The 138,938-nt window shown below is 46.2% G+C and overlaps 6 protein-coding genes across 13 annotated transcripts in view; 4 read left to right on the top strand and 2 right to left on the bottom strand.

The window, feature by feature from the left end:
* The window catches only part of LOC138815383 (nuclear factor of activated T-cells, cytoplasmic 3), a 65,892-nt gene extending 52,956 nt beyond the window's left edge, over positions 1-12,936 (top strand). Inside the window, exons 10-11 of one of the 2 annotated variants that reach the window (XM_070004737.1) lie at positions 2,734-2,837; positions 12,312-12,400. In XM_070004737.1, the coding sequence (XP_069860838.1) occupies positions 2,734-2,834 (101 nt within the window). In that variant the 3' untranslated portion in view covers positions 2,835-2,837; positions 12,312-12,400. Of the gene's footprint in view, positions 1-2,733; positions 2,838-12,311 lie in introns of both variants that reach the window. The other variant, XM_070004736.1, reaches the window with a different exon arrangement.
* Positions 12,937-15,786: 2,850 nt separating this feature from the next.
* Positions 15,787-21,896, bottom strand: LOC138815384 (epithelial splicing regulatory protein 2). 3 transcript variants are annotated; one of them, XM_070004738.1, is made up of 15 exons: positions 21,252-21,896; positions 21,043-21,171; positions 19,492-19,605; positions 19,271-19,385; positions 18,847-18,945; positions 18,371-18,425; positions 18,188-18,298; positions 17,985-18,117; positions 17,859-17,901; positions 17,448-17,749; positions 17,125-17,337; positions 16,853-17,051; positions 16,539-16,725; positions 16,120-16,285; positions 15,787-16,040 (listed from the first exon to the last, which is right to left on the bottom strand). In XM_070004738.1, exons 1-15 carry the CDS (start codon positions 21,450-21,452, stop codon positions 15,951-15,953), a joined length of 2,157 nt encoding a protein of 718 aa, XP_069860839.1. In that variant the 5' UTR covers positions 21,453-21,896; the 3' UTR covers positions 15,787-15,950. The 3 variants fall into 3 exon arrangements, with proteins under 3 accessions (XP_069860839.1, XP_069860840.1, XP_069860841.1); XM_070004739.1 differs by having other exon boundaries at positions 18,188-18,295; positions 21,252-21,561; XM_070004740.1 differs by lacking the exon at positions 16,120-16,285 and having other exon boundaries at positions 21,252-21,561.
* Positions 21,897-33,805: 11,909 nt separating this feature from the next.
* On the top strand, positions 33,806-51,290 carry LOC138815382 (lysosomal phospholipase A and acyltransferase). The gene is made up of 6 exons (XM_070004735.1): positions 33,806-33,981; positions 38,284-38,440; positions 45,300-45,418; positions 45,613-45,711; positions 46,093-46,317; positions 49,423-51,290. Exons 1-6 carry the CDS (start codon positions 33,855-33,857, stop codon positions 49,932-49,934), a joined length of 1,239 nt encoding a protein of 412 aa, XP_069860836.1. The 5' UTR covers positions 33,806-33,854; the 3' UTR covers positions 49,935-51,290.
* Positions 51,291-55,071: 3,781 nt separating this feature from the next.
* Slc7a6 (solute carrier family 7 member 6) lies at positions 55,072-93,485 on the top strand. 3 transcript variants are annotated; one of them, XM_070004734.1, is made up of 13 exons: positions 55,072-55,110; positions 59,476-59,623; positions 60,835-60,905; positions 69,033-69,737; positions 84,333-84,458; positions 86,639-86,783; positions 87,494-87,617; positions 87,852-87,955; positions 89,299-89,395; positions 90,409-90,558; positions 90,652-90,835; positions 91,407-91,534; positions 93,077-93,485. In XM_070004734.1, the coding sequence occupies exons 4-12, from the start codon at positions 69,215-69,217 to the stop codon at positions 91,499-91,501; spliced, it is 1,548 nt and encodes a 515-aa protein (XP_069860835.1). In that variant the 5' UTR covers positions 55,072-55,110; positions 59,476-59,623; positions 60,835-60,905; positions 69,033-69,214; the 3' UTR covers positions 91,502-91,534; positions 93,077-93,485. The 3 variants fall into 3 exon arrangements, with proteins under 3 accessions (XP_069860835.1, XP_069860834.1, XP_069860833.1); XM_070004733.1 differs by adding an exon at positions 65,797-65,824 and having other exon boundaries at positions 91,407-93,485; XM_070004732.1 differs by having other exon boundaries at positions 91,407-93,485.
* A 2,655-nt stretch (positions 93,486-96,140) lies between these two features.
* On the bottom strand, positions 96,141-102,300 carry Slc7a6os (solute carrier family 7 member 6 opposite strand). Its single transcript, XM_070004730.1, has 5 exons — positions 102,101-102,300; positions 101,706-101,972; positions 100,764-100,967; positions 98,962-99,082; positions 96,141-96,514 (listed from the first exon to the last, which is right to left on the bottom strand). Exons 1-5 carry the CDS (start codon positions 102,290-102,292, stop codon positions 96,378-96,380), a joined length of 921 nt encoding a protein of 306 aa, XP_069860831.1. The 5' UTR covers positions 102,293-102,300; the 3' UTR covers positions 96,141-96,377.
* Positions 102,301-102,356: 56 nt separating this feature from the next.
* Prmt7 (protein arginine methyltransferase 7) lies at positions 102,357-137,908 on the top strand. 3 transcript variants are annotated; one of them, XM_070004727.1, is made up of 19 exons: positions 102,405-102,439; positions 102,549-102,839; positions 107,217-107,394; positions 108,389-108,425; positions 109,760-109,909; positions 115,142-115,250; positions 120,261-120,373; positions 122,413-122,654; positions 122,832-123,012; positions 124,970-125,097; positions 125,420-125,555; positions 126,331-126,414; positions 127,167-127,214; positions 127,989-128,078; positions 131,861-132,022; positions 133,386-133,460; positions 136,489-136,649; positions 137,405-137,501; positions 137,693-137,908. In XM_070004727.1, the coding sequence occupies exons 3-19, from the start codon at positions 107,300-107,302 to the stop codon at positions 137,861-137,863; spliced, it is 2,079 nt and encodes a 692-aa protein (XP_069860828.1). In that variant the 5' UTR covers positions 102,405-102,439; positions 102,549-102,839; positions 107,217-107,299; the 3' UTR covers positions 137,864-137,908. The 3 variants fall into 3 exon arrangements, with proteins under 3 accessions (XP_069860826.1, XP_069860828.1, XP_069860827.1); XM_070004725.1 differs by lacking the exon at positions 102,549-102,839 and having other exon boundaries at positions 102,357-102,439; XM_070004726.1 differs by lacking the exon at positions 102,549-102,839 and having other exon boundaries at positions 102,414-102,466.
* Positions 137,909-138,938: the final 1,030 nt, after the last annotated feature.

Below are 138,938 nucleotides of genomic sequence, written 5' to 3'. Positions count from 1 at the left end.
AAGATTAGTTTACCTAGATTTTGTTGAGGCTTTTTTTCCATCTCTTGCAAGAGCTATCATTCAAACCACATCTGCTAGACATGGAGCTTGATCTCAGAGTCTCATATTTTTTAGGCAAGTTCCATGTATATATTTAAAGTCCATTCTGTAGGTCTTGTTTTTCCCCCCTCCCTTTTAAATCTTTCTATTTGTTAGCTATTGTGCTTTTTGTATGCTAGTCAAGCACCCTACCACCAAGCTCTATCTCCACCATGTTGTCTGGGTTTGGTATCAAGGATAATGCTGGCCTTCCAATTTAGTTAGAATTTCAGAAAGATTGATTTTGATTCTTTTTTTTTTTGGGTCCGGTCGTGGGGCCTGAACTCTGCCTGGGTGCTGTCCCTCTGCTCTTCAGCTCAAGGCTAGCACTTTACCACTTGAGCCACAGCGCCACTTCCAGCTTTTTTCTTTTTGCTTATGTGGTGCCGAGGAATCGAACCCAGGGCCTCAGGCATGCAAGGCAAGCACTCTACTGAGCCATCTTCCCAGCCCTGATTTTGATACTTTTTGTCAGTTATGGAGTTTGAACTCTGGGCCTGGGCGCTGTCCATCAGCCTTTCACCTCAAGGCTAGCACTCTACCACTTGAGCCACAGTAACACTGATTTTCTGAGTGGTTTATTGGAGATATGAGTCTCACGGACTTTCCTGCTGGGACTAGCTTTGAACCTCAATCCTCAGATCTCAATCCTCAGAAGTGGCTGTGTAGCTCAAGTGGTAGAGTGCTAGCCTTGAGGTAAAGAGCTGAGGGACAGTGGTCAGGCCCAGAGTTCAAGCCCCATGACTGACAGTAATAATAATAATAATAATAAAAGCACTTGGTAGGCCCTTGAATTTAAACCCCATTACCACACACACACATACACACACACAGAGTCCTCAGTTTGTATTAGTCTCTTAGCTATGCTTCTGCACTTTTTTATTCTTTTTTTTTTTTTAATTGTGAAAATACCTTACAGAGGGGTTACAATTACATGGGCATGTACTTTTTTATTCTTTTGTTGTTGTTGTTGTTGGTCATGGGGCTTGAACTCTGGGCCTGGGCGCTGTCCCTCAGCTCTTCAGCTCAAGGCGAGTGCTCTACCACTTGAGCTCAGCGCCACTTCCGGTTTTCTGGTGGTTTATTGGAGATAGGAGTCTCACCGTCCCTCCTGAACCGCGATCCTCAGATCTCAGCTTCCTGAGTAGCTAGGATTACAGGTGTGAGCCACCAGCGCCTGGCCACTTTTTTATTCTTATGTACATACTGACTTACCTGGGATTATATGTCATACACTTAAAGTCTGTTTGGAGGATTCATTTGTAGAGATTTGTCATTGTCAGTTGATAACACCTGTAGTAAGTACTATTTACTCAGAAGGCTGAAATCTAGAGGATCTAAATTCAGAGTCATACTGGGAAGTCCTTAAGACTCCATCTCTAATTAACCAGCAAAGTGCTAGACTGCAGGTGGGGCCCAAGTGATAGAGTGCCAGCTATGAGCTAGAGGGCCAGGCCCTGAGTTCAAACTCTAACACTGGCAAAGAAAAGGATACTTCACACAATGAATGTATTCAGTTCTTAAAATGCTTGACATGACATATTGGAATCTTTAAATCATTCCTGAAAGTTAGGTGAGTGGTCTCAAATTTAATACCAAAGTTGAAGCAGAAAAAAATCTGTATACAGTAAAGGATTTCTGGGTTTGTTTTTGTTTTTACCCCTTTAGTGAGAATACATATTATACAGATTGGATCTTTTTGGTTTTCCTTCTTTTTTTAAGAGGAAGGTGTTGGGGCTGGGAGGGTAGCTCAGTGGTAGAGTGCTTGCCTTGCATGCATGAGGCCTTGGGTTCATTCTTCAGCACCATATAAGCAGAAAAAAAAGCCAGAAGTGGCATTGTGGCTCAAGTGGTAGAGCGCTAGCCTTGAGCTGAAGAGTTGAGGGACAGTGCCCAGGCCCAGAGTTCAGGCCCCATAACCGACCCCCAAAAAAGAGGAACATGTTAATTAGTGTTTACAGAGAGACTGTATTCTTCAAAAGTTAAGTTTTGTTTGAATTGTACAACAGGCTAAAAATATTATTTTATAAACCATAGGAAGAGATTTTGTAAATGACTGATCTAGTATAATAAAAACTAATTTAAAATAGAATTTACCCCTTAAAACCACTAAAAAAAAAACATTTAACTCAATGTATTACCTGCATTATGTGTGTATGTATGTATTATGCATTTTTAATTTATTACTCTCTCCCTACCTCTTTTCCCCCTCCCTCTCTGTGTCTTTGGTACTGGGGCTTGAACTCAGGGCCTCATGCTCTCATTCAGCTTTTTCATTCATCACTAGCTGTGTTATCATTTGAGCCACATCACTTCTGGCTCTTTGCTGGTTAATTGGCAATAAGAGTCTCTTAGATTCATTTGCCTGGAATAGCTTCAAATCCTAATCCTAATCCTTAGATCTCAGCCTTCTGAGTAGCAAGGATTATAAGTATGAGCCACCAGCACCTGGGTAATTTTGCCTATTTAATTGAAAATTTAAACTATCTGAACACCAGTAAAATGTGGGGACTCATTTTATGATAAATAATTGACAATTAAAGGAGAATTATTCTTGATTACAGAAAGAAAAATAAACAGGCCAGGCACTGTAATAGATTAAGTTCACCCTCTGGTTTGTTCCATTCAGTAGTGATGTTGTCTTCTTTGACACAGACCAATTTATGTCTGACTTGGAACACCAGCCATCAGGTTCAGCAGAGAAATGGCCTAACCACAGTGAGCTCTCATGTCCAGCTCCTTTCTGGAGAATCTAGAGGGTGAGTGTTGATTGAACTATGTCATTGTTTTGTGCCCTAGTCTGGTACTTGCATGCAGTGGCTGGATTTGCATGTGCTACAAAGGAGGGGGTGTGCATAGGCACTTTCTTGGTAGATCCACTTGTTATCCAAAGATAACATTATAAGATTCTGCTTTTTCAGTCTAACCACACTTTGGTTCTCATATTCATACTTAACATTTCAGTGTGAGTTTGAGTGAAAACCAAATGTTTATTAAACCAGAGCAGAGAGAGGTCCCATATATATTAATTGTATTACCTGGATGTTACCTACATTTAGCTGCTGATCAGATGTGCAGGCCTGCCATTTCTGGTCAAATATTCCTTAAGTTTAGGTGTGAAGCACTATGGAATAGAAGCTCATTTTGATAGGCAATCAGACTGTTCATTCCTGGCCTGAGCGTATACCCAGATTTGCAATCCTGGTAATTCTTCTAGGGCTTCATTTGAAATTAAGCCATAGTAGTAGAGCCCAGTATCAGTGAGGGAGGAACATAGGCCTAAGGCCTGTAGACCTCAACAGCCTACCAGGAACACAATCTTCCCTCATGGTCATGTTAGTGCCTTTCTTCAAGATTTGTAGCCCTTAAAGTATGTACCTGTATTGTGGTGCATACCTGTAGTCCCAACTACTCAAGAAACTGAGACAGTAGGATCACAAGTTTGAGGTCAGCCTAGACAACTTAGTGAAAACTTTTATCAAAACAGTATTTTTTTTCCCCAGTCTTGGGGCTTGAACTCAGAGCCTGGGCACTGTCCTGAGCTTCTTTTGTTCAAAGTTAGCACTCAACCTCTTGAACCACAGTGGCACCTCCAGCTTTTTCTGCCTATGTAGCACTGAGGAAATGAACCTAGGGTTTCATGCATGCTAGGCATGCTCTCTACCACTAAGCCACATTCCTAGCCCAAAATAATAAAAAGTTTAAGTCAGCAATATACCTTAGTGGTCAGAATATTTTTCTAGCAGATATAAGGCCCTACATTCAATTCCCAGTATCACCAGAAAAAAGGTTATAATAGAAATTATAAAGATTGTAATTTCTCAGATTTTCTTTTAATTTTATTTTATTTTTGTCAGTCGTTGGGCCTGAACTCTGGGTGCTGTCTCTCAGCTCTTCAGCTCAAGGCTAGTACTCTACCACTTGAGCCACAGTGCCACTTCTGGCTTTTTCTGCTTATGTGGTGCTGAGGGATTGAATCAGGACCCATACATGCAAGGCAAGCACTCTCCCACTGAGCTACCTTCCCAGCCCTAATTTTATTTTAAAATGAGTATGAATTTGGAAGAGACCTTAGAAAGCATGTCTACTACACAAATCTTTTAAGATTTTTGAGCCTCCTAATTAGCTATTGCACATCAAAACCCTGGATTTTCTCAGAATCTAGGCCTATGCTGGTGTCATTCTTGTCTAATCATGATAGGAATAAAAATGGCTATCTAGAGGTGTGGCTTGGCATTAGGGTGCCTACTTAGCAAATGCAAGGTTATGAATTTAAACCCTAATACTGCCAGTAAAAGTGGTGCCTAAACTGGGTGCTGGTGGCACTTAAACCTGTAATGCTAGTTACTAAGGAGGCCGAGACCTAGAAGATCACAATTTGAAGCTAGTCTGGTGAGAAAAGTCTGAGAAAGTCCATTTCCAGAATAACCACTAGAAAGCTAGGCTGAAAGCATGGTTCAAGTGGTAGTGTCAGCTGTGAGTGGGCAGTGAGGATCCTGAATTTAAAACCTTAGTTGGGGGAGGAAGGAGACTCCTTTATGTACTTAGGAGGCAAAAAGAAGGAAGGATTTTGAGTTTGTAGCCATCCTGATAGAATCTAAGGATCATGGTTCAAGACCAAGTCTAGGGAGTAAAGTCTGTGAGCATCTTATCTACAGTTAACTACCCAAAAAGCTGGAAGTGGAGATGTAGCTCATTTGGTATTGTTAGCCATGAACAAAAGAGTTCAGGGCCGGGCACCAGTGGCTCACACTTGTAATCCTATTTATGCAGCTGAGATCTGAGGATTACAGTTCAAAATTGGCCCAGGCAGGAAAGTCAGTGAGACTTCCTATCTGCAGTTAAACACCAGAAACCCAGAAGTGAAGCTGTGGCTCAAATTGGTAGAGTGGTAGCCTTGAGTGAGAAAGCTCAGGGACGGTGCTCAGGCCCTGAGTTCAAGCCCCACTAGCAATAACAAAATTTTTTTTATTTCTTCAAAGAAATGTCTGATGGATAATGCTATACAAATCCTAAGTTTGTCACAAAGTTATTTTTTTTTCCTTTTTTCTTTTTTGCCAGTCCTGGTGCTTGAACCGTGGGGCTTGGGTACTGTCCCTGAGCTTCTTTTGCTCAAGGCTTGCTACCACTTGAGCCATAGCACCACTTCTGACTTTTGCTGTTTGTGTGGTACTGAGGAATCGAACCCAGGGCTTCATGCATGCTAGGCAAGCACTTTCCCACCAAAGCCACATTCCCAGCCTGTAACAAAATATTCTATAAACATTAAACCTCCAGCTGAGTAAACAGTGTGAAGATACTTGAAAGAATATTCAAGTATTGACATGTACCCTTTTGAATCAGTAATAGTTGAAATATGAAAAAATAAGTACTTTTTCAGTTTGTGTTAAAATGTGAACTCACTCACACCTAGCTGCTCAGGAGGCTGAGATCTGTGGATCACAGTTTGAAGCCAGACCAAGCAGGAAAGTCCATGAGACTTGTATCTACAATTAACCACCAGAAAACCAGAAGTGGCACGGTGGCTCAAGTAATAGAGCACTAGCCTTGAGCTGAAGAGCTGAGGGACAGCACCCAGGCTGAGAGTTCAAGCCCCATGATCGACAAAAAAAAAAAAAAATGTGGAACGCAGAAACTTTCCCTACCACTGCCGTCTCATCCTGGGGATAGAACTGAGAGAGCCTCATGCATGCTAGGCAAGTGTTCTAGCACTGAGCTACATTCCTAGCCCCTCAGAAGCATTTCAGAAATGCCAGAAGAATCTCTATCTAAATAACCTTGTTCACTGATAATGCCTAAATCTAGAAACTCCAGGGGCTAAACCTGGGCTCCAGAGGCATAAATACATCTAACTCATTCCTCCACCTATGTTCTGAATACTTTTCAAGACTTTTACTCCATATCTTTTATTGGTCTCAGTCTATCCAACCTCAATTCCTGGATTCTTCTCATCAGTCCTTATGTCAAAAAAGCCATCCAGGGGCTGGGAAGGTAGCTCAGTGGTAGAGTGCTTGCCTTGCATGCATGAGGCCCTGGGTTCGATTCCTTAGCACCACATAAGCAAAAAAAGAAAAAAGCTGAAGTGGCGCTGTGGCTCAAGTGGTAGAGTGCTAGCCTTGAGCTGAAGAGCTGAGGGACAGCGCCCAGGACCAGGGTTCAGGCCCCATGACTGGACCCAAAAAAATAAGCCACCCAGGCTGGGCACCTGTGACTGATGCCTGTAATCCTAGCTATTCAGGAGGCTGTGATCTCAGGATCGAAGTTCAAAGCCAGCCTGAGCAGGAAAGTCTCCAGTAAACTACTCAGAAAAAGCTAGAAATGGTGCTGTGGCTCAAGTGGTAGAACACTAGCCTTGAACACAGAGAGGCATATGGACAGTGTCCAGGCCCTGAGTTCAAACCCCAGGACTGACTAAAAGAAAAAAAAGACAACCCTGAAAACCAAAAAGACCCTAGATCTCACATGTTCCTCTTTATGTAATTTTTTTATAACTTTAATATATGTGTGTGTGTGTGTGTGTGTGTGAATGTATGCGTGCATGTGCCAATATTGGGGTTTGAACATTGTCCCAGTGGTCAGAATTCAAGGTCAGTGTTCAAGGCTGGTGCTATACCATATGAACCACAGCTCATGTGCTTGTTAATTTGAGATAAGAGTCAGATTTGTTTGCCTGGGCTGGAGCTTTGAACTACGACCTTTAGACCTTATATTTCTGAATAGCTAGGATTACAGGGATGAGCCACCAGCACTTGGGTATGACTTTAATATCTTAAAGGAGTTATTTATAATGCTGTTTCTATGCTCTCACCTTCCATTTACAACACAGAAATGATTCTTTTTTTGTAACAAGATCACTAGTGACCAACTGTTGCTTCACATATGAGAAGAGAGTACTCTGATGAACTTTGGAAGGGATAAGCTTTTGTTTTGTTTGGCTATGATACAACTAAGGCAGTTTACCCATGTGTCTTTCTGCATCTAATTTTCTTGCCTGTAATATGAAGACATTATTTTAAATCCTTTAGTTCTAAATCACCTGAGAGTTTTATAGATGTTTGGCTGTCACCACTTGTAAGATTGAGTCTTAAGGGCTGGGAAGGTGGCTCAGTGTAGAGTGCTTGCCTTGTAAGCCTGAGGCCCTGGGTTCGATTCCTCAGCACCACATAAGCAAAAAGAAAAAAGCTGGAAGTGGCGCTGTGGTTCAAGTGGTAGAGTGCTAGCCTTGAGCTGAAGAGCTGAGGGATAACGCCCAAGCCCAGAGTTCAGTGGCCATACCATACCTAGCTTACAAATGGGAAGCTAAGAAATGGCAGTATCTTGGTAGCCCGTGACTAGAAAAACCTTACTAGAGAAGAATGAGTTGAGACACATTACCACAGATAACCTCTAAATTTTTTTAGAACTTATTTCTATCTTTAGCTTGAAAAGACAAACTATTCAGATTTTGATAAATACAAATTACCTATTCTTGCTGTAATTGGGTGATTTCAATATTTCATGTATTTAGTTTTGGTGTCAAGCACTCTACCACTGAACCACTTTCCCAGCCCTTAGAACTTATTAAATAGCCTAAAAACTTCAGCAAAACTGTTATAGGATAATGAATCATAAGCTAGACAACTCAAAATATTCTTTAACTGCATAGTGAATTTTAGGCCATCTAGTATAACTAGACTTATTATCCCCCAGAGAGAAATCCACTCGATTTCTCGACCACTGAAATATATACTATTCCTTTGCTTTCAGTTATCTTGTTTCTTCAAGTGAAATTGCTGAGTGTAGGTTCAGAAGAAAATAATATATAAATGGAGTCTAGTAGAATCCAAAATCTTCTATAAAGATTCTGGTTAGAAATACCCTTTTGGATTCCCTCTCCACCACCACTACAAAAAAAGGCCTTTGGGTTTTTATGTATGTGGCAAAGTACCGCAGGGAAATGCCCTGAGTTACCCTGCTCCTTTCCATCTAGTTGTGAGATTTCATACTATGCCATAGTTGGCAGCACTAACTTTTTGTTTGGGGGGAGTAGGGTTACCAATACTAGGGCTTGAACTCAGGCCTTGAGCATTATCACTCAGCTTTTTCTCTCAAGGCTGTCTACCATTTAAACTACAGCTCCATTTATGGCTTTTTGGTGGTTAATTGGAGATAGTCTCATGGATTTTCCTTCCCTAGGCTGGCTCAAATCTCAGCTAGTCTCATGGATTTTCCTTCCCTAGGCTGGCTCAAATCTCAGCTAGTCTCATGGATTTTCCTTCCCTAGGCTGGCTCAAATCTCAGCCTCCCAAGGAACTAGGATTACAGATGTAAGCCATTGGCACCTAGCTTAAACTATGAATCTTTTAAGCATGGGAAATAGCTATAAAGGAGATGCCTGTAGCTACTCAAACACTCAATTCTTGTTTGTAGAAAGGCATTCCATTACACTGCTAATGTGAACATTTCTCAGATAAAATAGCTGTTTTGTTTTGTTTTGATAACAGCAGATACAACTGATAGCCCTCGTTCTACTGTTGTTGTGGTAGCACAGGCAAATCCAGGTGTTGGGGTAAAGTTTAGGGTAGTGGTTGCTAAAAGTGGGCCAGATGCTGTGACCTACATAACCTGTAACGTTGGCATTTAGGGCTGTTGACTATCATTTTAGTTTTTAGTTGACTTTATTTTTGTGACAGGAAGAAACGATAGTTAGCCAGGTGAAGAAATGATAGAGTTAGCCAGGCGCCAGTGGCTCACGCCTGTAATCCTAGCTACTCAGGAGGCTGAGATCTGAGGATCACGGTTCAAAGCCAGCTTGAGAAGAAAAGTCCGTGAGACTCTTATGTCCAATAAACCACTAGAAAACCAGAAGTGGCACTGTGGCTCAAGCGGTAGAGCACTCGCCTTGAGCTGAAGAGCGCAGGGACAGTGCCCAAGTCCAGAGTTCAAGCCCCACGACCGACCAAAAAAAAAAAAAAAAAAAAGACATGATAGAATTATACATTAGAGACATAAACAACTTTTTAGCTTTTATCTTAAGTGGGTAGAAAAATAAAGCCACCTCATACATAGTGAACTGTAATTTAATAACTCAGTAAATTCATCATATGTAGTCAAAATAAAATAAAAATTACAGTAAATTCATCATATGTAGTCAAAATAAAAAAATATATATAAGTAGGCAAGAGGCACTGAGTTCAATCCCCAGTACTGCCAGAAAGAACAATTCAGGTAAGCTGAGCTCTGGTAGCTCATGCCTGTAATCCTAGCTACTCAGGAGACTGAGGTGGTTTGAAGCTATCCCAGGACCCACCCAGTTCAGGCAATCCTTTTATCAAGATTGCTAATAATCTGCATATGCATTGCCTCACAGATAGGTTTGCCAGAGATATTTTTCAGAGAAGGGCAATAATAAAGATTGAACTCAAGGCCTCTTGCTTACTAGGTACACTGTAGTACAGAATTGGAAAAGGTGTGTTGCATGGCAACCTAGAGCATTTCTGAAGTTAATTCCCTTAGAAGCATAAGTGAAAGCAAAGAATGACTTGAGTGTGAGCTGAATGCTTGCTTAGTTCTCTCTCTAGGTTTCTATCACTGTTCTAAGTCTTGCTTAAAATATACACTACCAAAATTAGATGCTTTCTGGGCACCAGTGGCTCATTGGTCTAAAGATCCTGGTTTGAAATTAGCAGAAAAGCTAAAGGATAATGCCCAGGCCTTGAGTTCAAGCCCTAGTAAAACACATGTGCACAAGTGCGCGCACACTCACACACAAAGATGTCAGGCATTAATCGTTTTTTTTTTGGGTCCGGTCATGGGGCCTGAACTCTGGGCCTGGGCGCTGTCCCTCAGCTCTTCAGCTCAAGGCTAGCGCTCTACCACTTGAGCCGCAGCGCCACTTCCGGCTTTTTTCTTTTTGCTTATGTGGTGCTGAGGAATCGAACCCAGGGCCTCAGGCATGCAAGGCAAGCGCTCTACCACTGAGCCACCTTCCCAGCCCCTCAGGCATTATTCTTTAATGATATTCTATAGTTCCCTTCTTAACCCCACCTAATGAGCTTTTACTGTACTATAACTTCCAAGTGATTATCTTAAGTTAGGACCCATTTATTCACTTATAAATTGATGTTAGCCAGGTTCTGGTGGCTCACAACTGTAATCTTAGCCTCTCAGGAGGCTAAGATCTGTAAGATCTGAGGATCCCAGGGCTGGGAAGGTGGCTCAGTGGTAGAGTGCTTGCCTTGCATGCATGAGGCCCTGGGTTCGATTCCTCAGCACCACATAAGCAAAAAAAAGCCTGAAGTAGTATTGTGGCTCCAGTGGTAGAGCGCTAGCCTTGAGCTGAAGAGCTGAGGGACAGCGCCCAGGCCCCAGAGTTCAGGCTCCACGACCGACAAGAAAGAAAGAAAGATTAAAGATCTGAGGATCCCTATTTGAAGCCAGGCAGGGTAGACAAAACCAAAAAAGCGTGGATATTAATCCAACTATAAGCTAATACCAGGGTCTACGCTCTTGCTTGGCTTTTTTGTTCAAGGCTGGCACTATACCACTTGAGCCACAGCTTAACTTCTGCCTTTTTTGGTAGTTAATAGGGGATAAGAATCTCACTGTGAAGCTGGGCACCAGTGGCTCACACCTGTAATCAACCCTAGCTACTCAGGAGGTTGAGATCTGAGGACCATGATCCTATATACACTTCCTTTTATAGCTGAGATACCACCATATACAGCTCTTTTTGTTAAGATGAGGGCTCATGAACCTTTATTTTGATGGGGCTAGACTGGAATTCCACTTCTCCTGATCACAGCCTCCCAGATATAGCTAGGATTATAAACATGAGGGCATGGCTAGTGTAGAATCTTTACTTGAAGAACCTATAGTCAGAAAGCACTGCAAACTATACCAGTGTCACAGCATGATAAAGGGACAGGATAATAGTATTAAATATGATTTTTTAAAAAAAAGCCAGGCGTTCATGGTTCACACTTGTAATCTTAGCTACTCAGGAGAAGATCTGAGGATTGCTGTTCAAAGCCAGCTGTGGCTGAAAAGTCCCTGAGACTCTTACCTTACAAGAAACTACTCAGAAAAATCCAGTAGTGGTGCTGTGGCTCAAGTGGTAGAGTGCTAGCTTTGAGCTAAAAGCAGCTCAGGGACAGCACCCAGGCCCTGATTTCAAGTCCTAAGACAGGCCAAAAAAATAAATACACACACGCGCGCGCGCACACACACACAAACACACATGTGTATGTATATCTCCTCTGTGGTTTGCTAGAGTATTTTTATTCGCTTTATATGCTGCTAAGTGGAACTACATTTGCTCTAGAGCATGAGCCTTTGGAGTGAAGATAAAATTTCCTGATGCCAGTCATTGTAGCTCATGCCTGTAAGTCTACACAGGAGGCAAGACCTAGAAGATTGAGGTTTTAAGACAGCCCAGGGAGAAAAGCCCTTTCTAGCAAATGCTGGACTTGGAGGTATGACTCAAATGAAGATTTCCAAACTTGAGCAAGAAAGCCAAATGAAAGCATAAAGTCCTAAACTCAAACCCTTTTACCAACTCTCTCTCTCTCTCCCTCCCTCCCTCCCTCCCTCCCTCCCCTGACCTGCCAGCCATTTCCTTCCCAATTCGAACTAAACAGAGACAGACGGAGGAGTCTGGAGCCACTTGGGGAATGATATTTATTACTTTATGGATGTGTACTGGGGCTTAAACTCAAGGCTTAGGTGCTGTCCTTGAGTTTTTTTGCTCAAGGATAGCTTTACCACTTGAGCCATGGCTGCACTTTTAGCTTTTGTGGTGCTTAATTGGAGATAAGAGCCTCAGTCATTGGGCTGGGAAGGTGGCTCAGTGGTAGAGTGCTTGCCTTGCATTCATGAGGCCCTGGGTTCAATTCCTCAGCACCACATAAGCAAAAGAAAAAAGCCAGGAGTGGTGCTGTGGCTCAAGTGGTAGAGCACTGGCCTTGAGCTGAAGAGCTGAGGGACAGTGCCCAGGCCCAGAGTTCAGGCCCCACGACTGGACCCAAAAAAAATTAAAAAAAAAAAAAAAAAAGAGCCTCAGTCATCACATCTCAGCCTCCTATAGGCATGAGCCACTGGCACCTGGCTGGGAATGATGTTTCACTTTAATGCCACTCAGCTCTGGAACAGATTTCAAATACTGAAAGCCATGGGAAAGGCAATGGCTGGCGAGAGTTCTAGGTGAAGCATCATATGGTATATCATTAATCACTCTTCCTTTTCTTCTTTTTCAGTGAACGAGATAATTGGGAGAGACATGTCCCAGATTTCTGTTTCCCATGGCTCAAGGGTGAACACAGAAGCTCCTCTCCAAGGTTCTGAGTCCCTGGATTTAGGAAGATCTGATGGGCTCTAACACTGCAAACCTGCATCCTTGTGCCAGATCAGCTTCTCAGTACTTCTCTCTCAGACCTTGGGTTTCTAACTCTTTGGCCTTCAGGACCTGTACCAGGAATTAAACTCAGCCATTTATGGAGAAAGCATCTGTTCACAGAAGAACAGGAGCAGCATAGGCTGAGTGATGGAAAAATGAGTTTTGCATTTTTTTATATTTAAATAGAATACTTTTATATGACAGGTGCTTTGAGTGTGGATGCAGCAAGCTCTTCATTTTAGAGATGCTGCTTTTGCAGGTGACCTGGTTGTGTAGCTAGAATTAGTGATTTATACTGCTTTCTGGTCATTTGGAGGCCCTTTAGTTTTGATATTTTTAAAAATAGGAAGTTTTGATAATCTTCTAGAGGCAAGCAAAAGGAGAAAAAGAAAAGTATCTTAAACCCACACTTAATGCCTCAGAAACTCAGCATGTGTCCTGAAGCCTTTCATAGATTCATAGGAAATAAAGCCAAATGTAGCTCATACTCTTTATAAAAAAAGTAAACTGTTATTAGATAAAATGAGAAGAGACCATTCCATCATTGAAGTGTTGGGATATAAAGACATTCCAGAGCATAGCCTTTACATAACTTTCTGGGTAACTTTCCTGCAGTCTCTCCATGTTACTAAAATTTTTATGTTTTTAGGACCTTGTATAGATAAGATGGCTAATTGTAAAGTAAATTTGAAAGGTGGAGTTTTAGCTTGGTAGCTTTAATTTTCTGCCACCCTAAACAGACTTTGGCATGCTCTTCCTATTTATGTCTTCTGACCCCAGAACCTTCTCTTAAGTGGGAGCTTCTGCCTTTGGTTGCGCTGTAATGTTTGATGGTTCAAGCAGCTTTGTAGTTCTAATTATTCTATAGAAGACAGGCCAGCTGTGTCAGGAGCTAAGTGTAAATGAGCTGTGCATTAAGATGAGCCGAGAAAATGCAAGACTCCAGATGGAAAGGCTTATCCTCCATTCTGTTTACAGCCTGAAATTATTCTGGCCCACCCTTCCCTGTCTGTGACCTAGAAACCAGCCTTTTCTTTACAAGGCTTGAGGCACATCCAAAAATGAGGTGGTGTCATGGACCTCACCTTCTACACCAAAGATGCCCTGGTCCTGCTGCTGGTGAGACTGTAGCCCAGGCAGCATCCTGCAGAAACTCCAACCTGCTATCAACCAAAGGAGGTACACAAGTTGGGCACCTACCCTGCCCTTATCTTCTCCCTCTTAAAGGGATTTATTGCCTGTTTCTGGGCCTATTTTGAAGTCCCTGAACTTTACAGTATGTACTTTCATTTATTCAGGAAGAAAAATTTTTGAGTGCCTACACATAAGACAGAGTACTTGGGCCGGCTTCAGACATGACACTGTTACTCCAAGCAATTACAGACCCTTAGTGCCAGGGCTCTTATGGTCACATAGGGCCTGAGCCAAGGGCTGGTCTTTGCCCTCCACCTGCAGTCAACAGGGTAAAAGCTGTTGACCCAGGCTAAGGAAGTTTTGGTTTTTTTTGTTGTTTTGTCATGATTTGGATTTCTTCCCTAAAACAATCTAGAGAACAATCTATCCTTCAATACGTTACTCTGGACTCTCTTGGAGCTAGGTGTTTTAATTTTTCTTTGAAAGTAAGTTTGTGTTGGTATGGATATAAGATAATGCTTCAGGGCCTGTGGTTGGAATCCCACAGCTTTCTTTGAAGGATAGAGGGTTAGCCTCCGAGTTAAAGTTCCAGAAACATGACCAGACTTGTTTCTACCCTCTTTTCCTGGGGCTCTAGGGTACTTGTCTCATCCTTTGGGGGCTGCTTTGCTCCCCTCAAGAATAAAAGCCTCTGTGATCCAGCGTTGCTATGCACCAAATTTTGATGCCTTTTAAATACCTTGATGCCTGTAGCACTAGAAATGCTTTCCTATTTAAAACAAAAGTTAAAGTAGAGCTTTGTCTACTATGTAAGCAGTTTTATATCCGCTTTGTAAAAGCTTTTGTGTAAGAATATTTTTTGGCTTTGTAGATAAAGACTTTGAATTTTTTGTGCAACATAATGGTTATAAAGCACACATCCATTGGACTATGCAAATTGATTTCTAGTAGCAGCATTGAGTGAGTGGGCACACAGCCCTCTCAAACCTGTGCTAAATCTTGGGTTAAGGAATAGAACAAGCAGCCATTCTGCTTACTCGATACATAAAGAGAAACATGGATGAAAACAGCTTTGTAAGGAAGAGATGCTTTGGGTTCACTTGTGGTGCTGCTTCCCAGGGTACAGCCCACACCCTCCAACCCCCAGGCTAGTCACTATCAACAGCTCTCTGCTGGGCCTGGCTTTGTGAGGCTATTGGTTATATTCAAAAAAGATGGTTGGGTTACCTTTATGACTCAAGATGGGTGTAAACTGAAACTGCGTTTTATAAAATGGATGTTTAGTAAAGAAACTGGTTCTCAGTTACGTTTACAGCACTTGGGATTGTGTTTTCTTGTACATTTTGTATTTTAAAACCTTTCATAGGAGTGCAGTGCTCCTTACCACAAATATAAAGGGAAGAGGAGCCACTAGTTCAGGCTCCTCCTCAGTTTTAGTGCTGAAATAATAAATGGTGACAGATTGACAGTCCTCTTGCAGTCCTGAGTTTTTCTCTGCTCGAGGTTGGTGTGGAGCCTTTCACTCTCAGGCCAAAGCTTAGGGCGCTGCAGCTTTTAAAGTCCATTGGGTCAGGAACTTTTGTTCATTTTACAGAGAGGACACGGTTCCAAGTTCCTTGAGGCTTCAGTACTGCACTCGTTAGTGGGTGCAAAGGACAGACCATCATGTTTGCTTGGCACTGGACAACTGGCCTTCCAAAGGTGTTGCAAAAAAGTTGTCAGACAGTCCCTTTTAAAATCCATGCCTGATTTTTTTTGGTCTGGAAAGGGGCTCCTGCCCTCTAGTGTTCTCTGAAGACAGTGCAGCACAGTCCAGAATAGGTTGGTATTTTGCCCTCTACATTCCTCGTGTGTAGCTGGAGTGGGGCTAGCATTCTTAGATGGGGGCCACCACCCCTGGCACATGGTGGTTCCTAGCATCCAAGTATCCTGAGGGCAAGGACTGCCCCTCTCTTCTTCCCTGCCCTCACAGGAGGGGAGGTGGAGTAGAGAGCATTGAGATCTCTACTCAGAAGGCTCAAACGGACCTTTGGCCCTCCCATTAGTCTTACATGAAGGTTACGAGGGCTTAGATTTTTAAAAGCACAAGCCTGTAGCGTACCAATTAGTCCCACAGTATGTGCGGGCACAGGCCTGTCAGGAGGCCTTCGCATGCCACTGGAAACAGGACAGTCCCATTTTACCCTCAGCCATCATCTTGGATTTTTGAATAGGTAGAGAAATACATGGAAGATGGATCTGGGCTTGAGCTTCTCAGGATGCCACCTGAGAGCTTTGACAAGCTAGATGAAAGCCATCTGGCTGAGGATGCCCAGGAGAGCATATTAGCTGAGGAGATCAGCTAACTCTATTTACTAGCTTCCTCCTACAAACACACCCACTCCTTGGGGGTTTGTAAAACAGTGCGAGGTGGATCACCAACAGGCATCAGAGTGGCGTAGTCATCAGGGGCCAGCTGTGGAAGGGACACAGATTTAGGGCATGCTATTCCAGGCTCATCCAGGCCTTCAAGCCCTCTAGCCACATAACCTCACCTGGTAGGCCTGGAAGACACTGAGCAGATCCTTCATACCAGCTGTGTATGGGACACCCTGCATACGGACCAGGGCTCCTGGCTGAGACAACACTGAAGTGGGAGTAGAGGCCAGAGCAGCAGGGGGCGTGGCAAGGTAGCCCACAGTTGTAGGGGACACTGGAGGGCTAGGGTGGGAGGGACAGTTTAGTAGTGGTCTAGATCAAGACCTGTCTCTCTCCTCCCTTGCTTCTGTCTCGTGCTTAGTTCTTCCACCCTGAAATCCCTGCCTCCAGTTTGTTTTATAGGTAACATCATCAGCCACCTATATACTTCCTTGCCATCTCAGAATAAAGTCTAAGACTTTACGTTATCTGGCCCAGAAATGAATCAGTACCTTCCACATATGGGAATATCTGCGGGGTTCTGGCAGCAGGGTACCTGGGGTAGTAGGCTGTATAGTTCATGTAGAGTTGAGTGGCTGGTCCTGGGTAGTAGGCAACAGGAGTGGGGGCAGCAGGCACCCTGGCACCTGGGAGCAGTGCCGAAGAGGAATACAGAGCTGCCGTCTCAGTGGGAATGAGGGCTGGGGTGGCCTGGAAGGCGGCGTAGGTGGGTGGCGAGAGGCCTAGAGTTAAGTAGAAGGTACATCTGCAGGGAGCTGAGGACTGCCCTAGAGGGATCCCCCACTGTGGGAAGAGGCAGCTTAGAACACCTGGCCTCTGTGTGCCTTTGCCAGCCCCTAGAGCACTCACAGGGCAGTTTGCAGGGTGGAGGGGACATGCCACTGCGGCCCAAGGTGCCCCCCATCAGCACGCGGCTCATTTCCTCAGTGGAGCAGGGGACAACCTCCACATAGCGTTCCTTCATCACCTTCTTGTGGCAACGCTGAGCAGCAGCAAGGGCACGCTCTGCTGACATCATCTGGATGAAGGCGTCGCCACTTGGCCGGCCCTGTGCACACTATCTTGTAAGTAATCTGTTGTGTGCAAGAGCATGTGTGTTCCCCTCCCAGTAGCAGCCTCACCTGTTGGTTGAGTACCATGTGCACACCATGAGGCCGTATATCAGCTGCTGCATCCCCCAGAAAGCTCAATATATCTTCGATGGTGGCTGCGTAGGGTAGGCCTCGAAGGCGTACACAGTCCCTTCCAGCGCCAACTGCCAGTGGAAAGGGGATGGGCAGCAGCGGAGCAGTAAGTGTGGGAAGGAGTGGGCTGGACGCATAGCGGTTTAGGACCTAGTGAGAAAGGCAATGGGCTTTTCACGCGACATAACAGAACTGAAGCTTCACCCCAAGGAGGCGGGGTGTGTTGTGGGGGAGGATGAGGAGCCATGGGCGCTACATACCTGCTGCACCTCAGCTGCAGTGCTCCGGAAGAGTTCGATGTATCGCTTACCCAGCATGCCCTTATGCTTACGCAGTGCAGCCTGTGCCAGCTCCTCACAAGCAAAAAGAGCAAAGGCGTCACCAGTTGGCCTACCATCAGGGTGGCGCACGAAGAGCAGCCCCTCAGTGCCTCCAGTTACTGGGCACTCGGGCCCCAGGAAGTCTAGCACATCGGTTGGCCCAGCTGAGAAGGGCAGTCCCCGCAGCCGCAGGATCACTTGGTCTTCCCGTGACAGGAAACGAGCCACCTCTAGTGATGTGCCTGCGCAGGGAATGGGAGTCAAAATGCGAGTTGAACACAGGCCCACGTGAGAGCAGAGGCAAAAGGTGGTAGGAATAGGGTAGAGGTCAAGAAGCAAAGGCACACTCACCTCCTGCAATCTTTACAAACTCCTCTCCGGTGGCTTTATATACCTGTGAGAGTAGAGGGAATAGCCCATGGGTCTCAGGCCTGACTCCGCTTTGCCCTGCTCCGCTCCGGGGGAAAAACTCCCCACCTCAATATAGCGGATGCCCATGTGATGTTTGTGTCTTTGCAGTGCCAGGTCGCGCTGTTCACTGTCCACAAAGCGAATGAGGGCCTCACCGTTTCTGCGGCCCTGGGCATTGAGGCAGAGTGCTACACCACCCCTGTGGAGCCAAGTGCTGTTAGTGCTTGCTGGGTTAGGTCCTGGTGGCCCTCCTCTCCTGTCACACCCACCTGGCAATGTTGAGCCCTTGGAAGAAGCGAGCCACATCCTGGTCTGATGACTGCCAGGGCAACCCACGGGCCCGTACCACAGTCTCACTGTCCACCACGTCCGCTTTGCTGCTATGGGGGAGGGAGGGCACAGGGTCAGAGCTGGCCGACTGCTGTCACCTGCACCCCTGCTCCCATACTCACCAGGGCCCCGTCTCATATTTCTGCTTTACCACCTCGGGTTTCGAGAATAAATGACCTGAGAGGAGATGGCATGGGGGTCAGCAGGGTCTGGTGGAGGGGAGAGGGGTTCTCCCCACCAAGCTGCAAAAAGAGGACAGGTGAGGGGAATGAGGTGATAATGGGATGTCTACCTTGTGCTGGCTTAGAGAAGGCCACGAGAGCGGGCAAAGGGCCTGGGAGTTTTTCTGCTCAAGGCTAGCACTCTACTACTTGGAGCCATAGCTCCACTTCCAGTTTTCTGGTGGTTAAATGGAGATAGTCTCATGGACTTTCCTGCCTGGGCTGGCTTTGAACCTCGATCCTCAGATCTCAGCCTCCTGAGGACAGGCTAGGAGCTAGGATGATAGCTGTGAGCCACCGGCGCCCAGCATGGCAAGGGGAATTTGAAGACAGAATAGGCCTGACAGCAGGTGAGAGCCCAAGTGAGGGAATCATACCATTGGGCCCTTCAAGCAGGTGGAGGATGACAGCTACCATTGTCTTCACTTCCCAGACCCCAAAGTCGTCCTCTGTGGCATCTGTCTCTAGTCCCAAGTCTATGGGCAGAAAAGTGGCAATAAAGCAATCCTAGCTTCAGAGGCCCCGCCTGAGGGTACTTGGCATAACTACTAACCATGTTCAACCCAGGCCCAGGTCTCCTCTTTACACACATGAAGAATCCCAACATGCGCTTTACAGGCCCCCAGCCCAAGAACAGAAATACACCCACATTCCAAATGCAATCCAGCATAGACATAGCCCTGGATACAGTCAAGGACTCAGCAGATAATGCACATTTGCTTTGTGTCCATATAACCCATCTAGCAGCATGCACATGCTCAAGATACAGCCCAAAGCCACCCATCCACCTGAGCTAGATACCCTGTGCCATGGTGGCCACTGTGAGGTCCCTGGCAGAGCAGGTGCTTGGGTGCTGCATATGGAACTCTCTGCGGAGGTCGTAGAAGGAGAAGAAGATATCGGGGAGCACCAGGTTCTGGGGGCACATGGAGTGGGGATGAATGAGGGAACTGGGGTGTACTGAGCACCCCTACAGTGGGAATCTTGGGAACCCAACTACCATTGTGCCTTCGGTGGCATACCTTCCTGGAAGCCTCAGGGTGCAGGACTTGTCGCAACAGCTGCTGCCCATCAGTGCAGAGCACGCAGGGGCCCCCGCCCAGCTGGGCCACATCCCCGCTCACCAGCTGTGAGAACTGGGGACAGGGAGTAAGGAGACTCAGAGTCACAGCTAGACAGGCAGTAATTGGGGGTGGGGGGAGAGGAGGGAGGATTGAGGCTGCAAAGCTGGTTCCTCCAGATGTTCAGCCCTACCCTGCTTGGGGCGGAGGCCACATCTAGTGGGCCTGGCTCTGTGGCATAATTTCCTTAGACCACCACCCCCACTCCAATCCCTGTCCCAGTTCACTGTCACCTTCTCTAGGCCGAATGAGGGCACTCACACATAACCAAGCCCCCATCACACACACTCCAGGAGTTTGGAGTGGGGCCAGAGCAAACACCTGGTGGAGTGGGAGAAGCAGGTGGGAAGAGGCGGGGTAAAGCAGGTTAAACCAGTCCCAGATCAGGCACCGCCCTCAGACAGGTGGGGGGAGGCCCAGGCCTGCCTGAGGGACAGGAGGCTCATGGTCAACAGCAGCCCCGCCTCCAGGTCCGACCAACCCAGGGGCAGCGAAACTCCAAGGACACAACTCCACACTTGGACACCAGAAGCAGCATGAGCTTTGACCCACACCCTATCGACCGGCTTGGCACTGAACTGTTTGCTTTTAGAGGGGGTAGCACCCCCTCCCCACGCTCCAACCCAGCTGGAAAACCGGTATAAGCACTAAGCACAGACTAACAAATCTCCACCCCCTCTCCTACCTCTGCCAATTCTATGACACCTCACAACTTGAGGTTGACAGAACAATGCACCCACCCAGCTTTTCTCCAGGATCCTCCCCAGGTATAGGCTAGACTCAGCCAGCATTTTTGTATTTCTTCATGAAGAACCACCAGATTTGAAAGAGGAAAGAATTTGTGCGTGTCAAGCAAGGTACACTCACTAAGCCAGAATCAGTCACCGGGTAAAGGCAGCAGTGAAGACTAGAATAAACAGCAATGGGAACTGCCTTCCACTTTGGCCAGGGTTGGAAGCACCCCAATCTTGAACAGTCAGGAGGAAGTTAGCCCCCAGGCAGGGTACGGACAGCACCCACACCGGCCAGCCGGCAGAGACAGGCCTAGACGAGCAGCTTACACCTGGCGGCGTCTGCCCCGGAGGCAAACACCGCCCGACGCCCCCGCCCCAGAGATTCCCAGGCGGGCGGGCAGGACCGAGGCGCAGGGCGGCCCAGCCCGAACCCCTCGATCCTCGATCCTTCACCCTCCACCCCTCACCCATGGCACATTTCCAGACGGCCGTTGGGCCTCGCTTTCTCAGGCCGCCATCCCCACCCCTTCAGCGTGCCTGGGAAGGGGCGGGCAAGACCTAGGCAAGAATCAAAAGTTTCCGATCAGACCCTGTCCCACCGCCCCGGCCGGTGGGAGGTGGCGCGCCAGGCCTCGCCTCGCCTCCTGCCGCCTCCCGCGGCGAAACGACCCCCGCAGCCCGGCCTTTGTGGTCAACCCACGCCGGGCCCGGCGCTCACCTGCTGCAGCACCTTGTCCAGGGACTCGGCCTGCGCCAGGCTGTCCGCACTCAGCCCGCTCGCCTCGCGGCACTGCGGGCTCAGGGCAGTCGCCTCGGCGCGAACCAGCGACTTGTGCAGCGTCCCCACCTGCGAGTTGCGGGGGACACCCATCAGCCGCCGGGCCCCGCGGCTTCCCCACCTCTTCCCCCGCCTCCGGTCCACCCTACCTGGCGGCTCCTCAGCTCCACCACTTGCCAAACTAGGAGAATTAAGTCGGTTTCGTCGGAGCCCAGGTCTGGCCCCAGCGCACCGGCCGTGGCCCCGAACAGCACGACGAGAGATCCGGGCCCGGAATAGGGGTCTGCGGCCGGATCAACCGCGGGGTCTGGGCCCGGGGGCGGGGGCGGAGGCGGCGGCGGGGGAGTCATGGCCGCGGAGGAAGGGGGCGCTCGGCCACACACGCACACACACACTCGCGCGCGCGCGCGGACCGACGAGGCGCACGCACGCACCGACCCGCGGCGGACGCGGAGGAGCCAGGGCGGGACACCGTGTGTTGGGGGCGGCACCTGTGGCTGGGCTGGCGCTGTGGGCGCTGCGGAGACCCGCCCTGGGCGTCCGGCGGGGCGGGGCGGCTGCCCGCCCCCGCCCTCCTGGGAGAGTTACCTGCGGCTCCGCCGTCCACGTGACCCGGAGCGGCCCGGACAACTTAGGGGCCTGGCCGGAACCCGCCCTGGAATGGAGAAGTTGGACTTTCAGCTGGGTCGCCCTGGATCCGGTCTCCCGCTTCTAGGCCTGCTCCTGTCCGACTCCTGGAGTGATCCCCTTCTTCCTCCTCCTCTCTTCCCCAGCGAGGACCACGAGGCCTCCGCCAGAACCACGTGCAAGAGCAGAGGCCTTCTCCCGTCCTGGAGGGTCGCCCGAGACCAGTTGAAGTCATCGAGAGGCAACCTGAGGGTTGGGGAGGAGGGGGGACTGGAGAGGGGAGTCGAGCCCCCCGGGGGTGGTAGTCACTGGGAGAGGAGGGGCGTCGTGAGAGCTACCAGGTGTCACTTTAGAGGCCTGGAGAAAGGGCGGGGGGGGGGGGAGCATAGAGATCTTCTGGGAAAGGAAAATCGAGCAAAGATCCTGCGTCTTTAGAGCTATGGGCGGTCACTAGAGGTCATCGTTAAGGACTTGTCCACACAGCCGGGGTCCGCGAAGTGCCGGCCCTCCGCTGGAGTGTGCCCAGGCCGGGGAGAGAGGAGGCCCCGCCCGAGACGGTCCGGGTCGGAAGCCTCGGCCCTGCGCCACGTGGGGGCGCCTGCGGCTTTGCCTCGCTCTCCCGGACGGCGGGGTTGTAGCCTGGAGCTTACGGGCCGTGGAGCCTTCATCTTGAGCCAACAGCCTAACTAACTCCTAATTAGCTTCATTCGCCCGCTCGGATTTGTGCAAACTGCTTTCCTGAGCGTCTCCGGGCAGTCCTGTACTGCCTCAAACTTTCCCTCTTACGTAACTCACTAGGAAACCGCGGGAAGAAATGGCTTCATCGGGATGGAAGCAGAGATCTGAAGCTAAAGCCGCGCCGTGTGCGTTTGGAAAAGCGGGGCTTGTGCACCGGAGAAAGCCCAGGGCGCATCCCTGCCTTATACCCAGGGAAAGAGCATGGCCCCGGGGAGAAGAGAGGAGAGGGAGAGAGAGGTTAGGGTGTGACTCCCGGTAACAAATGGAGACACTGAGGCGAAAGTGACTCAAGACACGAGGAGCGGGAGGGGAGCCGAAGTCCAGCGCCTCTACGTGACTAACTCACGTCCTTGGATCAAAAGCAAGTGCGCTCACCTACCTGGGCCAGCCCTCCCGCCCCACCCGACGCCTGCCGGCGAGACCCCGCCCCGTCGGCTCGCAGCCAATCAGACACCGGGGAGGGAGGGCTACTTTCCCCTGGCCCCGCCCCTCGGACACCCCGCCCCATCGGCTCGCAGCCAATCAGACACCGGGGAGGGAGGGCTACTTTCCCCTGGCCCCGCCCCTCGGACAGGCTAGGAATGTTAAATATTTGTTCTTGGGGCGGGGCGCAACTCCAAGGACAGGCCTTCCACCTCCCGCCCCCGAGGGCTTGGGCGGCAGGTAGGGGGCCCGCCTTCCTCTAGGTCGCGTCCTCCTAAACAACTCCTCTTCCCCTCTACCTGAAGGAGCCCCGGGGTCCCCACGGAGCTACTGGAGCAACTGGTCTGGTGTTCACGGGTTCCTAGTCGCCTTCGCCCTTGGAGATCCTCCCTCTCCAGTTGATGCCGCGCTGTTGGCAGCCCTAGCGGATTCCGACTGGAGAGTTGCTCCTGCGTGTGCAGGTCTTCTTCTCTGAAAGGTGAACCTGAGCCATCCAGTTGGCATCATGGGAAGTTTCATTGTTTCATTTTCACACATGTACATCAAGTATTTTGACCATAGTTACTTCATCCTTTGTTCTCTCCCCCTCTACTGACATTCCTGGCATTGTGTGTGTGTGTGTGTGTGTGTGTGCGCGCGCGCGCGCGCGCGCGCTAATTGTTCAAAGAGGTTTCACTTTAGTGGTTCATACAGTATTTTAACTTTGGACTCTTATTTGAAAAAAAAACAAACTAATAGCTAGGAGTGATATTGCACACCTGTAATTCCAGCTACTCCAGAAGGCTGAGGAAGGAGAATTTAGAGTTTGAGGCCAGCCTGGGCTACATAGCTAGACCCTGTTTCCAGAATAGAGCTATGCACTGGATCATGCCTGTAATCCTAGCCTCTCAGAAGGCTGGGATCTGAGGAGAGGTTTGAAGCCAGTCTGGGTAGAAAAGTCCATGAGATTCTTTTCTTTCTTTCTTTCTTTTTTTTTTTGGGGGGGGTCCGGTCGTGGGGCCTGAACTCTGGGCCTGGGCGCTGTCCTCAGCTCTTCAGCTCAAGGCTAGCGCTCTACCACTTGAGCCACACCGCCACTTCCAGCTTTTTTTCTTTTTCTTTTTCTTTTTTTTAGGTCGGTCGTGGGACTTGAACTCTGGGCCTGGGCGTTGTCCCTTAGCTCTTCAGCTCAAGGCGAGTGCTCTACCACTTGAGCTACAGCGCCACTTCCGGTTTTCTGGTGGTTTTATTGGAGATAGGAGTCTCACGGTCTCTCCTGCCCGGGCTGGCTTTGAACCGCGATCCTCAGATCTCAGCCTCCTGAGTAGCTAGGATTACAGGCGTGAGCCACCAGCGCCCGGCTCCAGCTTTTTTTCTTTTTGCTTATGTGGTACTGAGGAATCGAACCCAGAGCCTCAGGCATGCAAGGCTAGCGCTCTACCACTGAGCAACTTCCCAGCCCTCCATGAGATTCTTATCTCCAATTAACCACCAGAAACGGAAATAGCTCCACAAGATAAAGCACTAGACTTGAAGTGGTGCTGTAGCTCAAGTGGTAGAGCACTAGCCTTGAGCTGAAGAGCTGAGGGACAGTGCCCAGGCCCAGAGTTCAAGCCCACGGCCAACAACAACAACAAAAAAAAAAAAAGCACTAGACTTGAGCAAAAGAACTGAGACAATGCTCAACCCTGGAGTTGAAGCCTCACAGCCTGCACAAACAAACAAAAAAGCTTAGGGACAGTGCCCAGGGCAGTGAGTTAAACCCCAGGATCGGCATAAAAGAATAAAAAAGAAAAAACATACATCCCCTAACAGGCAAAAACTCTGCAAGGTGGGTTGAGAGTGGTAGAGGAGGTGAGGTTGATTGGAAAATTCTGTAAACAAATGAAAGTGTGGGGCTGGGAAGGTGGCTCAGTGGTAGAGTGCTTGCCTTGCATGTATGAGGCCCTGGGTTCGATTCCTCAGCACTACATAAGCAGAAAAAAGCGGAAGTGGTGCTATGGCTAGTGGTAGAACACTAGCCTTGAGCTAAAGAGCTGAGAGACAGTGTCCAGGCCTAGAGTTCAGGCCCCACGACTGACCAAAAAAAAAGAAAGTGTAACAATGAAATTCACCTCTGTATAACTAGTGTGAGCTAATTGAAAAAAACAAAACAACAACAAAACCCCACAGAGCTGTAAGCAGATGAGGCCATAGGGGAGGAGGGAGGGCTAATTTAACTGAAGAAGGTGTTTGAGGATGAATATAGTTTCTTTGCATGTATGAAAATGGGATAATAAAACCTATTGAAGGGGGCTGGGAAGGTGGCTCAGTGGCGGAGTGCTTGCCTTGCATGCATGAGGCCCTGGGTTTGATTCCTCAGCACCACATAAGCAGAAAAAGCTGGAAAGTGATGCTGTGGCTCAAGTGGTAGGTAGAGTGCTAGCCTTGAGCTGAAGAGCTGAGGGACAGCGCCCAGGCCCAGAGTGCAGGCCCCGCGACTGACAAAAAAACAACTATTGAAATTGTTTTAAGGAAAGGCAAAGAAGAGAACCATGATATACTTGTGGGGAACTGTCACAATGAAAATGCCTTCTACAACAAATATAAATTAATAAAAAGAGAATTGAAGGCATGGCTCAAGTGGTTGAACACCAGCCTAACAAGCTAGAGGTTTCTGAGTTCAGATCCCATATCACCAAAAAATTTGGAGAGCTAGTAGTATGGAGGGGTAACAAGAAGGGAAGTTCCATAAACTAAAGCTTGTTAAACTAAAACAAAAATGCCTTGGGTGCTAGGAATCTGGCTTAGTGGTAGAGTGTTGCCTGGCATGCATGATGCCCTGGGTTTGATTCCTTGGTACCACATAAACAGAAAAAGCCAGAAGTGGCGCTGTGGTTCAAGTGGTAGAGTGCTAGCCTTGAGCAAAAGAAGCTCAGGGACAGTGCCCAGGCCCTGAGTTCAAGCCATAAGTACAGAAAAAAAAAAAAATCCTGCTCCTCCCCAGAGGAAAAGAATGTGTCACTCTTACACCTGTTGAAGGATGTTATGTCACTAGCATATGCAACTTAAACTTTGTTTAGTACTAGCTGCCAAAGTAAACTTCCCTGTAACTTAAGATATATATATATACAATAACATTTTTTAAAAGAATGATACCCTTGCTGGGTGCTGGTGGCTCACACCTGTAATCCTAACTACTCAGGAGGCTGAGATTTGAAGATCACACTTCAAAGCCAGCCCAAGCAGGAAAGTCCATGAGACTCCAATTAATCACCAGAAAACCAGAAGTGGCCCTGTGGCTCAAGTGGTAGAGTGCTCGCCTTGAGCTGAAAAGCTCAAGCGCAAGCCCAGAGTTCAAGCCTCATTACTACCAAAAAAAAAATGCCACCCTTGGGCTGGGAATATGGCTCAGTGGTAGAGTGCTTGCTTAGCATGCATGAAGCCCTGGGTTCAATTCCTCAGTACCACATACACAGAAAAAAGCTGGAAGTGGCACCATGGCTCAAGTGGTAGAGTATTAGCCTTAAGCAAAAGAGGCTCAGGGACAGTTCCCAGACCTTGAGTTCAAGTCCCAGGGCTGGCACCAAAAAAAGAAAAAAAAAAAGCCCCCCTTTAGCTTTAGGTTGTCAAGAGGATCCCAGACATGTCCCTGCCTTCCGTGGCCTACTGGCTGGTAGCTGACCCCACTGGTCCCCACCTGATCTGTGGAGTCACCCACCAGAGCAGCTGGGCATTTCTCCCAAGTTCCCATCTCTGTGCCTTTGCATAATATCACCTAGTGCCCAGCAGATGGCGCGCTGACTCTAGGCACAACTGCATGGTGAGGAGCAAGCAGGAGCTGTGTACCCAATGATGCTGCCCCCTCCCCACACCATTCTCTCTGGTCTTTGTGTGGCTTCTGAGTTTCAAAACTTGTTTTTAATCTTATTTGGAATCTGGGTCTCTTTACCTTTGCCCAGGCTGGCCTCAAACTCCTCATCCTTCCCTTCAAGTACCTGGGATTGCTGGTATCTGCAGCACCACACCCAGTTCAAAGCTTGGTTTTTAGGGTCCCATCACCTAGCCCCGCTCACTCATCTAGCTCCACCCTGTGCCCTGGACACATTGTTGTAATTCCTTACAAGTGCCAGGCTGCTGGAGTACCTACCTTCTCATTTGTGTTAGGAAAAAGGAGAAAAGAAGGAAACAGGCTGGACTCCATCTTCCACAGGCCAGGACTGTTTATTGAGATATAACAGCAAGAGACACAGCCTTCCCACGGGCTTGGAGACTGTAAAAAGATGGGACAGGAGTTGGGTTTTTATGGGGTCTGAGCAAGGAGGCGAAGATTAATGAAAAAGCCATTAGGTTTAGGGAGGTGGGGGGCTTTTAGGTTGGATCCACAATGGAATATTTACAGCCAGGCTTAGATTGTCCTGCCTGAATCAGGCAGTCTCCACTTATCTTTGGTGACTTGCCTGGTCTGTAAGCACCTGGGAAAACGTGGGGGTGGAGGGGTTAAATCCGTCCATTTGTAGCTATAGCACTCTACCACTTGAGCCACAGCACCACTTCTGGTTTTCTGGTGGTTAATTGGAGATCAGAGTCTCACAGCCTTTCCTGCCTGGGCTGGCTTTGAACTGTGATCCTCAGATCTCAATCTTCTGAGTAGCTAGGATTCCAGGCGTGAGCCACCAGTGCTTGGTCAGAATTTGTATTCTTACCACTTGACAACAGATGAATAGGGCCTGCTAAGTCTTGAGCTTTACTGAGAATCGACTGGCCTTCCCATGGGCTCACCTACAGCTATAAGAAGCAACTTAAAAGATGCTTTTAGGGGAGGAAAGAAGGGAAGGGAGAGGACAAGAAAAAAAAAAAGATGCTTTTAAGCTGGGCCATAGTGGCTTAGCCCTGTAGTCCTAGCTACATAGCTACTCATGAAAAACCAGGAGATTCTTTTTTTTTTTGGACAGATCCTGGGGCTTGTACTCAGGGTCTGGGCACTGTCCCTGAACCTTTGTGCTCAAGGCTAGCACTCTACCATTTGAGCCACAGCTCTACTTCTGGCTTTCTCTGCTTATGTGGTGCTGAGGAATCGAACCCAGGGCCTCGTACATGCCAGGCAAGCACTCTGCCACTGAGCTATCTTCCCAGCCCTCACTGGACATTTTTTTTTTTTGGGGGGGGGGGGGCGGTTATGGGCCTGAACTCTGGGCCTGGGCGCTGTCCCTCAGCTCTTTAGCTCAAGGGTAGTGCTGTACCACTTGAGCCACAATGCCACTTCCGGCTTTTTTTTCTGCTTATGTGGTGCTGAGGAACCGAACCCAGGGCCTCATGCATGCAAGGCAAGCACTCTACCACTGAGCCACCTTCCCAGCCCCTCACTGGACATTTTTGCTCAAGGATGGTACTCTACTACTTAGGTCATGCCTCCAGTTCCAGTTTTTACTAGTTAATTGGAGATCAGACTCTCATGAATTTGTTTGCCCAGGCTGGCTTCGAACAGCAATCCTCAGGTTTCAGTCTTCTGAGTAGCTAGGATTGTAGGCAACAGCCTATAAAGATAGATGGCCAATCCTAGTCAAATAGGAATTCCAATTCCAAAGCCCTGGTCCTAATTTGATTGTCCAAAACCCAGATTCCAACCTGGTCCAAGTATGGGTACTGGTGGCTCAAGCCTACAATCTAAGCTACCCAAGAGATTGAGATCTGAGAATTGTAGTTAGAAGCCAGCCTAGGCAGACAGAACTTCTTGGCCACTCTTATCTTTAATTAGTCAGCAAAAGCCTAATCTTGGAGGCAGAGCACAGATGGTAGAGCACTAGCTGTAAATAAAAATGCCAAATGAGAAGGGGAGGATCTGAGGCGCTGGGCATGTGGCTGAGTGGCAGAGCGCTTGCCTAGTATGCTTGAAACCCTGGGTTTGATTCCTCAGTACCACATAAACAAAAAAGCCAGAAGTGGTAGCCCTGTGGCTCAAATGGTAGAGTGCTAGCCTTGACCAAAAGAAGCTTAAGGACAGTGAATTCAAGCCCCAAGACTGGAGGAATAGGAGGAGGAGGAAGGAGAAGAAGATGACCCTAAAATCAAGACCCAATACCAACACGAAGGAGGAGGAAGAGCAGGAAAGAAGAATCTGAGTTCAAGACTCAATACCAGCATGTGTGGGTGTGTACACGTGAGAGAGAGAGAGAGAGAGAAAGGAAACTTTTTACCCAGCTTCCCAGTTTCTAGGAAAATAAGGTAGCCAAAACGTACTTATTGGAAGATGAACAAAGGTTTTCTTAAATCAGAGAGAATAGAAAGGGAGAATGGAGCCTCTGACATGCAGTAGGTAAGAGCATAATGGCTAGACAAGGTATTTATGCTTTCTAATCTGGGGGACACAGTCTGAACTTATCCTAGGTTGGTAGTCCCATCCTATGTTATTGTAGCAAGCAGAGAGATAATGGGATTAGGGTGGTTTTGTAATATAAGGATTTTGTAACAAATGGACCAGCTTCTTCTTACCTTGAACATTCCTTTCTAGCTAAATAATTACCTTCTAGTCTCATCTGAAGTTACTCATGTAGGCAGATAGGATTGCAGTTCACTTAGCCTCCAAAGGAAAAGTTGTGATGGACACTTGCAATGTAACTTTTGTTGCAATAAAGAATTGTTTAGGCCAGGTGCTGGTGGCTCATGCTTCTAATCCTAGCTATTCAGGAGGCTGAGATCTGAGGATTGTGATTGGAAGCCAGTCTAGGCAGGAAAGGCCATGAGACTCTTATCTCCCCAATGAACTCAGGAAAAAAAAAAAAAAGCTGAAAGTAGCGTTGTGGCTCTTCAGTAGCCTTGAGCAAAAGCAGCTCAGGGACAGCACCCAGGCCCTGTGTTCAAGTTCCAGAACCATCACACCAAAAAATATTATTTAATAATCAAAATCTTTTAATTTATTTTTTGTATGAGCTCTGGGACTTGAACTCAGGGCTTGAGCACTGTCCCTAACTTCTCATACTCAAGGCTAATATTCTACTACTTGAGCCACAGCTCTACTTCTGACTTTTTAGTCGTTAACTGGAGATGAATCTCACAGACTTTCCTGCCTGAGCTGGCTTTGGACTACAATCCTCAGATCTCAGCCTCCTGAGTAGCTAGAGTTACAGGTATGAGCCAACCCCCACCCCCAGGTAGTATGACTTTTTGAGACTAGAGCAGGAAAAATTTGTTGAGCACCTTGGTTGTGAGTCTGAGAAACAAGATGTTCAGAGCCCAGAACAACTCATCTCTATATGACAGGGTCATTTTGAAAAGGGCAACCTTCACCTTCTAACTGTAAGGTCTGCCTCCCTACCTCTTGGCTATGTTTCCACCCAGTATCTGTTACCTAGGTAACTGGCACACTTGGAAGCAGTCATCTCTCTCCCCAGCTAGTTTACATCTCCATCCAGCTAGGTCACCTCTGGTCACAAGCCTTCCCTCTGACCTTAGGTGGGTCCCAGACCCAAGGTCACATTCAGACCCAGTGTGACCACACCTTTTCCCCACCTGGCCACACCTCTTCCTGTCCCTGGCTTAGATTAGTCCTGGCTCAGGGATGGGTCACCCCTTTTTTTCCCCAGGCCATGCCCCTCTACCACATATGGTGGGGGGGGGGCAGCAGTTTGGTAAATAAAATTCTTTTCCTGCATGAACACGGGGTGTTCTCTTTATCGGCTACCTAATGAAACCTACCTACTTAATGTACCCTACACTGGAGCTGGGAAGGTGGCTCAGTGGTAGAGCGCTTGCCTTGCATGCATGAGGCCCTGGGTTCGATTCCTCAGTACCACATAAGCAAAAAGAAAAGAGCTGGAAGTGGCGCTATGGCTCAAGTGGTAGAGTGCTTGCCTTGAGCTGAAGAGCTGAGGGACAGCGCCCAGGCCCAGAGTTCAGGCCCCACAACCGGACCCAAAAATATATATATACCTTACACTAACCATTGTCTACAGGGCCAATCAGGCCTTGCTACCCATCCTCCAGTACTCTCAGTTCTGATACCAGAAAGTCATTGCAGCTATCTACTTTTTTTTTTTTTTTTTTTAACTGGTTCTAGGGCTTGAAGTCAGGGCCCCGGTACTGTCCCTGAGCCTCTGTGCTCAAGATTAGTTAGTGCCCAACCACTTAAGCCACAGCACCACTTCTGGCTTTTTCTGAGTAGTTTATTGGAAGATAAACTAGTGACTTCTCTGCCTGAGCTGGCTTTGAACCTCATCCTCAGATTTCAGCCTCCTGAGTAGCTAGGATTACAGGTGTGAACCATCAGTGCCTGGAAAGCTATCTACTTTCTATCTAACCTGGACCTAGCATGGAATGAGAAAAGAGTTCAAGCAAGTGAATTGCAATAGACTGGAAGGAATCATTTCTAGGGTGAAAACAGTGATTTTTACTTCAGCAGAAGTTTTTACTGGAGTGTGAGATCCCTTCTCAGGACCAGCCCATGGGACAGAGCCACTGTCCCAAGGTGGAGATTTACCAAATTACATTTGACCTCTAGGGCTGGTTTATTAGCCGGTACAGATAAGTAAGTTAAGAATCTACTGTGCCAAGAACTATTTGTTGACTTGCTTTAGTATGAAATGAAGCCTTTTTTCCTGGTCTCTGGTGGCTCACATCTGTAATCCTAGCTACTCAGGATGCTGAGATCTGAAGATGGAGGTTCAGAGTTAGCCTGAGCAGGAAAGCTTGTGAGACTCTTCTTTACAATTAACCACCAGAAAACTGCAAATGGGGCTGTGGTAGAGCATTTTCCTTGAGCAAAGAAGCTCAGAGGCAGCACCCAGGCCCTGAGTTCAAGACAAAGAGTGAAAGGGGGGGGGGAGGAGAAAAGAAATTAATGGAGCCATTTATTAATCCTTAGGTAGGTGCAAAAAAAAACCAACAAGAATTGTATGACATTCCTACTATGGTGGTTTCCCCTTTTGATTTCTCATCACACAAGGCTAACTGCTACCTGTCAGTTCCTAACACCTGAACACCATATGGAGGTGGAGCACCAGCAAGCTTCCTGACAGGGCTGCCTGTCCAGGGTCCCATGGTCACCTGAGACTGCGCTGACAGGCTGACAAGATGCTTAGACTGATCAGAGCCCAAGGCTGTCCAGCCTCTCCTGATCTTCCCCCCCCCCCAACCCCGGGGCTCTGGACTTCTGCCTGTCTTCACTCTGGCAGAAGGATCTCTCTATTCACCCACATTTCTTCCATCACAGCATCAGTCTTCAGCTACCTTTTGTTGGTTCCAGGGTTGAGGGTGAGAAGTCATGGTTTAAGGTAATGGATAGTTAGACCTCAAGAGAGTAGAGGGATGGATGGCTGGGAATGTGGCTTAGTAGTACAGTGCATGAAGTAGTACATGCATGAAGCCCTGGGTTCAATTTCTCAGTACCACATACACAGAAAAAGTCAGACATGGTGCTATGGCTCAAATGGTAGTGTTAGCCTTGAGCAAAAGAAGCTCTCCAGGCCCTGAGTTCAAGCCCCAGGACTGGCAAAAAAAAAAAAAAAAAAGATAAGAGGAACTGAGTACTCTGTGCCTACTATCCTACTCAAGAGGCTGAGATCTGATGATCTGATGATCCCAGTTCAAAGGCAGCCTCGCAGGAAAATTCAATTTACCACCAAAAAACCAGAAGTGGAGATGTGGTTCAAACACCAGAGTGATAGCCTTGAGCAAAAAAGATCAGTAATCATGCCCTGACTTCAAGCCCCAGGACCAGCATGCATGTGCGTGCGTATGTGTTCTCTCTCTCTCTCTCTCTCTCTCTCTCTCTCTCTCTCTCTCTCTCTCTCTCTCTCTCTCTCTCTCTCACACACACACACACACACACACACACACACACAAACACAGAGGAGGGGGCACCTTATTCACTTGTTTTCATTACAGGAACTCACAATGGGCAGTTGAACATATCGATTAACTTTATGATGGGTCAGTTGCTAGCAGGACAGAGATCCTTAGACCAGGCAAGGATGACCAGGGTATGGCTGGCCTCGAGGATCAAGGCCTTCATTCCCTGCAGAGTAGTGGCATATGTCTAGAATCCCAGAATCGGAGAGGCCAGGAGGAAAATTGCACTGTCAGGACAACCTGGGTTACAGAGTGAGACTCTTGTCTCAGGAAAAATAAACCTAAAACCCTCCATTCTCCAAACACACTGGTTTCGCTGTCCTAGAGTGTCATATAATGCTGGTATATACTGCTGTCCTGTGACCATTTGGCCTCCTTCCTGGCACCTGGTGTGTTGTGTCACCCCAGGTTTGCCTGGGGTGGGGGAGAAGAGGGCAAATACTGGTTCTGATGTCTGTCCTACTCCGCATGGAGAATTTATGAAAGGGCCGGAGTGCGGGGCTGCAGATGAAGCCACTTCCAACTCCATTCCCAAATGGTTTCATCTGGTTGGGTCACAGCCATGCTCCCGCCCCTAAATCGAATGGACAGACCCCTCACTTGGAAACGGAGCGGGCTGACTGGGCCTCAGGCCTTGGTGTCCTTGGGAGAGAGTTGGGAAGAACCTGGGAATGGCACACAATTCCTGGTCAGGTCTGGCCATCGAAGATCCAAGAATTTCCCTGGGTTTATGTCCTCTCTTGCTTTGGAGGGGGTGGCTCAGCGCAAGTGCTGACTCTGGAGTGTATGTTGTGCAGCTTGGACTGCGGGTACTTAAGGTACTGGGCTTGGTTGGGCTGAGTACACAGTCGCCAGTCGGGGAGCGTGGGCTGAGGCTGAGCTGCAAGCGGGGGCCAACTCTCCCCTGACCCATCGATGTGCTCGGCGCGCAACACTTCCTAGAGAGCTGGCCCAGAGGTGGGCAAGGGCGGGGCGACGAGCTTGGGTGGGAGGGACGCGCCTGGCGGCAAGTCCTTATTGGCAGGTTGTTTGCGAGAGCTGGGTTCTAATTGGCTGAGAGGCTGTGGGCGGCGGGGTTAAGCACGTAGCTGCTGGCCTGGCCTAGGTACAAGCCCTGAGCTTTAAACGCGCGCGTCCGTGTTACAGCTGTGCACAGCGCCATGGACCACCTTGTCCGCCCCTGCCGCGCCACCCTGCTCCCGAAAGGCCTCTTGTTCCTCCTCCTGCTGCTAATGCTGCTCTCGGACCCGGCGCTCCCGGCCCAGAGACATCCCCCTGTGGTGCTTGGTGAGGCGTGCATTTCATGGTGGGTGGGTCCTGCAGGAAGAGGTGCCCGCGGAGGTGGTGGTGGTGGGGAGGTCTTCCCGGTCTGCATCTGTGTTAAGCACCGACAGGGAGATGTCCTCATCACCTTGGTTACCTTGATTTTGTCACCTGCATCCACTGGCTCACCTCCCGCCTTGCTGGGCTCGGGTGTGGTCAGTCTCCTGCCACCACCTGTGTCTCCGACCTCTTAAGAAAAGGAAGTAAATGAGAGGGTTGCTGTCTGAACGTCTACTCTTACCTTTCCGCCTTGGTTCCAAACCTTGTCTTTACATACCTTTTTTTTTTTTTTTTTTTTTTTAAGCTGGGAAGCCTGAGATGGTTCAGTTCCACTTTTGAGGGCTGGTGACCTCAGAATTGGTTCCGAGCTGTCACCCTCAACGCCTCTATGTTTCCAGAAAGCATTACTGGAAGCTAGTTTTTTTGGGAAGAGATTGCCACTTTGGCTGGACACCAAGCTTATTTTCCCTTACCCTCACCTTATCAGAGAAGTGGTATTGGGCCTGTGCACAAGAGGCCCAAAGCAAACAAGAATTGCTGAAGGCAGGGGAAATGATGGCACCTTTGGCTATACAAGTGTCTGGGAACATAGCTATACTTTTCACTCCTGCCAGACCTAGTTTAAGCTAGTTCTGTTGGGACTAGGTGATCTCTCCTACCCACTCCCTCCTTGCTTCCAAACTGGGCAATTGAATAGGAGCCACATGTTTTCTTGTGGTGCTGGGACAGAATGTGGCTTCTGACTAGGAAGCTTTCAGGTACTTCCTTTAGCCCATTGCTCCCATTTAGTTCTGGTGTGGCCAGCAAGAGGCTTAATTGAGTCACAGGTTCTACAGGTGATCTGCGGGAACATGACCTCTTCTTTCTGTTGGGACTGCAAAGTGGTCCCAGGAGGCATAATAAGAGTTCCAGGACAGGAAGTGACTCAGGGGAATTCTGGGCTCAGATTTACCTTAAGATTCACAAAAATTTGACCCTCCTTTCCATACTTCCAGGTAAGGGATAACAGTGATCCCAGAAGTGAGGTCTGAGTCAGACTGGAATATATGTGTGCCAGGCAAGACTTCCTGAAGTATTCTGGAACTAAAATCAGGAAAGAGTTCTAGGGAACCAGTCAAAGAAGGCTGGAATGGGGTGGGGAGTGGACTGTGCAGGGCTTGTGACCTGAGTCATGTGCACACTTTATCTTGGGGGTCAAAGGAAGCTATGTGTGGGCTTAAAGAGTTCTTAGAATGCAGTATATGGAATTGGGAAGTTTCTGGTCTGTGGTCATAAAGGTTTTGCCACATTTTTGCTTGGAGTGGTGCTGACTGCTCTTCTTAGTTCATCTAGTTCTTAGTTATCCAAGGTTATAGCAGAGTGATCTGAAAAGCTGGAATTTTAACCTGCGCATCTTCTCAGGGAGTGAGGCTGATCATATTAACTCAGAGATCTCCTTGTGAGCAGTGGGTGAGCTCTGTCTAAATACAGAGTAGGAAAGTGATTTTCTTTTCCTTTCTTTCTTTCTTTCTTTCTTTCTTTCTTTCTTTCTTTCTTTCTTTCTTTCTTTCTTTCTTTCTTTCTTTCTTTCTTTCTTTCTTTCTTTCTTTCTTTGTTGTAGGACTTGAACTCAGGGCCTGGGTACTGTCCCTGAGCTTCTTTCATTTAAGGCTAGCACTCTACCTCTTGAGCCACAGCACCACTTCTGGCTTTTTCTGTTTATATGGTACTGAGGAATCGAACCTAGGGCTTCATGAGCATGCTATAGGCAAGCACTCGACCACTAAGCCACATTCGCAACCCTGACTTTGAGGTTTGAAATCCTCTAGTTATGAGTCCTGAATTGGTAGAAGAGGCATCAGAGCCAGATAGATGACCCTATATAGGAGAAAAGGGACTTAGACAAGATACTCCTACCTCTCCCAGCCACAGTTTCTTCATCTGTGAAGATGAGGAAAAGATGTTCTCCTCCCAGTGTTATTTGAGGTAAAAAGTACCCTGTGTATGGCTCTTGTGCCTAGTTCCAGATACAAAGGGCTTCAGGAAGTGGCCACTGCTATTTTTAGACACCACACAGCCTGACCAGGGCAAGGGGTATCTGCGCAAAGCAGCTATGGTAGCTTCCTCTTTCAGCCATTTCCCCTTTGATGGAGACTGACCATCCATATGTCCATCCATATACATATCATCAAGAGGTTGTGGAGCTCCCTGCATCAGCACATAAATCATCATGACAGGAGGTGAGAGCGGGTGCCATTCCTACTTCCCCTGGCACTGACAGGAGGGCAAGTTCTGGCTTGGCTTGGGTTCATAGGATTCATAGTCAACATCCAATAGAATGCCAAGGACATCTGAACCCTGTCTGTTCACTATTTAGGATCATGGATCCTAATAGGGCTATGTTTTAGAAGTATCCAGAGGATGGCATGAAAGGGTAGGTGTGTCCTAAAGATCCAGGAGGGAAAGTAGTAATCTGTGGAAAGTTTTGAATGCTGGGCAATAGAGCACTGGAATGGCTTGGTGTCACAAGGGCTCCATAGTTCTATGTCTCTATATGGGCTGAACAGGTTGGCTGAAATAGAATCAAGTCTTCTTTGTGGCCAGGTCACATGCAACCTTTCTGGGCTGTATCTGGAATGGTATGCTATTTCAAAGTAGCCATCTGTAATGTGGCTCAGTGGTAGAGTGCTTGCCTTGCATGCATGAGGCCCTGGGTTCCATTCCTCAGCACCACATAAGCAGAGAAAGCCAGAAGTTGCACTATGGCAAGTGGTAGAGCACTAGCCTTGAGCTGAAGAGGTGAGGGACAGCAGAGCCCAGGCCCAGAGTTCAGGCCCCATTACAGGCCAAAAAAAAAGAAAAAAGAAAAAAAGAATCCCAGCTGTGAGACCCTGAAGGGATTGGGAGTTTAGAATGCCTTCTCCCTACATACTCTCAGAATGCCGAGTTCTTTTTTGGAAAGGTCAATCAGTGCAGCCTTAAGGAGAACTCAGATTCCACCTAAACTGTGTGGGAGCCTAAGGGTAGACTTAGGTTTATGTAAATTGTAGGCTGTTTACTGTTTGGCTCTCCTTACTTCCTTGCACAAGACCAATAAAAACCTTTGTTGATGGAACCTTAGGGTCTGTTGCTGGCAGAAGGCTACAGGTCTCCTGGTACCTCAAACCTCAGTTCCACGGTCCAGTCTCCCTTACTGTGTTGTTCCCAGTTACAAGGGATTAAGGAGCATGCAGCACATTTTAACATACACTCTTGAACTTTACTGTCCTGTAAAAAGGCCTGGGGTCCTTTACAGGCCTTATCTAAGATGAAGCACCCAGATGATACCGTCCTTTCTCTCTCTGAATGTTTTCTCCCCAAACATATTGTATTTTGTCTGTGTGTATGCCAAACCTGGGGCTTGAACTTAGGGCCTAGGCACTATGCCTGAGTTCTTTTGCACAAGGCTGTCACTCTACCACTTTGAGACAGAACACCACTTCCAGTTTTTGAGTGGTTAACTGGACAGAGGAGTCTCAAGGACTTTCTTGCCCATGCTGCCTTCAAACTGTGATCCTCAGATCTCAGCCTCCTAAGTAGCTAGGATTATAGGTGTGAGCTACCCATGCCTAGCATAAGAGCTCTTTTGACAAATAAGAAAACTGAAGGCTTGTGTGGGGCAGTGACTTTACCTGATCTCCCTTCCCTTGTGTGAATAGCCCAGAAGGAAGTTCCAATGAAGCTCTAGAGGATTTATGTATTAGGATATATTCATTTTGTGCTGGTCCTGGAGCTTGAACTCCGGGCCTAAGCACTATCTCTGAGCTTCTTTAAGTTCAATGCTAATGTTCTACTGGAAGTGAAATCACAGCTCTACTTCTAGCTTTTTTGGTGCTTTTTTTTTTTTAATGCCCAAGCTGGCTTTGAACCAGGATTCTCAGCTTTCCGCCTCCTTAGTAGTTAGGATTACAGATGTGAGTCAGTGGCACCCCCTAGAGGACTTATTTTTTTTTTTATGGGGTTGGTTTCCCCGACCAAAAACGTTAGGTCTTTGCCAAGCTCCCCAGACTCTAAGCCCCCAAGCTTTTTTCCCACCAATGTGCACCCTGTGGCAGTTCTGCTTGAAGGTAGCAGAGTGTTGGCCTCTGATATTTTTGCCCCTGGCACTGTATTTTAACTAATATGGAGTGCAAGTGCAGAGGTCTGCCATCTTATCCATAGCTATAGGGGAGTCTTCAGACTTCAGGGCTTGGGGGGTCTCCAGCCTGCAAAGCACAGGGCTTACATATGTTCTTTGACCCCCTGCAGTGCCTGGTGATTTGGGCAATCAGCTGGAAGCAAAGCTGGACAAGCCAAAGGTCGTGCACTACCTTTGCTCCAAGAAGACGGACAGTTATTTCACACTCTGGCTGAACCTTGAGCTGCTGTTGCCCGTCATCATTGACTGCTGGATTGACAATATCAGGTGAGGCCTAGAGCACACAGACAAGGTACCAGTGGGACCCTGAGAGGCCTCCAGATTCCATTTCCTTCTTATCCAGCCTCTAGAAAACTGGCTCTGTCCCCAGGCTCTAGTCTGTTCTGGTCTAGACTGATCTAATCTGATCAGCTATTTCTGCACTGTTTCTGGCAGAACTTTCTTTTTTTTTTTGGGTCCAGTGGTGGGCCTGAACTCTGACCTGGGCGCTGTCCCTCAGCTCTTCAGCTCAAGGATAGCGCTCAACTTCTTGAGCCACAGCGCCATTTCCGGCTTCTTTTTTCTTCTGCTTATGTGGTGCTGAGGAATCGAACCCAGGGCCTCATGCATGCAAGGCAAGCGCTCTACCACTGAGCCACCTTCCCAGTCCCTGGCAGAACTTTCTTTCTCTTCCTTCTGCTTGTGTCTCTAGCTTCTCTGGTTCAATCAGCCCTCAGGCCTTATATATGGTGGTTTTTATGGTTGTTATTTTTGTTTCTGTTTTGTTTTATGCCAGTCCTGGGGTTTGAATTTAGGGCCTGGGCACTGTCTTTGAGCTTTTGTGTTCAAAGCTAGTGCTTACCATTTGAGCTACAGCTCTATTTCTGGCTTTTTGGTAGTTGGAGTTGAGAGTCTTATGGATTTCACTAACCTGGCTGGCTTTGAATTGTGATTTTCAGATCTCAGTCTCATGAGTAGCTAGGATTACAGGTGTGAGCCATCAGTACCTGGTCTGTTTTTGTTGTTGTATTATTTTGAGAAAGGATCTTGATTTTGTGTGTGTGTGTTTATTTTTTTTGCCAGTCCTGGGGCTTGAACTTGGCCTGGGCACTGTCCCTGAACTTCTTTTGCTCAAGGTTAACACTCTACCACTTGAGCCATAGTACCACTTCTGGCTTTTTCTGTTTATGTGGTACTGAGGAATCAAACCCAAGGCTTCATGAATGCTAGGCAAGCACTCTATCACTAAGCCACATTCCCAGCCCAGAAACTATGCTGAGTCTTTTTTTTTTTTTTCAGTCATGGAGCTTGAACTCTAGGCCGGGGTGCTGTCCCTGAGGTCTTCAGCTTGAGGCCAGTGTTCTACCACTTGAGTTACACCGCCACTTCTAAAATAGGATCTTTTTTTTGGGGGGGGGGGGAGTTCGGTCATGGAGCCTGAACTCTGGGCCTGGGCACTGTCCCTCAGCTCTTCAGCTCAAGGCTAGCGCTCTACCACTTGAGCCACAGTGCCACTTCCGGCTTTTTTCTTTTTGCTTATGTGCTGAGGGATCGAACCCAGGGCCTCAGGCATGCAAGGCAAGTGCTCTACCACTGAGCCACCTTCCCAGCCCCTGTACATCACTTTTATAATAACAATAAAATTTTAAAAACGTGTACAAAGGGGCTGTGTTGCAATCTGCCCACGGGCACCATAACCCACTGTGACCTGGAGCAAGGCAGTAACTGTGGAACTGGTTTTGGGGCAGCAGAGGGTCTGTTGCCTCTCACCAGCAACAGACACCCTAAAGTCCTGTTAACAGGGTCCTTATTGATTTTGGCACAGGGAAGTACTTGCAGAAAGTAAGGTAGTAATCTCCTTTGGAGTTACAGACAGTAGCAAGTGAAACAATGATAGGATAAATAACTTCCTTACTTTAGTAAGGCAAGTAGCGTACAAGTACAGTATGCATAGCCTTTATGTAACTCCAAGGTCCAAGAAAGTTTGAGTCTGGATTAATCACATTTAGGGTAGAATCTTGGGGTTCTGTAATGCTAGGAGTGATTGATCTTTCTCAGGCCACTCCCAGCTTTCTAAGAGTCAGGGAATGGCACTCCTCCAATTCTCTTTATTAGACCTCATCGCCTTGGCATTCATATACTCCCACAGGGTTGCTCCAAGTCAGGTTATTAGTACAATGTATCTTTTTTTTTTTTTGTCAGTCCTGGGGCCTGAACTGAGCCTGGGCGCTGTCCCTCAGCTCTTCAGCTCAAGGCAAGTGCTCTACCACTTGAGCCACAGCTCCACTTCCGGCCTTTTCTGCTTATGTTGTGCTAAGGAACAGAACCCAGGGCCTCATGCATGCAGAGCAAGCACTCTACCACTGAGCCACCTTCCCTGCCTCATGGCATTCTTATTTCCAATTAATCACAGAAAAAGCTGAAGTGGCCTTGCTCAATGGTAGAATACTAGCCTTGAGCAAAAGAGCTCAGGGACAGTGCCTAGGTGCAGAATTCAAGCCCCAGGACTAGCAAAAAAAAAAAAAGAAAAGAAAAGAAAAAAGACTATCATAGAGTTTAAAATGTCCTGTCAGGGCTGGGAATATGGCTTAGTGGTAGATTGCTTGCCTAGCATGCATGAAGCCCTGGGTTTGATTCCACAGTACCACATAAATAGAAAAAGCCAGAAGTGGTGCTGTGGTAGAGTCCTAGCCCTGAGCTAAAGAAGCTCAGGGACAGTGCCCAAGCCCTGAGTTCAAGCCCCAGGACTGGCAAAAAAAAAAAAGTCCTGTTATCTAATGACTTTGTAGCCATCAAACCCTAATATGAAATACATTATTCACTTGCTTGTGATGCTAGTATAAGCAACCTAGTACACAATACTTGATGTTGCTGTTTTATGTGTTTACTACATACATAACTATTATATACATAACTTTTTAGTTATTTTGGAATATACTCTTACTTATAAAAAAACAAATGAAAGTCTAGTTGGATTTGGTAACAGATGTCTATAATCCCAGGATTAAGTTCAAGGCCAGTTTGTTCTACATAGCCAGACCCTTATCTCAAAACAAACCGGTCAACCGGGCACTGGTAGCTCATGCCTGTAATCCTAGATACTCAGGAGGCTGAGTTCTGAGGACTGCGGTTCAAAGCTAGCCTGGGCAAGAAAGTCCATGAGACTCGTATCTCCAATAAACCACCAGAAAACCGGAAGTGCCCTGTAGCTCAAGTGGTAGAGCACTAGCCTTGAGCTGAAGAGCTGAGGGACAGCGCCCAGGCCCAGAGTTTAGGCCCATGACTGACAAAAAATAAATAAAATAATAAAAAAAAAGAGATTGCTGTAAAATTACATTACATACATTACATTACATACCAGTAGCAGCCTCATATATATATCTCATGATTTTTTAAAATTAATTTTTCTTTTCAGTCAGACTCTTACTTTGTAATCTAGATTGACCTCAAACTCACAGTACTCCTGCCTTACACTCCTAAGTAATAGGAATACAGGTGTGTGTTACTTTATTAACTTTGAAATGAATGACCTCCAGCCTCTACCTCCCAAGTGGCTAGGATAACAGGTTTATGCCACCACATCTGGCAAACATCTCATTTTTACTTAAGTCTCTTGACTGTATAAAGAAGCCATAATTTGTGTCAGGATACAGTGATGATGTTTACATCATTCACTGAATTGTGCATTTCTCAGAATGTTTTTCGTCCTCAACTAACACATGACTTCTTTCATTTGGTCTTACAAACTTCCTCTTAGAACAGATGCTGTTTTTAAACCTGCTTCACAAAAGCCTGGGGATATAGCTCATGGGTAGGACACTTGCCTAGCATGGGTAAGGCCCCAGGTCTGATCCTGAGCTCTGCAATGGAACAAACTTGCTTTATGGATAAAGAAATCTGGAAGCTCGAAGAAGTTACAAAATTGCCTATGCTCACTCAGCTAGTAACTGAATCAGAATTCATAGCCAGAATTGTGTGACTCTGAGCTAAAGTATCCTTCCCACACTGAGTTCTCTGAGAGGCAAGCCTATATCTAGGTTTTATCTTTAGTAACAGCAGAACCAAGAACAGCCAGAACCCTGTGTATGGTTAAGCTAACTGGAGCTTCACAAATTAAGTTCTTGCCAATGAACTGTTTTCTGGTTCTCCAGGCACCCTGACTTTTTTTTTTTTTTGTCAGTCACAGAGCTTGAACTCTGGGACTGGGTGCTGTCCCTGAGCTCTTCAGCTCAAGGCTATAGTGCTCTACCATTTGAGCCACAGTGCTATGTCTGGTTTTTAGCTGGTTATTTGGAGATAAGAGTCTCACTGACTTTCCTTCCTAGACTGTCTTTGAACCTTGATTCTCAGATCTCAGCCTCCTAATTAGCTAGAATTACAGGCATGAGCCACAGTGTGGCCAGCTAACCTGACCATTCTTGTTGTTTCTATTGTCTGCTTTGTTGACTCTTTCTTCCTTGGTGGATCACTGGGGTTATTTCTGTGCTGCTGATCTGCATTTCTATTTTTATAATAAGAGACATGACCCCAGATACTGGCAATTGGCAGTATAGTCTGATTCTGAGAGGAATCTTTCTGATTTGTTGTTCCTCTGATCTCTTTGGATTTCTTCTAGCACAGACTACTTTTGCTTTCCAAAACAACTTTCTATGCTACCCAGGGTGACCATGTACATACTGAAGAAAGTGGGTTCCCAGGACTTAATATTTGGGAGTTGCTAACTTTCTGTGATTGATTTTTTTTTTCTGGTTCTAAGGCTTGAACTCAGGGCCTGGGTACTCTCCTGATTCTCTTTGTGTTCAAGGTTAGTACTCTACCACTTGAGCCACAGCACTACTTCTGGCTTTTTTGAGTAGTTTATTGGACATGAGCCTCATAGGGATTTTTCTGCCTGGACTGGCTTTAAACTGCAATCCTCAGATCTCAACCTCCTGAGTAGCTAGGATTATAGGAGTGAGCCACCAGCTTCTGACTCTGTGATTGATCTTTTTTTTTTTTTTTTTTTTTTGGATCCGGTCATGGGGCTTGAACTCTGGGCCTGGCGCTGTCCCTCAGCTCTTCAGCTCAAGGCTGAGCGCACTACCACTTGAGCTACAGCGCCAGTTCCGGTTTTCTGGTGGTTTATTGGAGATAGGAGTCTCACGGTCTTTCCTGCCCGGGCTGGCTTTGAACCACGATCCTCAGATCTCAGCCTCCTGAGTAGCTAGGATTACAGGCATGAGCCACCAGCGCCCGGCTGATCTTTTTATTTATTTATTTTTTTTTTGGGTCCGGTCGTGGGGCCTGAACTCCGGGCCTGGGCGCTGTCCCTCAGCTCTTCAGCTTAAGGCTAGCGCTCTACCACTTGAGCCACAGTACCACTTCCGGCTTTTTCTGCTTATGTGGTGCTGAGGAATTGAACCCAGGGCCTCATGCATGTGAGGCAAGCACTCTACCACTGAGCCACCTTCCCAGACCTCTGTGATCGATCTTTAAGGGAACATAAGACCCAGGATCACCAGGAACTTAAGGGTTTTGGGGGGTCTATTTCTCCCGCTCCCTCTCTCTTTGGTCAGGTGAGGCCAGAGCAAATTTCCTAGACTAGCACCAGGCTTTTCTACACTCCCTCATCTCCATTTTTCCAAGCTCTGCAGTCCCCCTGACTAAGAGGAGGGGTGAAACAGCTGTGTATATACTCAGTCCTGAGATCCAAGTCCTTGTCTGCTTCTGTTTTATACCATTGCTACAGAAAGGAGGAGATAGTATATGTAGTGTTAAAAGCTGCTTAATCTATGGTAATTTGTTCCACAGCAACAGAAAAATCTTACCTGAGGGCTCTTAGGGATCCTAAGAAGCTAGCAGTTCATGTCATATGTCACTGCTTTTAGGAATTTGCTGGGCAAATGATTGTTACAGTTGGCTGGCAGTTGATAGGATACCAAGCAGGCCATGTGTCATGGTTCATTTCCTTCACGGATTATTGGGCTGCAGGAAGGATACCTCCGCTGGGTCCAATGCCCAGAGCAGATGGGTCCTAGCTACATCCATCTGAGTTTGCACAGGGTCATTCTCCTCTTTCCCTACCTGCCCTCTGCCCACTTATCCACAAAGTAGCCACTATCTCCTTTGTTCTGTGAGGCATTGGAGTGGATGGCCGCAGTCCATGGAGATGGAGCAATGGGAAACTACAAGGGTAGACTGCTTCTTGGAGTCAAGTATGAAGTTTACAACAGAGCCAGGACTGAGACTATTTTTTTCCTTCCCAGCCCTGGGGCTTGAACTCAGGGCTTGAGCACTGTCCCTGACCTTCATTTCCTCAAGACTAGCACTCTACCCACTTCTGGCTTTTTCTCTATATGTTCTACTGAGGAATTGAACCCAGGGCTTCATGCATGCTAGGCAAGCACTCTACCACTAAGCCACATTCCCAGCCCTGAAACGTCTTTTTTTGTTGTTGTTGTTGTTGTTTTTGGGGCCTGAACTCTGTGCCTGGGCACTGTCCCTCAGCTCTTCAGCTCCAGGCTAGCCTCTACCACTTGAGCCACAGCGCCACTTCTGGCTTTATCTGCTTATGTGGTGTTGAGGAATCAAACCCAGGGCCTCATGCATGTAAAGCAAGCACTCTACCACTGAGCCAACTTTCCAGCACCTGAGACTTCTTTTTAACCAGCCTAAGACCTTCCTACTGGGGCAGATGACACCAAAGAGAAGGGAATTTTGCTTTGGCAGGATTCCTGTGGACAGTCTTATAAAGAGTAAGTAAGCTGGAAGTGGCGCTGTAGCTCAAGTGGTAGAGCGCTCGCCTTGAGCTGAAGAGCTGAGGGACAGCGCTCAGGCCCAGAGTTCAAGCCCCACGACCGACAAAAAAAAAAAAAAAAAAAAAAAAGAGTAAGTAAGCTTTGGTGAGGTCCTCATTTAGATAGAGTTCCTCTCATTTGTGTTTTTACATGTTTTTCTTTTGGGATACTGGGGATTTGAACTCAGGGCCTTATGCTTACTAGGCAAGTTCTCTACCACTTGAGCTATATCTTCAGTGCTTATTGTTACCTTTTCCGCTCCTTATACTGTGGATGAGAGGATGAGATTATGGCCCAGGTCACAGGACAGTGTTGGGATGTACCAACCTCAGTGTCATGTCTGGGTCACTGCCTCGATCTCCTCCTGACAGACTGGCCTATAACCGAACATCTCGGGCCACTCAGTTCCCTGATGGTGTGGATGTGCGTGTCCCTGGCTTTGGGAAGACCTTCTCATTGGAGTTCCTGGACCCCAGCAAAAGCAGTGTGGGTATGTATGTGGCTTTTGTTTAGGGCCTCCAGGGGACAGAGGGGGCTTTTGCTGAATTCCTAGAGGAGTGCTGTCTCTGATCAGCATGGTCACAGATCCCTGTCACCTTCCAGAGTGGCAGGTATGGTGTAAGGGTAGGGGTGGTGGCTGGCATTGGCTATACCTTGGCTAATCCTATACCTTTCTGTCTTTAGGTTCCTATTTCCACACCATGGTGGAGAGCCTTGTAGGCTGGGGTTACACACAGGGCGAAGATGTCCGAGGAGCCCCCTATGACTGGCGCCGAGCCCCAAGTAAGAAGTCACCCTCATTCCTTCCTTGAGGTTGAGGAAGGGGGGACAAAGCAGTCTTAGCCACCATAGGTCTTGGTCTCTCTCCTAGCCGTGGGTGGCCTCTGGGATCTAGCTCTGTGATCACAGACACCAACTCTGGTTAGTCTGGTCCTGTCCTACCTGATTCTTCTCAGAACCCTTGGGCCTCTAAGTCCTTGGGGAAGAGGGGGATAAGACGGGGACGGGGGAAAGAAACCTCTTGGGCATTCCTTTGTGGAGGCTGAGAAGGGACCAGATATCTCCCACTTAGGTTTTAGTACTCTCCCTAACTCCTAGTCTTGGGTCTTGCCTGAAGATTGGTTAGTGGTTGACTCCTGACCCCTGCTTGGCTCTGGCCTGCAGATGAAAACGGGCCCTACTTCCTGGCCCTCCGAGAGATGATCGAGGAGATGTACCAGCTGTATGGGGGCCCCGTGGTGCTGGTTGCCCACAGCATGGGCAACATGTACACGCTCTACTTTCTGCAGCGGCAACCCCAGGCCTGGAAGGACAAGTACATCCGTGCCTTTGTGTCACTGGGCGCACCCTGGGGGGGTGTGGCCAAGACCCTGCGAGTCCTGGCCTCAGGTAAGACCTACATGGACGAGTGGACTTTTGTTCCCAAAGCCAATCAATCTCCCTCCCTCTCTCTCTTCATCTGTCTCTCGCTCTCTCTTTCTTCCACTGTGCTAATACTTCATGTTTCTTTCCCCGGACACCCTCTTTTTCCAGAGTGACATTCTTTTTCAAATACTTATTTTTTTTTTCTTCAAAAAAAATTAACACTGGGTGGGGAAGGTGGCTCAATGGTAGAGCGCTTGCCTTCCATGCATGAGGCCCTGGGTTCGATTCCTCAGTACCACATAAGCAGAAAAAGCCAGAAGTGGCGCTGTGGCTCAAGTGGTAGAGCACTAGCCTTGAGCTGAAGAGCTGAGGGACAGCGCCCAGGCCCAGAGTTCAGGCCCCATGACTGACAAAAAAAAAAAAAGAAAAGAAAAGATTAACACTACTCCTAACACTCCTAATTTCACCTCTCTAGTTGATAACACTTGGCAATCTGTATAAGCTTCTGAGACCTCATCATGGAATGGCAGGCACCATGTACTTTGCTTGTGTAAACATACACACATCAAAGACAGGACAACAATTTCCTGCTCATGAGTTACACTTCCCTGTGTGAGCAGAAGGAAGTCTCTCTGGGCAATGCAAGGGGGAAACAGGTGCAGATCTGTCTGAGCTTGCTCTCTTGGCAGTTGGGAAAGTTACCTTCTTGGTCCCTCTCCAATTCACTTGCCCTTTCATGACTGTCAGAACCTGCCATGTGCAGCCGGGAGGTGGGGCTTCCTGCTGCAGAAGCTTTCTCTCTTATGCCCCTTTGGGGGCCTTGAGACAGGGTCATGCTGAGAAACTCATGAACTTTCTGCAATCACTGGCACTGCCTGATCTGCTCAGTTAACTGATCATTATTGATTGGGTCAGATCCACACTCTCTCCTAGAAGTGACCCTGATTTGACTGGACAGTGAGTTCCTGGCTCAGACATTCACTTATCCTGAGGCCTCAACCTAGACAATTTACTCTTGGAACTCAAAAAGATGGGTACCAGGCTGGGAATGTGACTTAGTGTTAGAGTGCTTGCCTAGCATGCATGAAGCCCTAGGTTCAGTTCCCCAGCACCATATGAAAAGGCCAAAAGTGGTGCTATGGCTCAAGTGGTAGAGTGCAAGCCTTGAGCAAAAGAAGCTTAGGGACAGTGCCCAGGCCATGAGTTCAAGCCCCAGGACTGGCAAAATAAAAAAAGATAGGTACCCCCTGAATTTGTACAAGGAGTCGTGATAAGAATGAAGCCCTGGTTGAGTGCCAGTGGCTCACGTTTGTAATCCTAGCTACTCAGAAGGCTGAGATCTACAATTTGAAACCAGCCCAGGCAGGAAAGTTTGTGAGACTCTTCTTACCAATTAACCACCAAAAAAGCTGAAGGTAGAGCCGTGGCTCAAGTGGTAGAGTGTTAGTTTTGTGCAGCAAAGTTCTGGGACAGTGTCCAGGCCCCAGACCCCTCAGAAAGAAAGAAAAAAGAAAAAGTGAAGACTGGTCTTCTACAACTCTTCCTTATGAGACCTCATAGAGCTCATATTCTGGGAAACTTGTCAGCCCTAGCCATCCAGGAGTGGGGGTGAGATATGAGGAGATAGAAATGTACAGACTCGGGGCTGAGAAGGTGGCTCAGTGGTAGAGCGCTTGCCTTGCATGCATAAGGCCCTGGGTTCGATTTCCCAGCACCACATAAGAAAAAAAGAAAAAAGGCAGAAGTGGCACTGTGGCTCAAGTGGTAGAGTGGTAGCCTTGAGCTGAAGAGCTGAGGGACAGTGCCCAGGCCCAGAGTTCAGGCCCCACGACCAAACCCCCCCCCCCCAAAAAAAAAGGAAATGTACAGACTCCTAGAGGCTACACCCAGAAGAAGCCCCTTTTAGCTTACTCCCTCCAGAAGTCTCACTGGGGATTTTTTTTTTGGGGGGGTCCAGTCGTGGGGCCTGAACTCTGGGCCTGGGCGCTGTCCCTCAGCTCTTCAGCTCAAGGCTAGCACTCTACCACTTGAGCCACAGCGCCACTTCCGGCTTTTTTCTTATGTGGTGCTAAGGAATTGAAACCAGGGCCTCGAGCATGCAAGGCAAGTGCTCTACCACTGAGCCACCTTCCCAGCCCTCTGTGAGACTCTCATCTCCAACAAACCACCAGTAAACCAGAAGTGGCATTGTGGCTCACGTGGTAGAGCGCTAGCCTTGAGCTGAAGTGCTGAGGGACAGTGCCTAGGCCCAGAGTTCAAGCCCCATGACCAATCCCCCCAAAAAGAAGTTCAGAGAGAAAGACGAAAGAGGAATGTATCATCTGGATGCTTCACCATAGATCAGGCTGGTGCCCGCTGGCATGATGGTATACCAGAATAGGGACCATTTGTGGATGAGGAGACATAAATCACCCGGCAATGGATCCTGCTTAAAACCCTGATGAGGGGCTGGGAAGGTGGCTCAGTGGTAGAGTGCTTGTTTTGCATGCATGACGCCCTGGGTTCGATTCCTGAGCACTACATAAGCAGAAAAAAAAAAGTCAGAAGTGGCACTGTGGCTCTAGTGGTAGAGCACTAGCCTTGAAGAGCTGAGGGACAGCGCCCTGGCCTAGAATTCAGGCCCCATGACCAACAAAACAAACAAACAACAGCAAAAAAACCCTGATGAGGTACTAAAAGAAACAGCAGGGGCCGGGCGCTGGTGGCTCATGCCTGTAATCCTAGCTACTCAGGAGGCTGAGATCTGAGGATCTCGGTTCAAAGCCAGCCCTGGGAAGGAAAGTTCATGAAACTCTTATTTCCAATAAACCACTAGAAAACTGGAAGTGGTGCTGTGACTCAAGCGGTAGAGCACTCGCCTTGAGCTGAAGAGTGCAGGGACAGTGCCCAAGCCCAGAGTTCAAGCCCCATGACTGCCAAAAAAAGAAAGAAAGAAACAGCAGGGCTTGGAAGTGTTCTTCCTAAATGGAGCCGAAATAAAGAGAAACAATATAAGGCAATGCAGATAGGAGTTAGGATGATTGACAGTGTTGAGATTCTGGATTGTTAGCTAGGCTGCTGACTGGTAAACTTGCTGCTTAGTCAGTTTGCCCTGCTGGGCATAGCCTGACCGGAGCCCTCTCCCTGCAGGAGATAACAACCGAATCCCTGTCATTGGGCCATTGAAGATCCGGGAGCAGCAGCGGTCTGCTGTCTCTACCAGCTGGCTGTTACCTTACAACTATACCTGGTCACCTGACAAGGTATTTGTGCATACACCCACAACCAACTATACACTGCGGGACTACCACCGGTTCTTCCAGGACATTGGCTTTGAAGATGGCTGGCTCATGCGGCAGGACACAGAAGGGCTGGTTGAAGCCATGGTGCCGCCAGGTGTGCAGCTGCATTGCCTCTATGGGACTGGTGTGCCCACGCCAGAGTCTTTCTATTATGAGAACTTCCCCGACCGGGATCCGAAAATCTGCTTTGGTGATGGTGATGGGACTGTGAACTTGGAGAGCTCCCTACAGTGTCGATCTTGGCAGAATCGCCAGGAGCAGCAGGTGTCACTGCAGGAGCTGCCTGGCAGCGAGCACATTGAAATGTTGGCCAACGCCACCACCCTGGCCTACCTAAAACGTGTGCTCCTTGGGCCTTGATTCCTGGGCCAGGCTCAAGTTGCTGGATGGCTCAGCCACGGGGCTTCTCTTGGCCCACAAACTTAGCAGAGTTTGTGACTGACCATTCAAAGTCCTGGGTCTTGGACTGTGACGTGTCTGGGGGAAGTGTTCTTTCTTATCTTTCTGTGGCAGTGGGGAAGGAAGAAAAGAGCGTGGACTCAAGGGATCCTTGATAGAATGAAATGCTGTGACCTCACACTGGCTCAGCAGGGTGAGTTGCTTGGCACCTGACCCCATTCCTCAATTTGGGGACTATGCAGTCCTGCTAACCCATGGACTTTCCTACATTTGTCCACTGGACTCTGGCCTTCTTGTGAGGGTTATTTTTGAGCTGTGGTCCTTGCTTGCAAAGGTTTCAGGTGATTCTTCCCATACACTGGCTTCTGGCCTACCACTGGTTGTGGGTGGCAGGAGCTGCTGGCTTCCTCGTGGCCTCTCTGCTGGACAGCCCAGTATTCCCCTGCAGGCAGGGTCAGTTTGGAGGTCTTCTCCGTGGTTCCCAGGTCTTGGGACATTCACTCCACTCCTACCTCTCATCTCCAGAAACAGCCTACTTATGGAATGGGCAGCAGTTGTGGTGGCTGTCTCTCAGGAGTCCTGATCTGTTTGGTTGTGTTATGGATTCCAGTATTAAAGCTGCCTCCTATGGCTCTGGCTCTGTGGTCCAAGGACAGCAGGACCCAGTGCTTTATTCTTCTAGGTGCCTGTAAGAAAGGGAACTCAAAGCAACTGCAGTTGCTTAGAGCTATCCTGAGCTGTGTACAAACCCCACCATCCTGCTGACTTCTGCCCTAGAGTCTTTCTAGTGCCCAGCTGGGCTGGCACAGTATTAAGAGATGATGGGACTCCTGCCAAGCACCTGTTTCCACTGAGTGATATTTAACCTGCAGGGATTGGCCCTTTCAAGGGCCAGGATCCTGGAGCCCAGGGATGCTGCAGTTTCCCAGGGAGAACAGGGAACTGCCTTAATGGAACTGACCATTCAAGGTTCTGGGTCTTAGGTTGTAAAGCCTCTGGGGCAGTTTCTTATCTTTCCTCTATGGCAGTGAAAAGAAGAAGAAAAAAGTGGATCAAAGGACCCTTGATGGGAAGAATGGTGCTGATGGTGAAATTTCTGTGACCTCAAACTTGGGTCCAACCTTTAGGTTGGGGTTCCAGAGACACCCTCAGGCTGGACTCTGCCACTCTCCCACAGCATTTTTGTGGCACTGGATCTCCCCTGTTGTGCACATGTCCAACATCTGTCTCCCTTTGTTCCCAAGTGGTGGGTCCCACAGGGGACTCTGAACAGGCTGTACCTCGATTCTGGCAATAAAAGTATTCTGAATGCTGTAAGCTGCCCTGGCCTTCTCTGAGCATGAGGGGCAGGAGGTGGTGGAGGTTGTAAGAGTGCTGGACAGGTCGGTAATCAGGGCTGGACTGGGGTCTCAGCACTGGAACTCCGTCCTTGTCTACCTCCTTGGGCTTCATCCTCCTGGTCCAGTTTTTTTTTTTTTTTCTGGTCCAGTTTTTATTTGGGGGAAGAACTGAAATCTGGACCATCTCCCTTCTTGGTCAGCAGGTTCTACATACTTCAGAGGGGAGGTAAAGACAGTTCTGAAGGTCACCCTGGTTAGGCTTCCTAGCGCCTTCCCTCTCCGAGCTTACAGGTCTCTGAACCTAGAGTTTCTTTTCTTTTTTCTTTCATTCTGTGTGTGTGTGTGTGTGTGTGTGTGTGTGTGTGTGTGTGTGTGTGTGTGTGTGTGTGTGCGCGCGCGCACGCATGCGCGTGTGTGTGCGCGCACGCGCTTGTGCATGCATGCATTCTGGTACTAGGAACTGGAACTCGGGGCTGGATGTTCTGAGTTTTTCCCTTTCAAAACTTGCATTCTATCATTTGAACCACAGTTCCACTTCCAGCTTTTATTCATTTAGTCAGTTGTGGGGCTTGAACTCAGGACCTAGGTGCTGTCCCTGACCTCTCGTTAAAGGCTAGCTAGCACTCTTTGGGCCATGACTCCACTTCTGGTTTTCTGGTGGTTTATTGGAGATAAGAGTCTCATGGACTTTCCTGCCTAGGCTGGCTTTGAACCAAGATCCTCAGATCTCAGCCTCCTAAGTAGCTAGGATTATAAGTGAGAGCTACCAGTGCCTGGCCAGCCCCCACTCCCTTCTTTGTTATTATAAAGGTGAAGTACAGAGGAGTTACAGTTACTTAAGTCAGGTAAAGAGAACATTTCTTTCTTTTTGTTGGTTGTAGGGCTTGAACTTAGGGCCTGTACTCTATCCCTGAGCTTTTTTTTCTCAAGGCTAGTGCTCTACCACTTTGAGCCACAGCACCACTTCCAGTTTTCTGGTGGTTCATTGGAGATAAAGTCTCATGGACTTTCCTGTCCAGGCTGGCTTCAAACTGTGATCCTTAGATCTCAGCCTCCTTACTGGCATGAGTCACTGACACCCAGCTGAAACCTAGAGTTTCTTTTCTTTTGTGCTAGTCATGGGGCTTCAACTCAGAGCCTAGGTGCTATCCCTGAGCTTTTGTGCTCAAAGATACTCTACCACTTGAGCTACAGTTCCACTTCTGGCTTATTTGGTGTTTAATGGAGATAAGAGTCTCACAGACTTTCTTGCCTTGGGCTGGCTTTGAGCCATGATCCTCAGATTTCGGCCTTCTGAGTAGCTGAGATTGTGGGCATGGGCCATCGGTGCATGGCTAGAGCTTCTTTAAGATGTCACTGACTTGGAATTTTCAGTTCATTTGCCTGCTACATGGCCTTCTTTGGGAAAGAATGTGGGAGAGGAAGAGACTACTCTGAAACTGATTTGGGCAGAGATAGAGAGCAGAGACCGGGACCAAAATATGGTACAATTGGAGATGGGCAAAGAGAGTCAGACAAGGTTGTATGCACAGGGATGGGGTCCCAGTAGGAAATTTGTAAGCCAGCGTGGTGGTAGGAACCCTGGCTCCTGTCCTCCCATTGAGCCTGCCAATCTGGACTCCAGACTTTAATTCAACATTGGCCACTAGAGGGCACCCCAAATCTTCCTACTGCCCCTGCTACAATGAGGTGGTTAGGCTATACCTGGAAGAAATAGATAGCCAGGAGAAAGGGAGTCAAGTGAGGCTGGTAGACACAAGTTTAGGCCCAGTTCTGACCTCATTGAAAGGACGACAACACGAAGAGAAGTCTCATACTCGGATCTTGCCAGCCTGATACCCACTCATGCCATCACTTGTGACACGGATGCTACCTGCCTGTTTCAGTCACACTGTTACTTTCAGTTTCACAGGCGCAGAGTGTGAGTCAGCAAACTTTAGGATCAGCAGACTTGTGTTCAAATCTTAGTTCTACCAGCTCCAACAAATAGCTTGGGATATGCTCTTGATCCCCCTGAGCCTCACTCCCCTCATCTGAAGATTGAGGACAAAGAAATGTGATCTGAAGGATGGTCCTGAAGAGCAAACACTGATGGTTATTGGGGGAACATCTGATTTAGTAATGTTTTACACATGGTGGATTTTCAGCTGATTGACTGATTTAACTATGAGATTGTAAAGAAACCTGGGAAGTGAGCTGGGGGCTCACACCTGTAATCATAGCTACTTAGGAGACTGAGATCTGAAGATTACGGTTTGAAGCCAGCCCAGGCAGTCTGTGAGACTCTTATCTCCAATATACCAAAAAAAAAAAAAAAAAAAAAAGCCAGATGTGGAGCTGTGGCTCATGTGGTAGGGTGCTAGTCTTAGTAAAAGAAGCTCAAAATCAGTGCCCAGGCCCTGAGTTCAAGACCCACTATGGGTTTAAAAAAAAAAAAGATCTGGGGACCAGCAGGTTTTTTGCTTTTTTGTTTTTTGGTGCTGGTACAGGGATTGAACCCTGGGCCTGGGTACCATCCCTTAGCTCTTTTGTTCATCAAGGCTGGTGCTTTTACTATTTGAGTCACAGCTCTACTTCCAGCTTGTGCTGGTTAACTGGAAATAAGTGTCTCATGGATTTTCCTGCCTGGACTAACTTCTGACCACCATCCCCAGATATCAGCCTTCTGGGTAGCTAGGATTATCATTGTGAGCCCCTGACTCCAGGTTTTATGGCCAGTTGTGGCCAATGAGTGACAAGTGTCCCTTCTGCCCCCTCTGGAGGTAAAGTGTCAGACAATTGATCCATATATATATGCTTCCCCTACACACACACACACACTTTTGAAGGTGGTTTAGGCAAAGGATAGGATGAGGGCAGCACAAGAATGGGTCCCTAGATCTCTACGGAGGAGGATGGAAAGGTTTTTTTTTTTTTTTTTTTTAGGAAATATGAAGTCAATGCAATTTGTATCTTAGAAGCATCCCTACCATGGGATGGGTGCAGGAGCAGGTTAGAGATTCGTAGGCGATCAAGCTAGGGAGATGGGATGCAGGCTCTGGGGAGGGGGAAGGATGAAAAGGCAGGGTGCTGTCATTTTTGGCTTATGCGCTCAGTGGAGGGGACAAGGGTCTGAGTGTGATCTGAGACCAACCAGAGTGTGTGCAGTGTGGACACCAGTCAGGGCTGGAATCTAAGAGGGAGGGTGCAGGGGTCCATGCAGTCAAGAGACCTTAGACAGAGTGAGGAAGGGCAAGCAGAGGGAGAAGGGGAGGACTAGAGGGTGCAGTAGGGGGCATCAGCAGGGCTAGGCAAGACCAGGACAGTGTCCCAGGAAGGTCTGGGGTGGCTAGGGGTGTCTGGGAGGTGCTGGGTGGTCTTCCTGGTGTCCCTGGGCAGTCACGGGGTGGGGCAGGTGTGGGTAGGGAGCTTTGTGTGAACTTGTCCGGGGTCTCCCGGGCATGGGGCCCCGGCCCAGGACAGGTGTCCAGTCCAGTATCCTGAAGCCGAGGTCGGTGACCCAGCCGGTCCCGCTGGATCCACTGGAGGCCGGGGTCGCCCGACCATCTCTTCCCCCGGCCCGGCCTCCCATCTGTCCCCTGGGTCCCGGCCGCCCATCGGCCCCGCCTCGGCGTCCGGAAGCCCCTGGGGCCCAGAGCGGCTGGGCTCCCTCGCGGAGTCGGCTCCGGACACGGCTCGCCGGGCAGCGATCCGGTGGCGGTGACGCGGGACCCGAGCAGGCGGGGCGGGGCGGGGCCTGAGCAGCCGCGGAGGCCGCGCTACGGAGCATCCTGGAGGAGGCGCCTGGCCACCGGGAGGTAACCGGCCGGGGCGCCGGGGCGCCGGGGCACGGGGCCGGGCTGGGGTCGGGCCTCTAAGCCTCCTGAGGAAGGCGGGGAGGGGGAGCCGAACGCTCGGAAGCCGCCGCCGCCGCCGCCGCTGCTGCGCGCGCGCGCGCGGGTGCTGGATGCGGGCCGGAAACGAAGGGCGCGGGGCGGGCGAGCCGGCCGCGTGAGGGACGCGGCGGGGGCCGGGGACGCCAGAAGGGCGGGAGACCCGCAGGATGAGAAAGTGTGTGCGCGCGCGCGTGCGTGTGTGTGTGTGAGAGCGAGCGAGCGAGAGCGCGCGCGCTGATGGTGGCTTTGTCACCGGCCGCAGCTGAGGTTTAGCGAAGGTCCTTGCCTTCCATCGCAGAGTAGAATCCACGGACTAGTCACGGAGGGTGAGAAAACGTGGCAGAGTAAACAGACAGACAGCAGACAGACAGACAGACACACTCTAGCGGAGTACCCGTGGTGCGTCCACAGGGAGAGGCACAGCTCTTGGGGATTATGGGGGAGGGGGGGAGAGGATCTGGCTGTACAAGTTACACAAAGCTGGGCGCTTTGTCTCTGCTCTGAGCAGCCCTGGCATTATTTCTTTGACTTTCCTGGCTAAGAATGCCTCCAACAGATCCTACCACAACGCGGATCGTTGTCCTTGAGCCCCGGAGGCGCCCTTTTGGGGCAGGTGGCTTAAGTTTGACTTTTCTCAGAAGACACACATTCTGTAGGACAAGTGTTCCTTGTTGGGGGGCGGGGGGCGAGGAATGCAGCCCTCAGGAAGGAACGCAAAGATGGCCCTTCTGTTATTTCTAAACACCCTAGTTCTGAGCTGCCTTCATTCACCAGGCCTCACTTGCCTGAAGTTATCCTGCTTCATTTCCCCCCAAAAGGACTTTTGTTCCCTTCATCTTCAGGGAAAGAAGAGCTCTGCATTTCCTGTTCGCTGGCCATACCTCATTTTCCCCCTAGGCTTCAGCTTTACTAGTGGGGGAGACCCTGAGTGTGCGGGGGGGGGGGGGGGGGAGACTGTGTGCGAGGGGGGGAGACTGTGTGTGAGGGGGGAGAGGGAGGGAGATGGGGGAGGGGGGGTGGAGGAAGCTATTGAATGTAAGAGATCCTGAATTGGGTGAGGTGAAAGAGAGGGGAAAAAAAAATGGGTGTGTGGGAGACTGGACTGGAGGAGACCCTGTATATGGGGGTGACCACGTGTGTGCGGAAGAGGAAACACCAGATTTGAGTATGTGACTGACCAAGACTGAATATGTGAGACCCTGAGAGAGAGAGAGAGAAAGAGAGAGAGAGAGAGAGAGAGAGAGAGAGAGAGAGAGAGAGAGAGAGAGGAAATAAACTGGAGCGAAGGTGACTGTGGGGGGACTGTTTGTGAAAAAGGACTCATCTGGTGTGAGGGTCACTGAATAGGTGAGACCCTGAATGTGGGGAAGAACAAGTGCATGAGAGAAAGCCAGGGCTGTGAGGGTGACCCTGAATGTGAGACCACGTGTGTGAAAGAGGAAACACTGTCTTTTTTTTTTTTTTTTTGCTGCTCCTGTCACCGGATGGAGGTGAGGTTTAGTGAAGCTTCCCTTTAAATATAGAAACTCTTCACTTAGGGTCCTTGACTTCGATCATAGAATAAGAATAAAAGTCACAGTGGTAAGAAAACTTGGCAGAGCTTTATTGAGTACATAAACGAGGCAGACAGACAAAAAAGCAGACTGAAGGGCAGGGGCACACTCTGGCAGAGTGTGGGTGCTCTCAGGGACATAGAGACACAAACACAGACACGTACACACACAAGACAGACCCAGAGAGGGAGAGACAGACATACACACATAAAGAGACAACCAGAGACACACACACACACAGCTCCTTGGACTGTTGGAGTATTTATAGGGTAAAGGCAGTGGGTCTGCCTTCAAGTTATGCAAAGCTAGGTTCTTTGTCTTTGCTCTAACCACACCTGGTGTGTTTCCAGGTAAGAATGCATGTTGCCATAAAACAGGTCAGGTGCCCTGCTATCTGCATTTTGGGGCATCCTGTCAGTTAATCCTTGGGTGAGAAATGCATCCCTCAGTTGTCTCTCTTTGAAGCAAAAATAGCATTCTTAAGTTTCTTTTTTTTTTTCTTTTTTCGTTTTTTTGGGTCCAGTCGTGGGGCCTGAACTCTGGGCCTGGGCACTGTCCCTCAGCTCTTCAGCTCAAGGCTAGCGTTCTACCACTTGAGCCACAGCGCCACTTCCGGCTTTTTTCTTTTTGCTTATGTGGTGCTGAGGAATCGAACCCAGGGCCTTGAGCATGCAAGGCAAGCGCTCTACCACTGAGCCACCTTCCCAGCCCGCATTCTTAAGTTTCTAAGTATTTGAGTTGCATTCATCAGGCCTCCTTTTCTTAAGTTTATCCTGCTTGAACTCAGGGATTGGGCTCTGTCACTGAGCTTCTTTTGCTCAAGGCTAGCACCTCTACTTCTTTTTTGAGCTCCACTTCTGGCTTTTTTATTTTAGTTTAGTGGAGGTAAGAGTCTCAGATTTTCCTTCCTGGGCTGGCTTCAAACCATGATCCTTAGATCTCAGCCTCTGAGTAGCTAGGATTATACAGGTGAGTCACCAGTGCCCAGCTTTTCTTTTTCTTTCTCTCTTTTTTTTCTTTTTTCCTCTCTCTCTCTCTTTCTCTCTCTCTCTCTCTCTCTCTCTCTCTCTCTCTCTCTCTCTCTCTCTCTCTCTCTCTCTCTCCCCCCCCCCAGGAGAGGAGCACATGGCACCTGTCCCTATCCACCTAGTGGGAGGGTCTGGGGGCAGGAAGTGGGTGCTCAGGTAGGTCTGGGCGGAGAGAGGGAGTGGCCAGTTGTAGGGCGGGAATTCCCGGGGCATAATGCTAACATTGGAAATTGAGTGTATGGGAGACCTTGAGTGTGCGGGAGACCACACGTGTGAAAGCGGAAAAAGAAAACAAAGGATATGAGAGGACTGTGTGTGAGACCCTGAGTGAAGGCAATGGCCAGTGCGAGGGAGACAGAGTGGCCTTGAGTGAGAGTCTGACTACCATATTCTATAATGGTCAATAATTAGGAATCAGCATCTCATTTAATAGATGTCTTGGGGGAACTTCTCATGGGCACTGGGCTATGTCCTTGGTGATACAGTTAAAAAGAATTCAGTCTCTGACCTTGATCAGGGTGAAAAAACCTACTGCCATAGCCAGCTAATGTAACAGCATCATGGCAGAACGCAGCCAGACATCTGTTATCTTCTTTCTGAGATGCTGCTCCCCTGTTTGAAGATCTAGGAGCAGTGGACTTAAAGTCTGTAACTGCTTCCTAAGATCCTTTTCACCTCTTTGCCTGTCCTTCAGGAAATGGCCCAGACTGCCTATATTACTAAGGTCCCATTGTGATTGTACATGGATGGCTTTTGCTTCTTCCTGACTGAAGTCTCAGACATTACATGACTTGTTATATTTGCTACTTCTTTCAAGCCTAGTTCCCAGTATCTCCCTCACCTGTACCTCCTTCCTTTATTTGGCTGTGGATATATTTTTATTATAGACCAAAAAAGTGTATTCCAATTAAGTGACCTATCTTCCTGGAACTTATTTTTTTTTTTTTGTTGGTCGTGGGGCTTAAACTCTATGCCTGGGCGCTGTCCCTCAGCTCTTCAGCTCAAGGCAGGTGCTCTACTTTATTAGCCACAGTGTCACTTCTGGTTTTCTGAGTGGTTTATTGGAGTCTCAAGGAGTTTCCAGCCTGGGCTGACTTTGAACTGCGATTCTCAGATCTCAGCCTCCTGAGTAACTAGAATTATAGGCGTGAGCCACCAATGCCCAGCTTTTTTTTTTTTTTTTTTTTTAATGTTAGTTCTGGGGCTTGAACTCAGGGCCTAGATGCTGTCCCTGAGCTCTTTTTGCTTAAGGCTGGTGCTCTACCACTTTGAGCCATAAGACCCAATTCTGGTTTTGAGTGGTTAATTGGAGATAAAAGTCTCATTGTGACTTTTCTACTTCTACTCAGGCTGGCTTTTAACCATGATCCTCAGGTCTCAGCTTCCTGAGTAGTTAGGATTATATGTGTGAGCCATCAGCAGCCGGCTCCCTGGAACTTTTGGCAGAAGAAACTTCTACAAAAGTTAAGCAATGATGTGCTCGTGAGCCACAAGGTCCTGGAACAACTAGCTGCCTTAACATGCATGATTTGAAATTTTCAAGCTCTTTCTGATATATTTGAGTTGATTACTTCAGTCATATGCCCTGTGGATATGATGGAGCTCAGCAATTGAGGGCTTATAAATTTAGATTTTACAAAGGGAAATGACCATTTTGCTGCTTACTAGATCCATTTCTCTCTCTCTCTCTCTTTTTTTTTTGGCAGGTTACACCTATTCTTTGTTGCAAATTAAATGGCCAAAACAGACAAGTGGAATTAGCCCTTGCTGTAGTGAATTCATTTTCTTCTCAGAATTGACCCATTTATGATGAAGTGGCTTATAAGAGTGTGATTTTTACTTATTTGGTGGCAGGTGAGTATCATTGCTGTCTTTATTGACTCTTTTTGGCCTTTGTGATTTATAAAACTTACTAATCAGGCGCCGGTGGCTCATGCCTGTAATCCTAACTACTCTGGAGGCTGAGGTCTAAGGATCACAATTCAAAGCCAGCCCAGGCAGGAAGCTCTGTTATCTGCATATGAACACAACACTAGTAAAAATAGATGGCTTAAGCCAGCACTGGTGACTCACACCTATAGTTCTAGCTACTCAAGAGGCTGAGATCTGAGGATGGAGATTTGAAGCCAGCCCAGGTAGGAAAGTCCAGGGGATTCTTATCTCCAATTAATCATAGAAAAAGCCAAAGTGGCACTGTGGCTTAAATGGTAGAGTGCTTGCCTTGAGCAAAAGGAATTCAGGGACAGTGTCTAGGCCTAGTTCAAGCCTCAGTACCTGCAAAAGAAAAAAAAAATAGCTTACATTAGTTATGTATTAGTATTAATGTTATATAACACTGTAATTTTATTGTTGTTGTTGTTATTATTATTTGTGGGTCCTGGGGCTTAAACTCAGGGTTTAGGCACTGTTCCTGAGTCTCAAAGCTCAGGCTTTACCACTAGAGCCACAGCACCACTTCTGGCTTTTTCTGAGTAGTTTACTGAGATAAGAATCTCATGGACTTTCCTGCCTCAGCGGTTTTGAACCTTGATCCTCAGATCTCAGCCTCCTGAGTTGCTAGGATTAAGGAGTGGTCTACCAGTACTCAGCTCTGTAGTTTACAATATACATTATTATTATTATTATTATTATTATTATTATTATTATTATTTGTGGTTGTAGGGCTTGAACTCAGGGCCTGGTGCTGTCCCTGAGCCTCTTTGTACTCAAGGTTAGCACTCTTACCACTTGAACCACAGTGCCACTTCCGGTTTTTGAATGGTTAATTGGACATAAGAGTCTCATGGGGATTTTTCTGCCTGGGCTGGCTTTGAACCACAATCCTCAGATCTCAGCCTCCTGAGTACTATATAAATATTGTAATGTATAAATAAAGTATATCTTTAGATCTCTTCCTAAAGAGTACTTGTCAGAGTGAAAAAAAATTGCAAAGAGCTATTGTGACTACATTATAGTTTTGAATTCATTTGTATTAGTCACAAAAGTGCTACCTATTCCTCAAAATAAATCCATAATCCAGCTTTCTTTTCTTATTTTTATTTCCTTTTTTTTCTTTTTAAATTGAGTCTTATACAGCTAAGACTACCCTCAAACTTAAGATTGTCCTGGTGTAGTCTTCAGAGTGCTGGGATAATAGGTGAGTACCATTGTGCCCCTCTTTCTAGCTTTCTCTCTCCCTTTCTCCCTTTCTTTCTCCCTTTCTCTCTCCTTCCCTTCATCCCTCCCTCCCTTCCTTCCTTCCTTCCTTCCTTCTTTCCTTCCTTCCTTTCTTCCTTCCTTCCTTCCTTCCTGTGTGTGTGTGTGTGTGTGTGTGTGTGTGTGTGTGTGTGTGTGTGTGTGTGTGTGTGTGTGTGTGTGTGTGTGTGTGTGTGTGTGTGTGTGTGTGTGTGTGTGTGTGTGTGTGTGTACTCAGGGCCTTGAGCTCTCTACCAGTTGAGCTACACCTTGTTAGGTTTTTAAAAAGAGGTAACCGAGTAAGAACAGCACCACACACATGGTATTCAAGAAAAGGGTAGATTTATTCAGTAGACCTGCTGGGACCGGGCTAGGTTGGCAGCTGGCAAAGAGGGCGTCTCCTCTGGTCCTGGGTTAGGCTTTATCTAGGGTAGGGGTGGGGAAAGGTGTGGCCAGGTATAGGGAAATGGGACTGGATAAGAGGAGGTGGGACCAGGTTGGAGAAAGGTGTGGCCACATCAGATCCATGTGATTTCAGTGGATTCGGACGTGACCTCTTCCAGGTATCCCTGTTGCCTAGGTAACCCAGGTACTGGGCAGGGTCTGCTCGCCATCCAGGAATGGACCTTACACACCTCCAATTTCAATTTTTTACTTGTTAGAGATAAGAGTCTCTTGGATTTGTTTGTCAAAGTTGGTTTTGAACCTTGATCTTTAGATCTCAGCCTCCTAAATAGCTAGGATTATAGGCATGGGACACCAACACCAGGCTTTGAGTGCCTTCCTTCCTTTCTTTCTTTCTTTCTTTCTTTCTTTCTCCTTCCTTCCTTCTTTTTTATTATTTTTTTTAGGTCCGGTTATGGGACCTGAACTCTGGGCCTGGGTGCTGTCTCTCAGCTCTTCAGCTCAAGGCTAACCCTCTACCACTTGAGCCACAGCACCACTTCTGGCTTTTTTCTTTTTGGTTATGTGGTACTGAGGAATTGAACCCAGGGCCTCATGCATGCAAGGCAAGTGCTCTACCACTGAGCCACCTTCCCAGCCCCTTCTTTCTTTTTTTTTTTGTGATAAGGTCTTATAATATAGCTCAGGCTGGCCTCAAGCTATACCCAAGCTGTATAAGTCTTCAATCACAGTTTATCTTTAAATAATATTACATTGCTTCACATGTAATAAAAGAACCTTACAACAGCATTCTCTCAAATCTTCCTATTCTTTGTGGTATTGTTGTTAGACATTTTACTTTTACATATGTTATAAACCCATAATAGATTGGTACTATTTTTTTCCTTTAAGTATCAATTGTATTTTAAAGCAATTAAAGACACATAATGGTGTTTAGTGATTTTTTTTTTTTTTTTGCCAGCCCTAGGGCTTGAACTCAGGGCCTGGGCACTGTCTCTGAGCTTCTTTTGCTCAAGGCTAGCACTCTACTACTTGAGGCACAGTACCACTTCTGGCTTCTCTGTTTATGTGGTACTGAGATGTCGACTCTAAGGCTCCATGCATGCTAGACAAGCACTTTACCACTGACCTACATTCCCAGCTCTACATAATGTTTTATATTTACCTCGGACCATTTAATATTGTCCTATATCTCTTAAATATTGTGTCCTGTTTTACTTTTGCTTTTTTCCATTTTGTTTTATTTATTTTTTACTTTTTATTTTTTTGGGGGGTCTGGTCCTGGGGCCTGAACTCTGGGCCTGGGTACTGTCCCTCAGCTCTTCAGCTCAAGGCTAGCGCTCTACCACTTGAGCCACAGCACCACTTCCGGCTCTTTTCTTTTTTCTTATGTGGTGCTGAGGAATCAAACCCAGGGCCTCATGCATGCAAGGCAAGCTCTACCACTGAGCCACCTTCCCAGACCCTCCATTTTGTTTTAAATAGTTTTCTTCTGCTAAAATTCCACATTTTTTCCCCACCTTACTTACTTTTAATGTACTAATTATAGTTATTTTATTTCTAATTTTTGGAGGTTGTTGGGATTGAAAAAGAACATTTTTTATTAGATGAGGATCTTGTTATGTTGCTTAGGTTGGTTTCAAGCTCCTGGCTCAAGCAAATCCTCCACCTCAGCCTTGTTAAGTACCTGAGACCACAAGTGTGCAACACAGGTCTTGACTCCTCATTTTTTAAAAAAAATTTTTGTTGCCGGGCGCTGGTGGCTCACGCCTGTAATCCTAGCTACTCAGGAGGCTGAGATCTGAGGATCGCGGTTCAAAGCCAGCCCGGGCAGGAGAGACTGTGAGACTCCTATCTCCAATAAACCACCAGAAAACCGGAAGTGGCGCTGTGGCTCAAGTGGTAGAGCGCTCGCCTTGAGCTGAAGAGCTGAGGGACAGCACCCAGGCCCAGAGTTCAAGCCCCACGACCGACAAAAAAAAAAAAAAAAATTGTTATTTTCCTTCCTTCCTTCCTTTCTTTCTTTCTTTCTTTCTTTTTTTTTTTTTTTGTCGGTCGTGGGTCTTGAACTCTGGGCCTAGGTGCTGTCCCTGCGCTCTTCAGCTCAAGGTGAGCACTCTACCTCTTGAGCCACAGCGCCACTTCCGGTTTTCTGGTGGTTTATTGGAGATAAGAATCTCACAGAGGGGGCTGGGAAGGTGACTCAGTGGTAGAGCGCTTGCCTTGCATGCCTGAGGCCCTGGGTTTGATTCCTCAGCACCACATAAGCAAAAAGAAAAAAGCCAAAGTGGCGATGTGACTCAAGTGGTAGAGTGCTAGCCTTGAGCTGAAGAGCTGAGGGACAGTGCCCAGGCCCAGAGTTCAGGCCCACAACCGGACCCCCCCCCCCAAAAAAAAAAAAAAGAATCTCACAGAGGAAGTGGTGCTGTGGCTCAAGTGGTAGAGTGCTCACCTTGAGCTGAAGAGCTCAGGGACAGCGCCCAGGCCCAGAGTTCAAGCCCCGCAACTGACAAAAATAAAATAAAAAAAGAGAGACCAGACTTTGGGGCTGGGAAGGTGGCTCAGTGGTAGAGTGCTTGCCTTGCATGCTTGAGGCCCTGGGTTCGATTCCTAAGTACCATATAAGCAGAAAAAGCCAGAAGTGGCGCTGTGGCTCAAGTGGTAGAGTGCTAGCCTTGAACTAATGAGCTAAGGGATAGCGCCCAGGCCGAGTTCAGGCCCCACAAACAACAACAACAGCACCAAAAAAAAAAAAAAAAGAATCTCACAGACTTTCGTGCCTGGGCTGGCTTTGAACCAAAAATCCTCAGATCTCAGCCTCCTGAGTAGCTAGGATTACAGGTGTGAGCCACCAGCACCTGGCTTACCTTGCCTCTTGATAGTTATTTTCTGTGTGTGTGTGTGTGTGTGTGTGTGTGTGTGTGTGTGTGTGTGTGTGTGTGTGTGTGTGTGTGTGTGTGTGTGTGTGTACTGTTGCTTGTAACAGGTTATTGAATGCTGGACTTCGTATGTAGAGCAGAAGACTGAGCTATGTGTTTATTCTGGGGAATAAATTCTTTTGTTAGGTTGTTGGTAAGGGAGTTTGAGCCCATGAGAAGAGTCTGTTTGGGTTTTGTTGTTGCTGTGGTTACCTTAGGTAAACCTTACTTCAGATCCCTCTTGTAATTCCTTTATAACCCTCTTGGGTTTAGGGTTGCTTTGCTTTGCTTGGGGATAAGACTTTTTCTCAGTGTTTATACTCTGCCCTTGGCTTTAGTTCTTTTCCATGCACAGTCTACCACACTCTGGCAGACTGCCATTGGTTATTCCTGGATGCTTGCCAACATGATGGTGGGGAGCCGAAAAGTTCTCTCTGGTTCAGCCTCAGTCTTGGGGAGTTTTCTTGAGTCTTCAGGGTAGAACTTTTTGGGTGATTCTCTCTCCTAGATAGAAGATACCTCTAATGGTCTTGAGCAGAATTTCCTGCCTCTTCCCACCTTTCCACTCTCCCAAGCATAAAGGGTTTGTCCAATTTTCTCTGGTTGTGTTCTTTTACCCTGTTCTAGTGACAGAGTTTGCTAATATTTTTTCAGGGCTTTATAATTTTTTGTTCTTTAAAGGAGAAGGGTTTGGGCGGACCTTTACATTTTCTTCTTCCAGGGCCAGCACTACTGAGGAGGATTTTTTTCTTGTTTCCTGCCCAGTGTTTCCTGTGAATAACTACTGAGTCTGTAGAGAAAAACCTCAGTGTCTGTGTTTTTGTTAACCTGAACCTGACCTTTAGTAGCTTATTAAAATTGCACTTGAATTCTTACCCACCTGTATGGTAGTCTTTTACCTAGTGCCATGAGAAAGCCAAACCTTGCATTTCTTTCTCCTTGAGGGTACCTGTGTTTCCTTCTTTTTTTTCTTTTTTTCTTTTGCTGCCTTGAACTCAGGGCCTTTCGTTTATTTGACTTGTTTGTTATGTTGGCATTCTACCACTTGAGCCATGTCCCTAGCTTTTTTATTTTTGGTCGGTCATGGGGCTTGAACTCTGGGCTTGGGCACTGTTCCTGCACTCCTCAGCTCAAGGTGAGTGCTCTACCACTTGAGCCACAGCACCACTTCCAGTTTTCTGAGTGGTTATTGGAGATAAGAATCTCACGGACTTTCCTGCTTGGGCTGGCTTTGAACCAAGATCCTCAGATCTCAGCCTCCTGAGTAGCTAGGATTACAGGCGTGAGCCACCTGTGCCCTGCTCTAGCTTGGCTTTTGCTAGTTAGTTTGGAAATGGAGTCTTGTGGACTCTTCTGTCCCCAACTGGTTTTGAACTTCAATCTTGGGGATCTCATCCCCAATAAGTAACTAGGATTACAGGCATGAGCCACTGGTACGTTATACTTTACATATATTTTATACTGTATTTAATCTTCTAGTGAAATGAACTTTTAACTCTTTTCTTTCCTTTAATTCTTCCATGCTTCCAGAATTTGTCTCCCAGCAACATTAACCCTGGTAAGGAACAGTTCACATTTTATCATAGTTTCATGTTGTCCAATTTAATGTAAAAGGTCAGTACAGTGGCTGGGAAGGTGGCTTAGTGGTAGAGTGCTTGCCTAGCAAGCATGAAACCCTGGGTTTGATTCCTTAGTACCACATACACAGAAAAAACCAGAAGTGGTGCCATGGCTCAAGTGGTAGAGTGCTAGCCTTGAGCAAAAGAAGCTCAGAGACAGTGCCCAGGCCCTGAGTTCAAGCCCTAGGTGAAGCCAGGTGCTGGTGGCTCACACCTATAATCCTAGCTACTCAGGAGGCTGAGATCTGTGGATCATAGTTCAAAGCCAGCCCCAGCAGGAAAGTCCATGAGACTGTTTATCTCCAACAAACCACTAGAAAACCGGAAGTGGTGCAAACTGGGAAGAGCCGAGGTCAGAGAAAGGTGGGATCTAGCTAGTTTTTGATCTCATGTCTTTCTACAAGGACATGGTCTACTTTTCTGTGTTCTCAGCACAGAGTCATACGATGTAGGTGCTTGGCACCTGTCTCTGCTTGAGTTTAAATATAGAGGAAAGGTGTGGAGTTGTGTGACCAAGCTATTGTGGGACTTGGCCGTTTGGCCTTAGGGAACTTGCTAGTGTTATATCACCTGCTGCTCTTGTTATCAAAGAACAATTTTAATTACTTTGGTCTAGTGGTAACCACTTTATCAAATGAGGAGAAAGAATCCTCAGTTGCTCTTACTTAGGACTCCTGGGCTGGAGGAAGAATCTTTCTAAACTTTAGCAATAGCCTTGTTTTTCATATAGATAAGAACTCTGCATGTCCAAGACTGCCACTGAGCAGTTTCCCCAGTGTATCAGACAGATGTAAACAAATTATGTGAGACAAAAGGAATACCTGGTAACCACAATCCCTGACCTCTCCCATCTAAGGGCTGAGAGAAGTAAGGAAGTTGGAGTGGCCACTTGGGCCACTTTGTTGAGTTAGGTAGAAAAAGGCAATCTAGATCTCTTTTATGACTCAACGTGAGAATGAATAAACAGTTAGGGAGCTAGTTACTGGATTTGTTCCCACAGACGCCTGAGCTCACCTGACAGGACATGTGCATACAAATATACTTCCACATGCCTGCACAGAGAAACCTGCATGGCTTGAGCCCAGCCTCATCTAAGCAGGTGTAAATAGACTCAACTCTCCTGGGACCAGGGAAGGCTACCAGTGTTCCAGTGGAGATTTGTCATGGGGCTTGAACTGGCTTGGACGCTGTCCTTGTGCTCTTCAGCTCAAGGCAAATGCTCTACCCCTTGAGCCACAGCGCCACTTCCCGTTTTCTAGTGGTTTATTGGAGATAAGAGTCTCATGGACTTTTCTGCCTGGGCTGGTTTTGAACCATGATCCTCAGATCTCAGCCTTCTCAGTAGCTAGGATTACAGGTGTGTGCCACTGGTGCCCAGCCCCAGTGGAGTTTTTTCACTTGGGTTGAGGTTCAGACTCTGGAAAGGTATTCAGGTAAAGCAGGAATTTTGGGTGGGGGGCTGTGGAGATCAGAGTTTTCAAGAACTACTCACTCTTGGATCTGGGAAGGTGGCTCAGTGGTAGAGGGCTTGCCTTGCATGCATGAGTCCCTGGGTTCGATTCCTCAGCACCACATAAGCAGAAAGAAAAAAGCCAGAAGTGGCGCTGTGGCTCAAGTGATAGAGCGCTGCCCTTGAGCTGAAATGCTGAGGGACAGCGCCCAGGCCCAGAGTTCAGGCCCCATTACCGGACCCCCTCCAAAGAAAAAAAAAAGAACTATTCACTCTCAAGTGACAGAAGCTCTGAACTCGTTCTGAGCTCTCTGAGATCAGAATCGGGGACATATATCTTTGGTTAGTAGAGAAGAGGATTCTGGGAATATTGATCACATTCTTATTCCTGGCAAGTATCCCTTTGACTGTCAAGGACTGACTCCTGGGTGAAACTCACACAGCTCACCATATTCCTTTCTCCAGAAGATGAGATGGGTTTGATGAGTCTGATACATAGGAAGGAAGTGAGGGAGAAGGCCACAATGGGGTATAGGGTCAAGAAAGTTCTTGTCTTCCTCTGACAGATTTTGGATCCTTCATGGGTAGATTACTGTGGGATCTAACTTTCTTGAGGTTTCTAGATTAACCTCCCATCCAAAGGTGGCAGGTTTGTGTCTGCCATCTCCCTACAGTATGCTTTCCACTGCCTATGCTTTCCAGTATCTATGGCCAAGAGAAGCCTATGGCTTTGGTTGGGTTCTGGAGTAGTGTTGTGGGAGAATCTCTTTGTAACCCAGGGTAATAGTGAGGAGTGTGCTGATGAAGACTGAAACAAATGAGACCATAATGACTTAGTCTCAGATTAGGATACCCCGTGGATGTCCTTTCTCCCTCTTTTCTCATTCTGTAATCTTCTTTCTTTTGGGTATTTGGGCAAAGTATTGGTTGTGCTAGAACAATGTGGAGAGTAAAATAGGTGTGTGAGTGTGTGACATATGGCTGTGCATTTTCATAGAGGACCTCCCTTTGGTCATCTCTGTAATAGTGATATGATATATATTCTTTTCTTTCTCTCTCTTTTTCTTTCTCTCTCTCTTCTTTTGTTCTTCCTCTTTCTTTCTTTCTTTCTTTCTTTCTTTCTTTCTTTCTTTCTTTCTTTCTTTCTTTCTTTCTTTCTTTCTTTCTTTCTTTCTTTCTTTCTTTTTTGTCAGTCATGGGGCTTGAACTCAGGGCCTGGGAGCTGAGCTCTTTTTGCTTAAGAGTAGTACTCTACCACTTTGTACAATAGCACTACTTCCAGTTTTCTGGTGGTTAGTTAGCGATAAGAGTCTCATGGAGTTTCCAGTCCAGGTTGGCTTTGAACCCTAATCCTCAGATCTCAGCCTCCTGAGTAGCTAGAATTATTGGCATGAACCACTAGCACCCAGCATGACATGTTTCTTATTAGAAATTATCACCAGATCATGCCTTACCTCTTTTTTTTTTTTTTTTTTTTTTTGCTAGTACTAGGGCTTGAACTCTGAGCCTGGGCACTGTCCCTGAGCTTCTTTTGTTCAAAGCTAGCACTCTACCACTTGTCACAGTGCCACTTCTGGCTTTTTCTGCTTATGTAGTACTGAGGAATCAAACCCAGAGCTTCATGCATGCTAGGCACTCTACCACTAAGCCACCTTCCCAGCCCAGATCATGACTTAAATCATTATATTTTTTTCCAGGAGCAGTGGAGATCTGCCTGCCTTCATTTTCCCTGTGCCTTGAAGTGGGAACTGAGGCTTATTGATTACATGTGTAGCAAGCTATCCCTAAGGAGACCCCTCACCAGCAACTGACTTAGACTGGACATACTAGTTTTCCTTGCCAGGCCACAGAAAATACAAGCATATAGTAGCCATTTGCTATGGAAGCCCGGGAGCATGGGGGACCGGCCCCTACCTACCACCTCCTCACCTCAGCTAGCCAGCCCAGGATGGAAGAGGATGTCAGCTTGCCATCTAGAGAGAACTCAGAAACTGTGCAGCTGAAGAAGGAAATTTCCTTGCTGAATGGGATCAGCCTGGTGGTGGGCAACATGATTGGCTCAGGGATCTTTGTCTCACCCAAAGGAGTATTGGCACACACGGCCTCCTATGGCTTGTCACTAGTTGTCTGGTCCATTGGTGGACTCTTCTCTGTTGTGGGTGCCCTTTGCTATGCAGAGCTGGGGACCACCATCACCAAGTCAGGGGCTAGCTATGCTTATATTCTAGAGGCCTTTGGGGGCTTCATTGCCTTCATCCGCCTGTGGGCATCACTGCTAATTGTTGAGCCCACCAGTCAGGCCATCATCGCCATCACCTTTGCCAACTACATCATCCAGCCCTCCTTCCCCACGTGTGATCCCCCCTATGTGGCCTGCCGTCTTCTTGCTGCTGCCTGCATCTGTAAGTATGAGGGCTGGGTGTAGGAGAAAGTGAGGAGGGGTGGGATGCTGTGATAATTGTGTGGGCATCATTTATTTGAAGAGCATGCTTTTGTTCTTTTGGGAGGAGGGAGGTGTCTTACTGTTTGAAGATGTCATTTCACCAAAGTTGTTTGGTCCTGAGAGAGAAATAAGCATAAAGGATGGGGAAGGGAGAAGTCTGAATCTGTTCGTGGCTGTCCCTAAAATCTGTTCCCTATCCGTGTAACAAATTGGTACACGTCTCATGTTTTTTTTGTCATTTTTTTTGTGTTTTCTCTGTGTGTGTGTGTGTGTGTGTGTGTGTGTGTGTGTGTGTGTGTGTGTGTGTGTGTGTGTGTGTGTGTGTGTGTGCGTGCGTGCGTGTGCTTGTCGATCATGGGGCTTGAACTTAGGGCCTGACCAGTGTCCCTGAGCTCAAAGCTCAAGGCTATCCCTCTACCACTTTGAGCCACAGCTCTACTTTGGTTTTTGAGTGGTTAATTGTAGATAAGCGTCTCAGGGAACTTTTCTGCCTGGGCTGACTTGGAGCCCTGATCCTCAGGTATCAGCCTCCTGAGTAGCTAGGATTATAGGCAGGAGCCACTGGTGACTGGCTAGTCAGTGTTTTGATTGGTGCCAGTATCATTACTTATAACTTAACAAAGAAAAAATAATAATGTTGAGACTTTTATTCTGCTGAAAAGAAAAAGTAGAGGTGGGGTGATGGTGGGGTGGTGGAGGTAGTAGTGTTTTACCTCCAAGCTATTCATCATAAGCCTGTTTAAAGGCATCAGTGAGGACTTCTCTAGACTATGGGGGTATGGAGGGGGGCGGTTCCAAAGCTTTATGCCTTAACTCACAGGACCCTTCTTTCCTGTCACTGTCATTCTTTGTGTTCTATTCTAAGCAGCAGGCAGCATACCAAAATGGCTTTTATCCATTGATGTTTCAGATTTCTTTAAGCTTAATTTGTAAACAAGCTCTTCAAAAAAAGAACAGCCAGTAAGAGGAAGGTAGCTTCTATACCACATTTAGTCTTCTGGTAACAGCCTGAGAGATTCCAGTAGATCCCTATTTTCCTTTCCCTCTTATGAGGTAGAAAAGAGGGTTTCTAGGTGAAATGACAAAAAGGAGAGATTACTGTGAATTTAATCTAGCCATGCAGAACTAGTGCTTAAGTGAGCCTAGAATTCCCTGTATTCCTTAGCACTGTGTTGCCAGCGGCACTTGATTATACTGTTCGCTTTTTATCTCTGCTTGCAAAAACTTTGGCTGCACATATAGTTTATCCACAAGACTAAAAATAGACCGAGGGAGCTGGGCACTGGTGGCTCACACCTGTAATCCTAGCTACTCAGGAGGCTGAGATCTGAGGATCGAGGTTCAAAGCCAGCCAGGGGAAGAAAGTCTGTGAGACTCTTATCTCCAATAAACTACTCAGAAAAAACCCAAAGTGGCATTATGGCTCAAGTTGTAGAGCACTAGCCTTGAGCACAAAGAGGCTTAGGGACAGTGCCCAGGCCCTGAGTTCAAGCCCCAGGACCAGCAAAAAAAATAAACTGATGATACTTTAGAGTTAGCAATAAAGAATTGTTTATTATTATTATTATTATTATTATTCAAATCCTGGGGCTCTACTACTAAACCACATTTCCCAGCCCAATAACTGTACATTATACTATGCCTCTTGACTTTAAGGATTTAAAAAATTATGCAAAAAGTGAGAGGGAAACAAATAATCCTGGAAGGAAGAAGAAAAGTGTGTGGATAGCTAGGTGTCTCATGGGCTTTGGCCAGTGTGATTCTAGTCTCACTAAATGCTTAAAAGGAAAGTAATCTTGTGATGATAGAATATGTACATCAAGGTGTTGGAGGTGTGGTTCAGTTGGTAGAGCACTAGTCAGAGAATGAAAGTGGCAAGTACTGAGTTTGAGTCCCTGTCTTGGGCCTAAAAAGATACGTTCAAATCTACCGATACTCTCAAATCTACCGAAGATGAGTATGGGGGGGAAAATGATGGTGGCTTCATGCATGCGAGGCAAGCACTCTACCACTAAGCCACATTCCTAGCCCCAACTTTTTTTTTTTTTTTTTGGTCAGTCTTTTGTTATGGGGGAATGAACCCTGGACATTGTACTTGCTAGGCAAGTGCTTTGCCACTGAGTTGCTCTGCTTTATTTTATTTTATTTTATTTATTTATTTATTTGTTGTTGTTGTTGTTTTGGGTCCGATTGTGGGGCCTGAACTCTGGGCCTGGGCGCTGTCCCTCAGCTCTTCAGCTCAAGGCTAGCGCTCTACCACTTGAGCCACAACGCCACTTCCTTCTTTTTTCTTTTTGCTTATGTGGTACTGAGGAATCAAACCCAGGACCTCAGGCATGCAAGGCAAGCGCTCTACCACTGAGCCATCTTTCCAGCCCCTTGCTTTATTTTTTTTGTGGTTGCAGTACTATGGCTTGAACTAAGGGCCTTGTGCTTTGTGCTCTGGCTTCCTTTCTTGCTCATGGCTGGTCTTCTACTACTTGAACCATATCTTCAATACTATATACTGGTTTTTAATTTTATTGTTTTTTATTTATTTTTGCAGGTACTAGTGCTTTAATTCAGGATCTTGTGCTCTCTTGTGACATGACTGGTGTTCTACTGCTCCAGCCCAGATTTTTTTTTTTTTTCTAGTTAATTAGAGATAGTGTCTCAGGTCTTTTCTGCTCAGGCTATCTTTGAACTTCAGTCTTCAGATCTCAGCCCCCTGAATAGCTAGGATTTCAGACTTGAGCCACTGGCTCGGGGGTCTTCTGGTTTTGTGTGTGTGTGTGTGTGTGTGTGTGTGTGTGTGTGATTTGACTCGGGGGTCTTCTGCTTTTGTGTGTGTGTGTGTGTGTGTGTGTGTGTGTGTGTGTGTGTGATTTGAACTTAGGGCCTAAGTGCTGTCCCTGAGCTCTTTTTCCCTTAAGACTAGTGCTCTACCACTTGAGCCATAGTGCTACTTCTGAGTTTTGAGTGGTTAATTGGAGTCCCTGGCTGGCATTGAACTGCAATCCTCAAATCTTAGCCTCCTGAATAGCTGGGATTATAAGTGTGAGCCACTGGTGCTTAGCTGATATTCTTCTTCTTAAATATAGTACACCACTCTACCCCTACTCTTATTTCATGAAATGTTCTTCAAGAGCAATATTTTAAAGTTCTTGTCTGCCTGGACTGGCTTTGAGCCAAGATCCTCCAGATCCCATCTTCCTGAGTAACTAGGATTATAGATGTGATCCACTGTCACCTTGCTAAAATGAGATTTCAGATTGCTGCCTAGCTGAAAAGATTGTTATGAGGAATAACTGAATCAACATGTATATAAGTGCTTCTTCCTATCTGATACATACTAAGTGCTCTATAATGTTATTTTTATAAATAATGCTGTTGTGATGATCTATGCATATAAATTATTCTAGAATATCTGCATATTTCTTAGGATAAAATTAAACAAGGGGAATCCTTGTGTCCAAGGGGATAAAGACACTCAAATCAAAGGACACAGATATGTATGATTTTTTCTTTGTTGATCATGGGGCTTGAACTCAGGGCCTGGATGCTGTTCCTGAGCCTCTTTGTGCTCAAGGCTAGTACAAGGCTACCACTTGAGCCACAGTGCCACTTCTGGCTTTTTCTTTCTTTCTTTATTTTTTTTGTCAGTCGTGGGGCTGGAACTCTGGGCCTGGGTGCTGTCCCTCAGCTCTTCAGCTCAAGGCGAGCTACCACTTGAGCTACAGCGCCACTTCCGGTTTTCTGGTGGTTTATTGGAGATAGGAGTCTCACGGTCTTTCCTGCCCTGGCTGGCTTTGAACTGCGATCCTCAGATTTCAACCTCCTGAGTAGCTAGGATTACAGGCATGAGCCACTGGTGCGCTGCTTTTTTCAAGTATTTATTGGCCATTTGTACTTGTTTTGAGAATTGTTCACTTCATCACACAATTTTTTTTTTCCAGTCCTAGGGCTTCAGGGCCTGACCACTGTCCCTGAGCTTTTTTTTTTTGCTCAAGGCTAGCTTGAGCTACAGCACCACTTCCAGCTTTTTTCTGTTTATGTGATACTGAGGAATTGAACCCAGGGCTTCATGCATATTAGGCAAGTACTCTACCACTAAGCCGCAACCCCAGCCCATACTGTGCTGTTTTGTAACTGTAGTTCTGTGGTATAATTTGAAATCAGCTATTATGACAAATTCAAGATTGTTCTTTGGCTTAGAATTGCTTTGACTCTTCAGAGTCTTTTGTGCGATTTTTTTGGTTGGTCGTGGGCCTGAACTCTGGGCCTGGGCACTTCCCTCAGCTCTTCAGTTCAAGGCTAGCTCTCCTCCACTTGAGCCACATAGTGCCACTTCTGGCTTTTTCTGCTTATGTGGTGCTGAGGAATTGAACCCAGGGCCTCATGCATTTGAGGCAAGCACTCTACTGAGCTACTTTCCTAGGCCCTCTTTTGTGCTTTTATATGACTCGTAGGATTGTTTTTTTTTTTTTTTTTCCCGGTTTCTGTGAAGAATGTCAATGGAATTAAGATTCTTTTTCTTGAAAAATCAAAAACTCTGACAACTTTGAACTCAAATTCCTGCCTGTTCCAATCAGCTAGATTATAGTAGCAGTTAATCCCCTTAAACGGATTAGACATTTCTCAGTCCATTGCAGTCTTCTGCTTCCTCTCATTTTAACCTAAGTTTTTTTTTGTCTTTGTCCATTCAGGTTACTTTCTTGGTCCCTGAAGGCACTGTTGCTGCAAACTCTAGCTGTACCCCACCACATTTCCAGGTTATACTAGTGGAGAGATCTAAGCAGCTTTAGGGGAATATCAGATTGTCTTAGAGTAGTGATTCGCAGAGGTGGGTTTGGCCCCAGGAGACATTGGACAATTTTTGGATAAATTTTTAGTGGATACTTCTACTGGAAGTTGGTATTGCTGGCATCTAGTGGAGTTAGAAATGTTGCTGAAAAGCTAGTACAGAACAGCCCACACAATAAAGACTTTCCCACTCCAAATATCAGTAGTGCTGCTGTTGAGAACCCATCCTACAGATTAACTTGTTTGTATACATTCTGGGGTCTTGGAATTTTCTGTGATAGATGATTAAGCTGCTGACAGAATGCTGCAAGCTTAAGCGCTGATACTCACTGGGACTCAACGGAACTGTAGAGAGGAATTGATTTTATTTTCCTTCCTTAGTTTTTTGGTTGGAGCGTATGATCCTCCAGCCTCTGCCTCCCAAGTGCTAGGATTACAGGTGGTGTACCAATATTCCTGGCACAATGATAGTTCTTAATAGCCTGGTGCTGCTGGTGGCTCACATCTGTAATCCTAGCTACTCAGGACATTGAGATCTAAGGACCCTGGTTCAAAGCTAGTCTGGGCAGGAAAGTCAGTGAGAGTCTTATTTCCAGTTAACTACAATAGGAAGCTAGAAGTAGGGCTGGGAATGTGGTTTAGTGGTAGAGTGCTTGCCTAGCATTCATGAAGTCCTGGGTTCAATTCCTCAGTAACACATAAACAGAAAAGCCAGAAGTGGTGTTGTGGCTCAAGTGGTAGAGTGCTAGCCTTAAGCAAAAGAGAGCTCAGGGACAGTGCCCAGGCCCTGAGTTCAAGCCTCAAGACTGGTACAAAAAAAAAAAAGGAGCTAGAAGTGGAGCTGTGGCTCAAGTGGTAGAGCACTTGCTATGAGCAAAAAGAGCTCAGTGACAGGCCCTGAGTTTAAGTCCAGACTAACACACACACATACACACACACACACACACACACACACACACACACACACACACACACACACACACACACACGATAGTTCTTAGGAATATAGGGTCTCCTCATTGGTTACTAGCTAACAGTATTTTATTTTTATTTTTGCCAATCCTGGGTCATGAACTCAAGGCCTGGGCACTGTCCCTAAGCTTCCTTTTTGTTCATGGCTAGCACTTTACCACTTGATTCACAGTGTCACTTCTGGCTTTTTCTGTTTATGTGGTACTGAGGAATCAAACCCAGGGCTTTATGCGTACTAGGCAAACACTGTACCCTTAAGCCACATTCCCAGCTCTACCAACAGTATTCTTTTTAACCTGGTTCCGAGGATTGTAAGAGCCTAATATTTGATTTGACTTTAGAAGGATGACATTTCTGGCTTATATGTTGCCAGTGCACATCCTGTGTGTGTGTGTGTGTGTGTGTGTGTGTGTGTGTGTGTGTGTGTGTGTGTGTGCAGGTTCTAGAGCTTGAACTCAGAACCTCTCTCGCTTTTTGCCAGTCCTGGGGCTTGTGTGTGTGTGTGTGTGTGTGTGTAGGTTCTAGAGCTTGAACTCAGAACCTCTCTCGCTTTTTGCCAGTCCTGGGGCGTGTGTGTGTGTGTGTGTGTGTGTGTGTGTGTGTGTGTGTGCAGGTTCTAGAGCTTGAACTCAGAACCTCTCTTGCTTTTTGCCAGTCCTGGGGCTTATTCAGGGTCTCGGCACTGTCCCTGAGCTTCTCTTGCTGAAGGTTAGCACTCTACCACTTGAGCCACAGCACCACTTCTGGCTTATTCTGTTTATGTGGTACTGAGAAATAGAACCCAGGGCTTTATGCGTGCACTCCATACTAAGCCATATTCCCAGGTGAACCTCTCTCTTTTGCTTGGCTTTTTTGCTCAAAGCTGGTGTTATTACTTGAGACATACCTCCACTTCTGGCTTTTTGCTAGTTAATAAGAGATAAGAGCTTCTTGGATTTGTCTGTTCCACTTCGCTTTAAAGAGTCATCTTCAGATCTTAGTCTTATGAGTTGTAGGGTTATAGGCATGAGCCATTTGTTCCCTGCCCTGAATATCTTGCCCTGGTCTCCTGCTTTAGACTCACAACTAGTCAGGGTTTTGATTTAGAAAGAGGTATTTTCCCCTCCTTTGGGTCAGTTATTTTCATGGATAGACAGCCCTCATGTTTTGAGAGTTACACAGACCTAAGGAGAACTGGGTCTTCATCTTATTTAGAATATTCTGATAATAAGACTAAATGTATTTGTATGATAAAAAACAAAGATACTTTTGTGTGTGTATGTGTGTGCCTGGAATTGAACCCAGGACCTTTACACATGCTAAGCATGTACTCTCCCATTGAGCTGTACCTCAACTCCAAGTGGGTGTTTTTTTTTTTCATGTGGTCTCAAATTCCTGAGTGCAAACCTATGCACAAATGATCCTCCTCAGCCTGCAGCTGGGAGGACAGATTACAACACCAGGATCTTCTTTAAGAATAGTTTAAAAATATACATAAAAGTATGCATGTACATTAGATAGATAATCATGCATAGGCTAAGGACATCTGGATTCCAGATGTCCATTTGGTAGGCCTGACCTTCCATGGACTGTTTTAGAACACTTACTGTTGTTGTGTAGGGCTGTACACTGTCCTCAAATGCCTGTTAACCACACCCTGTCTGTTTGTGGGAGGGAATGGGGAGCTGTGACGCTTAGCATAGCTAGGACTACGGCTTCAGATTTCCCAGCCACCTCCTTGTGTAGGAGATGCAATTCTATCAGGAGGTACATGTATTATTCAGGATTAGTTTGGATTTCATGCAACAGGAAACCTAAGGCAACATAACTGAAACACTGAAGTTTATTCCTCTCATACGTTAAATTAGGGAAGCTAGAAGGACAGCTTCAAAAATGCATCAGCAATCCAAGTTCCTTCCTTCTCTTTTACATCTCTGCTGTCCTCAGCATGACTTTTAGCCATGACCTAAGGTGGCTACTCGAACTCCTGATGTCGTGTCTTCCTTAGGAAACATAAAGAAAAACATACTTCCTTCAGAGGTGCTTGCTTGCGTGAGTGTGTTCATGTGTGTGTGTGTGTGAGAGAGAGAGAGAGAGAGACAGACAGACAATCATGAGGCTTGAATCTGGGTGCTGTCCCTGAGTTTTTGTGCTCAAGGATAGCATTCTACCCCTTGAGCCATAGCTCCGCTCCACTTCCAGCTTTTTTGGTGCTTAAATGGAGACAGACTTTCCTGCCCAGGCTGGCTTTGAATCATGATCCTTGGATCTCAGCCTCCTGAGTGGCTAGGATTACAGGTATGAGCCACCAGCACCCCATAGAGAGGGGTTACAATTACTTGAACAAGGTAATGAGTACATTTCTTATCAAGCATTGTTGCCTCCTCCTTTGTTTCCCCTTCCCATCCCTTCTCATCTCCCCCCCTCCCCCCCTCCCTGACCCCTCCACCCAAAGAAGTGCTTCTTGAAGTCTTATATGAAACATCTTTTTACAATCCCCTTGGGTGGGGTTGGTTAGTGTTAGTTTCTTTGCCATAACTACTTGTGAGGGAAGCTGGGGAGTTGTTTTAGTCATGACTTCAGTTAAAATTCCTATGAAGGAAGAAAAGAGAGAGTAAATACTGGAAGATGATTTGCAAGTCTCTACCACAGAGAGTGTTTGGGGATTTATTTCTGTTTAGAGGTTGTGTTTGGATCTGCTATTAGAGTATACTTTCGTGGCAACAAGTTGAATAACCAGAACTTGAGTAATCAAGCTGGTAGTGTACTTGAAGTCCTCAGTTTGATTTCGCAAAAACTCTCTCTCTCTCTCTCTCTCTCTCTCTCTCTCTCTCTCTCTCTCTCTCTCTCACACACACACACACCAATAAAGCAAACAAGTAAATAACCACAAAAACAGCAAGCTCCAAGACATGCTTGGAGACCCTCATAGAAGATGAAAATGCAATCAGGAGAAGAAGGAAGACTTAGGATATGAACTGTAACTGTGAAATCTGAGCATCTGGCCTCAAGGTTTGGCTCTGCTATCTTAGTTTGTGCTCTGATAAAGCTTGGGGAGCTAAATGGCTAAGTTTTGGCTGGCATGGAGGGTTATGGCTCAGGTGGTGAGATTTTATTTATTCTTCCTTTTTGTATACACACACACACACACACACACACACACACATATTATAAAGGTGATGTACAGAGGGGTTCCAGTTACTTAAGTGAGGACCTTTTATTTCTTAGAGTCTGGGAAATAGCCCAGGGACTTGGCATCTGCTTGGCAGACTATGTTCTCTGGCAGGACTGAGAGTAGGATGAGGCAACCTATGTGCCTGGGGCTGGTCTTAAAGGATATACTCACTCTCAGGTTCCTGGACTTGGTCCACTAGAGTGAGTGCTCCTTACGCTATGTACCCTAGACACCTGCTTCTTTCACACTGCTCCTGGCCCTAGCAACACATCTTGGCTAATTAACTACTTTCATGAATAAAGAAGCATAATGTACATGGTAAATAAGTAAAAGTATAAAGATGAGTCAGTAGCCCAGTGTTGGTGGCTCATGCCTATAATCTAGCTACTCAGGAGGCTGAGATCTAGAGGACTGAGGTTCAAAACCAGCCCAAGCAGGAAAGTTCTGTGAGATTCTTTTTTTTTTTTTTTTTTGCCAGTCATGGGGCCTGAACTCTGGGCCTGGGCACTGTCCCTCAGCTCTTCAGCTCAAGGCTAGTGCTCTACCACTTGAGCCACAGCACCACTTCCAGCTTTTTCTGCTTATGTGGTGCTGAGGAATCGAACCCAGGGCCTCATGCATGCAAGGCAAGCACTCTACCACTGAGCCACCTTCCCAGCCCCTGTGAGATTCTTATCTCAGTTAATCTTCAGAAAACTAGAAGTGGAACTGTGGCTCAAAGTGATAGAGTACTAACTTTGAGCAAAAGAGCTCAAGGACTGTGCCCAGGTCCTGATTTCAAGCCCCATGACCGACCAAAGGGAAAGAAAAAAGACAAATAAGTGAAAATATAAAGAGTATACTGTGAAAAAATTTCCTAGCACCTGATAAGATCCTTCCTTCCTTCCTTCCTTCCTTCCTTCCTTTCTTTCCTTTCCTTTCTGTCTTTTCTTTCTTTCTGGTCTTGCTTCTTGTTAGGCAGGCATTCTACCACTGGAACCATATCCCTAGCCCTTTTGACTTGTTTTTGCCCAGGCCAGCCTGGACCATGATCTCCCTATTTATGTCTCTCTTGTAGCTGTTAAGATAGTGTGAGCCATCCATTATTCATTGTCTCTCCGGATCTTTAGTTTTCCTCTGTAGAGACAGGCTTGCTGACCCAGCCTCAGTCTTCCAAGCAATTCCCAGCTGATGAGGTACTTTTGTATTCATCCAGCTAGTCATGGAATGAGTCCTTCAGGGATGACCATGAGTAACCGCTTTCATTCATTAGAGTGGTTACTGGATTTCCACTCAGTGCTGTCTGTACTTATGTGTGCATAGAGAATCAACCCTGCAGGAAACGTGCTGTAGGATGGAGGGAAGAAGTGAGACATAATGCCTGGTATTATAGGCAGAGGAGCATTTCTTTTTTTTTTTTTTGTCGGTCGTGGGGCTTGAACTCTGGGCCTGGGCGCTGTCCCTCAGCTCTTCAGCTCAAAGCGAGCGCTCTACCACTTGAGCTACAGCGCCACTTCCGGTTTTCTGGTGGTTTACTGGAGATAGGAGTCTCACAGTCTCTCCTGCCCGGGCTGGCTTTGAACCGCGATCCTCAGATCTCAGCCTCCTGAGTAGCTAGGATTACAGGCGTGAGCCACCAGCGCCCGGCTCAGAGGAGCATTTCTGAGGCTATAAACAAGCTTGGTGAGCCAGTTTCTCTCTATAAACATATCCATTTTTCCATGTCTCCATTTGACATTTTTTTTTTTTGGTCTCTTCTCCCTCCTATTCTCTCCTAGTTTTTTTTTTTTTTTTTTGGTCATGGGGCTTGAACTCTGGGTCTGGGCGCTGTCCCTCAGCTCTTTAGCTCAAGGCTAGCGCTCTACCACTTGAGCCACAGCACCACTTCCGGCTTTTTCTGTTTATGTGGTGCTGAGGAATCGAACCCAGGGCCTCAGACATGCAAGGCAAGCATTCTACCACCGAGCCACAGCCCAGGTGTGTGTGTGTGTGTGTGTGTGTGTGTGTGTGTGTGTGTGTGTGTGTGTGTGTGTGTGTGTGTGTGTGTGTGTGTGTGTGTGTGTGTGTGTGTGTGTGTGTGTGTGTGTGTGTGTGTGTGTGTGTGTGTGTGTGTGTGTCTGTCTGTCTGTCTGTCTGTCTGTCTGTCTGTCTGTCTGTATCTCTGTGTCTGTGTCTGTCTGTGTTTATTTTTTTGTCGTCATGGGGCTTGAACTCTGGGCCAGGACATTGTCCCTTTGCTATCTGTGTTTGGTCTTAATCTGTCTCATTCTCAAAACTGTATGCCTTCTCACTTCTGCTTCTCTTTGTAGTCTTGCTTCTTTTTTCTGTTCCTGTTACTAAGGGCTTGTATTTTTTTTTCTTTTCTTTTTTCTTTTTTTTTGGGTCCAGTCATGGGGCCTGAACTCTGGGCCTGGGCGCTGTCCCTCAGCTCTTCAGCTCAAGGCTAGCGCTCTACCACTTGAGCCACAGCGCCACTTCGGCTTTTTTCTTTTTGTTTATGTGGTGCTGAGGAATCAAACCTAGGGCCTCGAGCATGCAAGGCAAGCGCTCTACCACTAAGCCACCTTCCCAGCCCCCTCTTTTTTCTTTTTTCTTTTTTTATGCCAGTCCTAGGATTTAAACTCAGGGCCTAGTTGCTGTCTCTGAGCCTCTTTGTGCTCAAGGCTAGGGCTCTACCACTTGAGCCACAGCATCACTTCCGGCTTTTTTTTTTCCTGCTTATGTGGTGCTGAGGAATCGAACTCAGGGCCTCATGCGTGCAAGGCAAGCGCTCTACCTTCCCAGCCACCTTCTCAGCCCACTTCCGGCTTTTTCTGAGTAGTTCATTGGAGATAAGAGTCTCACAGACTTTTCTGCCTGGCCTGGCTTTGAATTACGATTCTTAGATCTCAGCCTCCTGAGTAGCTAGGATTAAAGGTATGAGCCACCAGCACCCAGCTGTTTTTGACTTGTCATTCTTGCCTTTTGGTGTAGCCCAATACTATGAAGACTTTGTTTCTTGGCATTCTGAGTCTAAGGGCAGTTCCATGGAGAGACAATCTCCTAGGCCAGACTTGGGCTCATTATCTGGTCTGAATGATGATGAGGGAAGTGGGAACAATTCCCAAGTGTAGAATGTTAGCTTAGCATACTCAAGGCCAGAGTTTGATCCCTAGCTCTGCAAAGATACCAGGACACCTCTCCCTTCCCCACACAACTAGCAAAAGCAAAACCCAAAACCAAAACAAGGGGCTGAGCAAGTAGTACCTCAGAATGTACTTATTATATTGCACGTGGGCCTGTGGATTACTGTGAATTGCTGGTTTTCTGCCTGTGTTAGCTCGTCTAGGCTATTCCACACAGAGAACTTGGCTCAGCAGTTTAGGAGTTTCTTCCTGACACTCTTGGCTGCTGTCCCCCACCTCCACCCCATATAATTGTTATTAGTGAACACCTGTATTACTTCCCAGTGTGGTGAGTGAAGCTCTTGAAACACTGTGGAGGCCATTACTACCATGTGTTCATTTTCACAGCTGGCCCTGGAGTGCTTCCGTTCTTTTGAAAGGAGGAATGTCTATCTTTCTGAAAATTTGCTTGCCGCAGGGAATTGGCCATTTAATGAGAGTCATCAACGCCTTAATTCCAGCCACCGTTCATTCGTTTTCTTTTTTGCTGAGAAATAGTTTAAAAGAATGCATTATGCTTTTATTGCCCTCTGGAAATTTATGATCTTGGGGTAACAAAACCTAACAACGTGTGTGTGAGAGAGAGAGAGAGGGAGGGGGAGGGGGATGAGGAGGGGGAGAGGGAGAGGGGGATCTCATGGCAACAGATGTCCACAGGACAACAGCCCTAGACACTGAGCTGTGCTGTGGAGAGTAGAGAACTCCAGAGGGTGGCAGGTAAATTTAGGAAAGTTTTCCTAGTGGCTGAGCCAGACTTGGAAGTAGGCATAGCTAAGGCAGCAGGAGGAGGTAAGGGAGGGTATTTCTTTTGTGTTATATCTGGTGTGAGCCACTGGAGCCTGGCTGTGTTTTTTGACTTGTTGTCAAAGTAGGCAATGTAGGTACAAGTGGCCAAGAGGATGGGCCTGACAGCTTTTGTGATAACATTTGAGTGCATCTTTAAGTTCCCTTTTTCAAGGTTAGCAGCAGTATTTGGAGGTACCACTGTTTTTTACTGTAGAACTCCAATGGGGGCAAGGTGCTAGATCCTCTACATAGGGCCAGTATATCACTGAGGTGCATAAGGAATGAGCTGGAGCTTAAGGCAGCACTGCTGATATGAACCTTGGGAGCACTTGGTAAACTCATTTATCCATGGACCTCCCTGAGAGGTTTGGATAAGGACTGTGGGTACTTACCAGTGATCTTTTGGGCTTAGGAATGATAGTTTGATAGTTAACCCCTTTTTAGCTTCAATTTTCTTTCTTTCTTTTTTTTTTTTGTCAGTTGTGGGGTTTGAACTCTGGGCCTAAGTGCTGTCCCTCAGCTCTTCAGCTCAAGGCTAGACCACTTGAGCCACAGCACCACTTCCAATTTTCTGGTGGTTTATTGGAGATAAGAATTTCACAGCTTTTCCTGCCTGGGCTGCCTTTGAACTGCATCCTCAGATCTCAGCCTGAGTAGCTAGGATTACAGGTGTGAGCCACCGGCATCTGGTCTCAGTTTTCTTATCTATAAAATGGAAATAGAAATATTTATATTTTGGGGTTTGTGAGAATTGATTGAGGGGAGTATATATGAGGTTGTCAATTACATAACAGATTTTTTTTTTAGCACTTACATACAAAACATTGTCTCATGGAAGTGTAGAGCTGAGGCTTAAGTGGTAGAATGCTCGCCTTGAGCAGAAAAAAAAAAGAAAAAAAGTTCATGGATAGCAATCAGGTCCTGAGTTCAAGTCCTAGAACTGACACAAAAACAAAACAAAACAATCAACTAAAAGAGCCCCCAAACATTGTCTAATTCCTCAGTAATCAATCGTCTGCATTCAAATCTACCTAACTTATTAATGTATTTATAGGCCCTCTCTAATGTCCATAGAGAGAGCTCTTGTGCCTCTTGTACATTTTTTTTTTTTTTTTTTGTCAGTCGTGGGGCTTGAACTCTGGGCCTGGGTGCTGGCCCTCAACTCAAGGCGAGCATTCTACCGCTTGAGCCACAGTGGCACTTCCAGTTTTCTAGTGGTTTTATTGGAGATAAGAGTCTCTGGGACTTTCCTGCCTGGGCTGGCTTTGAACCGTGATCCTTAGATCTCAGACTCCTGAGTAGCTAGGATTGCAGGTATGAGCCACCAGCACCCAGCTCTTGTACAATTCTTTTTCCCAAGACTGGGACTTGAACTCAGTTCCTGACACTTGCTCATTGGCTGGCACTCTACCAACTGAACCAACCCCTCTTGTTTGTACTTTGACACCTTGGGAGGGAATCTGGATGGAGAAGATTGGGTAAAATGAAGTCAACCCTTTTTGAGTGTGAGGAGAATTTCCAAAAACAATTCTGGCTATCAGAATGTTTGAATATAAGTTCATACATGCTTTTGTATTTTTGGATGTCAACGGTGTTGGGATATTCATGGGTGCTCTCAGCTGGGGCAGGTCCCCCTGTTTTCCTTTTGTGAAGAAGGTCAGGAGTAATGTTTTCTGTGAAAAGTAACTTGCCAGTAACGTTATGGTTTTCCTCCTAGGTCTGCTGACATTTGTAAACTGTGCTTACGTCAAGTGGGGCACACGAGTGCAGGACATGTTCACTTACGCCAAGGTCCTGGCGCTCATTGCCATCATTGTCATGGGCCTTGTTAAACTGTGCCAGGGTAAGATGGGCTTGATGTGGGAAGGAAGTGGATGTTCCAGGATTTCCTTTGGTTCCCTAAGGAAGATTTGGGGGACACTACTAGCTTTATTGCTCAGCTCTTTCTGTGTTATGCTAGTGTGTGTCAGTGAGTGCAAGATATGGCCATATATCTCTTCCTGGATTTTGTGGGCCAGGCCGGCTTGGCTAACTGGAAATATTGTACCAACTCTCAGGGCAGTTGGAAGCATTGAAGGAAGCCAGCCACAGGCACAGGAGCTTGTGAAACTTTGGTCATAATTGGGCCACAGAAGCCATCTGGAGGTGGGGGTGGGGGTACTGGATAGAGGGGTCTCTGGGTTTGGTCTATGACAGCAGGGTGGGAGCAAGTAGGAAAACTTGGTCTTCCTATAGAAGGGTGACAGGGTGTGTGTGTGTGTGTGTGTGTGTATTCTGGGAGCTTGGCTTTGTGGTTATTTTACAGCTTTCACTTTTCATCTGGATTTGGGTTCAGCATTCCTCCTCAAGCCAGCTCACTGAGCAAAATAACAGAATATTGTGAAATTGGCACTGCTTTTCTGCATGTTGGCTTTGCAGAGCTTTTCATTTCTGGATCAGAGCACACTGAATTGACCATGAGAGTAATAGGCTTCCCATAATCTCTTTGGCTCAAAAGGGAAATCCTAAGGATCTTCAGCCAAGGATTTCTCCCTCATTTAACAGCCCCTTCCTCTAGATGATCAGACTCTAAATGCAGCTGTGTTTAAAATAACCTGGAGAGCTGAGCCCCTCAACTCAATCTCTGGTTGGCTTTAAGTCTAAAAGGTTGTATTTATTTATTTGTTTGTTTGTTTGTTTGTTGTCATGGGGCTTGAACTCAGGGCCTGGGTTCTGTCCCTGAGCTTTTCTGTTCAAGGCTAGCACTTTACTACTTTGAGCCACAGCTCTACTTTTGGTTTTCTGGTGGTTAATTGTGGATAAGAGTCTCATGGACTTTCCTGCTTGGGCTGGCTTGGAGTCACAATCCTCCAGTCTCAGTCTCCAGAGTAGTTTGGATTGTAGGTGTGAGGCACCAGTGCCCAGTTTGTTTTTATTTTTGTGGTACTGGGGATTAAACCAGGGCCCCATGAATACTATACAAATGCTTGATCATCAAGCTATACCTCAGCGAAAAGCTGTGTTTTTATGAAGTGCCCTAGGGGATTCTTAGGCAGTTGGTACAGGATCTGAGTTCTGGACTATGCTCATGCCAAGTAAGTGCAGGCAGCCATCTAGATGTCCCCAGAGTCTCAGGAGCATCTTGGGGTCAAATTGGATTGTTGAGCAATCAACATAGACCTCAAGATAAACCTCAGGGAACCACTGCTATGTACAGCGCCTGACAGCTCTGGAGAACAGGAGTCTTTGTGTTCTTTGCTCTTGCTGCATACCTAGCCTTTTTGCCACAATGAGATCTGGGTCTATCTTTCTACAGAGGTCAGTAACAAGTTCCCTTAGAAGGCTGAGTCTTTGTTAAAACCCCTAATGTGTTCAGGAGATCTCTGTGTATTTTGGTGCTGCCCCTGGGCTTCAGGTCTGCAGTCTCCAGATGCCTTTAGGGAGAAGGACATATAGGTATCTTGGCCTGAGCTGGCCCCCTGAAGAGTGGGGGGGACCCAGTATGAGATAAGAAAACCTCAGTTACTCTTAGCTTGTAATTACAATTTCCTGTCTCTATCAACCTGCACCCACTGCTAATAGAGCAGTGGTCTGTGAGACTAATAAACCCAGGTGACCAAATTGTGTCGTGATCTGAGCCAAGACCTTGCACTGCTAGTAGAAAATGTCTCCTGTAAGGGGAACAGCTACTGGTGTTAGAAAAAAATCAGAACAAGGCACATCAGCCAGGAAGAACTTTATTTTTCTGAGATTGTCCAGTTTTCCTGAAGAGATAGGAACTTTTCTGAGTGAACAGATGGGGTGGTAATAAAGTGTGGGGGAAAACTTGGGGCTGTTGTTCTTTTGGTGTTAAATAACGTTTTTTTTTTCTTTCCCGTTTTCCCTTTTTGTTTGCCCCTCTTTATCTTCCTTCCCCTCCTTCCTTTCTTCATGTTTCCTTCCTCTGTCCTTTCTCCTCATCCTTCCTCTTCTCCATATATTTTCCATGTCTTTTCCTCAACCTCTTCCTTTTCCCTGAATCCCCATCTGTCTTTGCCTCCATAGGACACTCTGGGCACTTCATGAACTCCTTTGAGGGTTCCTCCTGGGATATGGGGAACCTCTCTCTTGCCCTCTACTCTGCCCTCTTCTCTTATTCAGGTTGGGACACCCTTAATTTTGTAACAGAAGAAATAAAAAACCCAGAAAGGTAAAGGCAAAAATCATACTTTCACTCTCCAACTTGACTGAAACTCCTGCTGTAGTGGGTGCACTTGCCCTGAACACACCTCCTCCCTCTGCCTCTCATCCTATTTTCCTGTTCATCCTTCTCCAGTTAGGAGAGATCAAGAGGTAGGATAGGAGTGAGTGAAAGTAGGAAGGCCCTTGGCTCATGTTCCCACTGGAGAGCCCCAGGGTCCTCCTTAGAGGAGAAGTCAGCAGCAGACTCAGCTGGGGCTGAGCTCTCAGGGCCTTGTAATCTCAGCCAGTGCTGAGATGACAAATGGCAGAACTTGAGTTTCTTTTGGCCAGCTGGGTTCCATAGCCTAGCTTCTAGTCCCCAGAGATCAGAGATGCATGAACATAAAGTTCTGTGGGACTCATTGGATTTATTGTGGCAAGGAGCTATCTTCATAGGAAAAGTGCTCCTCCCTCCTTGCCTCTGATCCCTTTTCTCTCTCCCTCTCTTCCTGTCCCTTTCTCTTATCTTTCACCCTCTCTCTTTCTCTTACTCAGTAGAAAGAGCCTATGGGCATAAGATACATACCCACCTTGGGATATAAGGTGAAGAGGAGCCAGCCTCAAAGACCCAGTGGCCAATAAACTGTTAAATGTTAAAACCTTCCAGTGGATACTTGATGAACCTTGGTTCCCAGGAGAGGTTGGTTTTAGGTGGTCCTATTTCCCTTGTCCTAACAGAAATTTGCCCTTGGCCATTGGGATTTCTATGCCAATTGTGATGCTCATCTACATCCTGACCAACGTTGCCTATTACACAGTGCTGAGCATTTCAGATGTCCGTAATAGTGATGCTGTGGCTGTGGTGAGTCTCTTGGGATCCTCAAATGAGGATCATCAGCTCATGATATCTAGCCCCACTAAATGACCCTCTTTCTCTCTTTCTCTCTGCAGCCAGACCAGCTCTGTAGTATGAGGGGATAAGTCTAGGGCAGAGGGTGGGTTGCTTAGCAATGACTGCTTTTGACCTAATATCATACATGTAGGCTGATTCCAAACTTTGTCCTGTGTTGAATGTCCTCCTGTGCTTTGTCCCCAGACATTTGCTGACCAGACGTTTGGCATGTTCAGTTGGACCATCCCTATTGCGGTTGCTCTGTCCTGCTTTGGGGGCCTTAATGCATCTATCTTTGCTTCATCAAGGTACTGAGCGTCAACTTTACCAATGATAGACATATATAAACACACACACACACACACACACACACACACACACACACACACACACATTCTTACTATATGGACCCCGGCTAGCCTTAAACTTATGATTCTCCTGATTCAGACTTTTGAGTGCTGGAATTACAGGCATGTGCCACCATGTCCAGATGCAATCCTGAATTCTCACTAGCCAACTCAAACTTTTGCCCTATCATGTCTTTTCTGGTGGTGTCATCAGCTCCTGGGGTTCTTCCTGCCTAATAAGTGAGTGCTCTCTATGCAGTTGGAGGCTACTTTGGATGATACTTCACATACATTGGTCATTTTCCCAGCTGGTAGAGAATTTTATTTTTTTATTTTTATATTGCCAGTCCTGGGGCTTGAACTCAGTTACTGGGCACTGTCTCTGAGCTTCTTTTGCTCAAGGGTAGCACTCTACCACTTGAGCCACAGCACCACTTCCAGCCTTTTCTACTTACATGGTACTGAGGAATCGAACCCAGGACTTCATGCATGCTAGGGAAGCACTCTACCACTGAGCCACATTCCCAGCCTGGTGGAGTGTTTTAGATATGGAGAGGAGGCCTGGGTTGTCTCTGATCCCCTAGTTCACCGTAGTCTATCATATATGAAGTCATGGAAGGGCACAGACACTGCTTTTATTTTTTGGTTAGTTGTGGGGCTTGAACTCAGGGCCTGGGCGCTGTCCCTCAGCTCTTCAGCCAGGTGAGCACTCAACCACTTGAGCCACAGCGCCACTTCTGGTTTTCTGGTGGTTGGTTGGATATAAGAGTCTCATGGACTTTGCTGTCTGGGCTGGCTTTGAACCATGATCCCCAGATCTCAGCCTCCTGAGTAGCTAGGATTATAGACGTGAGCCACTGACGCCCGGCTGCCCTTCTTTTTAAAAGCCATGTAAATTTACAAATTTATTTACAAACTTGCAAATAGCAGAGTGAGGGTGGTACTGGTTGGATGGGTTGGGGTGCTGGTAGGTGATGCCAGGATGCAGCATCAATGGGATGTTGGGGAGGTATTTGGTTGTGGGAGTGTCTGTGAAGGATAGTTGAGTTTCACTGCTGAGGATTGGGAGAGGGGTGGGCAGTGGATAATGAATGGTAGCATGGTACACTCCAAGTAGTGGTGAGTTGCTAATAGTTGAAGAGGGTAGAGATGTGGGTATTAATGGATAATGGGCTAGGCATGCATGGAGTCTGAAAGACTGTCCCCTGCTATTTCTGGGGCTCTGAGACTAGTTTATCTAAGTAAGGAATATGGTTATGTGGTTGAGTAAAAGGATCCTGCTGACACATTTCTTATCTGTACAGGTTGTTTTTTGTGGGCTCCCGTGAGGGCCACCTCCCAGACCTTCTGTCTATGATCCACATTGAGCGTTTCACACCCATTCCTGCCTTATTGTTCAATGTAAGCTGTGCTCACAGAGGGTGGGGGTTTGGGCATATTTATGCAGGGTTCTTTCTAATTTGCACTAAAGTGTTTTATAGATAGGCCTTATTCCAAGATTTGAAAACCATCTGTCTATCTGCACATATTTTCTTTATGCAGTGCTAGGGATGGAACCTAGGCCTTCTTCCACTTGCTAGGCAAGTGTTCTACCACTGAACTGTACTCCAAACTCCTCCACTATTTCTCTCTCTCTCTCTCTCTCTCTTTGATAAAATCTTTCTGTGTAGCTTAGATTGACCTTACACTTTAGATTTTTCTTTCTTTCTTTTTTTTCCTTCTACTTTAGATCTTTCTGTTTCAGCCTCCTGAGTGCTGGAATTAGACATATACCACTAAGCTTGACCATTTTTCTTTCTTTTTCTTTTTTTTTTTTTTTTGGGGGGGGGTCCGGTCATGGGGCCTGAGCTCTGGGCCTGGGCGCTGTCCCTCAGCTCTTCAGCTCAAGGCTAGCGCTCTACCACTTGAGCCACAGCACCACTTCCGGCTTTTTTCTTTTTGCTTATGTGGTGCTGAGGAATCGAACCCAGGGCCTCATGCATGCAAGGCAAGTGCTCTACCACTGAGCCACCTTCCCAGCCTGACCATTTTTCTTAATACAGAGGGTCCTTCCATGTTTCTGCAGAATAGGATCTTTTTGCCTTAAGTTGTGTTATTTTGAGGGAAAAAGATAGATGGGAATATTATGTTTGCTTGACATTTAGGCAAATTGGACCTTGTCCTAAGACTTCAGTCCCTGATCCATCCTCTAAGATCCCTTTGAGAGGGTGACTTCTGTCTTCTCTCCAAGTGGGTATGGATTAATTTTGCTTTTAGGCAGTTTTAAAGCCACAGGACATTGTGATGCTTGGAGGCCTTTCTTCCATTTATGTCCTAAGTATTTGAGACCCAGGTGTAAGATGATTGGATGTAGAGTCTCTGGGTTGGCTGGAGGTGACAATGCTCACTCCTCTTCCCCATTATCTCCTCCACAGTGCACCATGACACTCATCTACCTCATTGTGGAGGACGTTTTCCTTCTCATCAACTACTTCAGCTTCAGCTACTGGTTCTTTGTGGGCCTTTCTGTTGTCGGACAACTCTACCTTCGTTGGAAGGAGCCCGAGCGGCCCCGGCCTCTCAAGGTCAGGTTTAGAGGGGTGGGCCCTTTCTCCAAGGTACCTTCTTGCTTATGGCTTGTACCATCATCTCATATATCTCATTTCCCTCCATTTTAGCTGAGCCTGTTTTTTCCCATTGTGTTCTGCCTATGCTCCATGTTTCTGGTGATCGTGCCCCTCTTCAGTGACGCCATCAATTCTCTCATTGGCATTGGGATTGCCCTGTCTGGGGTCCCTGTCTACTTCATGGGTGTTTACCTGCCAGAGTCCCGGAGGCCATTGTTTATCCGGAATGTCCTGGGTGAGTGTCTGCTCCATTACTCACTAGCTATGTCAGCATGGGTACCCACATACTTCTCTTTTGATCCTTTTTGTTGGTGGGTTGTTGGTCGTGGAACTTGAACTCTAGCCCTGGGTGATGTCCCTGCTCAAGGCAAGCATTCTACCACTTGAACCACAGAGCCACTTCCGGTTTTCTGGTCATTAATTGGAGCTAAGAATCTCACTGACTTTACTGCCCAGGCTGGCTTTGAACTGAGAACCTCAGATCTCAGCCTCCTGAGTAGCTAGGATTACACGCGGTGTAGCCACTGGTGCCCTGCTTCTCTTTTGATCTTGACACAATTAGTGTCCTATTCTGGGTTAAACTATGCCACTCACCTGGGAAGACAAGGAGTCTTAAGTATCTTAGACTCTGGCTGGACATAAAATGGAGAACAGATGCTGGTTGGGGGTGGGGCAAAGCCAATTTCAGTATGCCCAAGGGACAGGTGGGAAGGGAGCGCCAGATGAACTTTCAGTCTTCTGGTGTTTAGGTTGGGGCACTAGCTAAATGTGTTTGCTAAACTTTATGCTTTTCTATTTTCATTTAGCTACTATCACCAGAGTCACCCAGAAGCTTTGTTTTTGCGTCCTGACTGAGCTAGATATAGCTGAAGAGAAAAAGGTTGAGAGGAAAACTGACTAGAGGCCAAAGATGACATCCCCTAAAGCCCAGAAGGTTGTGGCCACAACCACCAAGATAAGACTGGGGCCAACCCTCCTGAATTAAAAGAGACTGTAAGGGGGGCTCAGGGCTAATGCTTTCCAGTTGGTAAGCTATGGGAGGATACTCAGGGTTCAGGCTAGCCTGAAGGTGGGGACCACAGGATAGAGGGGAAGCTGAGATGCAGGGGAATGATGGTTTAGTTTTGCTCCTGGTTGGTAGGTACAGCCATGACAAACCTTGGTGAGCTGCAGCAGGGGATGATGAAGTGCTAGGTTGATTCTGTGCTGGTGGCTCACCAGCACAGAAGGCTTGAACCAGGAGTCTCTACAGAGGAGCTTCTTTATGGGAAGTCTTCCTCTAATTAGGTGCAATCACCTGACTTTAGAAACCTGAAATGATACCATTTCTTCCTGTGATTCAGACTTCTTTCCTCAGGAGAGAATTGCATTCTGGCTTGTTGGATGGTTGGGGTGGCATGAATAGCAAAACTGATTTAACTGATATGGGAACCATGTGTATCTCTGTTCCTGAATTTCATGAGGACCTTGTGTTGGAATTTCACTCAAAACAAACAGGCTTGATGGGAGGGGATTATTTCAGGGTCTCAGCTGTGCTCACTGAACATTTTTGTCAAGACTGGTTTCTCAGCTGTGGGTCTGTATATCTGGGAAGCCACAGCTCCCATTTTATACAGATTATACATCTCCATGAGGAGGTCCTGACTTTGCTTGGATCATGTCCACACTCTGGTTAAAATCCTTATGAAGATAGGCAAATTACCAGCTTTATAATGAGTTGATCTTGGTTACCTAACTGTGCCCCTCCTAGATGGAAACATGACCCATGAAGGTCCTGAAAGAAAGGCAGGGAAAATGCTGCAGCTGGAGAGAAAACAGCACTGCAGCTCCTGGATTCTGTTATTTTTTCATTGAAAACACCAATTCTAGCTGAACATCAGCATTCGTTTGTTTACAGAATATAATAAGCTGATTATGTTTAAAAATTCAAGAACCCCAAATGCAGTCTCTCTTCTCCTAGGGATGTCTCACTCAGTATGGTGGCAGGTCAGGTTCTGGCAGTAGATTTTATATCAAGTTTCCCACAATCTTCCATTGAGTCTTACTCAGAAAGGTGAACTTTTTTAAGATCATGTACCTGGTTACACTTTAGATGTCATGTTACTAGCATCTGGCTCAGATACAGCAAAGACAGATGGACAATGATGATGAGTCGTAAGTCTGGTAATAATTATTTTGAAGGATAACCCTATGAGACCTTAGGTCTTTGTTGTTCTAGTTGATAGTTGATCTCTGGGTTTCTATAATGAACTTTAATAGGGCTGGAATGTTCTGGAATCCAGGTGAATCACCTGCATTCTACCAGTTGTCATTGACTTGGGGAACATTTTACAGACCCATGTCATTAAATAGCTTGTTCTCTGTAAGGGCCTGCTATGCAGACCCAGGCAAGCCCACCTTGGTGCTGGAAGCGATCATTTTCTTTTTTGGAAAACCTTACCCCAGGCTGCATTCTCTCTTCTGTCCCCGGCACCAGGTTTTGTTTACACTCCAGACTACCTTGGTGGGTCTTGGGATAGTGCATTCCTCATCTGCATGCCCTCCCTCCCTCCTGGTGGAACTGCTGTTTCAACCTCAATCTGACTTCCCAGCAAACTGCCAAAGTGGAAGCAACTAATTTTGGTGCTCAAGCTGGGCTACGGGGTAAGGCTAGAACAGACTTGGCCTATTTGGATCTTCCTTCATGGGCTGTTGCATTGGATTGTACAACTGTTCTGGAATGCTCCCATACATGGAATGCTCCACTGTCATTTCCCCTGAAGAACCTGTTGGCTTGACATACCTACCCTACAATCTCCCTCTCTATTCATTCTTCAAACTGGTCCCAGTTGCAGAGTAAGCTTAAAAAACATTTATTTGTTCAATAAAGATTTAGGGGAATATGATCAGTTGCCTTTTAAGTCATTTTTCTGTGAGAATATGGGGGACATTCCTGTCATGGGCTAAGGATTTATATAGTAGATTCCTTCCTGAGGACAGGAGTCTTGTGCAAAGGCTGTGAGCCAAGATGGCACTAATCCCAGGGTACCTCTGAAGCTAATACTTTAAGCAGTGTGTGCTTGTCCCTGACCCTGGCTTTAATGTTTTCTAACCCACAACCTGCTGATCCTCGGAATTTGCTGCCTCCCAGTGGTTTCTGGGAGAAGCAAGGGCCTCATACTCCAGGTGCCCTAGCACTTGATTAGTGAGCCATGTCAACTCCTCATTACTGAACCTGGACAACATTCTTCTGTGTTGGATACAGACTGCCCCCAGGGGTCTTCTATGGGAGCAAAGCCTGACTAACTGCACTCAAGCTTCATGGTGGAATTAATTCCCACAAAGTCTTTGTTGTTTGCCTCCTTAAATCCATCTCCTGGTGTGCTAATCCTTTCTGCAATGGTACAGTTTGTGCACTTTTACTGAGGGTATACTTCATAAAGTTGTTAGTCCTTCCAAGGTTGACAAAACCTGAATACATATGAAGCACTGAACACATTAGAATGGTAGAATAGTTTTTAATCCTTTATTTTTATGCCTGCAAGAGGCTTTTATACACTTAAGTTGTTGCCTATTTATGCAACATTGAATTTCACCTTTGTGGAACTTGGAATTAAAAAAATTGGGCCTGTTAGTCTAGTCTAATTGGTTGCAATAGTAGGACCTAAATACACAGAACTGAATCACTCTGACATGTAGAGAATAATATAAGCAAAGGCTTATAAAATAGACAAATGAAACAATGTAGAGAAGCATGTGAAAATAAAAAGCAGTGGAGCCGGGCACTGGTGGCTCATGCCTGTAATCCTAGCTACTCAGGAGGCTGAGATCTGAGGATCACAGTTCAAAGCCAGCCCAGAAAACTGGAAGTGGTGCTATGACTCAAGTGGCAGAGTACTTGCCTTGAGCTGAAGAGCTCAGGGACAGCGCACAGGTCCAGAGTTCAAGACAGTTCAAGATTGACGATCAACCCCCCCCCCCAAAACAAAAACAAAAACAAAAACAGAATGTAGGAGTTGGACACTGGTGGCTCACACCTTTGATCCTAGCTTCTGGAGGGGCTAGGCATGGGGGGGTGGTAGTTGGGGGCTAGCCTGGGGAGCTCTCAAAACCCCTTCTCAACACACAGCTCAATATAGTGATATACTTTTTAAAAAGTATAAACTATGTGGTAGGCTGAGACTGGGAAGAAGAGATTTCAAGGCCTGACTGGGCAAAAAAGTCCACAGGACTTGACCTCAATGGAGGGAAACTGGACATGGTTGCCATGTGCCTTTCATCCTGGCAACAAGAGGACACCTAAAATAGGTGATTATGATCCAATGTGCTTTCAGGTAGAAAGTGACAACCTTTCAAAATTAGCCAGCACAAAAAGGGCTGGAAGTCTGACATGATTTCAAAGGTACAGCCTGCTTAGCAAGCACAAGGCCCTATGTTCAAAACCCAGTACCACAAAAACAAAAAAACCCAACCAAACAAAAAACCTCACAAAGGCATTTTTCTGAGTAATGCACTTTCCCATGTAATGGAGTCAGAAACAAACTCACTGGCCAAGCTGGAGCATGGCTCAGTGGTAGAGCACTTACCTGCAAGCACGAGTTCAAACCCCAGTATTGGCACACACACACACACACACATATACACAAATCCTTAGTAAGATTAAGTTTGAAACTTGTCTCACCAGCTTGTTTTCTTTGTGGGTATGTGTGGGGACTGTATATATACATATATATATGTGTATTATATATGTGTATATGACAACTAAGGCATTTAAAAGGTTTAAAGGGGGGGCTGGGAAGGTAGCTCAGTGGTAGAGCGCTTGCCTTGCATGCATGAGGCCCTGGGTTCGATTTCTCAGCACCACATAAGCAAAAAGAAAAAAGCCGGAAGTGGCACTGTGGCTCAAGTGGTAGAGCACTAGCCTTGAGCTGAAGAGCTGAGGGACATCGCCCAGGCTGAGTTCAGACCCCACGACCGGACCTCCCCCCCCCCCCAAAAAAAAAAAAAGGTTTTAAAGGAATTGCTTTCTTCTATATATTAGCTGGGCACTGATGGCTCATGCCTGTGATCCTAGATACTTAGGAGGCTGAGATCTGAGGATCATAGTTTGAAACCAGCCCCAGCTGGTTTTAATCAATTGCTCAAAGCTGGAAATGGCACTGTGGCTCAAATGGTAGAGCGCTAGCCTTGAGCAAAAGCTCAAGGACAGCACCCACATGCTGAGTTCAAGCCCCCCCCCAAAAGTGTTTATTAAACTGAGTATCACATTAATACATATTGTTCCTTGGCACCACTGCCAAAAGATGACAATAATCTGTTTATCATTGTCAGAATCCCAAGAAGGGAAGCAGAGATGACTGTTTACTAAAACCTCATGGTTCTGACAGAGTCTACTTTTTCCCCTAACAGCTGCTGTTACCTAGGCTGTACTGTACATAGTTCTTTTCCAGCCCCTTCATCAGAGTGAATGGGCTTTCACTAGAGGCAGAAGAACCTTACTGCTTCTCCTTTGGCCTTCAGCACACACTTGTACTAGGGAAAAAGAAGCCTACACCAGGAAGTGAAAGAAACTTTCATTTTTATAGCATTTTTCTCCCATTGTAGGATCACCTCTGATTGAAGCCAACGAGTTCTACTGTGAGAGGAAAAAACTCATTCTCTTAGGTTAAGTTTTCCCTGTTACTGGGTATGCTTTTTCCCTCCATATGTTCAGTTAGAAATCCAAAAGGATGTCACCAGGCCTTGACATTGGTCCAATCCCTCAAGAGTCTATGGAAGAACTACATGGATATTACAAGTCAATCTGAATCCAGGTCCTGGGGGTTGTCATAGTCAAACGCCTTCTGTACATCCAAAGGGTACTTGCTCCACACCTGTCGCACGTTGAAGTCTCTTTCCTCCTCACTGAGGCTGTTGGAGTCATCAGAGCCAGAGCCTAGATGGAAGAAATCAGGAATAGACTTATTGTATGATGCAGGCTGTTACAAGAGCCTCTTCCATTCTAAAAAGGCATTTTGTTGTTATTGCTGTTCCTCTTTCTAGAACACATGCTCAATTTAGAATACAGAATACCCTTTAAAAAAAAAAAAAAAAAAAAAGCAATCATATTTGGAGAGAGTGAAGAAAGGGGTGACATCCAAACAGAAAACTTCTAAGGTGCTGGGCGCCAGTGGCTCACGCCTGTAATACTAACTACCCAAGAGGCTGAAATCTGAGAATCGCGGTTCAAAGCCAGCCTGGGCAGGAAAGTCCATCAGACTCTTATCCCCAATAAACCTCTAAAAAACTGGAAGTGGCACTGTAGCTCAAGCGGTAGAGCGTCACCTTGAGCTGAAGAGCTGAGGGATAGCGCTCAAGCCCAGAGTTCAAGCCCCACGACTGACCAGAAAAAGAAAAGAAAAGAAAAGAAAACTTCTAAGGTTATTCAGCTTGTGGGAACTATTAGCATATCAGTGTGGAAAGACTCAGGGAAAGGTGCCAAGGTAGAGTTAGGGGGGTTAATTTAACTGCTGTACAACTGCTGGTATCTGACTTCCGTAACTGTAACCCCCTGTATATCACTTTCATAATAACAATTAAAAAATATTTTAAAAATCAGGTTCATGCCTGTAATCCTAGCTACTCAGGAGGCTGAGATCTGGGATTTCAGTTCAAAGCCAGCCTGGGCAGAAAAGACCCCATAAGACTCTTATCTCCAATTAACAACTCAAAAAACTAGAAGTGGAGCTGTAGCTCAAAGTGGTAGAGCGTTAGCCTTGAACACAAGAGCTCAGGGACTGCCTAGGCCAAGCCCTGAGTTCAAGTACTACTACAGACCCCCTCTCCTCCCCTCCCCCCTCCCCCAAAAAGCAGCAACTATATTCTCACTAATTCAGGTCCCTTAACACTGGAGTATTTCCTTTACCCGGTTGATTTGACACAGTTTCTCTTTGTATCTGAGGTGGTCTAAAATCTGGATCCTCTTGCCTTAGCATCTCAAATACTGGGATGATAGATGTATATCACCAGGCTCAGCAAAATCTGAAAAAATTTCTTTGTATTGCTGGGGATTGAACTCAGTGTTTTATACATGCTAGGTAAGCACTCTACCACTGAGCCACCTTCCCAGCCCCAGTATAGGATTTTGTTGTTATGTCACTGTTTAATTGTTCCTTTACCAGGCAGTATATTGGTTTCTGTTGGCTGCACTTAGAAAGACGTAATTGTCAAAGGAACTGGGTTGCCAGGACAGGTTTCCTTCCTATTCCCCCAGGTATATGTCAATATTGGATATTTTTAAAACAATAGATGAAAAACACAACAGTTTTTGTTTTGTTTTGTTTTTTGGGTCTGGTGGTGGGGCCTGAACTCTGGGCCTGGGCGCTGTCCCTCAGCTCTTCAGCTCAAGGCTAGCACTCTACCACTTGAGCCACAGCACCACTTCTGGCTTTTTTCTTTTTGCTTCTGTGGTGCTGAGGAATTGAACCCAGGGCCTCAGGCATGCAAGGCAAGCGCTCTACCACTGAGCCACCTTCCCAGCCCCAACACAACAGTTTTTAGTGCTAACTAACTCAACAACCCTGAGCCTACTGCTAATGGAAAACTTTTTTTTTGAGACAGGGTTTTGCTGTATAGTCCAGGCTGACAACAAAATCCCAGTCCTCCTCGATGTCCCAAGTGGTGGGATTACAGGCCTAAGCCTAGCTTAATACTTATTTCTGGCTCATGGCTTGCACTCTACCACTTAAGCCACACTTCCAGATCAGCTTTTTTTTTTTTGTCAGTTAATTGAAAATAAGAATTCCAAAGACTACTTTACCAAGGCAGGCTTCAAACTGATTCTCAGATCTCAACCTTCTGAGAAGGTAAGATCACAGGTATAAGCCACTCATACCTGGCTTAATATTTTCTTGAAAAGAATAGGAAAAAGGAGGGGCTGGGAAGGTGGCTCAGTGGTAGAGCGCTTGCCTTGCACGCATGAGGCCCTGGGTTCGATTCCTCAGCACCACATAAGCAAAAAGAAAAAAGCCGGAAGTGGCGCTGTGGCTCCAGTGGTAGAGCGCTAGCCTTGAGCTGAAGAGCTGAGGGTTAGTGCCCAGGCCCAGAGTTCAGGCCCCACGACTGAGCCCCCAACTCCCCCCCCCAAAAAAAAGAATAGGAAAAAGGACAATAAATAAAGCTCAGGAAAGTAAAGTAACTTGCCTGAAACCACAGATAAGCAATGAAATAAGGATCTGAGCACAGGCCTGCCTGATATTACACCTGACTGACCTCACATTAGCAATTTCTCTGAAAACACTGTTCAGTGTCAGAGAAGGAAAGTCATTTACAACAAAACTATCAATTACTCTTAGACCTTAGTCTTGGATACTTAGTCCCTGCCCTATCTGGGCTGCCACCAACCTCTGGAATCTTCATCTCCATCGCTGCTCTCCTCCTCTGGGTACTCATTGCGCCAATTATTTTCACTGTTCTCATCATCTTCATCTTCATAAATGTCCTCTGCTGGTTGTTCATCATTCACCTGCATATCTCAAAGCAAAGATGAGTCTAATGAAAACTTCTAAGGTTATGAAGTTTGTGGGAACTATTAGGATATCAGTGTGGGAAGACTCAGAGAAAGGTGCCAGGTGATAAAGGTAGACTAGGGGGTTAATTTGACTGCTGCAAAAGAGGCTGTAGTGATCTTAGGCTATGAGTGGGCAAAGAGCCCTGTTTCACCCAGAATCCAATTTCAGAACACCACATTCCAACTCCATCAGCAGGGTAGAGGAGCAACAGCTCTGAGTAGGTAATGCAACCATCTTCAAATTCCTGAATGGCAGTCATGGGGGAGAGGGACTGTATGGAATGTGGTTAATGCCAAAGACCAGGAACAAAATTTAAAAGTACCAGCTATGGGAAGGCAGGAATTGAGGGCCATGCATTGGTCCAAACAGGTGTATGACTGTGAAACTGGTAGTAGTGCAGGTGAGAGGATAAAGTGCTTGTCTTACATTATTAGTGTAACAGATACTATCTCTAATTTTCTCATTAATGATGTTAGAACTTAAGAATAGTGGTGTTAGGATGTTATCTTTAACCACCTAAGGCTCTTTCCTCTTTTAAAATTAAAAATTATTTTGCTTTTTTATTTTTTTGCCAGTTCTGGGGCTTGAACTCTGGGCCTGGGCACTGTCCTTGAGCTTCTTTTGCTCAAGGCTAGTACTCTACTACTTGAGCCACAGTGCCACTTCTGGTTTTTTCCATTTATATGGTACTGAGGAATTGAACCTAGGGCTTCATACATGCTAGGCAAGCATATTCCCAGCCCTTTTGCTGTCATTTTTATTAAAAGTATCTAGATTACTTTATTAAATGCCTCTACACATATTCTACCCAAGAATGGATAGCCATAAAGATCTTGTAAACATTGTAAAAGATTTCTTATTAACATAAATTATAAACAGCCAGGCACTGGCGGCTCAGCTGTAATCTAGCTATTCAGGAGGCTGAGATCTGAGGATCATAGTTCAAGGTCAGCCTGGGCAGGAAACTCCATGACAATCTTACCTCCAATTAACCATTGGAAAACCAGAAGTGGCTCTGTGACTCGAAGTGGTAGAGTGCAAGCCTTGAGCGAAAGCTCTAGGACAGCATCCAAGCCCTAGTTCAAGCCCCATGACTGACCAAAAAAAAAGGGGTGGGGGTAGTTGGGAATGTGGCTTACTGGTAAAGTGCTTGCCTAGCATGCATAAAGCCCTGGGTTTGATTTCTCAGTACCACATAAACAGAGTCAGAAATAGTGGTGTGTCTCAAGTGGTAGCTTTGAGTGAAAGAAGCTCAGGGATAGTATCCAGTTCCTAAGTTCAAGCCCCAAGACTAGCAAAGAAAAAAAAATCTATAAATATTGATGGTTTTTCCTTAAATTCTCTGCACTAAATTAGGTTTGTAAAAGTATTTGAGGAAAAGAAAAGAAAAAAAATACATACATACACACTCACACACAAGTCCACATTCCATACACATATATTTGGCAGCTTGAATTCAAGAACTTGTGCTTGCTAGGCAGGCCCTCTACCACCTTGGCCACTTGCCCCAAATTTTTCCTTTTAAGTAACAAAACCTAAGAACAATGTTATCAGGACTAGAATGTTGAGAGGCACAAGTACCCTGACAAGAGATAGAGAGGCTGTCACACACTGGCTCCTTATGGAACCCCTTACCAGCTCCCACTCTTGGCTATAGGGCTGCACAGAAAGAATGTTCTCAATCCATCCTGGAGTGGCCATATCTAAGTAGTAAATGTCATACACATAGTCTTCATGTTTCTGTTCTTGACGCCCAACTTCTGGTCCATCTTCAGATACAACCAACCGCTCACGTATTAACTCTACAGAATTGCAGAGAATCACATCTGGGTCAGCTATCTGTAAAAATACAGATGATAGATGAATGACTCAAAACATGTTCCAAGAGTTGGATGAAGGCAGTCCTGCTATAGTTCTCTGTATTTATTTCAATTTTCTTGGTCCCATGGACTATGGGCTCAGTTACTGAAGAAATCGGGGATATCTAGTCTCTATTCTCCCTTTGATCAATTTCCCTGTCTACTTTGCTCCACTGATCCTGCATTTCATTAAGAGTGAAAAGCAATTTTCTTACAAACATTACAGGGTCTAGAAAGCATCCCTTCCAATTCCTTACTACTATGTTATCTCGCTGGACTCCAGGCATACTGACCTGGTATAAACTAAACAACCTGTGTTCTTGCAAGACCTCTGCCCATAAAGCCTCTCTCCAAGATATCCCCAATGCCTCTGCTTGCTACTCAGCTTCTTTAAATCTTCACTCACATGTCTTTTTCATTTAAGTTCGACTTTACTAAAAATAGGGTCCACTTGTTTAGTGTTTCGCACCCCCCCCACAACCTGTATTGCCACCTTACACTGATTTTAATTTTTATGTTTTTCTCATCTCCCTCAATTCCTCATTACTGTTCAACAGAAGCTAAGAACAACGTCTGGCGCTCGTATACACATGTCAAAAGTAAATCAAATCGGTAAAATGAGGCCATCACTCCAAACAGATCACAACCATCTCTATTTTCGGTCGCAGACTCCTGGTACAATAGTCCAGACTCCCAGGGCCCACTTCTGGGTGCTTACTGTGCAGGAATCCGTGACAACACCTTCTGGGTCTTTCTCCTCGTGGATCAGGTCCAACAGCTCGAAGCCTGCATCCTCGGCAGCTTCTGGCGCGCACTGGCTTTCAGGATTGCCAGAGGTCCCGGAGGCCCGGCGGCTGGAGACCACCCGGTAGCGGCCTTCTTTGCGGACCTCCCGAGCTGAGGCGCGGAGATCGCGGCGGATGCGCTGCTGGCTGTCCCGGGAAGGGCGAAGGGCAGCCCGCACGAGGGGCTGAAGTGGCTCCTCCTGGGGGGGGGGGGACGGGCAGGAGCGGGGAACGGCATCAGCAAGGGTGTGAGGGGGTCAGGGCATCCCGTGGAATTCCAGCAGTACCCTAAGATCCCCTCCCCACAGACTCCATCGCCGCCCGGTACCTGGGAGCGCACGGTGGCCACCAGCTGGAAGACATTGTTCTCCGCCGCGCTCTCCAGACACTCGGGAGTCTTCTGAGCGGCCGACCCATCCTCGGCGCCTCGGAGGCGTTTACAAGCTAGCACTAGAGCCTCGGCAGGCTCGGCGCTGCGCTTCCGCTTCACTCGGAGCACCGCCGTCCTTCCGGCCTCCATAGCCCCTGTCGCGGAGGACTGTGGGAAAACGCGGGGTGAACTAGGGAAGCCCTCTACTTCCGCTCCTGGCTCCGCCCCCGGGGCGTTCTGCTTTGATGTCGGGATGCCCCGCCCCCACATGCTGGCCGCGGCAAGATGGCGGCGGAGGTGAGCGGGTTGGTCAGAGAGAGGCCGGTGAGGTGCTGGGTGTTCTGAGAAGGTGGGGGTCGTGTGGTTGGAGTCCCCGGGACAGCCATCATCCTTCCCTTACCTCTAGGGTTCTGGCAGAGGCGTCTGGTGTGGCTGTGCTTGGACGCCAGGACACGCGTCTCTGCCGGACATTCTCTTGAGTCCGCATGGAAAGCGTGGGAGCCCCGTGGCCGACGGGAGAGCGAGGTTGCAGGCCCGCCCGCCCCTGCAGTCTGGCCTGCTGAAAGCCTTCGCAGGGTCTGCGGCCGAGCCCAGCGCCGGGCCTGGGTCATTGACGGTACTCGTGCCCGGCGCCTCTCTGGAGCCAGACCTCACACTGCTTCAGCCTTCGCACACGAAACTGGCCCTGTGCTTTTAGGTGCTGGGATGCTGGTGGCTGGCCTTTATTAAGTCACGATTTCGAGGATTAGTAGAAAGTACGAGTGGAAAGCATTCTGTGAGCTCACCTGGAGTAGTTTTGTACAGGGATGCACCCGAGGTAGACGTATCTCACGGTATAGACGTGCACTCAGGGCAAAATCCTTTCCGAAGGCGAAAGCCTGGTGTCACTTCCAGAAGGCCATCAGTTCCTCTGTTCTTTGCACTTTTATTCAAAATTCCGAGTGGACTTTTGTCATGTTTTCCTCTTGCATCTTCTACTTCTACTTTAGGGCCCTGTCATTGAAAAGTTGGATAAATATCCACATATTAGAAACTACTCTTACACAACTTTAGCCTAACCTATCCATCCATGACCTATGTTCTTTCCGTTATTCTCTATGCGAACTGGGGATGTAGCTCTGTAGTATTGAGTTTGCCTTGCATCAGGGAGGTACTTGATCTCCAGTACTAGAACTACAATGATTATGGTTAGGTTGTTTATGATTATGCTTTTTTTTTTTTTTTTTTGGTCCAGTCGTGGGGCCTGAACTCTGGGCCTGGGCGCTGACCCTCAGCTCTTCAGCTCAAGGCTAGCGCTCTACCACTTGAGCCACAGCGCCACTTCCAGCTTTTTTTCTTTTTGCTTATGTGGTGCTGGGGAATCGAACCCAGGGCCTCAGGCATGCAAGGCAAGCACTCTACCACTGAGCCACCTTCCCAGCCCATGATTATGCTTCTTATGGTAAAGATTTGGGAAGGTGATTTCCATTCATTCCTTGAAATGACCATGTGCGTTCTCAACTCTTGAAGATTAGGAAGATCTTAGAGCTCTCTTGAATCTGAAGTATGGATTTCTGAGAGAGAACAAATTACAGCAATACCTGAGGAAAGTTACTGATAAAGGATATAGTTTTAAACTAGAACCAGTTTGTTCCTTCATAGGGTTGGAAACCAAAAAACATGGGTCCATCTTCATTATGTAAAGATAAGATGTAGCACAGAGGTAGAGTTTGCATGTGTGAGACCTTGGCTTGACTTCCCAGCATCATGTCCCCCCAAAAGTAATTATTTAGATTTCTGTATAATCTCTTCCTCTAAAATTGGGTATTGGTCTCCTAAAGGTTAGGCAAGTGCTCTATCTTTGAACCTCACCCTTAGCCTATCTCTATTTTTTTGGGTCGGGTCATGGGGCCTGAACTCTGGGCCTGGGTGCTGTCCCTCAGCTCTTCAGCTCAAGGCTAGCACTCTACCACTTGAGCCACAACACCACTTCCGGCTTTTTTCTTTTTGCTTATGTGGTGCTGAGGAATTGAACCCAGGGCCTCATGCATGCAAGGCAAGTGCTCTACCACTGAGCCACCGAAACATTGTAATCCTAGGTTGAGCCACAACAACATCACAAAGAAAGGAATTCCATTGACTAAAGTTCTTTACAGTTTTATCTTTTAAATGGTTTTAAAATTGATTCCACGTGAACCATAGGACAAGGGCTTCTGGATCCTTCCCCATGAGGATCTTATTGATGTGTTTGTTTTCACTTGTTCATTTTCACTTTAGCCAAACTAATTATTTAGTGTATATGATTGTCTAGACCTTTCTGTTACAATAAAAGCCCCTCCCAATACTACCCATCTTTTAAGTCTATCCTGAATATTCAAGCCATATATAATTTCTGACATAACATTTGGTAGACACAATTTTCCAAAGCACATTACAGATTCTGATAGTTGTGGGTTTTCTGTCTTCAAAAAATACACAGAAATATTGTGTCATGTATAATTATATATGTAAATACACATATAATATAGACTTTATTTATTGTTGGTTGTGGGGATTGAATTCTGGGCTTGGGCTCTGCCCTCAGCTCTTCAGCTCAAGGCGAACCCTCTACCACTTGAGCCACTTTGGTTTTCTGGTTGTTTTTTTTTTTTTTTTTTGTCGGTCGTGGGGCTTGAACTCTGGGCCTGGACGCTGTCCCTCAGCTCTTCAGCTCAAGGCGAGCGCTCTACCACTTGAGCTACAGCGCCACTTCCGGTTTTCTGGTGGTTTATTGGAGATAGGAGTCTCACAGTCTCTCCTGCCCGGGCTGGCTTTGAACCGCGATCCTCAGATCTCAGCCTCCTGAGTAGCTAGGATTACAGGCGTGAGCCACCTGCGCCTGGCGGTTTTCTGGTTGTTAATTGGAGATAAGAGTCTCACAAACTTTCCTGCCCAGGCTGGCTTTGAACTGCAATTCTCAAATCTCAGCCTCCTGAGTAGCTAGGATTACAGGTATGAGGCACCAGTGCCCAGCAAAACAACTTTTTTTTTTTTGGGGGGGGGGTCCGGTCATGGGGCCTGAACTCTGGGCCTGGGTGCTGTCCCTCAGCTTTTCAGCTCAAGGCTAGCGCTCTACCACTTGAGCCATAGCACCACTTCCGGCTTTTTTCTTTTCTCTTATGTGGTGCTGAGGAATCAAACCCAGGGCCTTATGCATGCAAGGCAAGTGCTCTACCACTGAGCCACCTTCCCAGCCCCAAAACTACAACTTTTTAAAACTACAAGTTCTTTGCCACTGGTAGAGTTACATCTAACAAGAAACTCATAAGATTTTATTAGTACCATAATAACAGTCTTCTCAAATCGCAGGTTATAACAGTTTGTGAGCTATGAAATCAACTTGGTGGATCATAAACACACACATACACACACATGCAAAGCAAATAGGACTGGAGATGTGGCTTAGTGGTAGAGTGTGAGGCCCTGGATTTGATTCCTCATCACATAAACAAAAATAAAAAGAGAAAAAATTATTTTTTTAAATGGAAAAGAACAACTTCAGGCCCAACAAATTAGAAACTATACAGAAAAAAATTAATTAAAAAAGCAAATAAATGGGATAGAACAACATATTGGAGGGCTTTCTCCAGAGACAGAATACATGTTATTTTGTTAACCTTTAAAAAAAAAAAGAGGTATTCATATTTGAACTTAGAGCCTCATGGTTGCTTGGCAGGTACACTATTACTTTAACCACACCACCAGCCCTATTTTGTGAAATCTTTAGTTAAATGTATATTGATTTTGTATAAAATATATATGTATTTTTTGTCGGTCGTGGGCCTTGAACTCTGGGCCTGAGTGCTGTCCCTCAGCTCTTCAGCTCAAGGCTAGCGCTCTACCACTTGAGCTACAGTGCCACTTCCGGTTTTCTGGTGGTTTATTGGAAATAAGAGTTTCATGGACTTTCCTGCCCGGGCTGGCTTTGAACCGAGATCCTCAGATCTCAGCCTCCTGAGTAGCTAGGATTACAGGCATGAGCCACTCATGCCCAGCCTGAAGCTAGTTTTTAAGAAGATGATGGGTAGGTGTGGAACAGGCATTTTGTGATTTTCCTTTTTTTTTTTTTGTCGGTCATGGGGCTTGAACTCTGGGCCGGGGCGCTATCCCTCAGCTCTTCAGCTCAAGGCTAGTGCTCTACCACTTGAGCCACAGCGCCACTTTCCATTTTCTGAGTGATTTATTGGAGATAAGAGTCACACACAAACTTTCATCCTAGGCTGGCTTTTTTTTTTTTTTTATTTTTTTTGTCGGTCGTGGGGCTTGAACTCTGGGCTTAGGCGCTGTCCCTCTGCTCTTCAGCTCAAGGCGAGCGCTCTACCACTTGAGCTACAGCGCCACTTCCGGTTTTCTGGTGGTTTATTGGAGATAGGAGTCTCACAGTCTTTCCTGCCCGGGCTGGCTTTGAACCGAGATCCTCAGATCTCAGCCTCCTGAGTAGCTAGGATTACAGGCGTGAGCCACCAGCACCCGGCATCCTAGGCTGGCTTTGAACTGAAATCCTCAGATCTTAGCCTCCTGAGTAGCTAGGATTATAGGCGTGAGCCAGTGGCACCTGGTTTACCTTTTTGTTTTCTTGGTTGTACTCTGGTTTGAATTTAGGCCCTTGAGCTTGCTAGGTGGGTACTGTTAGTTGAGCCATACTTCCACACATTTCAAATTTTTTTTTGGCTTAGTATGACATTTTTTTAATCCTGGGGATTGAACTCAGAGCCTAGACACTATCCCTGAGCTTCTTTTTGCTCAAGGCTAGCACTGTACTACTTGAGCCACAGCACCACTTCTAGCCTTTTCTGTTTATGTGGTACTGAGGAATGGAATCCAGGGCTTTGTGCATGCTAGGAAGCACTCTACCACTAAGCCACATTCCCAGCTCCTTTATTGTAGCTCTTTATATGCTGAGTATATAATTAAGGGGTCTCTTCCTGGAAATATTAAAATACTGATTAACAAATACTTTGAAGTGTTTCAATGTTTTTGTTAATTTCTTGATTCTTTTTCCTCTTTTCTTCCACCTCTCCCCACCCCCTTGATGGTTGGGCGCATGATTGAATAGATTTCTGACTATCAAATTTGTCCCTAAGAAGTGAACTTGGAGGGCTGCTTCTCTATCCCAACACCAGGAAGCTGGTTGGCACCATGAAGGTCTTCTGTGGGCGAGCCAATCCAACCACAGGATCTGTGGAATGGCTGGAGGAAGATGAGCACTATGATTACCACCAGGAGATTGCCAGGTAACAAGGATTGGCTACACAGCTGGATGGGGCACTTAGTCTTAGAGCAGGCATTTCAGAATACAGATGTAGATAATCAGGGGAGATGTGGTCACTAGCAGCTTTGGTTAGCCAGGTAGTGTGTGTGTAGGAGTTGATCAAAGTCCTGCTTGTCTGAAGTGCCATATGTCAAATAGCAGCAGCCTTACCAGAGTGTTAGAGGCTCTATTTAGTGGAGGAAGAAGGACCCAGGGTTCAGTAACAGGGAGTTTATGAAATTTAATTATGTAGTTAAATTCTCGTGTGTGAAAAAACAAAGTGTTTTCTTTTTCTCCTTAGAAGGCTTTTTTTTTTTTTTTTTGCCAGTTCTGGGGCTTGAGCTTAGGGCCTGGGCACTGTCCCTGAGCTGCTTTTTTTGCTCAAGGCTAGCACTCTACTACTGGAGCCACAGTGCCACTTTGGGCTTTTTCTGTTTATGTGGTACTGAGGAATCGAACCCAGGGCTTTGTGCATGCTAGGCAAGCACTCTACCACGAAGCCATATTCCCAGTCCCTAAACTACATATTTTTTTCCTTTTTTTTTTTCTTTTTGTCAGTCGTGGGGCTTGAACTCTGGGCTGGGTGCTGTCTCTCAGCTCCTCAGCTCAAGGCTAGCGCTCTACCACATGAGCTACAGTGGTTAATAGGAGCTAAGAATCTCACAGATGTTTCTGTGTAGGCTACTTTGAATTTTGTTCCTCAGATCTCAGACTCCTGAATAGCTAGGATTATAATTATGAGCCACCAGTGCCCAGCTTTGTTTGGATTTTGCTATTTAGTACAGGCTACCTTTAAACTCATGATTCTCTTGCCTCAGACACTGAGTGCTAGGATTACAAGTGTTTGCCACCAGCCTGGTTATTAAAATAACTTAAAATCAACCATGTATTCTATCTAATTGAGAAATTAGTTTATATATAAGGATGTTTCTTTTTGTTGATAATTATCAAAGGTTTTTGACTTTTCTCTTTTTTAGGTCATCTTATGCAGATATGTTGCATGACAAAGACAGGGTAAGTATAAAAGGAAACCATTATTTTTTGTGTGTGTGTGTGTGTGTGTGTGTGTGCGCGCGCGCGCGCACGCACGCACGTGCATGTTTACACACATACACATACACGTACTCTTTTCCTAGGGTTTGAACTCAGAGCCTGGGCACTGTTCTTTGGATGTTTTTGTTTTTGTTTTTTTGCTTAAGGCCAGCATTCTGTCACTTGAGCCATAACTCCACTTGTAGCTTTTTGTTGGTTAACTGGAGATAAGACTTTTCCTTCCCGAGCTGGCTTTGAACATGTTCCTTAGATCTCAGCCTCCTAAGTAGCTAGGATTAAAGGTGTGAGCCACTGGAGCACTTGTAGGAAAACATTTTCTTGATGTGGTGTTTGAAATCTTGGATTAAAAGGTTCAAAAAACAGCGGATGGCCAGTCGCTCACGCCTGTAATCCTAGCTATCTGAGGATCTGTTTGAAGCCAACCTGGGCAGGTAAGTGTGTGAAACTCTTATCTCCAATTAACCAATCAAAAACTGGTAGTGGAGATGTGGCTCAAAGTGGTAGAGTACTAGCTTCAAGTAAAAATTGCTCAGGGACAGTGCCTAGATCTTGAGTTCAAGCCCCATGACTGACAAAAACAAAATAAAAAAATGATACAAAAAGCAATGTAATGTAGTGGTTAGGACATTAAATCAATCAGGAGGCTGAGTCCTAACTCTGGCTTTATTTCTCCTCCTCAGCTTTATTAAGATATGATTGACAAATTGCTGGACATCACAGGTTTATACTTATAATCGTAACTACTCAGGAGGCTGAAATCTGAGGATTACATTTTGAAGTCAGCTGGGGCACAGAAGTCCATGAGACTCTTAACTCCAATTATCCAGGAAAAAGCTGGAAATGGAGCAGTTCTCAGGTTGTAGACTACCACTCATGAGCAAAAAAAGCTAAGGGAGAATGCCCAGGCCCTGAGTTCAAGTCCTAGTACTTAGACAAGAAAAAAAAGATATTCTTTTGTTAGGATTCTTTGTTTGTCTTAATGGTACTACTGGTGTTTGTACTTCAGGCTTCCCATTTGCTAGGTAGAGGTGTTCTACTGCTAAGCCATTATTTTTCGAGTGAATATTGAAGAGACAATTGCTTAATCAGGGCAGGAAGCTAAGCCAGCACTCCTAAAGTCTTCTAAGCCCTGCCTAGCTCATCTGAGCTGTGCTATTCCTTTAGAGACCAAGAAGGCCAGAGGATTCTGGCTTATATTGATGCTGCCAACTCAGACTCACCAACTGCATACAGTACTTTTTCACTTATTTTTAGTAACAGATGTGAAGTGACAGCTATTTCTTCTTCTCTCTTAGAATATAAAATATTACCAGGGTATTCGTGCTGCTGTGAGCAGGGTGAAGGACAGAGGAGAGAAGGCCTTGGTTCTTGACATTGGCACTGGCACAGGACTCTTGTCAATGATGGCTGTAACAGCAGGTGCAGACTTCTGCTATGCTATTGAGGTAAGACACACTGTTCTGGTCTGTATCCTCAGTTTTTTGTTTTTGTTTTTGTTTTTGCCAGTCGTGGGGCTTAAACTCTGGGTATGGGTTCTGTCCCTCAGCTCTTCAGCTCAAGGCTAGTGCTCTACCACTTGAGCCACAGCACCACTTCTGGTTTTCTGGTGGTTTACTGGAGATAAGAGTCTCATGGACTTTTCTGCCCAGGCTGGCTTTGGGGCTGGCTTTGAACCGTGAATCATATCCCAGCCTCTTTAATAGCTAGGATTACAGGTGTGAGCCACTGGCGCTTGGCTGGCTTTTGGTCTTGACTGGACATCAGACTCACTGATATGGCTTTAAAACTCAAGTGTAGTCTATCCCACCAACTCCCAAAGGCTGTGTGTGTGTGTGTGTGTGTGTGTGTGTGTGTGTGTGTGTGTGTGTGTGTGTGTGTGTGTGTGTGTGTGTGTGTGTGTGTGTGTGTGTGTGTGTAAACTCAAGTGTAGTCTATCCCACCAACTCCCAAAGGCTGTGTGTGTGTGTGTGTGTGTGTGTGTAAACTCAAGTGTAGTCTATCCCACCAACTCCCAAAGGGTGTGTGTGTGTGTGTGTGTGAGAGAGAGTGAAAACTCAAGTGTAGTCTATCCCACCAACTCCCAAAGGCTGTGTGTGTGTGTGTGTGTGTGTGTGTGAAAACTCAAGTGTAGTCTATCCCACCAACTCCCAAGGGTGTGTGTGTGTGTGTGTGTGTATGAAAACTCAAGTGTAGTCTATCCCACCAACTCCCAAGGGTGTGTGTGTGTGTGTGTGTGTGTGTGTGTGTGTGTGTGTGTGTGTGTGTGTGTGTGTGTGTGTGTGTGTGTGTGTGTGTGTGTGTGTGTGTGTGTGTGTGTGTGTGTGTGTGTGTCCCTCCCAGGGCTTGAACACAGAGCCTGGGCATAGTCCCTGAGCTGCTTTTTTTTGCTCAAAGCTAGTGCTCTACTACTTGAGCCACAGCACCACTTCTAGCTTTTTCTGAGTGTTTATTAGAGATAAAAGTCTCACAGACTGGGGCTGGGAAGGTGGCTCAGTGGTAGAGCGCTTGCCTTGCATGCCTGAGGCCCTGGGTTCGATTCCTCAGCACCACATAAGCAAAAAGAAAAAAGCCGGAAGTGGCACTGTGGCTCAAGTGGTAGAGCGCTAGCCTTGAGCTGAAGAGCTGAGGGACAGCGCCCAGGCCCAGAGTTCAGGCCCACGACTGGACCCAAAAAAAAAAAGTCTCACAGACTTTCTGGTGGACTTTTCTGCCCAGGTTGGCTTCAAACCACGATCCCCAAATCTCAGCCTCCTAAGTAGCTAGGATTACAGTCATGAGCCACCAGTGCTTGGCTTCCCCAGAGATTTTGATTTAATTTTTCAGGGATGTGGCCTAAAGACCTAGCTATTTTGTTATGTTTACAAATTTGCCATTTTATGTATGTATGTATGTATGTATATATGTATGTTTATATGTATGTCAGTCGTGGGGCATGAATTGTAGGCCTGGGCGCTGTCCCTGAGCTCTTCAGCTCAAGGCAAGCATTCTACCACTTGAGCCACATTGCCACTTCCTGTTTTCTGGTGGTTAATTGGAGATAAGAGTCTCTGGGACTTTCCTGCCCAGGCTGGCTTTGAACTGTGATCCTCAGGTCTCGGCTTCCTGAGTAGCTAGGTTTATAGAAGTGAGCCAGCATTTTGATTTTTAATTGGAGATGGAGTCTCACAACCTTTTTTTTCTGGTCGATTGTGGGGCCTGAAGTTGGCCTGGGCACTGTCCCTCAGCTCTTCAGCTCAAGGCGAGTGCTTGAGCCACAGCACCACTTCTGGCTGGTTTTTTTTTTTTTTTCTGCTTATGTGGTGCTGAGGAATTGAACCCAAGGCCTCATGCATGCAAGGCAAGCACTCTACCACTTCCCATCCACCTTCCCAGCCTCTCACAGCCTTTTTTGAATGAACTGACTTTGAACTTTGATCCTTCAGGTATCATCAGCCTTCTGATACAGCTAGGATTATGAATGTGAGCCACTGAAGCCTAGCTTGTTATTAACATTATATAGATGTATAATAGAACTAGAGGTGTGGCTCAAGAGTTAATCACCAGATGTGAGTGGAAAAACATTAAGTAGATAATATTTCTGGTAACACAGATAATATATATTGCTGTAGGGAATTGGTAAGTGTAAAATTTAAAACATATATATATATATATATATATATTTTTTTTTTTTTTTTGGTCGGCCGTGGGGCTTGAACTCTGGGCCTGGATGCTGTCCCTCAGCTCTTCAGCTCAAGGCAAGCGCTCTACCACTTGAGCTACCGCGCCACTTCCGGTTTTCTGGTGGTTTATTGGAGATAGGAGTCTCACGGTCTCTCCTGCCCAGGCTGGCTTTGAACCGAGATCCTCAGATCTCAGCCTCCTGAGTAGCTAGGATTACAGGCGTGAGCCACCAGCGCCCGGCTAAAACATATATTTTTTTTATTGTGAAAATACTGGACAGAGGGGTTACAATTACATGGGCAAGATAATGAGTACATTTCTTATCAAGCATTGTAGCCTCCTCCTTTGTTTCCCCTTCCCATTCTCCCCCTGCCCCCCAAAAAATTTAAAACATATTATGTTAACCCAGAGTTAACCACTGTTAATATTTTTGGGGGATTGAGAGTATATATTTAAGTACTGGCATCCGGCCTCCTATACAAAATTAGACTCAGGGGCTAGAAGCTCGATTCAAGTGGGATAGTACTTGCTAGGCCAGTGTTTAAACACCAATCCCACCAAACAACAAAATGGATTCAGGTGATTATTGCATTGGAAATAAAATCCCCAAATAACAATGGCTTCACCAAGATAGAAATGTTCATTTTATTTATTTATTTATTTATTTTTTGGGTCCGGTCGTGGGGCCTGAACTCTGGGTCTGGGCGCTGTCCCTCAGCTCTTCAGCTCAAGGCTAGCGCTCTACCACTTGAGCCACAGCGCCACTTCCAGCTTTTTTCTTTTTTGCTTATGTGGTGCTGGGGAATCGAACCCAGGGCCTCAGGCATGCAAGGCAAGCGCTCTACCACTGAGCCACCTTCCCAGCCCTCATTTTATTTTTTTATACAAAGTGTAGTGTAATATACTTGCCTACCTTGTCATTCTTACACTGTGATCCACATTCTCATAGTGTAGGAAGATGAGGAAATCCTATAGTTTATTTGGGAACAGTGTTACCCTGAGTCTTGGCAAAGAATTTTATGGTAGAAAAATCCATATTGGTTGCCACCAGATTATGTGGGACCTGCATGTCATGGGGTTTAACTTTTGGCACTTTGAGTTGGAGTTCTTTTTTTGTGCGCTGATACTGGGGCTTGAACTCAGGGCTTGGGTACTTTCCCTTAGCATTTTGTACTTAAGACCAGCATTCTATCACTTGAATCACAGTTTTCACTTGCAGTTGTTGGTGATTAATTGGAAGTCAGAGTTTCATGGATTTTTCTGCTCAGGCTGGTTTTGAACCTGGATCCTCGGATTTCAGCCTCAGATTCTGTTTTTTTTGGTTACGGTACCAATCCTGGGGCTTGAAATTAGGGCCTGGGCCTGTACCTGAGCTTCTTTTGCTCAAGGCTAATGCTCTGTCACTTGAACCAAGCTCTCCTGCTCTTTTGGTGGTTAATTGGCGATAAGAATTTCAGAGGCTTTCCTACCAACACTGGCTTTGAACTTTGATTCTCAGATCTCGGCCTCCTGAGTAGCCAGGATTATAGACATGAGCCACTGGCCCCCAGCCATAAGTATACATTCACCCCCCCACATGTGTGTGTATATATATGTATATCTATATACGTGTATATATATATATATACACACACACAAACACATATATGTTTATATACATATATGCACACATATATTCTTTATAAAAGAATATAGTATTTCCCCTTTGATAATATTTTTTAAATGTCCACAGTTGAAACTGTGGAAAATACAGAAAAAGATGTAGAAAAAAATGACAATCTTGTCATTGTGACCAGTCATATTTATCATTTTTTAATTTGTAATCTGTGTAGTCATCATGAGAGTTGTATGTTATGCACTGAAGTCGTTGGTACTATGAGGTCTAGACTGGGATGTTGGATGTAAGAGTTGGAGGGACTGGTATCTAGGGAGCTGTGAAAGACTCCGGAAAGACTTCCGGCAAGGGGAGGATTTGTTCTGTTCTGGGAAGCTGGGTTTGATTGGACAAGTGGGGCTAGCTGGTTGGACAAGTGGGGCTAGCACAGGGAAAGCTTGGACTTGCCTGTGAAACGCTCAGAGGTCTAGATGGCTGAGCATTGGTTGTGAGGTCTGGAAGGAAGTGAGGAATGTTGAAGGGAGATAAAATGGCTTATGTTGTAGAGGGTTCCAAGTACCATAAGGAAATTCAGATAGTTTCTGCCAGCAATGGGGTCTGGGACGGTTCTGAGCAAGAAGCTTACTTACTCATACTCAACACCGTACCTGGTAATAGTCTCTCTCTGGCAAGTAGAGCATGTTTCCCTAAATTTGTGTGGCAAGACCTCTTCTTGTTCTTTGGCATCACACAGTATAAGAGTGACATCTACTGCTCTTGCTTGGTACTGCAGGATTCCCTCAGCCCCGTTCAGTAGTAGGAGCTAGCATGTAGTGGAAATTTCACACTCTGCCTGTACCTTAAATCTGAATCTCATTCTCCTGGGCTTATTTTCATGACAAACATTTGTAGAATAAAGCAGATAAGTTATAAATCTTAGGACCAGAATCTAGAAATATTTTGCTAACTTTGTGGGTTTCTTTTTCCAATTAGCGTGTATTAGTTAGACATGGAGGTTTTTTGTTTTTGTTTTTGTTTTTGTTTTTTGTTGGTTGTGGGACTTGAACTCTGGTCCTGGATGCAATTCAGCTCAAGGCTAGCACTCCACTCCTTGAGCCACAGCGCCACTTCTGGTTTTCCGAGTGGTTTATTGGAGATAAGAGTCTCACAGACTTTCCTGCCCAGGCTGGCTTTGAACTGTGATCCTCAGATCTCAGCCTTCTAAGTAGCTAGAATGACAGGTGTGAGCCACTGGTACCTGGCTGACATGGGTAATTTGTTTCCCTCAAAGTATATTTGTTTATATAGTATATATGTATCAACTTTAGTCCCTCTGTTATTCTCCCTTACCCTTTGGTAGGATATTTTCCAGCTTACTGCTGCTCTTGTTTTTTTTCTTTCTGGTTTTGGCTCTGCTTTCCAGGTTTTCAAGCCTATGGCTGATGCTGCTGTGAAGATTGTAGAGAAAAATGGCTTCAGTGATAAGATTAAGGTTATCAACAAACATTCCACGGAGGTGACCGTTGGGCCAGGTGAGAGCTACACATCCGTGTGGAAAGCTTTCCTCATTCTTATATGAGGGAAGAAAAGGTTGTTTCCAGTTCAATAGGTGTAGCTTCTTTAATCCTCTTTTTTTGTGTCTCTTGGTATTTGTCTGTTAAAGCAAGTAGCTAATCAAGTACAGCAGTCATATAAATGGCACCTTTTGCTTTAACAAGTTGGACTTCTTGCATGGCCCAACTCTTAAGTTTGGTTGACAGAAATAAAATGAAGGTCGCAGAAAGAAACTTACTTAGTTGGGGCTGGGAAGGTGGCTCAGTGGTAGAGCGCTTGCCTTGCAGGCATGAGGCCCTGGGTTCGATTCCTCAGCACCACATAAGCAAAAAGAAAAAAGCCAGAAGGGGCACTGTGGCTCAAGTGGTAGAGCGCTAGCCTTGAGCTGAAGAGCTGAGGGACAGCGCCCAGGCCTAGAGTTCAGGTCCCACGACCAGACCCCCCCCCCCAAAAAAAAAACCCTGAAACTTACTTAGTTGTAAATTCTGCCCCAACGTACAGCAAGTAAGATTATTCTGTGTGGACAGGCCCTCTATGTATCTAGAAATATTGTTTTCTAGTTAGAAGGAGCAAATCAATTCAGACTTCTAAAATTTTACATACCCTTTGATAGTTGGAGAGTACATTTGAAAGATTTGCAAAGTAAAGTAAAACATTTTCTATTTTTTTAGAGGTATTTTAGAATTGAAATATCTACCTAAAGTCAAGTTTTCACCCCCATTGTGTGTGTGTGCGTGCGTGTGTGTGTGTGTGTGTGTGTTGTTGTGGGTTTGAACTCTGGGCCTGGGTGCTGTCACTGAGCTCTTCAGCTCAAGGCCAGTGCTCTACCTCTTGAACCACAGCGCCACTTCCAGTTTTCTGGTGGTTAATTAGAGGTAAGAGTTTCACAGATTTTCCTGCCTGGGCTGACTTTGAACCTTGATCCTCATATCTCAGCCTCCTGAGTAGCAAGGATTATAGGTGTGAGCCACTGAGCTTGATGTAAAACTTTTTTTCTTTTCTTTTTTGTTGGTCACAGTACTTGAACTGAGTCCTGGGCACTGTCCCTGAGCTCTTTTGTTAAGGCTAGATAAGACTAGTGCTCTACCACTTTGAAACACAGTACCACATTTGATTTTCTTTTTCTTTTTCTTTTTTTTTTTTGTCGGTTGTGGGGTTTGAACTCTGGGCCTGGGGGCTGTCCCTCAGCTCTTTGGCTCAAGCCACAGCACCACTTCCAGTTTTCTGAGTGCAGCCACATTTGGTTTTCTAGTGGTTAATTGGAGATGAGTCTCACAGACTTTCCTTCCCTAACTGGCTTTGAACTGTGATGCTCAGCTCTCAGCTAGATCTTATTCTCCTGAGTAGCTAGGATTACAAGCAGGAGCCACCAGTGCCGGGCAGACTTTGTTACTAATTGTCCATCTCAACATACAGCTTTCTTGTTGCCAAGTTGGGTGTCTTCCTCTGTTTCTCTTTCTAGTTTTTGCAGCATTGGTACTTGTCTGCCACTTAGTCCTTCCTGATACTTTATCTTAGTGATGTCTCCCAATACTCGTTGTCCTTTGTTACTTTTTTGTCCCAATGTGTATTCTCCAAGGTTCTGTTGTCATTCTTCCTTAGAAATGCCATTTAAGTTTATGGTCTTTTTCCCAGAGATGGATTGCACAGAACAGATATAGCAGCTCTTACCCATTCATGTGGCACACGTGGGTAAACTGCTCTTCTCCAGACCTCTTTTCATTGTTCCCTCACAATGCTAAATGCCAGGCTCCCATGAAGTATTTATTAAAATTCACTGGGTCATAAAGCTTTATTTTCATTTTAATGAAGCAGTTTTGGATCATATATCATTTTTATGTTGCATAATTAGCTTAAAGATTATTCAGGAGGTAGAACTGGCAGGGCTTGGTGATTGATTGGCTGCAGGATAACGGGGGAGGAATCAAGGATTCTGCTGGTATCTGTTCTCCATTCATGGGGTACTAGGCATTGGAGTAAGGTAGTGAACAGGGTACCTGTTCTGGAGTTACTAGTAAATGGTATTTTCTTACAGTATGACTGAGACTGTTGTTTGGTGAGACAGGAGCAAGTGTGCAGCAGTGAGGTGGGATTCCAGGCTTACGTATTTATGCTTGAGATAATCAGCATTGTGACAGGACATTAGGATGGGCAGGGCCCCTTAACGTACTGGTCCCTGTGCCAGTTTCTTCTTCTTTTTTTTTCCTGGATATTGAGGCTTAACCTCAGACTGAGCTTTTGCCCAGTCAGCTTTTCTGTTCATAGCTGGTGCTCTGCCACTTGAGCCACACCTTCACTTCTTTGGTTTTTGTTTGCTTTGTTTTGTTTGCTGGCCAATTGGAGTTAAGAGTCTCTCTGATTTGTCCGCCTGGGATTGGTACAAAACAGAGATTCTCAGATCTTCCTGAGTAGCTAGGATTGTAAGTGTGAGCCACTGGTTTTGGCTTGAAGTTTGTTAACATCTGTTTTACTTCATGTTAGTATACCATCACAGGAGGCAGAATTCATTTGTCCTTCTTGCCCTTTACCATCCATCCCCCTTTTACAGATGAGACATTTGATGGTGTGAACTAAGGGCTCAAGGTTAGAAAGACAGATCCAGATCAGATTTATAGGACTATAGGCTTAAGCTCTCCCCACTATACCCATCTCAGAACTGTATTTCAGATGTCTGTGTTTTTTTGTTTGTTTTTTGTTTTTTAGTACTGGAGTTTCAATTCAGAAATTTGTACTTGCTAGCAAGTAGAGGTATGCCTCCAATCTTTTTTGCTCTTGTTATATTTGAAATAGGATCCGCTTTATGCCTTGGCCACCCTGGATTGTAGTCCATTTATATTTCCCACCATAGCTGGGTAGACAGATTTTTACCACCACATTCAGTTTTTTCTGTTGAGATGAGGTTTCATGAACTTTTTGCAGGGCTGGCCTAGAACCCTGATACTCATTATCTCAACCTCTTAAGTAGCTAGTATTACAGGCATGAGCTGCTAGCTCTTGTCCTTTTATGAACTATTTTGATACTTCTAGCATCATCTGTCAGATTTGTCTTCTTGTAAGGAAGATGAGTGGATTTTGTCAAATTATAATTTATGAGCCATTAGAAATGTTTACAATAATTCTTTATGATGAATAGCTCCTTCCAAAGTCTATTTTGTTTTTCTTGGTTCATTAAAAGTTTTAATTATAGAAGTAACTTATTACAGAGGTTTAGAAAACATTTAACAAAAGAATTCTCCAAAGTCTTACTTTATTAAAGCAGATGGTTCTGGGGAGATTACTTGGTAGCAAGACACCAACTTAATTAGGAGGATTTAATAGAAAGACTCTGGGGAATTCTAAATCATGAGTCTCAATTTTAGTCATGCAGCTAAGTGACTGGAAGATTATCAGACAACTCCTCACTTTGGGTGTGTTTGTGTTTGTGTGTGTGTGCGTGTGCGTGCACATGCCAGCCAGTGTGTACCAGTGCTAGAGCTTGAACTCAAGGCCTCAGTTTCTTGCTTGGCTTTTTCATCAAGACTGGGTTCTACCACTTTAATTAGAGCTCCACGTACTGCTATTTACTGGTTAATTAGAGGAAATAAGAGTCTTGGTTTTGTCTGTCTAGGCTGGCTTCAGGTTTCAGCCTCCTGAGTAGCTAGAATTACTGGTGTGAGCCACCAGTTCCCAGCTTAACTTCCCTTTCTTGATTTGATTTTCTGTCCATCTCTGTAGTCTGGAAATATTTGGTAGTTTTTGCTCCCAAAATACTTTTTGTTGATAGAATGGAAAGATTTCTATATTTTTAACTGATTTCAATTTGAAACTGTTTCATTTTCCAGTTTATATTTTCCATCTAGTATACATTTGGGGGGCATAGTATTTCGTTTCTTATTTCTAAGTCTTCTGCACCCTAAACTTGAGCATACAGAAGAGTTAAAAGAGTGGTACAGTATATCCATTTTCTCTGACTTGTATTTGCCAGTTATCATTTGCCTGACCTTTGAACTTTTTTTTTTGGTCGGTTGTGGGGCTTGAACTCTGGGCCTGGGCGCTGTCCCTCAGCTCTTCAGCTCAAGGCGAGCATTCTACACTTGAGCTACAGTGCCACTTCAGGTTTTCTAGTGGTTTATTGGAGATAGGAGTCTCACAGTCTTTCCTGTCTGGGCTGGCTTTGAACCGTGATCCTCAGATCTCAGCCTCCTGAGTAGCTAGGATTACAGGCACGAGCCACCGTCGCCCGGCTCTGAACTTTCAATCATCCTGCCTCCACCTCCCCGGTGCTGGGATTATAGGCCTATACCACTATGATAGTATGTAGATTCTTTCATTGTTGAACCATTGGGTTCACTGGGAAATCAGTTGCAGACATAATATTTCAAATCTATGCATATGCATTTCATTTCAATATAATGATCCATTAACTGCTTCTTTTTTTTTTTTGACGGTTGTGGAACTTGAACTCAGGGCCTGGATGCTGTCCCTGAGCTTTTTTTGCTCTAGGCTCAAGGTTAATGCTCAAACACTTTGAGTCACAGACCCACTTCCAGTTTTTTGGTGTTTAATTAGAGATAAGAGTCTCATGGACTTTCCTCCTGAGTCTGGCTTTGAATGTGATCCTGAAATCTCAGCTTCTTGAGTAGCTAGGATTACAGACATGAGCTACCAGCAGCACCTGGCTTTCTTTTTTTTTTTTTTGTCGGTCGTGGGGCTTGAACTCTGGGCCTGGGCGCTGTCCTTCAGCTCTTCAGCTCAAGGCGAGCGCTCTACCACTTGAGCTACAGAGCCACTTCCGGTTTTCTGGTGGTTTATTGGAGATAGGAGTCTCACGGTCTCTCCTGCCCGGGCTGGCTTTGAACCGCGATCCTCAGATCTCAGCCTCCTGAGTAGCTAGGATTACAGGCGTGAGCCACCAGCGCCCGGCCTGGCTTTCTTATCTTTTACATATTTACTATGACTACTTTTCCTATTCTGTTCCTTGCTTTGATTCTGTTCTGTTGTGTTTTCAGATGGTGACATGCCGTGCCGTGCCAATATCCTGGTCACAGAGCTGTTTGACACAGAACTGATTGGGGAGGGAGCACTTCCATCCTATGAACATGCACACAGATATCTGGTGCAGGTAAGCTGTTGCACACATTGCTTATTGCTATACCATGGTCAGCACAGACATTAGTACCTACCTCTCTGTATACTCTGGGATGCCCCTCAATCCTGGGAGGAATGTGGCTCAGGTGGCAAGGTGTGCTGATGTAGATAAGCCCTGTGCTTGTCATTTCTAGTGGTAATGGCTATAAGTACTTTCCTTCCCTGCTGGGTCTCCTGGGCCTGGTATATAGAGGATGCAGAATGAGTGAGTAAATGAATAAATGAATGAGTGAAAGAAGGAGCTCAAGCCATAGCCAAATAGGGAAGAGTTGTCAGCAGTGCTTGTTAAAACTAGTAGGTCAGAGCTGGGCGCTGGTGGCTCACGCCTGTAATCCTAGCTACTCAGGAGGCTGAGATCTGAGGATTGCGGTTCAAAGCCAGCCCGGGCAGGAGAGACCGTGAGACTCCTATCTCCAATAAACCACCAGAAAACCGGAAGTGGCGCTGTAGCTCAAGTGGTAGAGTGCTCGCCTTGAGCTGAAGAGCTGAGGGACAGCACCCAGGCCCAGAGTTCAAGCCCCACGGCCGACCAAAAAAAAAAAAAAAAGGTCAGGGTGGCAGCTCTCTATTGGGCATTGCAGTGAGGAGATTCTGGTTCTTGTATATGAGCAAGAGCTGAGCTGAATGGACACTAAACCTGGGACCAGAATTGCTACTTGCCAGTAAGTCCTGGACTGTCTTCCAAGATGGTATGGAAATTGGAATGATAACAGAGCATGATGATAATTCAGGCTTTTTTTTTTTTGGGTCCGGTCGTGGGACCTGAACTCTGGGCCTGGGCGCTGTCCCTCAGCTCTTCAGCTCAAGGCTAGCGCTCTACCACTTGAGCCACAGCACCACTTCCGGCTTTTTTCTTTTTTGCTTATGTGATGCTGAGGAATCAAACCCAGGGCCTCATGCATGCAAGGCAAGCACTCTACCACTGAGCCACCTTCCCAGCCCAGGCTTTTTGTTTTTGTGGACCAGCACAAAAAAAACTAGGGCTTGACCTCAAGGCCTGTATGCTGTCCCTTAGCTTCTTTGTTCAAGGCTCGCATTCTACCACTTGAGTCACAGCACCATTTCTGTCTTTTTTTTGGTAACTGGAGGTAAAAGTCTCATGTGAAACTCAGGTCTCAGTCTTGCTGAACAGCTGAGGCAGGAGAATTGGACTGCATAGCAAGAGTATTGCCACAAAAAAGGTGTAAAAATTGGTTGTGGTAGTGCATGCCTATAGCACTCGGGAGGCAGAAGCAAGGAGATTGTCAGTCTTAAGTTTTGTTTTTGTTTTTGTTTTTGTTTTTGAGTCCGGTCGTGGGGCCTGAACTCTGGGCCTGGGCACTGTCCCTCAGCTCTTCAGCTCAAGGCTAGCGCTCTACCACTTGAGCCACAGTGCCACTTCCGGCTTTTTTCTTTTTGCTTATGTGGTGCTGAGGAATCGAACCCAGGGCCTCAGGCATGCAAGGCAAGTGCTCTGCCACTGAGCTACCTTCCCAGCCCCTTAAGTTTTTCTTTAAAATGACGTGGGCACTGGGGCTGGGATGTAGCTCAGTGGCAAAGCGCTTGCCTAGCAAGTGCAACGTCCTGGGTTCGATCCCCAGTACCAAAAAAGAAAAGACAAAAAAAATACAGTTAAAAAAAAAAACAAAAAAAAAACCAAACAAAAATGACGTGGGCACTGTTCCTGAGCTTCTTTTGCTCAAGTCAAGTGTTCTACCACTTGAGCCACAGTGCCACTTCTGGCTTTTTCTGCTTATGTGGTGCTGAGGAATCGGACCCAGGGCCTCATGCATGCAAGGCAAGCACTCTACCACTGAGCCACCTTCCTAGCCCCCCACCCCAGCCCCTTTAAAAAAAAAAAATTGACTTCTGTTTTTCCTTTCCCCAAGGGCATTTGACTAAAAGCAGTCACTATCCTGATAGTGGAAAGATGTTACTAAATTTTCCTTGCCAAATGAGTAATAGATCTCTTGGCCAATAGAAATTCCTATGGGTTGGATGTCTGATTTGTTGTTGTTTTTAATACAAACTTAGGAGAATTGTGAAGCAGTGCCTCACAGAGCAACTGTCTATGCCCAGCTGGTGGAGTCCAGAAGAATGTGGTCATGGAACAAGCTGTTTCCTGTCCATGTTCAGACCAGCCTTGGGGAGCAGGTCATCGTTCCCCCCTCAGAACTAGAGAGGTGTCCTGGTGCACCTTCTGTCTACGACATTCAACTGAACCAAGTATCACCCTCTGACTTCACTGTCCTCAGTCATGTGCTGCCTATGTTCAGGTACCAAGGATCCTCCCCAGGTGCTGGTGCTTTGAGAATTGGGAAATTCTATTTATTTGGGAAGAAAACCTAAGTTCTTTGCAATTAAGTGTCATAGAGAGATCTCCTTCCATAGAAGTTTAACAGTAGAATGTGTGATATCAAATTATATGATAGTTCCTGAATATTCTTTCACAGTGTGGACTTTAGCAAGCAAGTCAGTAGCTCGGCAGCCTGCCACAGCAAACAGTTTGAACCTCTGGCATCTGGCCGAGCTCAGGTGGTTCTCTCCTGGTGGGACATTGAAATGGACCCTGAGGGGAAGATCAAGTGCACCATGGCTCCCTTTTGGGCACAGTCAGACCCAGAGGGGCTCCAGGTAAGAGGTAGTAGTAGTTGAGCATGTTTTCTTAGAGAGAAACTTTTATTATTGGGAAAAATAGCCTATAGAACTTCTGATCACAAAATTGTAGGCAGTACTATCAGTCAAAGGCAAAGAAGAATTCCTTTGAAAATGAAACAGAAATGAGGCTGGGGATATAGAATGCTTATCTAGCACACTTAAGGCCCTGGATTCTGTCCCTAGCAACACACAGACACACACACACACACACTCACACTCACTAATAAGAAGGTGCAGAGTCCCCATAACTATACAAAATAAATAAGTAGATAGATATTAAGAAACAGCCTACCTGTAGGAAGACAGACCTCTTGGTGAGTTCATGGACAGCACCACTAGTCAAAATGAGCAGCAAGCTGGGTGGCTCACGCCTGTAATCCTAGCTACTCAGGAGGCTGAGATCTGAGGATTGTGGTTCAAAGCCAGCCCAAACAGGAAAGTCTGTGAGACTTTTTTTTTTGTCAGAAATAAGGCTTGAACTTTGGGCTTGGGCACTGTCCCTGAGCTCTTCAGCTCAAAGTGAGTGCTCTGCCACTTGAGCCTCAATGTCACTTCCGGTTTTCTGGTGGTTCATTGGAGATAATAGTCTCACAGACTTTCCTGCCTGGACTGGCTTTGAACAGTGATCCTCAGATCTCAGCCTCCTGAGTAGCTAGTATTACAGGCATGAGCTGCTGGCACCCAGCCTGTGAGACTCTTATCTCCAAATAACCACCAGAAAACTGGAAGTGGCCCTGTGGCTCAAGGGTAGAGCACTTGCCTTGACTGAAGAGCTCGGGGACAGCAGCACTCAGGCCCAGTGTTCAAGCCCCATGACTGACAGAAAACAATAAATAAAAATAAAATGAACAGCATCTGGGTGCTGGTGGCTCAGTCTGTAATCCTAGCTGTTTAGGAGGCTGAGATCTGAGGATTGCAGTTCGAAGCTAGTGTGGGCAGGAAGTTCCCCGGGACTCTTATCTCCAATTAACCACCAGAAAACTAGAAGTGCTGCAGTGACTCAAAATAACAGAGTAATGGCCTTGAGCAAAAAAGCTCAGAGACAGTACCCAGGCCCTGAGTTCAAGCCCCACAACCAACAAAAAATTAAAATAAACAGCAAAGAATTCTTGGTGTATTAGTTATGCCTCTTTCCGTCATCCTGGCACAGCCACGAAGACCACTAGCCCTCCACTGGGATAATACTAGGGACTCTGAGCAATTTGGAATAGAGAGCCTTAGCCTCACTTTCTGGGCCCTCAAAACTCATCTCAGGCTAGGAAGTTGGCTCAGTGGTAGAGTGCTTGCCTTGCATGCATGAGGCCCTGGTTTCGATTCCTAAGCACCACATAAACAAAAAAAGCCAGAAGTGGCACTGTGGCTCAAGTGGTAGAGCACTAGCCTTGAGCTGAAGAGCTGAGGGACAGTGCCCAGTCCCAGAGTTCAGGTCCCACGACCTACAAAAACAACAACAACAGAAAAACTCACCTTCTCTAGCTTAGTAGAAAGTAAAAATCATGAATTACAGAAAAGGAAATAGATTATTCTTTCATGTGTCCTTATATACAGGATAAGAATAAAAAAGAAAAAGGTATATTCACAGAACTATGTATATTCACAGAACTATGTACATCACAGAATTTATGCTAGCAAAAACTGGATGTAAGCTTAGATGTAAGTTAAGTTCTTATGCAGAATACTCGCAGATATTTAAAATGTTAAGACTGTGATATAGATGAAATATTGAAAGGATTAAGCATCGACAAAAACTCCTATTTGGAAAGCAACCCAATATGGAGAGAGACCTATTAGTTATTTTTTATTTTAGCCTTCTTTAAGACAGAGTTCAGCTGGGTACCATGTCTTTGCATACTAGTGTGGCTTTGGTCCCTGGATTAGAATTGCTGCTGTTGGTACAGCTTGGTAACTCTTATCTCTCTGCTCCCCATTTCAGTGGCGGGACCACTGGATGCAATGTGTGTATTTCTTGCCACAAGAGGAGCCTGTTGTACAGGGTACAGCCCTCTGCTTGGTTGCCCACCATGATGACTACTGTGTATGGTATAGCCTTCAGAGGACCAGGTATGCCATGCCTTGGAGTAGAGGATTGAGGCTTCTTAGAAACTGCATATTGGTGTAAATTTCCCATGTACAGACTCAGAGATGGAGGTGGAGTGATACGTACCTGAATAGAATAAAATAAGAACAAAGGGTATATACTTTTGTGTATACTCAATAAGAGGCTATCATGGGTTGCTATGTCTTGTTTGGATGATAGCAAAGTCTGGATGCTATGCCTGCTTGGGAGCTGGTATTCACTAGAGACTTGTGCATGACCTCACTTACTGGCATCTTATGGTTCATGCTTAATCACTTATGTCTGCTTTTTCCTTTCTTAACCTAGCCCTGAAGAAAATGGGAAGGTCCACCAAATGCGCCCCGTGTGTGACTGCCAGGCTCATCTGCTCTGGAATCGGCCTCGGTTTGGAGAGATTAATGATCAGGACAGAACTGATCAGTATGCTCAGGCTTTGAGGACCGTAAGTATCCCATCCCAAAGACCCCAGTACTCTGCTTGTGATTTGCTAATTTTTTTTTTTTTTTTGCCAGTACTGGGACTTGAACTTGTCCTGGGCACTGTCCCTGAGCTTCTTTTTTGCTCAAGGCTAGCACTCTACCACATGAGTCACAGTGCCACTTCCAGCTTTTTCTGTTTATGTGGTACTGAGGAATGGAACCCAGGGCTTCATGCATGCTAGGCAAATACTCTGCTGCTAAACCACCTTCCCAGCCCCTCTATAAATTTTAAAATGTAAATCCAGCTAGAAAACCTTTGCTTCCTGCTGCATGTAGCAAGGGGATCCACCTGGGGAGCTTATGTGGCCTTTGCAAGGGGTCTTGGGCACCCATTGGATATGGGTATAGAAACAGTGTGCCTGGGTGTGAATGCATACATTTTTCAGGGAGAGGAAGGATCCATGCTGTCCCAAGTTCCTGTCTGAGGAGTCTGTGGTCCATAAAGTTCCCCTGCCTTTGAGGAGTCACTGAAAACATGGACAAAGAGGAAAAATGTTCTCATAGATTGGGAGGTAGATTTCTTCACGTGGGGCATTTGCTCAGCCTTCTGGTTGAATTGGGAGTTTCCTGACAGTGAGCACGGAGGGAAGAGATGAGTAGGTCAGGACTGCTTATTGCTTGAATCTAGGAGACAGACATGACAGCATGGGAGCCAAAAGGATCCATCCATGTTATGAGGAGGATGGGTTGAGGTCTGAGGCTAAGCAAACCTGTGTTGAGCCTGTTCTTTTCTTTCAGGTGCTGACCCCAGACAGCATCTGCCTCTGTGTCAGTGATGGAAGTCTACTCTCCATGCTGGCCCATCACCTTGGAGCAGAGCAGGTACTAGACACATGCCTTTTAATCAGCATCCTAAAGATAGTTTTTCTGTCTCTCTTTTGTCTGCTTGTTTCCCCCACCCCCCATTTCATATTTCGTTCGTTCGTGTGTGTGTGTGTGTGTGTGTGCGTGTGTGTGTGCGTGCGTGCGTGCGTGCGTGCGTGCGTGCGTGCGTGCGTGCGTGCGTGTGTGTGTGTGTGTGTAAGCATGCTCCAGTCCTGGGGCTTTTTTTTTTGTGGCCGTGGGGCTTGGACTGTTTTCTAGTGATTTATTGGAGATACGAGTCTCACAGACTTTCTTGCTTGGGCTGGCTTTGAACTGTAATCCTCAGATCTCAGCCTCCTGATTAGCTAGGGTTACAGGCATGAGCCTCCAGTGGTCAGCAAGGGTTTTTGTTTTTTTTTTTTAAGTGTGTATGTGCATGCTTGCCAGTCTTGGGCTTGAACTCAGGGCCTGGGCACTGTCCCTGAGCCTCTTTGTGCTGAAGGCTAACATTCTACATTTCACCCACAGGGCCACTTCTGGCTTTTTCTGTTTATGTGGTGCTGAGGAATCGAACCCAGGGCTTCATGCATGATAGGCAAGCACTCTACCACTAAGCCACATTCCCAGCTGACTTCTGTTGTTTTTTGTTTTTTTTTTAAATATTTTCATTTAAGTACAATTAATCTTCATTGATTTCATCCCTTTTTTCTTGAGGTTTTTCCATATGTTAAGTGCATCTCTGATAATTCATACCATGGTGTTCTCTTTAGGTATTTACAATTGAGAGTTCAGCAGCTTCCCATAAACTAATGAAAAGGGTAAGTGATAAATGTTACTGAATTAATAAGGGAATCAGTTACATCTTCCTTCCTGAGTCTGGGATGGGTAGTTTTGCAGCATATTGGAACCAAGGAACTGGCAGAAGTAGCCACTATATTGAAAATCCTTCCTGTGGCTCTGGCTCTTGCCTGAAGTACTGACATAGAAGCCCTTTGAACTGGAAGATGTTTATACTCTGCTTTGGTTTTCATAACTCTTCAGCTTAGACTTTCCTTCCTTCATGTAAAATCTCTTCAGCTGTAGCTCTATTCTTGGGACTAAATTTTTGTCCAGGGAGTCACTGCAAGCCCAACTGGAGAAGGCACTTCTCTGCTTGGCAGTGTTGGTTTGATTTCCTCACTGGAGGGTGATCTACTTCTACCACAACTGTAAGAAGTGCCAAGAGTCTTTTTTCATGACCTCATTCTTGGTCTATAGGAGCTGCTGGGGAGGAATTTCCACACAGCAATTAATTTGGTGCTCTTGAGCCATTTGGCTAGACAATTTAAAAGCAGAGAATGCAACTTTGAGAAGTGTTTGGTTTTCCTCTCATTTTCCTTCCTTTCTCTTCTCTTTTTCCTTCATTCCTTTCTTTCCTTTTCCTTCCCTTCCTCTCCCCTCCCCTTTCCTCTTCTTTGTATCAACCCCATGACTTCATGCACATTAGGCAGGAGCCCTGCCACTGATCTATACCCTCAGCCCAAGTTTCCCCCATCCTCCTGGACTAAAATGCTTCATTACAAATGCAGTAATCATACTACTTTCTTTCTAAGATCTTCAAGACTAACCACTTGGAAGATAAAATTAGTATCATTGAGAAACGGCCTGAGTTGCTAACTTCTTCAGACCTGGAGGGTAAAAAGGTAAGGAGTAGGGGCTTTTGGTCATTCTGGGGCCACATGAGCAGGGGGCGGCCCAGTGCTGAGGTAGCCCCAACTCCCCACTGTCCTCTAGACCTCTTGGTGTGTGATGTCCCTCAGCTAACTTACCAGCTGAAACCTTGCCACTGTGAGGATGCGTGAGGTGTTTGCAGAGAGAGGGCCATCAAGCACAAAACTGTTCCTCTGAACTCAGGCTCATCTATCCCCACTTTTTCCTTCATAGCACCCTGCTTCACTTCCTGTTCACATCATGTCCTACCACAGCTGCTCTTGCAGCCCCCAGAACTGCTCCTACCAGAGACCTTGGGTTACTAAGCATTTATGTCGGGCTACTTGTCCCAGGTTTTCTTTGTTCTTTCCTTTCTGGTGCTTCGTTCTCAGTCTCTTTCATGTTTGTCTCCTTCCACTCAGTTCTACCATCTTGTCCTTCCTCTATGTATAGTTATCACAGTTATAATCCAGTTTTAGAATATTTCTACCAAACTCCTGGGAACCTATTTTTATAGCCAGCTAATGCAGTGTACCCATCCCCTGAACGCAGGCAGCTGTTCTTCTGCCTCCATACAATTGCCATTTCTGAGCATTTTACAAAAGTAAAATGCTGTAATTTTTTTTTTTTTTGGGGGGGGGGGTCCGGTCATGGGGCCTGAACTCTGGTCTGGGCGCTGTCCCTCAGCTCTTCAGCTCAAGACTAGTGCTCTGCCACTTGAGCCAAAGAGCTGCTTCCAGCTTTTTACTTTTTGCATATGTGGTGCTGAGGAATCGAACCCAGGGCCTCAGGCATGCAAGGCAAGCACTCTACCACTGAGCCACCTTCCCAGCCTATTTTGTTCCTTTTTAATGCTAAATAATATTCCATAATATCAGTTTGCCAAGTTTGATATATCTGTCTACTGTTCCCATTTTTGGGCTAGTTTGAATATTTTTGCTATGAATACTGGCATATAAATCTTTGTGGACTGTTTTCAGTTCTTTTAGGAAGATTCCTAGGCATGGAATTGCTGGGCTATGGTAATTATATTTAAGAAACTGCTAAAGTGTCATTCTGGGTGGCCACATCAAACATCCCCCATCAGTATGTATGAGGGCTTGTTTCTTGATGTCCTTACCAACACTTGCTACATTTTCTCTTCTTCAATATAGCCATTGCAGTGGGTGTGCAGGGATCTCATTCCAGTTTTAATTTGTATTTATCTGATGATTAATAATGTTGATGTGCTTATTAGGTCTTGTGTTATGAAATGCCTATTCAAGTCTCTTGCCCATTTATAATGATGCTTTTTAAAGTAAAGAGCTCTATAATATAATCCATATACAACTTTCTCATTTGAAGTATTCAATTCATTAGATTTTAGTATATACATAGGGTATAAGTATAACCAGATCATTTCTAGAACATTTTTTTCCTAGAACACTTTTCCAAGGCTCTCTATTACCATTAATGGTTGCTCTATTTGTCTCTAATCTTTCTAGCCCTAAAGCAATCACTAGTCTATTTGAATTTACCTATTTTGAACAAAGCATGCAAAGGGGAATATATATATATATATATATATATATATACACACACACACACACACACACACATGCATATATATATGTTTATGTAGATATTGACCTTTGCGTTTGACTTCTTTCACTTTGTGTACTACTTTCAAGGATCATCCATATTGTAACACAATTCAGTACTTCATTCCTTATTGTACTAGGAATTGAATTCAGTGTTTTGAGTTTACTAGGCAGTCACTATACCACTTGAGCCACAATCCTTGTTCTTATGTTTTTAGTTTTTTTTTTTTTTTTAGATGCAGTGGGAGCTTGTGCTAAAGTTGAACTGGCCTCTGTGTGTGTGTGTGTGTGTGTGTGTGTGTGCGTGTGTGTGTGTGTGTGTGTGTGCGTGTGTGTGTGCGTGCGTGCGCGTGTGCGTGTGCGCGCGCGCACATGCGTGCGTGCGTGTGTGCATGTGCACGCATGCTGCTATGGGGTTGAACTCGGAACCTAGGCACCATCCTTTGGCTTTTTCATTCAAGGCTGGCACTTTACAACTTGAGTAACAACTCTCCTTTCAGATTTTTAGTGGTTAATTGGAGATAAGAGTCTCACCGACTTTCCTGCCCAATTTGAATTTGAATGGTGATTTTCAGATCTCAACCTCCTGAGTATGTAGGATTATAGGCATGAGAGAGCCGTTAGTGTCTGGCCCAAGTAGCTGGGATTATAAAGAGAGTATGCCATAATGCCTGACCTACTTCTTCTCTTTATTGCTGGACTATAGTCTATTGTGTGGATATTCTGTATTTTATTTATTCATATATTAATTGGTGAACATTTGTATTATCTTCACCTTATGGTTCTAATGAGTAGTGGCATTCGGAACATTCAGATACAAGTTTAGATATCTTCTTAGATCTCTAGATGTCTTCTTAGATATCCTAATTTCATGAGGGTTTAGAAGATAATTAAATTTGTAAGCCATTTCTTTTTTTTTTTTTTGTCGGTTGTGGGGCTTGAACTCTGGGCCTGAGCACTGTCCTTCAGCTCTTCAGCTCAAGGCGAGCGCTCTACCACTTGAGCTACAGCGCCACTTCCGGTTTTCTGGTGGTTTATTGGAGATAGGAGTCTCACGGTCTTTCCTGCCCGGGCTGGCTTTGAACCACAATCCTCAGATCTCAGCCTCCTGAGTAGCTAGGATTATAGGCGTGAGCCACCAGCGCCCGGCTTTGTAAGCCATTTCTATGATATTGGCTTGATACTAGATCCCTATTGAGTAGAAGTAGTGAGAGGAGGCATTTGTACAGGGGTGAGCATGAGGGAAGTACTCAAGACTGACTTTGCTCTTCTGGTGTTTCTACTTCTCCATTCCCAGCTCTGGGGAGTCTTGTCAGAGTCTCCTTGGCTTTCTCTCCTCCCTTTGTACAGCTATATCCTCCCACCACTGGATTGAATGTTACAGAAGCTTTCTCCTATGTAGCAGGTAGTCCCCAGCTCCACCCTTAGAACTTTCCCTACATACGTTATAGTCCTCAGAAGGATCTTTTACAATATAGTACTTACTTTAAACCCTGGCAAACTCCTTCCTCCAGAGTGAGTTGAGCCACCTTAGCCTGTCATCAGTTGCCTTTGAGTGATCGGCTCCTGCTTGCATCTCTGACCTCCCCCTCAAATTTATGTCCTCTGCACCCTCTCCTGACAAACTCCAGGAAGGTCTTGCTTCTGCTTATACCTTTTATTTATTTATTTATTCTTTATCTCATCACTCTGGCTTTTGATTCATCATCATGCATCTGTTTTTTCAGCAATGATTACTAAACATCTGCCCTACCTGGCATTGTTCTGGGTGTTGGGTGCCAGCAATATCATTCTGCCAATATGTTTCCTATAGAGTCCTTAAACCTAGTAACAGGGACAGTGCATCCAATCTTAATAAATGGGTGATGCAGCTTTAAATGGAGCTGGGAAAGATACCATCCTAGAAGCTTTCCTGGGGTACATCATGATCTCTGGAGCTCTACATGCCCCTTCCTTGCTCCTGTCACATGAAGATAGTTTCTACTCATCTTTTGTTCTTCACTCCTGAGAGCAGTACTCTATCTTTCTCTTGTTTATATCTTCAGGGGCTGGTACAGACCTGGCATGCATTGTTGACTGATTGACTGACTGAATGGCCTGTTCCTTCCATGTTCTTGTGAAATTGCTGATCTGCCCTTCACTTGTCAGTTGAGCACTTCAGACTCCTGAGTCCTGCTTCCTGCTCTGGTCACCAGGTCTCTCTCCTCTTGGGTGAACCCTTCTTCACCACCAGCCTTCTGCCATGGCACAACTTGTACTTCTGGTATGTCCGCACTGCCGTGGACCAGCACCTGGAGCCTGATGCTGTGGTGATGCCTCAGGCTGCCTCACTGTACGCCATGATTGTGGAGTTTAAGGTAGGCCACCCAGAGGGCTTTGCAAAAACTAGCAACAACCAAGCAAGAGGAGGGTGGGAGATGTGTGTTTTTACATACACCTTGGGTGCAGGTGGAACAACGTGGGCTCTTTTTCTATCAGTGCACTGTGGAGCTGAATAGAGGCAGCTTATGTCTTTCAAAAGAAGTAATTTGACATATGAAATAGAAATAGCCATGTGTTGTCATTTTACAATTGTAGCTTATCAGAATAATTAAAAAAATATAAATTAAGCATTTCAGAAGACACATGCTGTGCAGCTTGCTCTGCTCTCGTTAAGAGCTGAGGCTCTGGTTGTTAAAGTGTTCAGAGATGGGAGTCAACTTCTTTATTCAGGAAGCAACTTAAAAGCTTCCTTTTAATTTTCTCATCAAAGCAGAACCACAGTCACAAAGTCTTTTGAGAAAAGGCTTTTTTTTTTAAAAGGCTATTGAAATGCTTTTAAACCTAAAATGTAGAATGGGTTGCACTTGATAATTTCTTTATAAAAATGGCTCTATAATCCTAGCACTTGGGAGACTGAAACAGGAAGATTATGAGTTTGAGGTTTAGCGTGGCTTACGTAGTGAATTTAGGCCATTCTGGACCCTAGGCCAGCCTGAAAGCAAGTGACTCTATCACTTGTTTTCTGGGCATTTTTTCAGTATTATTTATCTGGTCAAGTTTCTATAGTAATTCTACTTCTCATAGCCAGAGAAGGACTGTAGAGAAGGACACTCGCCTCAGGTATATGCATATGTTCCAGGAGATAGAGAAAAAAGAAGTGGGGTTGGCCAGAGCATGCTTCTTGGTCTGTTCCTCTCCATGTCTCAATCTCTGTTTGCAGACACTAGCTTTGGAATGGTATCTGGAAATGGTCTGGACAGCAAGCACAAAATTGTTCCTCTAAAATCTCCGGTTGATTGTCGCCTTAGAGGCGAGGATATTTTGACATTCCAATTTGTTATAGAAACACTGGCTTTGTGATTTCTTTTTTTTTTTTTTTTTTTTGGGGGGGGGGTCTGGTTGGGGGGACCTGAACTCTGGGACTGGGCGCTATCCCTCAGCTCTTCAGCTCGAGGCCAGCGCTCTACCTTGAGCCACAGCGCCACTTCCGGCTTTTTTCTTTTTGCTTATGTGGTACTGAGGAATCAAACCCAGGGCCTCATGCATGCAAGGCAAACGCTCTACCACTGAGCCACCTTCCCAGCCCCTGGCTTTGTGATTTCTGCATCTTAAGTTTCAATTGTACAGAAATAGCAAGATATACTCCCTGGTTCTTGCTGGCCTCCTAATTTTTTTGTTGTTCTTATTGCCTCACTTCCTTGTGGCTCTGATGGTTATAGAGTTCTTCCTTCTCCACAGGACCTGTGGCGGATCCGGAGCCCCTGTGGTGATTGTGAAGGCTTTGATGTACACATCATGGATGACATGATTAAGGTCGGCAGGTCCATGGTTCTGAGCATTGTCTTACCTACCCTTTCTACATGACTACAGGCAGGCCTCACTGGTGTTGCTGTTTTTCTCTGTCTAGCATGAATGTTAATCTGGATACAATGTGGAACCAGATGTCTGTTTTTAGGCTCATTCTTGACCCCATGCTGGAATCTCTGAATCAGAATTCAGCCAGGGCTGGGTGCTGGTGGCTCATAGCTACTTCTGAGATCTAAGGATCACAGTTTGAAGCCAGCCCAGGCAGAAAAGTCCCTGAGACTATATCTCCAACTAACAAAAGTGCCAGACTGATGACTCAAGTGGTAGAGTACCAGCTGAGTAAAAAAGCTGAACAAGAACACAAGGCCCGAGTTTGAGCCCTAATACTAGCCCTAAAAAGAAAAACAGAAGAATTCAGCTAAAACTTGAGTGTCACCACACCATTAGAACTGCCTTTGCCAGTGCTAGCAGCTTGTTTTCTGTTAGAACAACCTTTCTACAAGATAATGTGGTCACCTTCTATGGCAATCATTTTCATTCTGAGCACTCTGTCCAATAGGAGAGTGCTGGGGAAGGATGTATAAGGAGGGCCTTACAGGGTTATTTATGTAACATGTTGACAATTCCATGGGTGTCAAACAGAAGTCGGTAACCACCCAGAGCTGCATATCCCAGAACTCAGGGCAGTCATGACAGCAACAGTGATGTGAAAATTGAGATGGAGAGAGTCATGGTAGGTCCTCATAAGTAGGACAGGGCAGAAGGGTGTGGGGTCATTTTTATGACAAAATCTACAGAGAGAGAGGAAGAAGAGAAAAAAAGAGAAGAGAGAAATCATGAACACTACAGTGCTAACTCTGCATTTAAGAAATGGCAATTATGGGCTAGGAAGGTGGCTCAGTGGTAGAGTGCTTAACTTGCATGCATGAGGCCTGGGTTTGATTCCTCAGCACCACATAATCAGAAAAAGCCGGAAGTGGGCACTGTGGCTCAAGTGGTAGAGCGCTAGCCTTGAGCTGAAGAGCTGAGGGACAGCACCCAGGCCCAGAGTTTAAGCTCCATGACTGACCAAAAAACCAAACCAAAACAAATGAACAATTTAACAATTAACTCCCACCCCTTGCTTTTCTTTCAGTTCATGTTTTTTTCTGTGTGAACCTAAATTGTGAGTAAACCTTTAAAAAAAAATTTGAACTCAGGGCTTCACACACTTGCTAGGCAGGCACTTTACCACTTGAGCTATGACTAACCCTTTTGGTTTTGGTTATTTTTGAGATAAGATTTTTTTGCTTGGGCTGTTCTGGACCACAGTCTTCCTATTTGTACTTCCTGCTATTGCTGGGAAGACAAGCATGTACTGTTACATACTTTTTCCATTGAGTTTGGGTCTTACGAGATTTTCTGCCCGGGCAGTCTGAAACCATGATCTTCCTGACCTTAATGTCTTGTGTAGCTGGGATAACAGATATGTGCTATGGTGCCCACCTATAGTTTTAATATGGCTCGTGTATATTTTCTTTCTTTCTTTCTTTTTTTTTTTTTTTTTTTTTTTGGGTCCAGTCGTGGGGCCTGAACTCTGGGCCTGGGCACTGTCCCTCAGCTCTTCAGCTCAAGGCTAGTGCTCTACCACTTGAGCCACAGCGCCACTTCCAGCTTTTTCTGCTTATGTGTGCTGAGGAATCAAATCTAGGGCCTCATGCATGCAAGGAAAGCACTCTACCACTGAGCCACCTTCCCAGCCCCTTGTGTATATTTTCTGTTTGTATCTCATTTTTCCCTGGTAGGCCACTGAGTATCCATGTCTCTAGAAATGTCCTATGTGCTGAGGTTCTGCTCTGAGTACCTCTTCTTAAGCTCCTTCTTAGGCACCTTTTTTTTGTTGGTGGTGGTGGTTGAGGCTTGAACTCAGGGCCTGAATGCTGTCCCTGAAATCTTTTGCTCAAGGTTAGCACTCTACCAGTTTGAGTCACAGCACCACTTATGGTTTTTCTGGTGGTTAATTGGAGATAAGAGACTCAGGGACTTTCTGCATGGGCTGGCTTTGAACCCTGATTCTCAGATCAGCCTCCTGAGTAGCTAGCATTACAAGCGTGAGCCACCAGCACCTGCCTTCCTGGGCATCTTTTATCTCTTGCTCCTATCATTGCAAATCTGGTGCCAGCCTCATTATCAATGTCTGTTCTCTTCTGAGCACAGAACAGATAGTTAAGATCAGTAAATATTTCTTACAGCTGAGTGTTGTCAGGCCACTTGATATTCATGCTGCCCCAGTTGTACCTGTCCCATAGCTACCTCTAGATCAGCTCCTACTACTGCTCCCAGACCAGGCGTCCTCCCTGCCAGTCCTGTTTTTACTTTTAGTTGGTTGTCAGGTTTCCAGGAGCTGCCAGTCCAGGTTTGTGCTCTCACTGCTACCAACCAAATCAGGTCTCTCTAGTCCGTAGTCTCCTGTCCAAGGAAACACGTAGCTCCTAAATCTGGCCATGTGTCCACTACAGAAAAGTCCTCCTTACCTTACAGTCACCCTGAGCTACCCCAGCCGCCTCTACCTGCTTTGCTTTTGTCCATCTCTTAGCCCTTCTGTTTATTCCTATTTGACCTTAGGACCTATAAGACCCTGCCTACAGTCACTTCCTCCAGGTAGCTTCTCTATCCTGCTTCTGCCTACCACAGCCCCACTTTCAACTAATGTGTCTCTGTTCTTCCCCATGCTGAGCTTGCTTATTTACATGGCTGTCTTTCCCTAGCCTTTAAGAAGGGATGTATGACTGTAATGTCAGTATCAGCAGGTGGGGGTGTGTGTCCAGTTCCTGCATGATTTCACCTTTTATAGATGTCTGGTCCTCAGAACCATTATCTCCCCCGTTTAAAAAGCAAGGCTTAGGCCACTGAGAAAGAGTGGTAGAAGGTGAAGCTGTTTCACAGAATGATCACATGGCCTTCCCTTCCCTGGGTGACTTGGGCCACAGGGTGAATTTCCCCTGGCTGGCTCCAGTGCATCTTTACAGACTTTCAAATCCCCTCCTTTTCTCAGAGGGCCCTGGATTTCCGGGAGAGCAAGGAAGCGGAACCCCACCCACTGTGGGAGTACCCCTGTCGCAGCCTCTCTGTGCCCGAGCGGATCCTGACCTTCAATTTTCAGCAGCCTGTCCCCCAGCAGTCTGTGCGTGCTGAGGGCTGCTTGGAGCTGAGGAAGTGAGTGAATGGACGCTCTGGAGGTGGGGGCTGGGGTGAAGAACTGGGAGGAGGTACCAGCCATGCAGGACACTTCCTCTGCTCCACTCGGTGACTTCATGTCCTCATCTTTTCTATACTTGCTTTGTGGCACATCCCACAGCCTCAGGGCATGTGTAAGGAAGGGCCCCCCATCTGAGACCTCTTTACTGGATTATCGCTGCAGAGAAATGTGAGCTCAGTTATTTACCCATTGGCCCATTTTTTCCCCTCGTCTCTTGGGATTAAAGTAGGTTAGGATTGGTGAAGGCTGTTTGCCACAAGGCATGGGAGACACTCTCCCAACGCTAGCTCTCTTCACAGAGGAACATGGGCTCCTCCTATCCTAGTGGAGACCATGAGCCTCGGGCTCTGGACTGGGGGCAGATGTTACTGCCGCCTGGGCTGTTTTCTAGCATCTCTTCAGTGCCAGGGCTCTATTCTGCCTTCCTGGACCTCAGCCTGTGGGAACTGACCCTGCAGCTTCACAGGTCTGCCCCAGGGTTTACTCTGAGGGCCTAGCCAGGCTGCAAGGAATGACTGGGCTTCTGATGAGCTGTGGCTGCTCTTCCTCAGTCTTGTCTATGTGGACTTGGTTAGCTGGGATGTAGAGTGTTAGGAGTGTTCAACTGGAGGAGGGCAGTAATGAAGACCAGAAGTTTTAGGAAAGCTGAGGGAAGGCCAACTGGGACTGCCCATCTCTGTGTGCCTGTCTCTGATCCAACACTTCCTCCCAGGCCTGGGAAGAGCCATGGGGCTGTTCTGTGGATGGAATACCACCTGACGCCGGACAGCACAGTCAGCACTGGCCTCCTGGAGCCTGTGGAAGACAAGGTAGTACACTGGGACTATTTTGTGCTGATTCCAAAGCAGGTACAGCCTGCCTGTGCTCTGTGTATTCCTGTCCTGTGTCCTTTAGGCCACAAGATGACTTTTGTGACCTAGGGTCACTTGGCCCAACACTGGACAGGAAGTGACACAGATGCCAGGAACTCTTACCAGTCTTCTTGATGCTTGTCCTACAGGGGGACTGTTGCTGGAACCCCCATTGCAAGCAGGCCGTGTACTTCCTTAGCACCACCCTGGATCCTAGAGTGCCGCTGGATGGCCCTCAGACAGTCAGCTATGCGGTGGAGTTTCACCCTCACACTGGAGATGTCACCATGGAGTTCAGGCTCACTCACACTCTGGTCTGACACCCCCAATCCTCGAATTGAGAAATAAAGGCTATGGGCTCTGAATGGGTTGTGGCTAACTAGGGAGACAAGCCAAGGCAGTTTTCTCCTTCCAGGGACCTGCTTGGCCTCTGCACAGAAGAATCCTCTTCTGTCTTTGCGTTTTTGCACTGCTGGCTTCTACTTCTAGGTGTGACAGACAGTGTGGCCTATGACTGATTTGGAGCTCTGGAGGGACCAGGGTGACCCCTCTGCTTGTGGTTCTGAGGGTTTGGAAGACTCTAGGCAGTGATACCCACTACTGTACCATTAAGGGAACAGAGGCATAGTCCCGGCTGGGGTGGGGATGGGCTGCTTGCTTAGCTGGGCAGTGCAGCTATCACTGCATGCATGCCTGGCATGGCTATCTTTTTTTTTTTTTTTTTTTTTTTGGTGCCTGTCCTGGGGCTTGAACTCAGGGGCCTGGGCACTGGCTAAGCTTTTTTGTTCAAGGCTCGTCTCTACCATTTGAGCCATGGCTCCACTTCTGGCTTTTTGGTGGTTAATTGAAGATGAGTCTCTTGGATTTTGTTGCCTTGGCTGGCTTTGAACTGTGATCCTCAGATCTCAGCCTCCTGAGTAGCTAGGATTATGGGTGGCCTGTCTACTTCCTAGGAAATTCTAGAATCCTGGCATTTGAAAATCCTAGTGACACTAGGGCTGAAAGAACTAGGTTTTGGCCCTTCCTCTGCTAGTACTTCACTAAGCCATGTCCATCGCACCTGAACATCTGGTCTTAATGCACATCATCAATAGGTGGCCTGCCATGCTCCAAGAGCTGTGCACAGGCCAGGTTAGAGGTCATCCAAAAGCAGTTTTTGTGTGTGTGCTGATCCTGGGGCTTGAACTCAGGGCCTGGGTGCTATCCTTGAGCTTTATTTGCTCAAGGCTAGGACTCTACCACTTGAACCATAGCACCACTTCTAGTTTTCCGGTCATTAAATGGAGATAAGAGTTTCACAGACTTTCCTGCCTGGGCTGGCTTCAAACCACAACATTCAGATCTCAGCTATCTAAGGACCTCGGATTACAGGCATGAACCACTGGTGCCCTGCAT

Source organism: Dipodomys merriami, unplaced genomic scaffold (genome assembly GCF_024711535.1).
Source record: "Dipodomys merriami isolate MVZ:Mamm:240054 unplaced genomic scaffold, mDipMer1.0.p SCAF_64, whole genome shotgun sequence".
NCBI lineage: Eukaryota > Metazoa > Chordata > Mammalia > Rodentia > Heteromyidae > Dipodomys > Dipodomys merriami.
Note: the sequence above shows the minus strand (reverse complement) of the source record. Positions and strands in the feature narration are given on the sequence as shown.

What these genes read in the sequence shown, in the direction of transcription:
- Prmt7 (XM_070004725.1), top strand. Translation starts at nt 107,300, where the DNA reads ATGAAGGTCTTCTGTGGGCGAGCCAATCCAACCACAGGATCTGTGGAA. An exon ending in GGAGGTGACCGTTGGGCCAG is followed by an intron (nt 115,251 to 120,260) that starts GTGAGAGCTACA and finishes TTGTGTTTTCAG; the next exon opens with ATGGTGACATGCCGTGCCGT. An exon ending in TCATGGATGACATGATTAAG is followed by an intron (nt 133,461 to 136,488) that starts GTCGGCAGGTCC and finishes TCCTTTTCTCAG; the next exon opens with AGGGCCCTGGATTTCCGGGA.
- LOC138815382 (XM_070004735.1), top strand. Translation starts at nt 33,855, where the DNA reads ATGGACCACCTTGTCCGCCCCTGCCGCGCCACCCTGCTCCCGAAAGGC. An exon ending in ACATCCCCCTGTGGTGCTTG is followed by an intron (nt 33,982 to 38,283) that starts GTGAGGCGTGCA and finishes GACCCCCTGCAG; the next exon opens with TGCCTGGTGATTTGGGCAAT. An exon ending in CCTGCGAGTCCTGGCCTCAG is followed by an intron (nt 46,318 to 49,422) that starts GTAAGACCTACA and finishes CTCTCCCTGCAG; the next exon opens with GAGATAACAACCGAATCCCT.
- Slc7a6 (XM_070004734.1), top strand. Translation starts at nt 69,215, where the DNA reads ATGGAAGCCCGGGAGCATGGGGGACCGGCCCCTACCTACCACCTCCTC. An exon ending in TCTTGCTGCTGCCTGCATCT is followed by an intron (nt 69,738 to 84,332) that starts GTAAGTATGAGG and finishes TTTTCCTCCTAG; the next exon opens with GTCTGCTGACATTTGTAAAC. An exon ending in ATAGTGATGCTGTGGCTGTG is followed by an intron (nt 87,618 to 87,851) that starts GTGAGTCTCTTG and finishes CTTTGTCCCCAG; the next exon opens with ACATTTGCTGACCAGACGTT.
- Slc7a6os (XM_070004730.1), bottom strand. Translation starts at nt 102,292, where the DNA reads ATGGAGGCCGGAAGGACGGCGGTGCTCCGAGTGAAGCGGAAGCGCAGC. An exon ending in TGGCCACCGTGCGCTCCCAG is followed by an intron (nt 101,973 to 102,100) that starts GTACCGGGCGGC and finishes CCCCCCCCCCAG; the next exon opens with GAGGAGCCACTTCAGCCCCT. An exon ending in ATAGCCAAGAGTGGGAGCTG is followed by an intron (nt 99,083 to 100,763) that starts GTAAGGGGTTCC and finishes TGAGATATGCAG; the next exon opens with GTGAATGATGAACAACCAGC.
- LOC138815384 (XM_070004738.1), bottom strand. Translation starts at nt 21,452, where the DNA reads ATGACTCCCCCGCCGCCGCCTCCGCCCCCGCCCCCGGGCCCAGACCCC. An exon ending in CCTGCTTGAAGGGCCCAATG is followed by an intron (nt 18,426 to 18,846) that starts GTATGATTCCCT and finishes ATCTCCTCTCAG; the next exon opens with GTCATTTATTCTCGAAACCC. An exon ending in TGGGCATCCGCTATATTGAG is followed by an intron (nt 17,902 to 17,984) that starts GTGGGGAGTTTT and finishes CTACTCTCACAG; the next exon opens with GTATATAAAGCCACCGGAGA.